At 41.1% G+C, this 120,982-nt stretch overlaps 10 protein-coding genes across 13 annotated transcripts; 4 read left to right on the top strand and 6 right to left on the bottom strand.

The window, feature by feature from the left end:
* Positions 1–9,560: 9,560 nt before the first annotated feature.
* Positions 9,561–12,947, bottom strand: LOC143886859 (uncharacterized). 2 transcript variants are annotated; one of them, XM_077391015.1, is made up of 10 exons: positions 12,818–12,947; positions 12,083–12,736; positions 11,862–11,999; positions 11,731–11,784; positions 10,909–11,639; positions 10,744–10,831; positions 10,582–10,665; positions 10,254–10,496; positions 10,075–10,169; positions 9,561–9,977 (listed from the first exon to the last, which is right to left on the bottom strand). In XM_077391015.1, the coding sequence occupies exons 1-10, from the start codon at positions 12,911–12,913 to the stop codon at positions 9,827–9,829; spliced, it is 2,334 nt and encodes a 777-aa protein (XP_077247130.1). In that variant the 5' UTR covers positions 12,914–12,947; the 3' UTR covers positions 9,561–9,826. The 2 variants fall into 2 exon arrangements, with proteins under 2 accessions (XP_077247130.1, XP_077247131.1); XM_077391016.1 differs by having other exon boundaries at positions 9,839–9,977; positions 10,250–10,496.
* A 2,245-nt stretch (positions 12,948–15,192) lies between these two features.
* On the bottom strand, positions 15,193–19,050 carry LOC143886860 (sugar transport protein MST3-like). Its single transcript, XM_077391017.1, has 4 exons — positions 18,892–19,050; positions 17,627–17,953; positions 16,363–16,992; positions 15,193–15,887 (listed from the first exon to the last, which is right to left on the bottom strand). The coding sequence occupies exons 1-4, from the start codon at positions 18,907–18,909 to the stop codon at positions 15,432–15,434; spliced, it is 1,431 nt and encodes a 476-aa protein (XP_077247132.1). The 5' UTR covers positions 18,910–19,050; the 3' UTR covers positions 15,193–15,431.
* Positions 19,051–21,173: 2,123 nt separating this feature from the next.
* On the top strand, positions 21,174–23,749 carry LOC143886862 (Ubiquitin carboxyl-terminal hydrolase family protein). The gene has a single exon (XM_077391018.1). It carries the CDS (start codon positions 21,204–21,206, stop codon positions 22,530–22,532), a length of 1,329 nt encoding a protein of 442 aa, XP_077247133.1. The 5' UTR covers positions 21,174–21,203; the 3' UTR covers positions 22,533–23,749.
* Positions 23,750–26,206: 2,457 nt separating this feature from the next.
* RHL1 (root hair initiation protein root hairless 1 (RHL1)) lies at positions 26,207–35,656 on the bottom strand. The gene is made up of 12 exons (XM_077391014.1): positions 35,259–35,656; positions 35,046–35,156; positions 32,713–32,799; positions 32,396–32,622; positions 31,614–31,708; positions 31,195–31,388; positions 30,515–30,554; positions 30,352–30,407; positions 30,134–30,182; positions 29,795–29,829; positions 29,162–29,203; positions 26,207–26,787 (listed from the first exon to the last, which is right to left on the bottom strand). Exons 1-12 carry the CDS (start codon positions 35,577–35,579, stop codon positions 26,752–26,754), a joined length of 1,293 nt encoding a protein of 430 aa, XP_077247129.1. The 5' UTR covers positions 35,580–35,656; the 3' UTR covers positions 26,207–26,751.
* Positions 35,657–38,137: 2,481 nt separating this feature from the next.
* Positions 38,138–41,278, top strand: LOC143886857 (BTB/POZ domain-containing protein At5g60050-like). The gene is made up of 3 exons (XM_077391013.1): positions 38,138–38,631; positions 39,088–39,622; positions 40,802–41,278. Exons 1-3 carry the CDS (start codon positions 38,233–38,235, stop codon positions 41,110–41,112), a joined length of 1,245 nt encoding a protein of 414 aa, XP_077247128.1. The 5' UTR covers positions 38,138–38,232; the 3' UTR covers positions 41,113–41,278.
* A 247-nt stretch (positions 41,279–41,525) lies between these two features.
* LOC143886856 (pentatricopeptide repeat-containing protein At5g08305-like) lies at positions 41,526–43,326 on the bottom strand. The gene has a single exon (XM_077391012.1). The coding sequence runs from the start codon at positions 43,201–43,203 to the stop codon at positions 41,587–41,589; it is 1,617 nt and encodes a 538-aa protein (XP_077247127.1). The 5' UTR covers positions 43,204–43,326; the 3' UTR covers positions 41,526–41,586.
* A 2,035-nt stretch (positions 43,327–45,361) lies between these two features.
* LOC143886855 (lysine-specific demethylase JMJ27-like) lies at positions 45,362–66,326 on the bottom strand. 3 transcript variants are annotated; one of them, XM_077391008.1, is made up of 13 exons: positions 65,691–66,326; positions 65,473–65,600; positions 52,590–52,689; positions 52,353–52,485; positions 52,216–52,279; positions 51,478–52,096; positions 50,517–50,846; positions 47,878–49,923; positions 47,716–47,788; positions 47,493–47,578; positions 47,145–47,264; positions 46,045–46,142; positions 45,362–45,769 (listed from the first exon to the last, which is right to left on the bottom strand). In XM_077391008.1, exons 1-13 carry the CDS (start codon positions 66,099–66,101, stop codon positions 45,730–45,732), a joined length of 4,248 nt encoding a protein of 1,415 aa, XP_077247123.1. In that variant the 5' UTR covers positions 66,102–66,326; the 3' UTR covers positions 45,362–45,729. The 3 variants fall into 3 exon arrangements, with proteins under 3 accessions (XP_077247123.1, XP_077247125.1, XP_077247126.1); XM_077391010.1 differs by lacking the exon at positions 65,691–66,326 and adding an exon at positions 56,694–56,780; XM_077391011.1 differs by lacking the exons at positions 52,590–52,689; positions 65,473–65,600; positions 65,691–66,326 and having other exon boundaries at positions 51,478–52,109.
* Positions 66,327–70,231: 3,905 nt separating this feature from the next.
* LOC143886853 (succinate--CoA ligase [ADP-forming] subunit alpha-1, mitochondrial) lies at positions 70,232–86,172 on the top strand. The gene is made up of 8 exons (XM_077391006.1): positions 70,232–70,537; positions 74,991–75,200; positions 81,740–81,910; positions 81,992–82,115; positions 83,340–83,401; positions 84,654–84,735; positions 85,734–85,864; positions 85,963–86,172. Exons 1-8 carry the CDS (start codon positions 70,316–70,318, stop codon positions 85,969–85,971), a joined length of 1,011 nt encoding a protein of 336 aa, XP_077247121.1. The 5' UTR covers positions 70,232–70,315; the 3' UTR covers positions 85,972–86,172.
* A 631-nt stretch (positions 86,173–86,803) lies between these two features.
* On the bottom strand, positions 86,804–95,684 carry LOC143886854 (thioredoxin-like protein YLS8). Its single transcript, XM_077391007.1, has 2 exons — positions 95,454–95,684; positions 86,804–87,354 (listed from the first exon to the last, which is right to left on the bottom strand). Exons 1-2 carry the CDS (start codon positions 95,571–95,573, stop codon positions 87,046–87,048), a joined length of 429 nt encoding a protein of 142 aa, XP_077247122.1. The 5' UTR covers positions 95,574–95,684; the 3' UTR covers positions 86,804–87,045.
* A 15,131-nt stretch (positions 95,685–110,815) lies between these two features.
* On the top strand, positions 110,816–113,984 carry LOC143886097 (exopolygalacturonase-like). Its single transcript, XM_077390067.1, has 4 exons — positions 110,816–110,959; positions 111,059–111,367; positions 111,833–112,348; positions 113,760–113,984. Exons 1-4 carry the CDS (start codon positions 110,816–110,818, stop codon positions 113,982–113,984), a joined length of 1,194 nt encoding a protein of 397 aa, XP_077246182.1.
* Positions 113,985–120,982: the final 6,998 nt, after the last annotated feature.

Here is a 120,982-nt window from a genome sequence, read left to right as displayed (position 1 = left end):
CCCTTTTCTCCTCTTTCTCTCTGATTTTCCCGACGAGAATGGGTTTTTCCTTCTCTGTACTGTGATTTACAAAATGGAGATGGAAAATGGGTTTGGGTGGTAGTGATGGAGAGGATCGGAATTAGCAACAGATTTTAAGGAAAAATAAAAGGGGTTTGGGGTTTTGAGGTTTTGGGGGTTTGCAAAGAAGAAAAAGAGGATGGGGTTGCTGGTGGTCGGAGGTGGTAGTAGGTTTGGGGAAGAAGAAGAAGTGGAGGTGGCGGTGGTCGATCAGAGCTCGGTGGATAAGGATTACTGAGAAATGGAGGTGGTGATGGTGATGTTTGGAGGAGTTGGGTTGTAGAAATTGGATGGAGGTGGAGATGATGCAGCTGAGATGGAGCCGGAGGGGAGAAGAAGATGGTGGGGCCGGAGAAAAGGAGATGGCCGGCGGGCATGGGGTTGATGGCCGGCGGGAAGGATTTTCCCCTTTTTCTCTCCCTCTGCTTTTTTTTCCAGAAATTTCGCCTCCCTCCCGAAAAATCAAGAAAAACATCTCTTATTTCTGAAAATCTCAGATCCAGATCTGAGATTTTCTCTCAAAGTCTCAGATCCAGATCTGAGATTTTCCCCAAAATCTCCTTCTTCTCCATTTCTCTCTGGAAAAATCGAAGAAAACGAATTCTCATCCTTTTTTACAAAATTGATATATTTCCCCCTTTTTTTCCGTGGACAACCCCCTCAGCAGATAATTCACCCCCCCCTTTTTGATTTGCATTACGTCCACTATCTTGACCTGTTTACTAAGTGAACAAGCTCGGATTTCAACGAAATTTTACGGGGATCTTAGTGAGACTTTAACCTATGCTGGGGTTAAATTTGGGTCACCCATTCACTCTTTGGACGGGGTTTTGCACAATCAGCACGAACTTGGGTCCAGTCAAAATGGGATGTCTACAACAACGTAAATAGATTGCGGCCCAAAAATCATTTCCATAGGATGATTGCAACTCTCCGATCTATAGAAGGTACCATAATATGCAATTCCTCTATAGATCAGAGGGTTGGGATTATCCTATGGAAATGATTTTTGGGCCACAACCTATTTACGTTGTGGCCCATCAAATGGACAGTTTGGATCATCCTACAATGTGCCCATCAAGTGGAAGGTTTGGATCACCCTATGCCTATGGTAGTATGGTGTGCCCATCAAATGAATCTGAGAGCAACCACCTTTGTCCCCAGGTTAATAAAATGAATAAGACAAAATCTTAGCCTATGTGGGTTGTGTGGTTACTCTCACATGCAACAGCCAAGCCGCAACATGCCTGAAGTGATTGTCCCTAGCAAATCTTTAGTTTTAAACCTAACATTTAACAAAGTAAAGTGATTGTCCCCGAAAGATGCGGGGCGGGGAAGGGGAGGGGATGGGGATTAGATATTCCCCGTGGGGAGGGGAGGGGGATTCCTCACCATCCCCGCAGTGGGGAGGGGAAAAATTCCCCGCAAAGGGGAAGGAGTAGGGGACCTCAACATCCGGCCCCGTTGCCAGCCCTTAATGTTCCATCAACACACTCAAAGGGTTATACGATCTATCCTGTGTGGAGCTCTTTTATGTGGAGCGTTATTATCAGTAGCTTTTCTAGTCATCATATTTCGAAAAACACAGATATTGTTGTTAAAACCAATCATTTATTAATTGGTATAGGGGAGAATCTTTGGCAAGATATCAACACAATCTTGGCAATCTTGGCAAGTTGAATTTGGCAAGATCTCACAAACGTATCTTCATTTAACTCCCTCTCTCAAACAAATAGTGGGAACGGCATACCGTAGAGCAGTGAACCCTTTGGTAAGGCTGTCCGCATTTGCCAGGATGTCACAAACGAATCTTCATTTAACACTAAGGACAACCGTGTACTTTTTAAGAGACTTGTTGGTTCAAATGTCAAGGGCTCACGGTACCTATGGTTACCTATGTCGTAACCCTATTATGCACATATAATTTCTTAATTAGAAAGGAATTGTTAAGAAATTTGGAACCAACTTGTTTGGCCGTCTTTAGCTAGCTCTTCTAGCCATGGGTTGGCTTATCAGAAGTTTTACTAGACATGTTGATAATTATGGATCAAGTGTGATTTCTTGTTGATTGTAAATTAGGCAATTTACATTGTCATTAGAGTGATAGTGTTGAGGCCAATTTTGGCAACCATGAAAAATCATTCCATGGAATATTCGTGGGCCCAATAGCATGAAAGTAGCTGAGAAGGAAGGAGAGGGAGGGATAAAAAAATACCTAGAGTAATGAAAAGAAAATAACTATTTAGAACTTGTTATTTTTTGGAGAAATCTGTTAGGCAAAATCCGATTTGATCGTGCACAAACAAATGGAAAAGTAAGAACACCGAGATTTTACGTGGTTCGGCCAGGATGCCTATGTACATGGATGAGAACACGATTTTCCACTAGATATGAGAAAGCAAAATACAAGGATTGCAATGAGAATAACTTGCAAACCCGCAAAACACAACACTTTCCTTAGTCCTCTCAACCAAGACCGTACACAAGAGTAACCTAAGAAAAACCCAAGAGAGAACCGAACAGGAGCCTGAGAAAACCCAAGAAAACCTCTCTCTCTCTCTCTCTCTCTCTCTCTCTCTCTCTCTCTCTCTCTCTCTCTCTCTCTCTCTTCCTCTTTTATAAGCTTACCCTACTAATCCCCTTTTCTCTCTCCTAATCCAACCAGGAAACTACCGTAAAAGAAGGAAGCCTATCGGTCGGTCCGCGATTAAGTCGAGTTGATGTTCCGTTCCTCTGTGAAACCTGCTCAGCCAATACGAAATGATGCTTCTTCTTTTAGCGTATGCGTATATGAGATCAGCATTTAAATTGTCGTGGTGGGTGCCGGGTCCCGACAGTCCCACGATCGAATGGGAAACAAGGCAGATTTCCCGACATTTCTTTCATGTACCCTCACTACTACTCAAGCCTCTCCATCTCCCGCCCAAACGTGGCCAAACATGGCCTTCACTGTCAACATGCTAGAGTCTTGTGTCAATGTGTTACATGGAGTGGACCAGTGGTACGTGGTCCCTTAGATCAGCCATTTCACCGAAAGATTGGTAAACCAGGTGGCACTTCACGTCATTAATCTTTATCAATTGAATACGACATAACTTATCAACTTGGTACAGGAGTTTGCTGCTAATATTTCTTTCTCCCTTTTTTGGTTTGAAAGATCTAGGCCTTTGATCTGGTGAGCCAACACGCAACCATATGCAATCTAGCCACTAGATCAAATGAGAATTTGTTTAAGGTGTTTCTGTCCCAAACTTGGATCTATTGATAGTTGCAGGACCTGATCAAGCCAACTGGATCTTGGTTTTGGTTGGAAAGTGGTCTTACTTGTAACTTGTAAGGCTGGGTAGTGGCCCACTCATGCTAGAAACCCAAGCAGAGGGACCTTCAATCTATCCTGATATTCCTCTAAATTAACATTAACCATTTCATTTCCCTCTAAATCATGGAAAGAAAAAGTTTTCCCACAAAAAAAAAATTTCCATCAGAAATGTTTTTCTTGAAATCCTAACGGGCTAGGCTCCATTTCTTTTGACGTAAAACGGGTAAAACATAAAATATGTTTTACAGCCAATTTACAGTATATTGTATCTCAACCTCTAGTCCTACCTCACTAGAAATAAATTTAATAAAAGGATCATTAGAAAATTTCTCTATAAAATATATTTAATAAGAGAAAACGGTTTCTACACACTAGTCTAGTGTAGATAAGTTATCTACTCACTAGCTTAAAAAACAGTGGGGGCCCACATTGTTTGGGTGATCCAAAGCATTCATTTGAAGGACCCTCACATAGATAGGGTGTGCCCAAAAAATCAGCTTCATAGGATCATCCTAACCCTTCGAACTGTGGAGGAAAAAATGGACAGATTTGTGAAGGTTTATACACGTCCATTTTACCTCCGCAAATCGTAGGGTTGGGATGATCCTATGGAGCTAATTTTTTGTGGACACCCTATCTATGTGAGGGCCAATTAAATGAATTGTTTGGATCACCCAAACAATATGCCGTCCACTCTATTTTAAGCTAGTGTGTAGATAACTTATCTACACTAAACCGTTTTCTCATTTAGTAAAGAGCAAACGGTTTCTACACATTAGTGTAGATAAGTTATCTACACACTAGCTTAAAATATTGGGAAAATGACGTACCAAATGGACTTTATCACTGAAATGACCAAAATGAGGCAGTTCTAAACGGCCAAAAAAGGTCGATGTTGACTACTTTTTTCCACTGAGGACACGGAAATGCCCTTAAAAGTCATTTCAACCACTATTTCCCTTTTACTATACATTTTACACAAGGAAGTGATATATTTGCCCTCCTTTTTTACTTGGAATAGCCCTCTAGTGTATTTATGAATTCACTTTTACACTATAGGGGGTTGTCCCAAGTGAAAATAGGGGGTGGATATATCACTTCACTTCTACTTTACGTTTTACACAAGGAAGTGATATATTCGCCCTCTTTTTACTCGGGTCTATTGTATTTATGAATTCTCTTATACACTATAAGGTGATGTCCCAAGTACAACAAGGGGTGAATATATGATTTCACTCACTCATCTCTCTCTCTCTCTCTCTCTCTCTCTCTCTCTCTCTCTCTCTCTCTCTATTTGGAGACTATGAACGACCATTAGACTCTCCAACAAATATGAACCACTAATTACACCCTCTGAATTAGGGGTGCAAATTGGGTCGGGTTTTCATTGATATAATTGTTTTCATTGAGGTGATCATGTTTGTGATGTGGAAACATAGTTTCCTTCTTAAATTTATACACTTGATTACATAAATTTAGAGATTTTTGGTGTGAATATTTTATTTTTTTTCTACAACGAGTTAACGTGAAAAAACCCGACCCGACTCGACCCGACCAGAGAACTATCATGGGTAGGGACGAGTTTGGGAATCGTGGGTTTTCCAGAAAAACCCGAGCCGACCCGAGATATTTCTCGGGTAGGGTAGGGTTCTTCAAAACCCGACCCGCCCGACCCGAGTTACACCCCTACTCTGAACCACTATGAACCACTAATTACACCCTTTGAACCACTACAAACCACTATTAGACCCCTCTGAATCACTATTTAGACACTATTAGCCACTATTAGACCTTCTGAACCACTGTTAGACTCTCTGAACCACTATGAACTACTAATTACACACTCTGAACCACTTTTTAGACACTATGAACCACTATTAAACACTATTAACCACAATTTGACATGGAATGAGGTTGACTGTTGTAAGCCCAAGGGCTCAACTAATCACCTTGTTTTGATGATTAACAAACCTAAATTAATTAAACTTTAATGATTAATAAGTTGCCTTTGAGAGTCGTGCTATAGACAGGTTATTCACAGGTCAATCTAAGCTAGCACATCATAATGCATGGCCAAGGCTTGAGGATAAACTACTTAAAGTCAAAAAGGGCTTGAGTATACATGGATCAATCATCTCTTGGAGGAACAACCAAGGAAGAGCTTAGATTCAAGGATCTCAAGCAAGTGTGCACTCAAAGAAAGACTTCTTGAGGCCACAAGACAAGAAGAGACAAGAAAGAGTTCAAAATTAGATAGTATGTAAATCCTTCTCTCTTGATTAGGTTTAAGTCAAGGCACTAAACATAAGTTAAACAGATCCCCAAACATGATAAACTAAGTGGGAGAAGACCATGGCCCAAAGCCCTAAGATTTTAATATGTAAAACCAAGTTTTCAAAAGAGGGCCGGTTGACCGAGGCAACGCGGGCGCGGTCCAGCATCTACCCAATAAGAGTGGGCCGGTCAACCGAGGCAACCCCGGTCGACCGCGAATGGGCTCCTGGAAATTTTGAGCCATCCAGATAGGTCATGGAGGTCGACCGCCATTGGTTCGGCCGACCGCGGATAGGTTTTTGACAAAAAATAAAAATGGTCAGAAAGCTCTTGGCGGGCGATCGCGACACCCCCGGTCGACCGGGATGGTCTCAAAATTTAAAATAAAAAAGGGCGCCCGATGAGGGCGAGCAACCACGACACCTCGGTCGACTGCCCCCGTCTGGCAAAGTAGCCGTTGGGGCTCGAGCGGCTTGCTTTTTCTTGACCAGTTATTTACGAAAATGCCCCTAACGGCTAGTTTGGGTTGTTGGGTCTATATATACCTATTTGCCATGAGGGTCTATATATACCAACCCTCATGAGCCACCATTAACACCTTGCAATCATTTTTGGCTAAAATCTCTCCTCCAAACTTGTGCCTTGACTTGTGTTTATTCATTTGAGTTTGGATTTAGGATCTTCTACTTGTAATCTAGTTGAGAGAAACATTGTGAGCTTTTATTGTGCATTTAAGCCCCAAGGGAGGCCAAGCAATCTTTATACTTCGAGCTGTTATCCTTGTAATGTGGAAAGGGCACTATAATTAAAACCCTTGGAAGATTTGTAAGGAGCCTTGGAGCCGAACGTGGTGTGAGCTTCAAATAGTGGAATCCATCAACTACTACCTTGAGAAGAGTGGATGTAGGACCCTTGGTTTGAAGGGACCGAACCACTTAAAAATTAGTGTGCAATCTCCTCTTGTCTCCTTCATTTATTTCTTTCTTTGTGGTAGTTCAAATTTCATTTTCTATACATATTGTGCTAACCTTATAAGGAAGATAATAACAAGTAGATTAGGTTAAAATTTCTAATCAAAGCTCAAATTTTTTAATCACCAACCAATTCACCCCCTCTTGGTTGCCCTAGACTAGATTTCAACTGTGTTGTCAACCTCAAATTAAAACTAATTTAATAGGTCGATTGTGGTTAAACAGAATGTGGTTCATAGTGTCTAAATAGTGGTTCAGAGAGTGTAATTAGTAGTTCATAGTGGTTTTTAGGGTCTAATAGTGGTTCATATGGTATAAAGAGTGGTTTAGAGGGTCTAATAGTGTTTAAATAGTGGTTCAGAGGGTTTAATAGTGGTTCGTAGTGGTTCAGAGGGTGTAATTAGTGGTTCATAGTGGTTAGAGGGTGTAATGGTCGTTCATAGTGTCTAAACAGAGAGAGATGGGAGAGAGAGAGAGAGAGAGAGAGAGAGAGGAGATGAGAAAGAGATGAGAGAGTGAAATGATATATTCACCCCTATTTTTACTTGGGACGACACCTTATAGTGTATAAGAGAATTCATAAATACACTAGAGGGGGTTGTCCTAAGTAAAAGGGGGGCGAACATATCACTTCCCTAAAACGTAAAGTAGAAGTGAAGTGATATATACGCCCCCTATTTTCACTTGGGACAACCCCCTATAGAGTAAAAGTGAATTCATAAATACACTAGAGGGCTGTCCCAAGTAAAAAAGGGGTCAAACATATCACTTCCCTGTGTATAATGTAAAGCAAAAGGGAAATAGTGGTTGAAATGATTTTAAGGGCATTTCTGTCTTCAGTGGAAAAAAGTAGTCAACATCAACCTTTTTTGGCCGTTCAGAAAACACCACCTCATTTTGGTCATTTCAGTGATAAAGTCCATTTTGTAGGTCATTTTACCTATAATATTTGGAAAAATTGTCAACTGGTGACAGAAAAATAGGAAAATAGTGAATGGGTGACACCCTTTTGAAAGTTGGTGAACGGAGGTCGAAACACCTTTTTCTGACATGGCCTTTTACCCAAATACCCCTCATGGCAAAAAGAACACGTTATACTAGATTTTTCTCTCTGTTACTTTTCACCTACCAAAGTTTACCGCCTACCTCTTGCAAATTTCTCCATTAACGCCTGAAACCCACGAAGTGTAAGTGAAGGTTAGTAGCTTAGACATGGCCTTTTACGTAAATACCCTTGAGAACGAAAATGTACAGAGGCTTTTTTTTTTAACTGTAGAGAGGCTTTTTTCGCTTCGTTTTTAACTGTACAGAGGGTTTTTTTTTTACTTTTACTCCATTTTCATTTGAACCACCTAAAACCCATCTTCTCCGGCGTGAGGTGTGACCGGCGTGAAGATCTCTCATTTTTCTCTGGAGTTGGTCGGTTTCCTGCATTATTCCGAACCTCTTTCCTCCGTTATCAAGTGTATTCCAACGAGGGCTTCATTTTTCTGGGTTGGCGACCCTCTTTCTGGGTTGATTACCCACATTCGAAGGTTGGTAACCTTAAGTTCCAAGTCCAGCAGCTTCACTCGGCTGGAAAAAGGTTAATAACCCACATTCCAAGGTTGATAACCCACATTCCAAGGTTGATAACCCAAAAAAGAGAGGTTGGTAACCTTAAGTTCCAAGTCCAGCAGCTTTACTCGGCTGGAAAAATGGTTGGTGACCCTCTTTCTGGGTTGATAACCCACATTCGAAGGTTGATAACCCAGAAAAGGGAGGTTGGTAACCCTAAGTTCCAAGTCCAGCAGCTTGACTCGGCTGGAAAAAGGTTGGTGACCCTTTTTTTGGGTTGATAACCCACATTCGAAGGTTGATAACCCGAATGTGGGTTACCAACCCAGAAAAAGGGTCACCAACCATTTTTCCAGCCGAGTGAAGCTGCTGGACTTGGAACTTAGGGTTACCAACCTCCCTTTTTTTGGGTTATCAACCTTCGAATGTGGGTTATCAACCCAGAAAGAGGGTCACCAACCATTTTTTCAGCCGAGTAAAGCTGCTGGACTTGGAACTTAAGGTTACCAACCTCTCTTTTTTGGGTTATCAACCTTGGAATGTGGGTTATCAACCTTGGAATGTGGGTTATTAACCTTTTTCCAGCCGAGTGAAGCTGCTGGACTTGGAACTTAAGGTTACCAACCTCCCTATTTTTGGGTTATCAACCTTCGAATGTGGGTTATCAATCCAGAAAGAGGGTGACCAACCTTTTTTCCAGCAGACTGAAGCTGCTGGACTTGGAACTGAAGGTTACCAACCTCCCTTTTTTTGGGTTATCAACCTTCGAATGTGGGTTATCAACCCAGAAATAGGGTCACCAACCTTTTTTCCAGCAGACTGAAGCTGCTGGACTTGGTTCTTAAGGTTACCAACCTCCCTTTTTTTGGGTTATCAACCTTCGAATGTGGGTTATCAACCTTGGAATGTGGGTTATTAACCTTTTTCCAGCCGAGTGAAGCTGCTGGACTTGGAACTTAAGGTTACCAACCTCCCTTTTTTTGGGTTATCAACCTTCGAATGTGGGTTATCAACCCAGAAACTGGGTCACCAACCTTTTTCCAGCCGAGTGAAGCTGCTGGACTTGGAACTTAAGGTTACCAACCCAGAAAAATTTGGGTTATTAACCTTGGAATGTGGGTTACCAACCCAGAAAATGGGTCAGCAACCATTTTTCCAGCCGAGTAAAGCTGCTGGAATTGAAAATGTCTAAAACCTGTATAAACACAAACACAAACACACTTAATATTCTGTTCACAAACACAAACACACATCATATAATGTTTTAATTTATAACTTCCCTACTCATTCAGAAACAGAAACACACATGTCTAAAACCTGTTTAAATTTACAAGTTCTAACATTGAAATTGAAACACAAACACAAATACACTTCCATAAAACCTGCTTACATTTACAACTTATCCACATTCATAAACAAGTTCACAATTCCCTGTTTCACCAACCAAGTTCTCCACCTATTCACAAACACAAACACACTTCCATTAAACCTATTTCAATTTACAACCTCTCCACCCATTCACAAAGAAAAACACAGACCCCCTGCCAACTTCCCTTGCCATTTAACAAATCCCCTGCCAATCTCCATTAAAAATAAAGTTTGATCATCAGAAAAAATAAACATCCATCAACATTAGAAGGTGTTCCTATATAAGTGTGCAGTCCCCAAACTCTCCTCGTAAAAATCTCTCACAGAGTTGTAGCCGAAATTCAGGAATGTCTGTCGGCCCAAAGTTCAGTGGTTGACCATGGTAGAGATGCTCAATCGCTTTTAGGACAAAAGCGCCGCAATCAACCCTGTATAAAAGCATGCATTGAATATAGTTACTTTAAGCTAACTACGAATGAGATAGGAATACTAACAAAAATTCAAAAGTTTTAAGTTTGAACCCACCCATTGTTCTGCTTTCGGAAGCCATCCATCTGTGAATATGGAAAGTCATCGATGTTGCAACCCCGGCCCTTCAAATATTCCTTCATTAATGCTACCTGAATTTAAGACAACGAAGGAATATTGAGTGTCATACATATGGAAGTAACTTTAAATGTTACGGAAGATGTTAATTTACTTACAGTGGGAGATGCTCGCTCCTGAAATGAGTCCCCTTCCATTGAGTTGAACTCGACCATCTTTTTATTCACCATATCAACAAGCACAAGAGCCCAATGAAAGTCTTGACAGCATGGGATTAAAATCATCCCAATATCTTCTGACGGGATATGGTCAACTGTACGATGTAATAGCTCGTTCGCCAACCGATCGGACTCCAACTTATGTTTGTCATCCATTAAATCACGCCCTGAAGTCTTATATCCCTGTACAATGAAATGAATTTTGTGGGAACACTAAATCATGGATAAGTTGTAAAGTAACATGTATAGCTACAAAAAAGCCTCTTACATGTACTGACGAAGGAATATATACAATCCGTCCAGTCAAGGCATTGCTGGAGGCGCACAAATACTTCCCATATACATCCAACACCTACAACTCAAAAAAATTTCTTAATTACCTCAACAATGGGTACTGAAGACAACACTTAATTTAAAAAATGACACTTACTTGGCCACTGAGGACTCCTTTAAGGTTCCACAACGTTTCGAGATCCTCGGCCAAGACTTTTACCCCGTCAACGGTCATGAGAATACGACTGCAAAAATATACAAAGGTTAGAGGAAGCAAGTATCTAACTTTGAATAATGGTTAATTGAAAACAAGTGTACTTGCCTTTGGTCTTGTTTTTTCAACTTCTCAATGAGATCAGTTCGCCTCCGTGTTACTTTCTTCGTTGCCCTCTCACTTTTTTTCTTTGTCACTGGGGGTACTGTATAGGGGCTACTCTTGGCGTAGCTTGCTTTCCTATCCCTTCTCTGATTTTTCACTCTCCTCTCAATGCTCCCTAATTTTTCCGTCCTCTTCCTCTTCGCTTTACCCTCAGGGCTATCGAGAATGTTAACAACATCTGACGCTCCTGTTACAACTGCTTCATTTACGAAGCCAACATCTTCAGCCTGACTCATCACATTTATGACCTCCATATCTTCCTCCTCTCTTCTTTTTTCCCCATCTTTTCTCAATTCTTCCTTCTCCATTTCAGCTTTGTCTCCCTCCTGTCTTCTCATCGCTTCCCACTCCTTCTGTATAATTTCCCTCTCAGCTGCAATCTGTATTCGTAAATTCTCTTTCTCCGCCTCCATCTCCACCCTGACTCTTCTTAACCTCTCCTTTTCCTCTTCATTCTGTCCCCTCTTTTTTTTTATATTGTCCCATGCCTCTCCTATCTTCTCCCACTCTCTTTTTATCCTCCTATCCTCACTGGCCTCCTCAGCACCCTCCTGACCACCCTCGTCAACTACAGTATCCCTTCCTTCAAACGCAGGTGTGCCGATCAATGCTGGGACAGTAGGTGACTGCCCTAATGGTTCTCCCTGCCCAATGATTCCTTCTTCCTCGGCTTCCTAATATACAAATAAGGGATACAACACACAAAATTTGTAAACATTACCAGGTTAAATAAAACATAATATAAAAAGAGGTCCATTGCGATACCTGCTCAGGAATGTACTGCAGTTCGTCCTCTCGTGGCGTCAATGTCACCACTACCTAACGATTTGAGAAAGTTGTTAGATCAGAAAATATTACAGACTATCTAAAATGGTATCTAGTAGATAGGGTCTCACCTCAGATTTCTCTATCTTCCCCTGCTCAATCATATAGTACTTATTCGCTTCATTTCCTTTCGACTTCCACTTCAGAATACGTGGACAGGCATCTGGATTTTTAGGTATCCACAACTTCGTGTGCTCGAAAAGCCACACCTGCACACACAAGACAGACTTTGTTAATATTTTATTAATAGGAAGATAAATAAAAAGGCAAACTATTGCAGAGGCCATGATACCTGCAATGTGAGGGAGCAACCTCCAAGATATTTTCCCCCTGCGACGGATGCGTTTAAATACTCGAGTAACCAATTGTATACTGCTTCCCCCCAGTTATAGTCGCACATCTTCTCTAAATCATCGATATAGGGCCAAAACAGCTGGTCGGCCCGATGTGCAGCCTGAGTGAATAACACAGTAGCGAATAGGTGTAGCATGACATATTTCACACAAGTCTCTATGGAGGGTTGGTCCTCTAGACCAACTAAGGCCTTGATTTGCACAGAAAGGTCAGATGCCAGAACAGATCCTCTACGAAATGGCCACCCAGGCAGTAAAGGAGTGGGTTTACTCTTGTCCGTCCACGGAACCCTCGCCAAATTAATTTTTTTCCCTCTAAGGGGAAGGCCTAAAGCCAATGCAACATCTCTAGCCCTAAATGGAACTGCGATACCTCCTAGCATGAATGTCTTCGTCGCCGGATCCCACTTACTGTGTAGTGCTCTAATTAGAGGCTTATGCATGACAGCCTCTTCTAGTGGATTTTGTTCTAGGCGGATGAAGTCCTTGAAAGGGGTCTTGCCTATAGCATCATAGTGGGACTGCCGGAACTGTGTACTCCGCATCTCCTTAATAAAGCACGATGGAGAACATCGTGCAGGGACATATGGATCCTGTAAAACAACATACATAATCAAAGCTTCAACTTTTATCAAGTAACTTAGATTAAAACTGTAAAAATCAAATACACTTACATGTTTCGCCTTCACTTCACTCTTCTGACCTTTCACGTTGCTTTTCATCTTCTGACCTTTCACTTCAACTTTCTTCTTCTCGCCTCTATTTTTCATTTTTGCCTTCCCACCCTTCAATTTTATTTTCCCCTTACCATCTTTCATTTTAATCTCCTCATTCTTTAAACCCATTCCGGGCTTTCTATTACACTTTCGACTCCGGCTCTCATTTGCCTATTAACACAATTAGAGAATAAAAGAGCATTCTATTGAGTAACAATCTAAAACGAGAACAAAAAGGACTACACTTACACGCGTCTTCATTGTAGACTTTGCCTTCTCCCAATCCAACTATATAACTGTCACAAAAAAGAACATAATTAATTGTAATGTAAGTTCATGTTTCTTAAAATGGGGTTCGCAACTCAAATATGTGATTCTCAAGTGTACAAACCATACCAAAAATTACTATATGAACAATGATTTAAAAGAGGATTGGCAACAATCTGAAAATGGGTATTATAAACTCCCTGAGGGGGTTTTCAACGCTAGAGAAGGGGGATTATCAACCTCAATAGAGAGTTTTAACACTGGAGTAGGGGATTATCAACCTCAATAGGGGGTTCTCAACACAGGAAATGGGGATTATCAACCTCCCTTGAGGGGGTTTTCAACACTGGAGAAGGGGGATTATCAACCTCAGGAGGGGGTTCTCAACACTGGACAATGAGGATTATCAACCTCAACAGGGGGTTCTCAACAGAAGAGAAGGGGGATTATCAACCACAGGGGGTTCTCAACACACGAGAATGGGGATTATCAACCTCAACAGGGGGTTCCCAACACTGGCAATAGGGATTATCAACCTCCCTTCAGGGGTTTTCAACACTGGAGATGAGGGATTATCAACCTCAATAGGGGGTTTTTAATAGTGGAGAAGGGGGATTATCAATGTACCTAGAAAGGATTCTCAACACTGAAAGTGGGGGATTATCAGCCTGCAAAGGGGTTCCCAACACTGCAAATGGGACATTATGAACTACCTAGAGGGGGTTCTCAACACTGGCAATGGGGGATTATCAACATCCTAGAGAGGGTTACTAACACTGGAAATGAGGGGATTATCAATCTACCTGGAGGGGGTCCTCAACACTTAAATTGAGGGATTATGAACCTCAAAAGGGGGTCCCAACACTGGATATAAAGCATCTCAATACTGGAAAAGGGGGGTACCAACACTGGAAATGGGTTCTCAACACTGAAAAAGGGATATTATGAATCTCAAAAGGGGATTCTCAACACCGAGAATGAGAGATTATCAAAAGGGGGTTCTTCACAGTCAAAATCAAACAAAATAGGGAACAAAAAAAAAAATTAAACCCTAAACATGTAAAGACTTCCAAATACTGATAATGTTACACCACAAAGCACAAAGGTAACTTAATAGAACGAAAAAAAAATGTAAAAAAATATGAAATACGACACCCTAACATACCTGCACGATGGGGATGGGGGAAAAATGAAGCCCACACCGGAAAAAATGGATCTCTCGTCAGAAAAATGAAGCCCTCGCCGGAAAAATGAAGCCCTCGCCGGAGAAAAATGAACCCCTCGCCGGAATAAACTTGATAACGGAGGAGAGAGGTTCGGAATAATGCAGGAAACCGCACCACTCCAGAGAAAAATGAGAGATCTTCACGCCGGTCACACCTCACGCCGGAGAAGATGGGTTTCAGGTGGAGTAAAAGTAAAAAAAAAAAAACCCTCTCTACAGTTAAAAACGAAGAGACAAAAAGCCTCTCTACAGTTAAAAAAAAAACCCTCTGTACAATGGGTTTTTCGTTCTTAAGGGTATTTACGTAAAAGGGCATGTCAGAAAACGTATTTCGACCTCCGTTCACCAACTTTCAAAAGGGTGTCACCCATTCACTATTTTCCTATTTTTCTGTCACCAGTTGACAATTTTTCCATAATATTTCCACCCCCTTCGGTTTTTTATTCTTGAAAATGCACTAGTTCTTAGAAATGTTGGGAAAAGGGGTGGAAATTTTCCCCTTAGTTTGGAAATGTTGGGAAGAGCGGTAGAACTATAATTTCCCATTAGTTTAATTTAGGGAAATCATACCCCCCATTCCCCCCTCGCCCAGACGGTTTCTATGAGAATGGGGCACTGTTTAAGGAGGATAAATTCACCCCCTTTAACGTTTTTCTTTGCCTTTAAAGTTAATGAATAACGTTGGGGTGGGGTGAGGTGGCGTGGGGGGGGGGGGGTGGATTTTATCTACCAGAAGGGGGAAAATATCATTTCCCTTTGGGGATGGATTTTATCCATCAGAAGGGGGGAAATATCATTTCCCTTAATTTAAACTAGAATTTAGCTTATAAAATACATGTTTTAGCTTCTAAAATCCATATATCCAAACACAGGTGGATAAACATGGCCGATATGCATTCAGGAACAGCTCAACTTATACAAATTGTATTTGAATCTCCCTTTTGTTTTTTTTATATTCCTGCATCTCTTCTTTGCTCTTGAATTATTGTACGAGAACCAGGACTTAGATATTTGGGTATTGGGGATCTACTAAGAAAGAAAACCACCATTGCACCAGAACCTTCTAAGCTATGCAAGTTTTCAAGCCACATTCTTTGGCTGTGAGAGCTCTACTTTGCCGTCCCCGGTGACATATTTTCCCCAAAACCAATGCTTCCTCCATACTATGTTCATCTCTTCAATGGGGACGTTCTTGGTTTCAGGTACAAATAAGTAGACAAAGATGGTCATCAAAAGTACGAAGCATGCAAAGAAGAAGAAGAGGCCGAACTTCAAATGGCAGAGCATGGCAAGGAAGACTTGAGCAATGACAAAGTTGTAGAAGAAGTTGACGGCAACGGTGATGGATTGGCCGGCCGATCGGATCTCCAGAGGGAAGACCTCACTAGGGATCAACCAACCAAGAGGGCCCCATGACCAAGCGAATGCCGACACGTATAAGCAAATCAAGACCAAGAGCAAGTCCGCGTAACCCTTCGACAAGGATCCGGTGCCAGTAACGCCGAACTTCACGCCGATGATCGCACCTATAGCCACCTGCACAAGTAAATGAAGAAGGTGAGGAAGAAACCAAGAGGCGTGTTCAAGTATAAATGATTAAAATCATTCAAAAAAAAGTATAAATGATTAAATAACACAAACTCTAACAGCTTAAGCTTTTGGAATAATTCTTTGTTTCACATGGCATCAAGAGCCTCAGGTCCTAGGTTCAAAACCCAAGACTCCTTCAAATTAAAAATCCATATGTATGGCCAACCCAGAAGAGGGGCCACATTTGTCACCTGTAGGCCAACCCAAAAAAGAGTGGCCTCACCTGAGGGGGAGTTTTAAAGTATAAATGATTAAATAACACAACTCTGACAGCTCCTCTAGAGTAGAGTTGGCGATATTTAATCATTTATACTCCAACAGTATTCAAAACTTGCCTTTAACGTCGACGAGGATGATGATTATGATGATGTGTGTGAGTGTGAGTGTGTGTGTGTGTGAGAGAGAGAGAGAGAGAGTTGACCTGGCATATGAACATCTGAGCGCCACGCTCAAGGAACAACGCTCTCCTCCCATATTTATCAACACATCTAATGGAGACCAAGGTTGCAACGACATTAACAGCACCAGTTATAACGGCAGAAAAGAGCGAACCATTGTCACCAAATCCCAAGGTCTTGAAGAGAACAGGCACATAGAACATTATCACATTGATTCCAGTGAGCTGCTGGAAAGCAGGAATCATAATGGCCATCACAAGCTGAGGCCTGTACTTCCTCTTCATTATGTTAGACCATGGATTAGTAATTTGCTTCGAAGTCTCCCTAGCTTCTACAAGGTCTTGAAATTCCTCTTCAACTTGTTTTGACCCTCTAACCTTCTCCAATATGGCCTTGGCCTTGTCTCTTTGGCCTCTGTCAATCAGGGAGTTGGGGGTGTCAGGGAGAAAAATAGCCCCAAAAGTTAGGATTGCAGCTGGAACAACTGCAAGACCTAGTGACACTCTCCAACCATATCCTTCCTTGATCTTGTTTGTTCCGAAATTCACAAGATTTGCTGCTAGAATTCCAATGGTGGTAGCCAGTTGGAACAGGATGTTGAGTGCACCTCTTAGTCTTGGGGGAGACATTTCTGAGAGATAAAGTGGAACTGCCTGCACCCACAAAACAAACCATCGTATTAATTCATTCCCACATACTATTTAGTAATTTTTCTCTTTGCAGATATTCATCGAACTTGTTGAAGAGAGGAGGGAAGGCTCTTTAATTTTTATCATTAATGAACTTACCTTGTAAAATGGGGTTCCCTTCCTTCTTAATAGGAAAAAGCTATATGGACTTTCTTTATTCTATTAAAGAGAGAGAGAGAGAGAGAGAGAGAGAGAGAGAGAGAGAGAGAGAGAGAGATGTACAATATGTTGGAGATTGAGGATGGAGAACCCCTTTTCCTAAGCTGATTCTCTATCACCTTGGTGACTTCTTTGATCAATAATGGAATCTTCTAACCATGTAATATGTTGTTCTTTTCTCTTAATACAGGAAAATACTATCAGGTTTTTTCTTCTTTAGAGAGAGAGAGAGAGAGAGAGAGAGAGAGAGAGAGAGAGAGAGAGATGACAAAGTCTCTGGACTACAAGTGATGGAGAACTCATTATCCTATACTGCCTCTCTGTCCTCTTGTGACTTCTTTGTTCATTAATGAAGGCTTCTTACCTTGTAATGTGTTTTCAATTTCTCCTAATTGGAGAATACTACATGGGTCTTTCTTTTTTGAGAGAGAGAGATTACCTGATTAGCAAATCCTATACCTACACCGAGCAATATCCGACCAATGATAAGCATAGCTAAGTTGGTGGCTGCACCATTGAGGATGGCACCTACTAAAAAACTGACACCACCAAACAACATAGAAATTTTCCGGCCAAAGACCCTGGTTATTGTAGAGGCGAAGAAGGTGGCAATGAGTCCTGCTATGTAGAGCGATGAAGTGAAGGAGGTCAGTAATTGACTGTCGAATTTACAGTACTGGTTCTCATGAATAGAACTCTCCTTCATTGTCCTATACACCTTTGGGAAGAACTTCTCCAGAAATACATCCATGGAAGTCACGCCCCCCTACAAAGTCAATCAACCAAAATTGATTACCCTATTATATATATCTTCAAATAAATCAAGCTATTAAATGAAATCAATCCAATGGAAATGATACTTCCACCCCTTCATGTGTTTGCTTTTTCATGAAAATGACTTCATTTTTTAGGAAAAGGCAAACAAAAGGGAGTAGAAATGCAGTCATTTCATAAAAAAACAAAAAGAAAGGGGAGGAAATATCATATAGGTGCATCTCTCATAGAATCATTCTCCCGATCCGGTAATCACTCAGGATTTGGAGCCTCCTAGCATCGGTTTCCTATAGCTGCACTTCGATGGTTCAAGCTTGGGAAACCTAGGATCAGCGGGAGTTGGTGACGTTCTTAGAAACAAGAATAGAAATACTATATGTGTGTTTTCTAGCCCTATTGGGGTTGCCAACTCCAATGAGGCAGAGATGAGGGGGTGAATCAAAGATTAAAGTTGATGGAGCAAGATATCTTAGATAAGGTCATAGTGGAAGGTGATTCCTTCAATGTTATAAGGTGGCTAAAGGGGAGGTCATCTCCTCCTTGGCGGTTTGCTCGATGGATTGATGAAATCTCTGATCGGGTGGGGGGGAACCTCTATTTCATTTCATCATGTAAAGAGATTGGCAAATTCTAAGGCTGATAAGGTACCTAGGGATGGTTGCTCTAGGGCAAGGTTGGAAGTCTTAGATTTCCCTTACACCTTAAATTGTGTTTTGTCGTGGTTTTCTTCTTTGTTTCTCGGTCACTGGGGTTCCCGGGTTTCTTACTTTTATCATTGGCTCCATTTCCTTGGACGTAAAAATGGGCATAAAATTTGTTTTATGCTGTTAAAATGTTCATTTTTACTTCGAAAGAAATTGAGACATTCTTTGCCATTCATAAAAAATAATCTTCAAATCCCACGTTACAGACAATAATTGGGGTCTTCACCTGAGATGCCAAGGTCATAACCAAAAATGAGACCGCCCGTGGCTGCCACCATACAAGTGGCCAGCACGAACATCGTCACCTTGGCTTCATAGTTCTTCACCTCGCCCTGCGTCACAATACTTCCTCCTGCCATCTTACAAAAAACCAGAAAAGTCTTGGCGCTAATCTGAGGATGGTTCAAGCCCTCAGAGACCCACCCCGCCTAAGATCTCAAAAGCTTCCTAAACCTTGATATCCCTTTTATATTCTTTCTCTTTTTACCTTTCCAAATGACAGGAGAGAGAAATTAACTGATTTTCAAAAATAGGTATTAAGCATCTTTGACTCTTGCAAAACACATTTACGTCCACATTCTCCTCTTAAAAATAGGGTTGAATGCTGTTAGATACAGATGAATTCCGGATATGGGTATTGAGATTGGATGCTTATGGTCTGATTTTCAGGGGTTTTTAGGCTTTGAAGTCTAATGTGGATTATGGTTTCTGTTAGACCGAAAATCGGTAACAGGTACGACAGTGACGTAAGAGCTGAGCTGAATGACCAGAGGAGCTGAGTCCTGAGGGACCGGAGTGAAAGGGAGTGAAGTGGCTAAGTTCTGCTGAGGGAGCTGAGTACTGCACAAGGGCAAGCGAGGTCAGAAGACCGACCCGGGTTTTACTCCGGACAGGCCCTTCGACACTCAAGTCAGTATGAGCAGGAGTGCAGAGCTAGTTTTAGGAGTTTTGGGGTGGAGAGGGTTTTTTGTATTACCCATTGGTTTGAGCTTTGAACCTCCTTTTATAGAGGGAGACTCGACGACGTGTGAGGACAGGTGTCCAGGACAGGTGGCGGCCTGTGAGAGTTGGAAACCATAGAAAATCTGAAGGCATCGGAAGGGCTGTTATTCACAGTTTTGGGTAACAAAAGACGAGGAGAGAAGAGTGTGGTCAAAGAACAAAGTTTTGGCCAACTCACCTGAAATCTAAACAATCATTACCTGAGATATATTGCAGCGTAAAGCGGAGGGCCTTGCTGTTGCAAATAGCCGACAACGAAATGTAGTGTGAGGGCATGAGAAAAAAAAAAGGTGGCCAGTTTTTTGAGGACGGACTATGTATAGTTGAAATTGTTGAGGTCCGTTAGAAAAGATATAGATCAAATAGGGACGGATCTCTGGTTTACTTGAACCCAAATTAGTGCAACTCGAACCCAAATCTGATAAGTCGATTCCAGAATTTGGTGTTACTTAAACCCAAAAAGTTATGTATGGTTAAAAATTCCAGAATGATAATGAAACGGTAAAAAACAAATTGCACTTATCATTTTTGACCAAAATAATTCGCAAAGATCAAGTTGTTGATGATGGGTGGAGCTACACGTAGCATAAGGGGAAGCAGCTGCCCCTGTTGAGTTGGGCCAAACTCCTTGATAGGCCCAATTCAATTGGGTCAGCCTTATGTATAACCTGCCCCCCTTTATGTATAATGTCCCACTCAATTAGGCCCAGCCTTATGTATAACATGCCCCCTCGGCTTTTTATATAATGCCCCTTATGTGTAAATCCTGGCTCCGTCACTGATGGAGGAAGAAATGTTGAAACGTGCCACATGGTCACATCCGATAACCCGTTAGATTTATTAGGAGTGAAACTTGGGTAAGGCTCAACGCAAACCTAACGGGTTCAACCCAATTTTGGCTTAGCTTGGCTTGGCTTGGCTTGGCATTTCCTTGGGTTCGTTTAGGGTTGGGAAAAGCCAACCGGATTTAATCTTGGATTGGGTTAGGGTTGAGGTCTTGGCAACTCGACCCGACCCGAACAGCCGAATCCAACCTCCGTCCGTCTTCTAATTTTATCTTGATTTTCTTTGGGTTATGTTTTTGTCTTGTATTTTTCTTTTTGGCCCTAGGTGAACCCTAACCTAATCCGACTCAACTTGACTCGATTTCGTTTATATGGGTTGGGTTAGGGTTGAGATATTTAGAGGCAGGTTGGGTTAGGGTTGACCATCCCCCAACCCGAGGCTCGGATTGGGTCGGGTGAGGGTTGAAGGAATGCTATCTTAGGTTGGGCTAGGGTTGGCCCCCCTAAATATGGGTCAGAATTACCTTTTAAGAAAGGAAATGTTCGGCAATCGTGAAAAAAATATTCCATGAAATATTAGTGGGTGAGTTGCGAGAGCTGAAGAGTAGAGAAAGCACAAAAAAAAGGGGCATTGATAAATTCGCACCCCATGTAGGATGATTCGCTCCCTCTGATGCCACTTTTAACGTCAATTCACCTTCAGTGGTGCGAATCATCCTACAGGGGAGGCGAATTTATCATCTCCCATAGAATGACCATTCGGCAAGGGATCAAAACCTCCTCTCCCTCTCTCACCACCTTCCTTCCAGCAAAAATAAACCCCCCACAAATTCGAAACACCACCCCTCTCCATCCTCTTCCCATGGCTATTCGAACCTATCAAACCCTTCTCAAAAAACCCACCTTCCAACTCTCTCCCACCCCCCTCCCCTTCCAATCCCACCATCACCCTAAAACAACTTGTGCCCAATACATAGCTTCCAGACCTAGAGACCCCACCTTCGAAAAACTCATGGAAGACTACAAAAACCTCCTCAAAGTCATATCCATCCAAGACCTAATTCTCTCATCCCCACACCTCTCTATCCCACTCCACTTCCTCTCTCGCCTCTCTCAAAAGCTTCATCTCAACCGTGGCGCCCCATCTTTCATCCGTAAATACCCTCACATCTTTACCCTTTTCTACAATCCCTCCAAATCCCAACCCTTTATCAAACTCACTCAAACTGCAACCCTAATTTCAACCCAAGAGTCCGCCGCCGCGGACTCTTCAAAGTCCGCCGCTGTCCACCGCCTGGTTCGCCTCCTCTCAATGTCCGCCGCGAAATCTCTCCCTCTCCGCGCAATCTTTAAAGTCTGGAGAGAATTAGGGCTTCCTGATGACTTCGAAGATTCGGTAATTTCCCAAAACCCTAACATTTTTTCGCTTTCTGATGCACATGAACCCAACACTCATTTGTTAAAACTAGTCCCTAAATGCCCTAATTATAATTTTGTTTTTGTCCCCGTGGTGGAAAATTGGAGGGGAAAGCAGTGTGATGGGGATTTTATGGGTGAAGATTCGGAAATTAGGTTTAGTTTTAAGCAAGGGTATCCGCCGGGGATGAGATTGAGTAAGGATTTTAGGGTTAGGGTTAAAGAATGGCAGAGATTGGCGTATTTGGGGCCGTATGAGGAGATTGGAGAGGGGAGGAGAAACAAGGGTGGGAAAAAGGCGGTGGAGAAACGGGCGGTGGGGATTGTTCATGAGTTTTTGAGTTTGACGGTGGAGAAGATGGTGGAGGTGGAGAAGATCAGTCATTTTAGGAAATGGTTTGGGATAGATTTGAATATAAGGGATCTGTTTTTGGATCATCCTGGGATTTTTTATTTGTCGACGAAGGGTAAGAGGCATACTGTTTTTTTAAGGGAGGCGTATGAGAGGGGGTGTTTGATTGAGCCAAATCCAATCTATGATGCAAGGAGGAGGCTCCTTGATCTTGTTATTCTAGGACGGAGAAATGGTGCTGTGGGTAATTTACAGTTGGGGGGAATTGGAGGGAGAGATGGGGATGAATTGCAGGAAGAGGATGAAGATTGAGATTTTGAGTATTTTAGATTTATTTACATCGGTTGTCAAGGTTGCACGCATATTTTGGAGTTTGAGGAAAATTGAATGGAGAAAGGAGGTTGGATGGGGGACGGGTTGAAGTGGGATATTGGTAATCAGTTAATGCAATTGGTTTGGACTTTGGACTATGAAGTATCAAGGTGATTTGAGCTGGTCGTTGAGGTAATCTTAAAAGTTTGTGAGATTGAATTGTAAGAGGATGGCCATTGTCATGTTTCAAATTGGGGTTAGGTGGCATTTTGCTACGAGATTGAGATGAAAATTTGTACTGGATAAGTGATTTTATGGGCACTGTCTAAATGGCCCTTGATGGTTCGAATAGGTGTTCGATGGCCATTTTGCTATGAGATTAAGAGTCGGGTAGAATTGAAGGGATGGAAGATGGGAAGAGTATGCATTGAAACTTTAAGCATGAATCATGGATGGAATGAAAATTAATAGATGTTGATGCTCTGGGTTTTCTTGCTCCTTTTTCCTTGCTATCGTCCATGCGCAAGCTACCATTTTAGGTGGTGCCTCTGCTTTCCAAATCCATACACCCAGAGAATCTTCCATGTTCAGTGATGTGAGTCTGTAAAAGAATGAAAGAACTGAGAAAGGGGCGGAAGAATTTGGTGTCCAAACCCTGCAGTCATCATTGTTAGGATAACAGTAACAATGATTAAAACATGAAAGGAGAGATTCTAGGCTACTTATTTTGCTATCTTTCAAGTTTTGCCTATACCTAAGGCCCCAAAACACCTCCCAATCCCCCAAGTAGTCACTCACTCTAGCCTTCCTATTTGTGGCCACTAAGAATAGGCTCGGAAGTGCATGGCACAGCACTGATTCTCCTAACCGGGCAAGAGGTGTGCTTAATCTGATCTACAAATGAAGAGGCCGGCAGACTAGCAGAGGATGCTGCGGAAAGGGAATATATGTGCATCCAATTGGCTGATAATGGAAATGCAGTAGGGAATGCGAAAGGTGCTCTGTAATCATGGGTGGAAAAATTGCGCCTGCTACATAAGGTTTCATGATGGGTACTGGCACCTTATGGGTGGTGTTGTTTTTGTAAGGGGTGGAACAACTTGGTGTAATTTATATGGGATATGGTTGTTGTAACTTGACTACAAAAGCATCAATAAAATGGTTGTTATCTTTCAAAAAAAAAAAAAAAAAAAGATGTTTGCATTTTCTTGCTTCCATGTTAGTTGTCTATGCGTTAACTTGTTGATGCCTTCCATGGAGGGAAGTTTTCCTTCGGGCATTGGATAGTATTTCTTCTTTTTCGTTTTGATAACATGTATTCGACCTGGACTGTCAGTCCCTGGGACACCTTGTCCCCGTCATGTAATCCCGGTGTTTGGCAATAAAATTTTTGTTACCTTTAAAAAAAAAAACTGTTAGTTGTCTATGCTAATACGTGTCATTTTAACTACATCTGATTTGATCTTAGGGTTTTATTTGAGAGATCAAATACTTATTTTTCCTTCTGAATGTCTAGTAGATTATGTTGTTTCTTAGATAAGATAATAAGCATGACCCATTTTAGATAATGGGTAGCCAGCCCCCACAAAAACTCCCAGCTAGAATGGGGTTTTCAGATCTAAAGAAGTTCGGCATGCCCCTAACATGTTGACTGGTATGCATAAGAAAAAACCATATATGATCCCTGACGTAGTAATTATTAATTTGAGGTACTGCTATGCGACCAAGTCTTTGGATGTTTAAAAATGGTGATTGATGAGGTTCACTGGTTATTGGTTAGTACTCTGCTTAGAAGATCCAGGGAATACTTCCTTTAGGTCATCTTCGTGAGAATTTATTTTTAATGAAGGTTTCCAGTTTTGCTTGTTTCATGGCATATATCTGGTCTAAAGCTTTTGGGTTTGTGATGATTAAATGTTGCATGTCGGTGTTTCAAAGTTTGCTGTCTGTTAACTTCGCAATTTTTTGTTGGAGCCTTTTCATGAAGATTCATCTTTTTATTGTCTTCATCTTCTTTGGAACTTGTAAGGTTATGTAAGTACTAGACTAATGAAATTTTTTTTTAATTACTACACTAATGAAATCCCAGGACTAATACAGAACTATGAATGAAATTTATACAATATATACCCAACACAATCATCTCTGTTGATGCATGAGAGCACTAAGATTTATGAAGGCATTCATGAAAAATCTTACATATTCATATTCTTCTCCATATGCTGGTTGAGGTGGAGAAATTTAACTTGAGTTCTATTTAATAAGAAGTTTACAATCCTCAGTCACGCTAAAGAGAGTTCTGAAGAGTGGTACAGAAAGGCAGAACTTGAGGGTGTAATTAAAGCACAGGAAATAAGATGTTTCTGTGTGACTAGTGGATTGATAATCACTGTACACCTTCCCAGCTGATCATTTTAAGTTTCTTGATCCTTGATGATTTTTTATTTATTTTTAACGCATATGAAGACACATTTGGGCCTAGTTGAAAACGATTATAAAGAGAAGCCTGAGAAGGAAGTATCGACAAGAAAGGATATTGAAAAGGTATATTGTTGTTGTGGTTTTGCTGATGTAGATCAAATATGAAACTTGGAGGATATGGCCATAAAGCCTCTGTGTTGTAGTATTCATTTTGGTGTTATCCATCATTATTTTGATTTCTCTATTAATCTGTTGTCTGTTATCTTTTTCCATTAAGTAGATTTTCATTTTTCATTTGAGTGTATCTATGGCTCTTGCACATGCATGATCTCTTGTTATTTGTGTTGCATTTTAGTTTTTTTTTTTGTTTTTTTTTTTTGGATGCTAAGGGGTTTCCCTCTTGGTTGTTGAAGGAGGCTGCAGCCTTGAAAGATCAACTGGAAAAGTTTTGAGGGTGAAATTGAGATTGCTAGGAAGGCTAATGAATTTATGCTATTTTATTGATGTGCTTGTTTCTTGATGTTAGCCTATTGAAATGCTGTCATAATCCAAATCACTAGGAAAACCATCACAGTAGGTGTGATTGCTTTGCCATCCATATTGGATATGTTTGTTCATCACAACATGAACTATATTAGGCTCTTCTTGAACGTGAAGTTTGACTGCTTATGGATTTCCCCATATGTTTGAAAGATGATCTTGTATTGGGTGATCCTAATGCTCCATGTTTAGTATTTTGGGGTGGAAAAATGAGGTCAGTGCCTTCAAAGCCAACTGATTTTCCAGCCGGAAAGTGTATTCTCTTGTACTGGAAGACTGGAAGTTCCTAGGATATTCATGTTGTGCAATAACTAAAGGGTTCCTTTACACTGTTAAAACGACAGCTGGGTCAAGGGGAAGCTAAATGATGTCAAATGTTTTCTTGTTCAAGGATTTTTTTTATTCATAATCACACATGGTAGATTACCAGGTCAAGGGCGAACACAAGCATGTGGACATTTAGCGATTTCTTGATATAGGTTTCCCAAGTTGGGGTCTTCAGCTTATGTGGTCTCACCAAAGGTCCAGACCAATGCTTAGCAGATTGGATTTGGTTTCTGGCTTGTAAAGATTGGGATGTTCGCTTTAGTGGGGCTTCTCAGGTTGTGCTTCCTAGGATTTCATCCCACTCCCCCTCCCCCTCCCTGCTCCCTCCCCCCTGCACCTGGCAGTCACTAGCCCCATCATGATCGTCGGATGCTAATGAGATGGAGTGGTGTCCGAGACCCTTCAGATTTGAAAAGTAAAAGAAAGCGCAGAAAAGTACATATAAATGTAAAGATAAATTGTAACATATTTTGCATTGGTTCTGAGACCCTTTCTATGATGCAGTCATCTTCCTATATAGCTTCTCTCACAAGCAGTTTTGGCAATTATTTGCAGCAGTAGCCTCCACTTCTAACTTCGAATAAAACATTTTTTTTTATAACTCCTTGTAACTTCCACTTTGAACTTTGAATTTCAAATGTCACGACCACTTGTACTTCTACTTTGAATTTTGAATCTAAAAGGCCACCACATTTGAAAATAACTATCATCGTTCATCTGTTGGCTGCCATCATCTGGAACCAATGGCTCGGAAAATAACTGCTCGCTAAATTCAAAAACTGGTGTAAACAGTTTTCATTACTCATGAAACGATGCAAACATGGCTGCCATCATCTGGAACCAATGGCTCATTCAGGGCAGTGCCCATAAAATAGGCACAGAGCATGGAGAGCCTATAACAGTATGACTTGCCAAGCAGAAATGTTGTAATTCATGCAGCCCAATCTTCATCACTACCATTTATATCCTGAAAATAAACTCATAGGAGAGATTTTTTTGCATCTATTAAACGCATATTGCAGCAAATACAGGAAGGATATAAAGAAAACATAGCATTGAATTGCATCTGTTATAATAGGTTAAAATATCCATAGAATGTGTGTGTTGTCGATGACCTGCTGATACAATATCATCACATCTATCTATAATCTAAGGACAGTTCATTCCATTTTTTTCTTCAAAAATATTTTAGAAGGACAAAAAAGGAGCAATAAAACAGCTGAATGAAAATGAAAAAAACACGTAAAAGGGATGGGTAATATGTGCCATATACTGTTTGAATAATGTGGCTGAAAATAAATTTTTAATGAACTTAATATATTCCCACCGATGCAAACATTTTGATAAGCTATTATAGTTTAATAGATGCAAGAATATTCTAGTTACTCGTAATAAATAAGGATTTTTCTCAGAGGAATCATAAATCCGTCTCTTTTTCCCCACATCGAAATGATCCAAAACCTCCTAGATTTTGTCCTCGGACTCCGGAGATCAAATAGGTCCAAGGTGCTTTGACAATAACTTCAGAAACTTAAACAATCCCTCCCAGACAATAAGAATCACGAGCATCTTCAATGGCCACTGAAATGACACAATATTACCAAGGCTTGAATTCTCTGCAAAACGAGGGATTTCGAGAGCTATTGTAGAGCTTCATTAACCTTTTTTTCTCTACCGTTGGGTTTCCTCTACATAGACACGCAGATCAGTGGACCGGTATTTTGTCGTTTGGAGTTTATCTCTCGTTTCTTTACCTCTTCGACCACCGAAGGAAAAGATGAGGAGTTTAAGGAAGGAGCAACCTAACCCTTTTTCTACACGAGATAAAGGAAACACAAGGAAAGGGAGTAGCCTAGCCTTAAAAGGCAAAAAAATCTTTGGGATTCATGGGAAGCCTTGAGAGAGAGAGAGAATCTTTCTTTAAGTGTTTCTTTTATTTTAAGTAAATCTTGATATTTGCATTTATTATAAATAAGATACAACTTCAGTAAAAACAGTGTTTAAAAACACGGATGTGAACCAGAACGTGGCCAAGAACGCGGTTGACGTGGTCATGACTCGGGGAGAGCCAAAGGAGTTTTTATTAACTTTGTAGGGCAATATGCGGAATCCAGATGCGGTGCAACACGGAACGCGGCAAGGTAAAGGGAAGTCTACTCGGGCGAGTTCCGAGTCAAGCCAACAAGTTTTTAAACACGGTTAAAAACAGCACCACACAATCGAGCAACAGAATAAATAGCCAATGTTAGTCAAAAGGCAATTAGGCTTTCACAAGGATTCCTAGACTCAAACAAAAAAAAAAATGGAAACAAATCCTGCCTAGTAGATTGCGAACAGTATAATCAAACCAAAGAATATAATCAGGTCCATAAACAATATGAAATAAGGGTATCAATCTGTCCACCGATTGATATAACACAAAATGTTCAACTTTGGCCCAAAGAAACAACTAGGTGGGAAGGGGTAAAGGTAGGAAGCCAAAAGGTATGATGATATGGTGAGGTGAAAAGGCTGGCCAAGAAAATGGTGGGCTGTAAATCCAATGGTAAGGCTCAAAGAAGGCTTCCAAACTAACTATAATGAAGCAGGGTGTATGGGGAAACCTTTACCGTGGTCACACCTTGAACGTCAGAGTATAGGAGCCTCAAAGAGTTGCTGGAGCAATAGTTGCAGCCAAGATCAGTCAAGGCACTATTCCAGCAGCCAGGGAATGGAGAAAGTTGAGGGGGAAACTTGTTTCTCAATGACACTAACTGGACACTAGAATAGGGACAACGTGTTTTCAAAACGCTCAATCACTGGATCCCCCAAGAGCTTTACTCAGTCTTTCCAGCCATAAAGGCAACCGTAGGTAGGAACTAAGAATATATGCAGATCTTAACCCAGGATCTTAGCAAAATCATCCACCACATCATTCTCCAACTGCAAGCTGAGTGAATAAGGACTTGGATAAGTTGATCATCTGACCAGACACTGCTTCGCAATTGATTATTGAAATTTGGAAGTTATATGATAATATTACTAACTGAATTTTGGAAGATATAACTACCATGTAAGTATCAGTTCATGTAAGCATAAAATATAGAAAAATTTAGTATTTCAACAAACTATATCATCATAGTATAGCTTTATCAATTACAGTATATCAACACCCAACCCAGAAAAGCAGTTTACTGGAGCATACACAGTGATACAAGTTCATAGAAAGCAACAAAATAGAGCATACATTTTTTTTGGAAGGATGACTTTATTAAAAAGGGTGTAACGGGAACAAGATGCCACCCCAACCCCAAAAATAGAGCATACATAAAGTAAACAGTTCAAGGAGTAATAAATCAAACCTGTGAGTCACTTGAGATATCTTCTATGTCATCATCCTCTACCTAAGAAATTAATTAGCAAAAAATTAGCAATGTCAACATTTATTTGGGAATGCTATACAGACCAATGTCATCGCCACTCAAGATTCAGAAAGATTTAACATGATTCTATCAGGAACGGATGTACTCCTCGGATATGCCACTTCAAGCAGAAGGATTTCTAAATTGATTTTTTTTTACCATAATAACATTGTCATACGAAATGCATGCAATAATAACTTACTAAATGGCTTATGAGGAACTAAGTCCAAAGATGGTTCATTTTAAATGGCACATACAGGTAATGAAATAATTCAGCAAAAAAAAAACCCTACACTTCCAGAACTCCCTGTCCATCTGTGATACATGTTAGCCTTCAGCAAAAATCCACTTAGCCAACAAGAACCCTTACAAAGCAATCTAGAAGGCTAGAACTGCAACTAGCCGTATCCATTAGCAGCTTGGTGTCATTATGGTGACCACCTATCCATAAACTTATGCTTACATCTGAAATTATTTCCTGGTGCACAATATTATACACTAGGGCTCGTCGCTAATAAGTTAAAGGTAATGGCTAGTAAAAATACTATAACACTTAAACTCATTGATTAATACCTGTGCATGCTTTCGCTTTGTTGGAGTTGCTCTCCCTGCATTTAACATGAAACCAAAGGAAATTGGTTCAATTTGTTTAGACCCACTGGAAGGTTAACATAAAAAATACAAAATTTACACCACGAAAGACGCGTCATCAGTCAGTGAGGAAGATTATACTTTTTTTTTAATGGTAGTAAAAAAGATTATACTTTAAAATATATAATCACTCATAACAACTTTGAAGAAAAATTACTCCTTGATGAGTCATTACCATAGGGTTCTCTTCAGTTTCTAGTGTGAATAGTCATTTTACAAACATCAGAACAGATATCATATATGGTGAAATCAAATACCAACCTGTCTTTTTCCCCTTAAACTGTATCTCTTTTTTGACAGGTCCCAAATCCTGTATCAAGAACAATCCCACAGCTTCGTTAGCTTTCTATTCATAATGGCATTCAAATGGTCAATGACATATGTCTACCACATCAACCTTATCCTGAGATTTAATTTCTGGGAAAACTAAAGATGAGTTAATGAGTATCCTAAATAGAAGTGTAAGATCAGCTCCTTACTTTCGCTTGCTTGGTCCTCCGCTTCGGACTGGTAGGTTGTATGTTTTGAAGAGAATCTGGAAAACCCCCCGACAGAATGGTTATTCTCAGAACATGTAATGCAATCGTGCTGGCCAAATTTAAAATGCCCTATTGTACCACAACAATAGATAGCTATAACAACCTTTTGGTGCTGGGGATTTCTTTACGCTTCTTGTTGATTTCTGGAAAAACAAAAAACCTCATAAGTATGCTTAAAATCACTACGTAAAGGTACTGTAATTCCTATTATGCACTCTATCTCGACCCTTTGCCTTAGGATTAGTCAGTTTTATTTCACGATGAGGGTGGAGAAGGGATATAACTCAGTGGTAGAGTGTAACATTGATGTGGTGGGAGTCACCGGTAAGTGTTTCAAAATGTGGATGCGGGTCAAAACTCAGCCAAAGAAAATCCAAGTTGACTTGGCCCAACGTGGTCAAGTGCTCGGTTGATGTGGTCATAACTTGAGAGTCAAAGGAGTTTTGATCGACTATGTAGGGCAAAACAAGGACTAGGGCAAGAAAGCAGCCAATGTAGAAGGGAGTCAACTCAGGGGAGTCCATGATGATGTGGGCAAGTTTTGAAACTATGCATCAGTTCGAGCCTGATTATCCCTAAACCCAATGTGAGTTTTTCTAAAGTAAAACTTCTATGATGCAACAAAGAAGAGCATAAAAATTAAGCAACAAAGATCTTAGTGATTTAATATAAAGGACATAAACTTTTTGTTTTTGACATTTTCTTTTGCTGCATGTTCTTGTTTAAGGTAAATGTGTTGGTGTTGCTGTATCAATTGTCAGCCTAAAGGTTGTTAAGCTGTACCTTTTCCTCCACCTTCTCAAACAGGGTAGATATAGTTGCCTGCTTAAGTGCACCTTGTTTTCTAAGTGAAATTTCTTTATATTTTTTCACTAGAGAAGATTGCTTAATTTTTCCTGCCAAAATGGTCTTCATCTCATCATCCTCATTCTCAGAAGCGTGAGGGGTAGAGACTGCAATGCTGGAATCTTTAGTCTGTATTATCATTTAAGAAATAACATGTTGGGAAACACAAAAATGATTGAATACTGCAAACAATAACTTAATATACAATAAAAGGTACTTCAAAACATAGAATAGCATTCAACATGCAGGGGAGTTGAAATGTAAGGGCACAATAATATTCAGTATAAACTGTATGAGATGAAATATGAGGGCACGATAATATTCAGTATAAACTATATGAAATGCAATCTGGATATTTTCAAGCAAGGAACCCCTAGCAACGCAATCAACTTCATCATTAACTTCCTTCTCATCACTACCAACAGAATAATCTCCAGAAGATTCAGCATATCTGCACCAGAGAATGAAACAAAGAGTACTAATTTTAGGGTTTTCATTTCCAATAAATAAGAGAAAGCACGTGAAAATTTTGAATCATAGGACAATTATGGAGACATCTAATATATATATATATATATATATATATATATATATATAGAGAGAGAGAGAGAGAGAGAGAGAGACATATATTTGAGAACTGGTTTTGGTGATATATAGCAAATCAACTTCCACATAGCAGAGAAAAAACTAAATCATGCGGCATCCAATACTTATACAACAAAATACTGGCCAGATAATGTGAGTAAATAAAAAGATTAAACAGAAAACAGGTAATATTTGAAGTGGCACTAGCTTGCACTTCCAAAATGGAAGATGATAGCGCGAAAATGAAAAACGTTTTTATATTTTTTTGGTAGGTAATTTACGCAGTTTGACATCAAACATCTAAAGGTATTTCCACTCTTATTTACACCACTTTAGTGAAAACTTCTAACAAATCTAAAAGTATGGGTATAATCCATCTATCTTGCGGACAAGATACTCTGATTCATTCCCAGAAAAAAATGCTAAAACCCTTGTCAGGTATTACAATGAAATGCAAAGACTTGGAAGCCAAAAACAAGTATTATACATGGTTAGGTGGTTGATTGCTGTAGCAACCTAATATAATAACTGAGATGTAAAGTAATCGTAGTACTTGTATGTTTTCCCAGCTGTTCTAGCAGACTGTCGAACTGGTGTCACTTCTGTGGCATCATTTAAGTTTTTTCCATTTAAAAGACCCGAATCCTCAGAGACATCATCCTTCAACTCAGATTCTGGAGAAAGAGGTTCAACATATTCCCTTCTAGGCTTATTGACACCAGATCCTTCCTCGGATGCTACACCCGCCCCACCTTTAAAATCATAATCGCCATGTTTTCCCTGAACAGACGAATATAAAAAGGTAATATGAGAACAAGTTTTTCAGTAGCATCAATTAAAAATAATGAACGAACTTTTAGGGAAGCAAACCTCGTTCAGTTCCTTGGGAAACTCGAGTTGAACTTCGTCTGGATTTTCATCTTTTCTCCCAATCCACCATGCCTCAGAAAATACAATCTACCAATATGTGAAGGTGGCAATGAGAAAAAACTTGATAAAGCATGTTGCATGGGTGAAACAAACCAAGAGAAGAACAAACATAATTACAAATACACATGAAAGATGAAATTAACTTGTAGGTAGAATCATAATAAGAAAAAGTGATTGAAAGAGGACACAAAAGTGGGTACGGTTGCGGAAAGAGAGAACCAAGAAAGATTAAAATAAATAAGAAAAAGAAGCTATTTTGGACACAACACATATAGGAACAATGAGTCTCTGAAGCTGGAATAGTGCCCTAGAATATCCATGCAACTATAGGTAACCATTGAAGAAGAATATCATTCTAAATCTAGATTTCAAGGTATGAATATAACCACATGGTTTGCACCCATATGTGATTCTTAAACATCCTCGAATAGGCTTTTGGAATTCTTTAGCTAGAAGTGGATACCAGGGGTGAGTAGAAATTGTGATGGGGACCATCCTTCACAATCAGGAAAAGGGCAAAATGGTAATTTCCAAGGTGCAGAAAATCAAATTAGTCAACCCCAAGCTTTATGCCCTAACTGGGAGTTAGAGAGTAAATATAGTGTTGAGTTTTGTCACTTTAATTCATTAGAGGTAATAGTGTATTTTTCTTTTTAATTCACTTAAGTGATATATTTAGGAGAATGATTACGAAGAAAGTCACTTCAACACCAAAAGAGAAATTGTGGATTGAGACCGTTGATCTTGTAGAACGTCAACATGCGACCGATATGGTCTTGATCTTATCCCAAATGGGCATCCCAGGTGTAAGATAAAGGACAATAGCAATCAATAGTTCAGCTTTTCTCGGTGAAACCCTAAACGAGGCTTGATGGTTCAAGGGCCTAGGATCATTCGATCAAGGTGTTCTCAATGCCATTTGGCCAGCCTTATGGTTTTTGTTTAGATAAACAGACCTGATCACGTAAAAGAGGCAGAAGTGGGGCTTAGCAAATGTCTTTTAGGAATGAGCATAGAAATAAGCTTCTTGTTAGCATTTTCCCTTCGGCTCTGTTAGAATGCTTAAGCATTCTATAGGGAAGTAAAGTCAATGGAAGGGGGCAGGATTTTGGATGTCATGTAAAGCTTGGGAAAACCATGAGCTATATTATGTTTGGATGTAAGTTAACCGAGAGAGAGAGAGAGAGAGAGAGAGAGAGAGAGAGAGAGAGAGAGAGAGAGAGAGAGAGAGGATTACCTGTGAAATCCTGTCTTTTATGAGATATTTCATATGGAAAAAGAAATGACGCCATGTCACCAGACATGCAATTATTACACATTTTTGTTGTTTGGTAAGCTCTAAGGATTTGGGTGGTTGCTTTGGCAAACAAACACACCAAGTAATCCAAAAAGTGCATTTTTTTGCTCAGGGATTGCTTGAGGATCCCTTGCAATTGGCATCCAAACAGAGCCTTACGAAATAAAGATACGGTCCATCAACTCCATGGCATTTCGAGTGGGGCGACTCTAATTTTTATAGGAATGAGGTTGGATTTTCTTATGTCCATTTGTTTATTGGGTTAAGTCTCTAGAGTTTAGGGTTTTGTCTTAAGGGCCTATTGAAAGTGACATCGAAGAGATGGAGATGACAGAAGGGTTTGGATATGGAATTCAAAAGGGGCTTTCACCGTCCAATCTTTCTATCATCATCTAGTGTCGTCTTTGCCTTCCTCGCCAATTAATTGGGTATCGAAGATCCTTGCAAAGCCTAGAGTGTGTGCGCCTCAGGTGGATTGAGACCCTAAATAGGACATTGACAGTAGATCTTTTACGTAACCGGAATTTCTTAACTATTGATCATTGCACTCATAGGTGGAGATTTGAATTGTTGTGACAGGGAAGGGAAACATTTTAAGGGATAGATAATAAAGTTCAGTTATTATCAAGGATGATTTTGTCAAGTAAAAGTAACAACTTACAAGCAAATGGGTCTCCCAAGTGTGTAGCTTACATGAAAGGCATCAATGATATCTCTATATCTACTCTTATGTCCTTTTTGACTGGGAGTTGTTTTACTGATCCAATTCACTCATTTCATGTGCTTTCTATGCACTCCCATACCCAAATGAATTTTATCTCGTCTTTTATCCCTGTGTATCAATTTTCAACCCGTTTTCAAAGTCTACTTTGATTCTTCAAACAACAACATAATCCAGAAAAAGGAAACAACATTGAAAAAAAAAAAAAACCAAAAAACATGACGAAAATGAAAAGAGGGTGAAGAAGATGCTTACCATATTTTCAAATGAATCCTCGCACATTACATTCTTCGATCCTCTCCCGAATTGAAGTGTCAAGTACTTGTTCTTAGGATAAACGATCGTACCAAACAACTTCACTCGACCCTACCAAACACAAAAACCCTAACAAGTTAAAACCCTAAAACCAAATCTCAAAAAAAAAAAAAGGTACAAATTACTACAAAAAGTCCTCAATCGGTTTCATACCTGAGGGAAATCGAGGTAAAGGATCGGATTCTTGGTCCCCAAGCCCTTCAATTCCCCGATCTTTCCGCCGGTGACGGGCGCTAATAAGCCGGGGAAAGAGAAGAGGAATCTGTTCTTCCTCTGTCCCTTTTTTACTACATCTCTGCCTTGGTGTTTGATGATGATTTTGGAAGGATTGAGAGGTGAGATGGGCTTTGAAGGGTTACGAGAGAGGAGTTTTTTGGAGAAGGAGAGATTTTTTAGCCTTTTCCTTTCTTCTGTGTCTGCATCGGGCTCGGGTTTTTCGTCCTTGTCGCTCTTCTTAGTAGCAGTTCGCACCATTTTTTTTATTTTTCAGTTTTTTGGGGTCTGAGACGAGGGATATGGGTTTTACGGGGGTAAATGGCGGGAGGAGGTACTACAGAAAGGATAATGATATTATGAGACTGTTTAATATGAGAAGCGATTAGAAGCGCAATCCGGGCCCACAGAAGTGGCATCGGCGGGATCCGGACCCTGCATTTGGTAGGCCCAGTCACAGATATGACTTGATCTGAGAATCGTAATTATTGGAATAGTGATTACAAATTTCGGTTTCGGAATCTGTTTCGGTCCTCACCGAAACCAACCGAAATTTCAGCCGAAATTTGACACACCATTAAAAACACTATTTTAATTAATACAGAATTTCGGTTTAAATTACTGAAATTTAGGCTTAAAAGACGAAATTTCAGGAAAATATTAAATAATTAAATAATAGAGATTGTTGGTTGAATTTCCTTAAATTTTGGACTAGGTTTCTGAAAAAATGAAATTCTGACCGATATTTCAAAATTTTAGCCGAGATCTTTTAACGTTTCGGTTATTGCACATTTCGGTTTCGGGGTTGACCGAAATTCGGTTGAAATTTAAAACCATGAATAGTCCAACTGACTGATAAGATAGCTTGCTAATGGATGGTTAAGAAATAAATTTTTTATTTGATAGGCAAGCTTGGGTTAGGGAGGACCCCTACCAGGCATGGTTAATTAAGAAATAATTGGGGGCCACATTCAAGTTCCGGGATTGGATAGGAATGTTCGAGAAAAGGTAATTTGGTGGTTTTTTGGTTGATTTTTCGGTAGGGCAACTTTACTATTTTATGGGCAGACTAGGAGGGCATAATAAGGAGGGAAGCCGAGTAGTCTCCTGGTACTTCGAAACTATACATGCAACCATAGTATTTTGCGGACGTGGCAGTAAAAAAACCACACATTACACCTACAATACTTTGGATTTGTATGTTTGGTTGCAAGTATTTGCCTCGTGGAGTAGTGGTGGAACTGTTAAAGTAGTCAACGGGGAGGATATAAGCCTTAGATTTACCTGAAACTTACCTCATAGAATAGTGGTAAGTGGTATTTGGTTGTCAACCTCGTAGAGTAGTGGTAGGGAGTATCTTTACCAATATGGAGAGAGAGAGAGAGAGAAGAGGAGAGAAAAACTTCAATCCCAAGAATTCCAAGAAAACTGGGCAATAGAAATTTGCTTTTATCAACAGAAGGAAACAAGGGATTTACCTAGAACTCACCTCATAGAATAGTGGAGAGAAGAACATCATTCTTAAGAAATCCAAGAGAACAAGGTGGTTTTGCTGACGTGGCATCCAAATGCCAACCAAAACCCCTAAGCCATCCTGGATGCATGTTGTGCAACCAAACAGACATGTTTCTTCCCGGAAAAGCTCTCATGCTATCATTCCCCTAGACGCACCATATGTTGCTTGGGTGTCGAGCTGTTGTTGAAGTGTGGCACCGCCTGTTATAGAATGGCAGCCGTGGCTGGCCTCTACTGCCCAAGGTTGGACACCACACGACACGAAGAGAGAAAATCGAGAAGCTGAAGTATGTTTCCGAGTTAAAGGTAAATGAAAACTCTACAGAAAAAAATGGCTGAAGTACGGAAGTACCCTTGATACGGTTCAATGATGTGACAGAAGTGCCCTCAAAAATGTTAAGCACCTTCTAAAGAGAAAATGCGAAAATTAAGAACTAACCTTCTTTATGTTAAGCACCTTATAAAAGGAAAAAAGATTGAGAGAGAGAGAGAGAGGCCCCTTAGGCTCCTTTCTAACAGCTAACTTATTGGGGCCCTCTTGTGCTATCCTCCCAAGATTGGATCTGCTGAGGTTGGACGATCCTACACTCTTCATTAATCTATATCAATCCTCTTTGCAACAAGAAAAGCTAAAAATTTGATTTTTGTTCTTTATTTTATGTATGGGATATCTGTTTGGCATGGGAACAGGTCATGATGTTCTACAAGATCAAAGTCATGTCGCATTACAAACCAGTATGTGCAAACTGGCTTGTAACTCGGTTCATAATAGGGGAGAAACTCAGGGTCAATTTTTTGGGAATTCGGGTTAAGCTTTTACCTTAAAATCGAGTCACTTTTGTGTTGATTCCAATTCCTTTTTTAGAAATAGCAAAAGCTCAATCCGACCCAACCCAAGTTGCATCCCTAGTTCACTAGTTCACAATAATATTTAAAAACAAGTAAATTACGAACCAAAGGACAACCCAGACCAGAACCAAGTTAATCGATAAACCAGGCAACATAGGTTTGGATCATTGAACAAGTTGCCTTCACTTGTAGGACCATGCATCATAGATCAACTCTTCATACAATATCCAAGAGCAAACCAACTGACATTTCGGGCTTCCTCTACAACTCATCATACAGTAGCTAATTAAGAATAAACCAAATGGCATTTTGGACTTCCAAACAAAGTGAGTGGACATTTTAGTCAATCAATCTCCAGAAATATGTACTTACAAAAAAAAAATTGCAAGCTACAAAAAATAGTAAATACAAGGTTACTTGTCGAAAGGTTGTTTGTATATAAACCCAAAATAGCGTGCCAACTCCTTCATACAACGAAGTTCCACTTCACTCTCTCTGGATCACCCAAAACACACAATAGAGAGAGAGAGAGAGAGAAAGGTTTTTTGCCATGGCAGTGAGGCTAGCTCTAAAGCAGGGTTACATGATGGGGCCTTCTCCTCTCCTGAATTCCATCTTTATGTCAACGGTGAATACAGCGGCGAAGACGCTTGTCGCTGTCGCATCGAGTGCGGCCGTTGTGGAAGGAGAGGAATGGAAGCCGGTTGACCATTTTCGCTACATCCTCATGTTAATGATATGGTTTACTCTATGGGTTCTCAGGGTCATGATGGATCACTTCCCTTGCTCCATCATTTCCTCCCCGCCCGCAATTCTCGACAACATCGCCTCCGGCGGGCTCTTGTCTTCTTCACCTTCGCCTTCCTTATCCTTGGCTTTGCATGACGGGTTCGGGCATGGAGAGCCTGATGGATCGTCCGATAAAGCCATTGGGAGAGCTCTCTCCCACGTAAGAAGCTCTCTAATTAAAATTATGCTTTCTAATTTCACTAGGGGGCCGTTTGGATACGCAGATTTTAGAATCCAGGTTTTAGTTTGAAAACAGTGTAAAAGACGGTTCATGATCAAGCTGTTGTATGTTGTCCTCATGTTTCTTGGATGTTGAGTCAGAAAATCCAGGTTTTAGAAATCTCTCTCACATCTTGAGATTTCTAAAACCTGAAAACATGAGACTATCGCCACAAAACGACGGCTGGTCTCTTTCTTCTCTGATCTCCTATCTACAATTTTGATGAAATCCAAGATTCTAAAATCCGCGTATCCAAAAAAAGGAATAATAAACATACTAGAGATCATTCTACAATCCATTCAATATGAGATTTTTGCAAATGTAATCAACATTGGAAAAAAATAATTCCCATCCATCTCTTTATGCATTTTGAGTTTTTGACTGATAAAATTGCAGATTTTCAAGCTACTGAACGAGATTCCGGCCACGTCAATGAAATACCAGTTCGCCGTCGGCATGGCGGATCGGATCGTCGATGAGAATCTCCGGGAAGGAGATGAATCTCTCCGGGAGATCAACCGTACGGCCCTCTCAGATGCTTTTGCCCGTACATCCAAGCTTCTGTACCACACTCTCCAAGCCATGCAGCAAGGGGGACGACGAGAAGCCGCCACGTGGCCAGCTAGTCTCTTCCAGGTCCTCCCTCTCGGGTCCCACCTTTTGTCCTACTTCAAGTCCATATTGGGTCTCTTTCCTTTCACTACAAACTCGAAACAGAACCAACTGGCGATTGCCGGTGAGGTAACCGGAGTGGCCGGTGACAGCGTCATGGCTGAGAAGCTGGCTCATGAGCTGGTATGGATAACGAGTAAGCTCAGTTTTTGCTCAGCCGTTGAAGAAGCCGTTGTGCAGTGGAGCTTTGCTTCGGGTCTTTCCTCACTCTCTCTCACGGCTCATCCTAGAGTTCAGAGTTCCATCGTCAAAATATCGGGTGAGTTCCTGAACTCCGAAAGTTTGTTTTTTTTCTGAAAATATCGGCCGAAACGTGGCTATGGAGTTTCCACTCCGAGACGCCACGTGGGTACACGTGACAGACGAAGACCAACGGGAAAAACATCACGACTCACAAGCAAGGTGTGAAAATCACGTGGCCCACATGATGGGCCCCATCAGCAATAGGACTCGCGGGATAATCGCGGTCGTCAGATGAACTGACGGTCCGATCTTGCACGTGGGTGGTTAAAAATTTGTTAATCAAATAATTAATTTGAAGCGTTGGATGACAATTAATGTTGGTGGGCCCAGGCCATCTCTGCTGAGCCTTCTTATAGGCTCTGTTCACTTGTTTTCTAACGGTAGGAAAAGAAAAGAAAGGAAAAAAAATCTGATATGGAAAACTGGAAAAGAAAGGAAAAGAAACTGTGAGAAAATTCATTTTGTGAGAAAATTTCATTGTTCACTTGGCGGAGAAAGGAAAAGAGAGTATGCAGGCAAAGTGGTTTTCTCAGGAAAGTGATTTTCTCACCCTTTTAGAGAGAAAGTGCAAGAAAGTTTGTTTTCCACGTCATTATTTATATTTTTCACCTGTGTAATTATGCTTTCCCGAGAAAACAAGTGAACAGCGGAAAATGTCAAATCATGTCCAATCACGGGAAAATTTGGCTTACTTTCTTCTCCTTTCCTTTCTCAAGACGGCAAGTGAACAGAGTCATAGTTTCACTTACATTAGAAAAAAATATATATATGTGGGTGGCCTTACAAAGCCGTATGTTTGTAAAAAATGGCCCACTCTATAGGATGGTCCAAACCGTCTATTTGTTGTGTCAAAAAAAATCATTTCCATAGGATGATCCTAACCCTCTAATCTATAGAGGGACTGCACATTATGGAAACTTCAATAGATTGGAAGGTCAATATCAGCCTATGGAAACTATTTTTGGAACAAAACTCAAAAAATGGGTGGTGTGGATCATCCTATGGAGTGGGCCGTACCATACTATAAAAAATACGGATTTGTACGGCTACCGATCATATAATTTCTCCATTTACCTTTCATAAGCTGTATGATATAAAGAAAAACTGTTTCTGCCCCGCTCGATCTTGAGCACAGATAAGCTTATCTACGCTCGAGCTGAAAAAAATTATGTGGGCACATATTTTTTCTTGGCAGCGATTCTTTTACGAGAGGTGGCCCAAGGAGAATTCGAAGCGTCCAGGCAGGTGAAGTTCCGATTGCTAATCCTATGGCTGCCTCTGTTCTGCTACGCGAGCAACGGGCTTACGTACCCTGTTATGACCGGATCGGAGAAGGATGAGATGGAGCGAGTGATGGAGGATGTGATCTTGAGCTTACCACCGTCCGATCAAGAAGTAATCCTCGCGAATTGGTTGCAGGATTTCACCATTTCCTCTTCAGACTGGCCTAATCTCCAGAGATGCTATGATAAATGGTGCCGATCTTCTCGCAAGCTTCTTCAATAATCTACGTGTATACTATACGATATCACCCTTAACTCCCCAGTGCACGTTTTACGTATTTCAATATATATACTGTATATGTTAGTACTTTTTTGCGTACAATACTTCGTTAATGTACGATCTCAGTCAATCTCTATGATGCACATAAAGTACATACCCGTTTTCCAAAGGGCATGCATATTAGAGTTGGTGTTATTTAATCATTTATACTTCTACAATTTTCACCCCTTTTCAGCAATTTTCACTCCTCTTGCTTGTTCTTTTCTAATTATATCTTTGGGTCGTGGTGTGAGGGGCTGGACCCACATGCCTAGTCGACCCAAAAATATGCTTAGTAGAAAGAGACCGGTGGCAAGTGAACAAAGGGTGGCAATACCAGTTACCTTTCTGTAATACCCAATAGTATGATCACTCTGTAACTGTAAGTATAGCCTTTTAACAGATTTTTTGCAAATGGGCTACTAAGAGGCATGCAACTCACCCATCCTCTTCTATTTCAAATAAATCATGGCCATTGTTCTGATAATCACACTCCAATTTCATTTGTTTTCCAATACCATTCAACATCAAGTATATCTCTGTTGATTGGGGATGTGCTCTATCATGGGCAATGAACCTATGAAGGACTCCCTCTACTTCCATAGAACTGTATCCTGGAACCTTCTTAACACCCCTCTTCTCCATCACTTCTCTCATCATCTTAGCATCTTCCCATCGACTGGCAGCCGCATACACGTTCGACAAACCAATGTATCTTCCATCGTGATCGGGTTCCAATTCAATTAGCCTTTTGCCGATGACTTCACCAAGCTCCATCCTTCGATGGGTTCTACAGCCGCTAAGCAGAGCTCCTAACATGGAAGCCGTAGGTTCGAATGGCATTGTGTTTACAAACTCAAATGCCTCATCCAACCGACCCGCGCGCCCAAGGACATCGACCATGCAAGCATAATGCTCAATCTTCAATGCCCTCCCCTGTTGTTCTATAGACCTAAAGAAGTGCCACGCCTTTTCTACTAGGCCTCCATGGGCACACCCACATAACAACCCTAAGTAAGTGATTTCATCTGGGGGGATCCCCAGAGTCTGCATTTCTTCAAACATATCAAGTGACTCTTTGCTCAACCCATGTGTGGCGAGACCTCCTATCATCGCATTCCAAATCAACACATCGGTTTGTTCAATTGGGACAGCACGAAACACCGTTAGAGCCTCCTCTATCGAGCCGCACTTGGCATACATGTCAACAAGGGCGGTGTGCAACACTAGACTCAATTGCAAGTCATTGCCACCCACATAGTGATGCATCCTTCTCCCTTGCTCCAGCGCACCTAGATGGGCACAAGCACACAAAACACTCACCATTGTCACCTCGTTCGCCTTGGGACCCACGACTTGCATCCTCTCAAAAATGGCTAGGGCCTCCCTGTGGTCCCCATCCTTAACGTACCCCGCAATCAAAGCACTCCAAGACACCACATCCCTCTCCGGCATCGATTCGAACATTTCGCGTGCCCTAACCAAGTCGCCACACTTTGCATAGCCATCCACCATCGCATTCCATGAAACCAAACTCCGATGAGGCATTTCGTCGAACAGTTTAAGTGCGGCTGCTATTTCTTTACAAGCCGCATACATATGGATTAGTGAATTTTGTATAAAGAGATCAAATTCAATTCCGCTCTTAGCAATGTGACAATGCACTGCCATCCCAAGACGGAGGGAAGATAAACGGGCACATGATTTTGCCAAAAAAGGGAAGGTCAGATAGTCCGGCGAGACTCCGGCGTGCAACATCTTGCTAAAAAGGGAAATTGCACGGTTTGGGTTTTTGCTTCTTGAGTAGCCTCTTATGATGGTGTTCCAATTGAAAATAGTTGGGTTTGAGAGGTAATGGAAGAACTTATCGGAATAGTCGATGTCACCGCAATCTGAGACCGCGGAGAAGAGTAGGATTTTCGAGGCGAAGAAATAATCTCCGGCGAGGCCGAAAGCTATTACTCGGGCATGGATTTGCTTCAATTCTCTCATGGATTTACATCGATCAAGAAGGGAGATTAAGGAATGATTTAGATAGGGATTCCTAGTCACCATTTAGTAATAGCGGGAGCAGAGTTTGGCATGGTGTTTTAGTCTTTTAGAGTTTTTGAAAGTTCAAATGGAAGATGACCGTTATAGAAGAATGCTTTTGTAGGGCGCTGGCTAATGTAATTGAGGGCCAGCTAATATTACAGGGCGCATTTGGTTGATCTGGACCGTCCATCTGACAGGCCCGAGAGTTCGGATGTCAAGTGGCCTAAAAATAAATCATGCCAGATGGAAAATACTACCATAGGAATGCTCTGGTAAGGTGTGAGTCGTGTGAGTCGTTGTAATTAGGCGTGGCAAAATTGGCCGAACCAGAACCGGAACCAAGCCAAAACCGAACCGAAAATTCGGTTTCGGTTTTCGGTTTGGTTTAACCAAACCGATTCAAATTTTGGTTCGGTTCGGTTTGGGGATCAAACCGACCGAACCAAAACCGAATATTTACAATGATTATGAGTAAGGGGTGGCAAAATTGGCGGAACCGAACCGACACCAAACAAAAAATTCGGTTTCGGTTTAGTAAAACCAAACCGATTCAAATTTCAGTCCGGTTCAGTTTGGGGGTCAAACCTAACCGAAACCGAACCATTGCCACCCCTAGTTGTATTACAATAAGGAACACCCCTTAATACATAGTGTGAGCCCAACGTTGTTGTGATCTGGACCGTCCATTTGAGGCCATAGGGTTGATCTTCAATGGCTCGAAAGCTATGTCATTGGGAATGTCTAACATCAAATCATGCGTATTTCCGGTGGTGGATGATGATGATCGACTACAATAAGGCCATACAGCATGTTAACCACAGAATAAGAGTAGGTTGGTTGAAGTGGAAGCATGTTTCAGGAGTTATGTGCGACCGTAGAATACCTACCAAGTTAAAGGGAAAATTTTATAAGATAGCTATGCGGCCAGCTAAGATTACATTGAGACAGTTATTAATTCTATTGAGTTTTGTTACTTGACCGAACAACCCAAAATTCAGTTATTTCAACTATATCGAATGATCTTTTGAATTGGTCATGTTGTACGGCTCAGAATGTTCGGCCACCAAAAAGCAGCATGTGTATAAGAAAAGTGTGGCAGAGATGCGAATGCTTAGATGGATGTGCGGCCACAGAAAGTTAGATATAATTAAAAATGAAGACATCTGTAAAAAGGTGGGGGTGACACCAATTGAGGAGAATATGAGAGTGCGCCACTTAAGATGGTTTGGGCATATCCAACGTAGGCCTTTGAATGCTCCCGTGAGAAGAAGTAACTCGTGCCAAGTGAAAACGTAGGGATTGACTAAAAACAACTTGGGTAGAAGCAGTGAGGAAAGACTTAATGGCTAGGAACATAACAGAGAACATGACCTTGGATAGGAGAGAATGGAAGAAAATGGTCCATGTAAACGAACCCAACTAGTGTCACAATTAGACTTAGCTAATTTGAGCCGGATAGATTCTTTCACCTTCTTCATGAAAATTTTCTAAAGGATTCATTGGCCGACCCTAACTAGTTGAAGGGGTACTCTTATTTGGTTTTAAATGGTTCAAAAAGCATAACTTAGGTTCTCGAAGGGGAGACTGCTAACGTCATAGCATGGGCCTCAAATAGAAGTTGTGGACCTTGGAGTCTCTCAACAGTCTAGATGAGATCTGGTATTTGGTTCGTATCATTGATCCTTAGATCGTGCAAAATATGGTGTACAAGTGTACAACGGCAGACAGGGGTGCAAAATATGGTGCCAATATGGAGACCACTGCCGTGAATGTTGATAGCTCTAGGGTGGAGGATACATGAACTTTTGCTTCTGTAATATTTCTGTCTGTCTGATTATATTCTTATAGCCAGAACCATCCTCTGTATGAGGACACCTTGTCCCTATGCTTTGCTATTATGGAATGAAATTTGTCTCTATTGCTACTTTGTTCACCTGTCAAATAACTGGTCAAGATCAAACGATGAATACATATAACTTAATCCTTAAGCCTTGTTTATTTTTGAATTTTGAGAATTAATTCTTGAGTAAAAAATTGAGTCTAATAATCAGTTTTGAACTGAAAATCAATTATCAAAATCCCTTATTACTTAGTTCAGATGGAGCCCAGTATATTTGAATAATGGAATAAATATAGCCGCCTGCAGGGCCCAGCATATGAATGATTTTTGAACAATTAGTCGTACAACGACAACCATTTTTCTTCAACAAGTTTTTCACCTCACTATAAATAATATAATCAGTAATTTTTTCTTCGGAAAATGTCAAATACGAGTCATTTCTACTCTAACAACAATCATAAAAATCATAAAAATACAAATTACCGATTGATTCTCTCGTAAAAAGGAACAACAAGAGCCATCCCACATCTCTCACCTGATGTTTTACTTGCAAGTTGCAACAAATGACACCAAGAGAGACTGTAGAAAACACATTTTCTTCACAAAATGGGCAAATAGTACGCCCCACATAGATAATGCCCGCATCTGAGAATAATTTAGATAACAATCAGAAATGAGAGCTCACCAGATTTGATAAAATCAGTAGGTTATTTTTTCCTCTTGACCAGTTGCTTCTTTTTCTTCGACCTGCAATAATATCCAAAAAGTCAAAGATGGATCAAATCTCGACAACAGGCTGTCGGCCCAAAGTCACCAGGATTGATAGGTGCATAAGCCTACCCCATCCAAAGAAGACCAACCAATCCTTGGGCTTGGGACCGACTACTAACTCAACGATCTTGACCATATCTTATGTCATTATAATCAATTGCAGACACCATAAGAACACAATGTAATGGGATCGACATAATATGATATCGATTCAAAATCAGAATGTGCACAAGGCTTCAAGCGACACTCACTTTGGCTTGGATTTCTTCACTAGATCGTATGAACGATCGTGTATCCCAAGAAAATCATTCACAGCTTTGTTGATTGCATGAAGGGTCATTTTCTTTACCTGTTCCACACATTCAGATTCAATGCAAATCAATAAAAAATAGATGTTTGATTCATATTCCAAATTTGGATATGGAGATAAGTTGTCAAAGCAAATGTCAGAGAATTTGGGAAAAAACACTGAGTTTATTTTTACAAGCAAGCAAGCAAAAAAAACCAAACCAATAATAGTAGAAGATTGCACGGTATACTGTTTAAGTACATGTATTGTAAAGGTCGTGGGGTCAGTTCACACTCTGTTTATATGAATATTTGAAAAACAATTCTGAGATATTTGAATTAACTGATATAGCCGAATTTGGTAACCATGGAAAGAATCAGGCTTGTCTGCAGGTAAAATTTTGGGCAAGTTTGACTACACTGAGGGGCCGTTTGGATACGCAGATTTTAGAAACCAGGTTTTTAGTTTGAAAACAGTGTAAAAGAGGGTTTATGATCTGGCTGCTGTATGCTGTCCTGGCAGCGTTTCTTGGATTTTAAGTAAGAAATCCAGGTTTTAGAAATCTCATGATGCGGGAGAGGTTTCTAAAACCTGATTTTCTTACTTAAAATCCAAGAAACGATGCCAGGACAGCATGCAGCAGCTTGATCATGAACCATCTTTTACACTATTTTCAAACTAAAATCCTGGATTCTAAAATCCGCGTATCCAAACGGCCCCCGAATGTTTTTTTCCTGGAATATATCTACTCAATCGTACCCTCTCAAGTCTCCTCACACCCTCCCCTACCCCTCCCTCGCCACTTGGAAAAACTTATTTATCATGAAAAATAATTTACCGTTACCAGAAATGGCCTTAGAGTGTGCAGGTAGACTGACCATAGAATGCTACTCAGTTAATATTCTTTGGTTCAGAATGTTTGGCTTTGAAGTAGCTGGAGACTACTGGCCAATATAAGAATTTGTAGCATCTACAAATACATGTATATGCCACACACACACACACACACACACAGAGAGAGAGAGAGAGAGAGAGAGAGAGAGAAGGAAGAGATCAATATACCTCTAGTTTGTCTTCATTAGCCCTGTGATCCTGGGGAAGTACTCGGAATTCTTCAGTCAGGCGGATGCACTCGTCGACATTTTCGGGTGATACAAAGTCAAGTGCAACCTTTATACATGACTGTAAATATAAAAACAAGAGCTTCAGAAGATTAAGTCCAGTAAGTCAATTGAGTGCTCAACAATTTATTGGCATGACCAGTGATCCGCCCAATGATACAAGTTGATTTCACCGCAAATTGCCAACGAAATCACTTCTTAGTTTCTTGTTCGAAACATGAACACAAAAGACTACTATGAATTTTCCTGAGGAATACATATTATGTTAAGTAATTCATGATGTACATACCTGGAGATTTCTAACTTGGTGAGGACAACCGGCAGGAATAAAGACTGCCTCTCCAAGATTTTGAACAAAAGTCCATGGTTCAATTCCTACACAAACATCAAGGCATCTAAAAAATCATTCAGAGAGTATGAACAAAACAAACAGCCTACCAAATACGAGGCAAGAAAAGGGAAACAAAGGAAAAGGAAAATAGGAGAGAACAGTAAGTTACAACTAAACTAACCAAATTCCTCCTTGAGCTTCCTTTTATGCTCCAAAGTTAAATAGAAACTTTGGTCGTGAATGGGATGAACAATCTGATCAAACAAAATCAGTTTAAATTATAAGTAATTGTCAACATGGATATAAGTCCACTCTCCCTTTTATTATTATTTTTATTGGTTACCTGATCTACCGGAGAACCATGAAGGTGTCTGAATTCTCTAAAGTGCTTCTTAAGATATTTTTCTAGCTTAGGAACATCTTGCCTTCGGAAAATATCCCAAAGAGCACCACCGGCTAACGGTTCAGATCTCAGCTTGTTGCCATAATCTCCAAGTGTTCTTCTCCTCTTCTTCCCATCACTTCCGACTTTTTGGGAATCTGAACTATTTTCAGAAAGATTAGGAATATCTCGGCAGCTACTTGTCTTCTTTCCCACATTTTGGTCATCAACCGAGGTCTCAAGTGCTTCATTACTTGCAGCTTTACCACATTCTTTTGTCCCATTCCTGTTAAGCTGTTCACCAGTACAACTTTTTACAATTCTAGAACTAGATTTCCCCATATTGTGTACTTCACCATCCTTCTGCACCCCATTCAAAACAAGTTCCTCAGTTGCCTCAGTTTTGACACCTAAAGAACTAACCTCTTCCTTATTCTGCAATTTCCCCAAAACACGGTCTGGGAGAAGCTTGGAACGCGGTTTGTAGGTTTTGCAACACTTCTGCCTTTTTCTACCCCGACCAACTTTCTTGCTAGCCAAACCCTTTCCAGAAACATCTACACAGTCATCAGTTTCTTCAGGAACATCATCCTTAATACTGGTGTCAAACTCTTCATTGGTTTCAGTTTTGACAAACAGATATGTATCAACCTTATACTGTTTATCAGTTCCAACAGGCTCTTCACTAATTGCACCATTGACATCAGTAACAATAGTATTTTCGTCTGTCAAAATTCCAGTTCCAACATCCAGTGCATCCGATGGAGGTGAGATATTCAAGCCAACTGGGTCCCCCTTTCGCTCATGAATAAATGCATTTCCTTTTCCCCAAACTCCAGTTCCAACATCCAGTACCTCTGATGCTGGTGAGATATCCAAGCCAACATGGTCTTTATTTTCTTCTGTCAAAATTCCAGTTCCAACATCCAGTGCATCCGATGGAGGTGAGATATCCAAGCCAACTGGGTCCCCCTTTTGCTCATTAATGCATGTATTTCCTTTTCCCCAAACTCCAGTTCCAACATCCAGTACCTCTGATGCTGGTGAGATATCCAAGCCAACATGGTCCTTTTTTTGCCCACCAAGGCTGTCATTACGTTGTTTATCAATTTCTGTAATGAATTGAGACTTCCCCGTTTCTATAATTGAAGACTCAGATACAGGAAACTCTCCATCAGTAATGGTATGTGACCCCATACCATCCACTTCTCTACTAATACTGGTATGTGACCCCGCACCGTCCATGTCTGACATACATTGATCTACAGATGGTTCTTTGTGCATCTGATCAACCACTACCTGATCCTTCTGGATTACACCGTCATGCCCATCGTTATTTTGAGATTCATGCCCCTCCTGTAACTCTTCTCTATTGGAAATCTTCTGCTCAGTGACATTTTCTCCCCCTTGTTCAACAACTAAATCATCAATATCTTCGTTAGTTTCAGATTTAAAACCAAAGAAACCAGGATCCTTCCCTTCTACCTGACCAAAGCCAACAAATTCTTCATGGTCTCCAGTTTTGACAGCAAAGGAACCACTCTCCCCCACATTTTGTTCTTCAATACCAGCAAATTCTTCATTTATTTCGCCTTTGGAATCAGAGAGAACACCAGCATTATATTTACAGTTGCCAACTACAACATCTAACTTGTTCAATTTAGGTCCGTCACCAAGGACAATGGTTTCTCCATTTCTCTCACTAAAGCCATCATCAGATTGCATATGAACTGCTGGAATTTTACAAACCAGACCAGTTTCTAAAGTGGAAGCTTCACATGAAGGCAACTCGGCACCAGTAGAGATGACATCTGACTGGAATTTATCCACATCTGCGATGTGTTTCCTAGCAGATGGCTCAGGGTGGTTCTCATCAACCTTCTGCTTCCGTTGAATGATACCAAGATCACTTTGATCTTGAACACGATGCTCCTCCTTCAATTCTTCTATACTGGAAAGCTGTTTCGAGTCAAGAACCACTTCGGCTGTATGCGTCAGAACATTCACCTGAATTGAAAAGCAGAATAACAAATTAGGAAAATTTCCCCAACAACAATTCAACAATGACCAGGATATAAGATAATCAAATTATTACGAAGAATGACCTGGACAGAGATATTAGTGAAATAGAAAACCTAGTCAAACTCAAAACCAGGTCAGATCAAAGCAACCAACTTGAAAAACATAAAATTCTTCTTTATAAGACTAATTTGTACTTGTCCTATGTGAAGCTTTAAGATCAAAATTTATCAACAAGCCATTACAAGATGGTGTTGATATTTGAACATAATGGGAAATATTTAACGAATATCACCCAGAAATAGAAATGCAATGAATATCCAAGAAACATTCATTTAAGTGACCCATTGTAATTATGAATATGGCAACACATAGCAAAAACTCACTGATCGACACAGAACTCTGTCAAGTCGACCCAGTCTGATAATTTTATGATTACCAACTTCAAAAAGATCAATCATATAAAAAACAAAAACATTTTCAAATGACACATTCAATAAATTTTCCATATTGGAGTTGAGCTTTCAAATATTGATTATTGATAGAGACAAGCCGTGAGACATAGTAAGAACTGAGCATACCGCATCTGACATATCACAATGAAGCTTAGTTACAGAATCTCCCCTCCCCAGTTCCTCAACTGTCCCATAAGCTATATATGTCTTTGGTCCCAAGTCTGGTTTCAGGGTTCTTGCTGGTAGCTTTGCAGCAACATTAAGAAGACCACGCTTGGGATCAGTATATTCGAGATATGGCAAAGCACTGATGAATTCAGCACCATGGCGTGGTAAGCGCTCTTCAAAGAAATTAGAAGGGGGCCAATCTTTCAATTTGAGCATCTGAGGCCAATTATTGCTATGTTTTCTCCCCTCTGTGTATCCTCTGAAAAACTGGCTAATATTAATCTCAACCTGTATATTATATCAAAATTTGATACAAAAGTTAGATACAGTACACCAGTTTGGAACAGTGATGCGGGTGCAAAAATAAAGATTGAGGACAGTTCCACAACACAAATATAAAGAACAAAATAAATACATGTATGAACTAAGGAGACGCCCATTAGACAGTATGGTAAATCTGCTGTCTACCATGTATTATTCTCCAAGAGGATTGTGAATCTTAATTGGCTTCATGGTCAGTCTAGAAATCAGCAAATAAACAATGTTAATAGTCCACCATATGACCACAACTGTAATATAAACCAGAGTTAGATAACTAGAAAAGACAGGGGAGACCCATGGACCAATTCACATTCTCAGAGGCACAGTCACAATTACAGTAAAAAATGCCAATGCCAATGTCCCTATTAAAGAATTGAAGAGAATTAGGAAATAATTGTGTAATGGAAGAAACACAGCTTAATCACACAGGAAGCTAAGGCGAACAGAAACCATATCGTATTATGCATAAAGCAATGATTCCATATGCGGTGTGACCGTATAATATGTTTGTGATTATGTAGACGGCTAACGGGATGCATGTAGAACATAATGGTAAAAATATAATATGGCTTTCACCATGGCGGGCAATAAAACTAACCTCCCACCAATCCAGGCAATCAAGAGCCGTCACTGACAAATACTCAGAACCAGTCCTAGAATTCGTCTTCTCACGAAATGCACGGTACATAACAAATGGTTCCCAGCTCAAGCCAGATGTGAAATCAAGAACATTGCGAACAATCACTGGCTCACCTTTTATCCAATGCATCTGGAAATGATCTAGGTCTCCATGTCGAGTATCTCCGGCAGTTGGGCAATATAGATAGTTGTCATCAGAATCTTCCCTAGAAGCTGTTTTTCGTGTGTTACTGGAATCGATATGGCCACCCGAATTAAAACAGGAGCATCGTGCGGAAATATCAGGCAATCGCAAAAAAAATTTGCGGCCAACAATTTCTTCTGCCTTCCTTTCCAACTCCAAGATCCAGTCCTTTGGAAAGATGCACTTGAGCTCCAAAAGGCCAGCATTGCAGCCACCCATTGCCTTTGGAGGACAAGGGATACCTCCATTACTGTTGGCTTCCCATTCAGTCAATGGCACACCACCTCCAAGTAGGCGACCTTCACGGATCTCCAAGCAACAACTAAGGCATAGTTCATACGAACAGTTTGGACAGCTTCTATGAAAGTCAATAATAGAAGTTTTGCAGTTGTCACTGGTCCAGGAAACTATTATAAATCAGGTTCTCAACAAATTAAAAACCCCAACACAATATAGAAAGTCTAAACAAATTTAATGAGAAATTTTACAATAATTCAGAGAAGAGAAATCTACCAATAAACACGTTCATCATTCAAGCAAACCGCCTGTTCAAGTTCAATTTCAGATGGTAATAATCCTATTCAAATGAAAAATTCTGTTAGAAAACAATTAAGAAGAACAATAAAGCTAAAACTTAAGGCAAGTTATACCTTGTATCTTAGCCTCCAACTCCTTTTCTCGTATTTGATCTTGACTTATTTGTTTCAGAAATGGGAGAAGTCGACCTATCAAATAACGAGACCATCGTTTTCTTTCAGCTTCATTCACCTTCCTCTCTGAAATCTGCAAGTAAACCATGAACAATATCATATGGCATTGATCGAGCTAGGAGGATGAAAAGTTATTTCAGTGAACAATGAATGCTGGACAATTTATAACAAACAGACCTCGGGTATCTTATGCAGACGTAAACACGTCTTACAGTTGCAATTTCCACGACAAACTGGGCAAGCCTCTGCAATTTCTGCCTCTAACATACGAGGATACCTATTGTTCGTGATCCAAGCAAAGAATTGAGCAAAATAAGATGAATACATAAAATTCAAATTAGATGAATACATAAAATTCACTTGAATAATTATGGTGTAGCATTTTTTATAGGAAGAAAAGATAAGAGACTGCAGCTGAAATATATGAAACACTGACAAGGCTACGCTGTCTATAGAGAAAATGGCCAGAAAGGCTATTGCTGGTAAAAAGTTAAGAAAAAACAATCTGTTAAAAAGATGGTTTAAATAATGAATTCACAAAGAATAACACAAGATGAAGCATTAATTACTTGGTGGCTCAACTATAAAAGAAGAATTATTTTTTTATAAATGAGATGGTATCCTTCTATAGGATGCAACTATTCCCTCAGTATGAGTGAATTTCTGCTCAACACCATCAAAAGCATTCAATCTAGAACTCACAAATGACCCTCTAGCATATTATCGTCACCGAGTATTGCAGAAATAGAAATGGTATATATAACTCTTTAACTTGTATTGTATGTGGTGTTGCATTCAAGTTCAACATAGAAACTATAAGATAATAAAGAAAGAAATGGAAGAAATTTGCTCTAACTACGGCAATTTAGTGGCATATATTATAGCATGTTAGCAGAGGAAAATATCAAAATGTGCAATTCCATTATAGGACCTTAAAAAAAGTAAGAATTACTAGAAGATAATTAACAAAAGGTGAAATAAGCAGCCTCATTGTTACAGAACAAGATATTTTAGTCTTCTTTTTTAACTAAAATATCATAATTGCATTATCATTTTATTTATTTTATTAGTAAGTACTAAGTTGTAATGTTCTGCATTATAGTCTACTCCCACAACCTACCATTTGTCTACAGCGAGCACTTCTACAACGATCAAGAAGAATGGCATGGTTTGAAGATCGTAATATTTTGATTGGAAAAGCAAGGCAGAAATGAACAATTCAGGGCAATATATATATATATATATATATATATATGAGAGAACGGTTCCTACACATATGTGTAGATAAGTTATCTACACACTAGCTTAAAATACAGTGGGGGCCACATTATTTGGGTGATCCAAACCATTCATTTTTAAGGCCCTCACATAGATAGGGTGTCCACAAAAAATCAGATCCATAGGATCATCCTAATCATTCGAACTGTGGAGGCAAAAAATGGACTAATTTGTGAAGGTTTAAAGACATCCATTTTACCTCCACAAATCGTAGGGTTGGGATGATCCTATGGATCTGATTTTTTGTAGACACCCTATCTATGTGAGGGCCTTTAAAATGGATGGCTTGGATCACCCAAACAATGTGGACCCCCACTGTATTTTAAGCTAGTGTGTAGAGAACTATCTACACATGTGTAGGAACCGTTTTCTCTCCCTCTCTCTCTCTCTCTCTCTCTCTCTCTCTCTCTCTCTCTCTCTCTCTCTCTATATATATATATATATATATATATATATATATATATATATATGAGAATAGAGTTCCTAAGGTGTCACCTCATATAGCTTATATGAGGTGGCGCTTAAAAACATAAGGGGCCCACTTTGTTTGGATGATCCAAAGCATTCATTTGATAGGCCCTCACATAGATAGGGTGTGCCCAAAAAATCAACTTCATAGGATCATCCTAACCCTTCCATTTGTGGAGGTTGAAATGGATGGGTATAAACCTCCATAAATCTGCCCATTTTTAACCTCCATAAATGGAAGGATTAGGATGATCCTATGGACCTGATTTTTTGTAGGCACCATATCCATCTAAGGGCCTTTCAAATGAGTGGTTTGGATTACCCCAAAAATGTGGGCCCCTTATGTTTTGTGAGCGCCACCTCATATAAGCTATATGAGGTGACACCTTAGGAACTCTCTCTCTCTCTCTCTCTCTCTCTCTCTATATATATATATATATATATATATATATATAGAGAGAGAGAGAGAGAGAGGAAACTTAAGCTCACCAAACTTATGGTGAGCTAGCTTGCCCAATCACATGGGTTCCACATTTTGGGGAGTGATCCAAACCATTCATTTGCAAGGCCTTATCATAGATAGGAGGTGTACCAAAAATCAGCTCCATAGGATCATCCTAACCCCTCCATTTGTGGAGGACAAAAATGGGGCAGATTTGTGTATGGAGGGGTTAGGATGATCCTATGGAGCTGATTTTTGGTACACCCCCCATCTATGTAAGGGACTTTCAAATGAATGCTTTGGATCATCCTAACAAAGTGGGCCCCCATGTGATTGGGCAAGCTAGCTCACCATAAGTTTGGTGAGCAACAGTTTCCTCATATATATATATATATATATCGGAAAAGTGTTGCTACTCGGTCTTGTAGCTAAGCTTATCTACTCGGTCGGGTTAAATACAGTGGGGGCCCACATTGTTTGGGTGATCCAAACCATTCATTTGAAAGTCCCTTACCTAGATAGGGTGTCCACAAAAAATCAGACCCATAGGATGATCCTAACCCATCCAACAGTCGAGGGGAAAATGGGAAAAAATGGTCAGACACAGTTTGTTCACAAATCAACCCAGGGCAGCTTGGGTTTGAGAAACGTCGGGCACCTAGCAGGAGTAGATCAAGCAGAGATTGGCGGTATTTGTCAATCAATTGGTACAGTTTTCTTTATCCCTGTATTTCAATTCATCGCTATGGATTCATCTAATAACTAGGATCTTGGTTCGGTCGGTGGAAATGAAAATATTTTGACCGCAGTTTTGCTTCCGTTGTGCTCATCGATTCCACTGCCGACTTTCAGTTGTCCCCTCCTTTCTTTTCCCTGCTCCCTCTAACTGTTGTTCGTGATTGTTATCAAGGTTTTAAATGTCGGTTTCGGCCGCCACCGAAACAGAAATATTTTGGTTTTGGTGGAAATTTAGGCCGAAATCATGTAAAAAATTGACAAAAATTATGGTCTTCTTAAAATTTCCACAGAAAAGTACAAAATTTCGGTGGAAATTTCAGCCACTTCGATGGAAATTTCAGTAATTTTGGTGGAAATATTTACATTTCAGTGGAAATCTTTTACATTTTGGTAGAAATTTTGTAAATAAGGTTGAAAAACGAAATTTCGGTTGAGAAATCATGTAGAAATCCGACTCAATGTAATTTCGGTTTCGGTCCAAACCGAACCGAATTATTTCGGCCGAAATTTCAGATTTCGGCCAAAATTTAAAACTATGACTGTTATCACCAAGGCCAAAATTTAAAACTATGACTGTTATCACCAAACAGTTCTCAGCAGTTCCAACCCCCCCCCCCCTACGTTTTTTTTCTTCAATGATTCAGTCCGCCCTATGTTCCCTGTCTTATCTCTTGACTGTTTTTTGAAGCCTTGCCGTCCTTTCTTTCTCTGTTGCCCTAACCATGGATTTAAATTTCGTCCGAAATCCGAAATTTCGGTCCGAGATTTCAGGTTTCGGTGGAGACCAAAACCGAAATCGGAAATACGCAAAACAGTTGTTTATTTCGGCCAAAATTTCGAATTTTGGGTCGAAATTTCGTCTATACTGACGAAGTTCGTCTGAAATTTAAGGGATTTTACTATCCCGAAATTTCAGCTGAAATTACCGAAATTTCGGAAATTTCAATCGAAATTATGTACGAGAAAAAATAGGCGTTAATATGATTTCGACGGATTTCAGCCGAAATTTCAAATTTTCGGTTCGGTCAGGACCGAAACGGATTCCGAAACCAAAATTTGAAACCATGGTCCTAACTACTGTTACAAGAGTCTTCTTTCCCTTGCTTTTTCCCTTTTGCTGCCCACATCCGACCTCCTGCCACTGCCCACGCCACGGGACATGAAGATCGCAAGGGTGTAGCACCGTCAAAAGTATTCCCAAGCATTGTTCAGAGTTAATAGATGAACTTTCATATGCATTTAAACAAAACATTCAAGATTTCTTCCATTCATCTATTAATTTAAGTTTTATCCCTAAAACACCCACCAGATTTTTCTTACAGAACCATCTCCTCTTCACATTACATACAAGTTACCTGTAAACACATGTATAATCTTTCCCTCTTCTTTCGAGTCTCAAATGATCTTTACCGGTAGTGACCCCAACCTGAGGTTTCAAACATCTACAAAAGCAAGTGAAGGAATCGAGTGAGCTAGCAGCTCAGTAAGTAATTAAAGAATATTCTATAAGGCTAAGCCATGTCTAGTCATGCCATGCTCACATATAACATGAAATACAATAATCATAATGTATTCAGTAAAGAACTACATTTTTGTACGAATTCAGTAAAGCACTACAATTTGCTTATAAAATACATTTCATAATTTCATAGTATGATTTCAGATTTTCGTATCATGTATTCATGAATTCATAACTAATCGAGCCTTGGCGCAACGGTAAGGTTGCTCCATTGTGACCTGGTGGTCACGGGTTTGAGTCACGGAAACAGCCTCTCTGCAAAGCAGGGGTAAGGCTACGTACATCTAGCCCTCCCCAGACCCCGCAATGGCGGGAGCCTCGAGCACCAGGCTGCCCTTATAATTAATCAAGCATCAAGATTCACAAGTCAAATCACACACATTACATAGAGGGCACTTACACCGCAAAAAGAACACACGTCATTCGAATGTAGTAGTATGACTTGATAGGCAATTGCCTTAGTAGGACGTGATCCGTTATGCTCATATAGCAGGGACGATATTACCCCGCTGGAGGACCCAGTTCGAGGCAACCAATCTGAGAATGCAACGATAGGCCCAACTATGATGGTGGGAACCCAAGAGGGGGGTGAATTGGCTGTCTCAAAAACTTTTACCCTATTTATCCAACGAATCAATTTTAGCCCAAATTGAACTTTGAAGATCAATTAAAAATTAAATCAAGAAAGATAAATATAAGTGAAAGAAATATAAGAGAGAGTTAAAAGAAGTGCACCAAAGATTTAGTGTGGTTCGGTCCTCAAACCCACGAGGGCTACTCCACTCCACCAACAAAATAGGTTGATGGCTTCACTATTTGATCTTCTTAACTTCGGCGAAAGTCCGTGCCAAAAATACAATCCGAACGCTTTAACCTCGGTGGTGATCCCCACCACGGAGAGAAGGCTACGCGTCTCCGAACACTCGCTCAATTACAATCTTTGATGAAGAAAGAAAGAAAGAAAGCAAAAATCCCTTTCAAAATGTTACAATCTTGATGTAGAAGATGTACAATGAAAGCTCATAATCCAATCCTTGTCTTTGAATCAAGAGATGCTCAAGTATGTTCTTTATCTAAATATGTATTCAAATGAGGCTTAGGGAGTGTTAGAATTAAGTTTAGGGAGATTAGAGACCTTTATATAGGCAAGGGAAACCAAAACTAGCCGTTATAGGGCTCCCAACAACTAGTATGGAGGCTACCGGCGGAATTTCGTGCTAGCAGTTATGCATTTTTATTTTGGACCAGAAACCTCCACGGAATTCCTTGAGATCCCACGGAATTCTGAGCTTGGAGCTCCGTGGGATCCCACGGAGTTCCGTAACTGGATTCCAAGTTTCAGCTGTCAACTTGTAAAATTCATATCTCCTTCGTTTCTTATTGGATTTCAACGTTCTTGTGCTCTACGAATATTAGAAAAAGGAGAGCTATCGTTAAAAATATTTTCAAAAAAATTTGAAAATATTTTGAACTGATTATCATAGAATTTTGTTGAAAGGTCATTCATGCAAGTGCCAAATTGATGCTTTTCATATATGGGCTCACTTTGGCACTTGGGCTTTGGGTCTATGTGATCTTCCCTTATCATTTTATATTCTTTGGGATCTTAGTAATGCCTCATTGATGCCTCTAATAAATCATAAGCTAAGGATTTGACTTTTACATTCTGAGACTTGACAAACACTAGATATCTCCAATGACTTCATCTCTTCAAGTCTTCACCGTCACCATGGATCATCTTTTTTTTTCTTTTGGCTCCACAAGCTCTTCATGAATGTTCCAAGCCTTCATCTTTACTTTGGCTTCTCATCTTGATCTTTATGATAGTTTCTATCCATGATCCATGATTTTCTTGACTTTAGTATTTGATTAAATTGGATTTCTAAAACATGCACCAAAACATCAAATACATCAGAGTTGACAACACAAATCAACTTGTGTTTGAAATCATCAAAACATAGAAGATTACCAAGGTGAGAGCCATTGGGCTAACACAATAATCAATGACACCTTGTTCCTATCATCAAGGCCCACCTTTTTCCAAAACCATGGTGGAGACAATCTCCTTACTAGAGGACCCAATACAGGTGACGAATAATCAGATGATACCTCATTGGAGCACCCAGCCAAGACAACTAGGAATCACACTGTGCCGCCCAGCTCGTACCCCGAAGCATCCACACACATGCTTCGACGTACGAGTGGTCGCCACATCTCAAGACATGATGCAGAAGCGATTATTCTTCATGTTTCATCAAAGTGTGCAGCAAAGCCAAAAACAAATACAAGGAGAATAATATTTCATAACTTTAAGTTTCTATAACAACATAACCTGGTGATAAAAAAATACACTAAGGACCCATGTCCTAAGAAGGTTCTGATCTTCCTATAAGCAAAAGCTAAAAATCTCTTAACCACAAAATCTGCCACGAACTAAAAAGTTGTCCTTACACTCAGGTCCCTAGCGAGAATGAATGATTGCAGCAACTATCCATGCCTTATGATCTGCAAGAATGATGATCACATAAGCTAACATAGCCAAGTAGGTAATCATATACTAAAACAAGAAGTTTGGGGTGAGTTAACATGCAAGATCATCCAGTATGATTAGTTGATTTCTTAACAAGGTTTTAGAAATCGGCAACCAGTAGTAATTCACAAGGTTGCCCGAGCGGGAAGCGAAAGCGGTAAGCGGGAAGCTAAGGCTCTCAGGAAGGTGGGAAGTGTGAAGGGTCGAATAGTTTTTTTTAATAGTTAAATATTAAAAAAAATTACAAAACTAAAAAATTAGTAAAAAAAATAAGAAATAATTATATGAACCAAATATTTTTTAAAACAAAAAACACTTTATTAAAAGATCCAACATTTACTTAAAGGAAAATCACTCACCTGAAATATATGTGTTGACCAGTGCGTAGACCAATGCCGGACCCGATAAAAAAAAATTAGAAACCAAATTATGAGAATTTTTTACCAGACTTTTGAGAATTAATAATGTTTGGAAATGATAGAATTCATGAATTTTTAAAATTGGAAAAATACCCCATCGTTTGGAAGTTAAGATTTTGACCCGACCCATTTTTTTGAATTTTGTACTAGAAATAGAAAGTTGAATTTTTATCCTTTTAGATTTGGGTCTTGAAACTATTTTTAATGGATTCAAATGGGGGTAATCCCTTATTTGCATGTAACTAAGAAGAGGAAGAGAAGAGGACCACCGAGAAGAGAAGAGGACCACCGAGAAGAGAAGAGGACCAGCAAGCCTTTTAGATTTGGGTCTTGAAACCATTTTTAATGGATTCAAATGGTCGAGATCCACATTCAGTCCTAGGTCGAAGTGCAATCTCCTAGTGAACAATCTGTCTAAGACTTTCAATGGATTCATCCTCCCTGCAAGAGATAAGCCCATTCTGACATTGCTGGAAACAATAAGGAGATTGCTTATGGGGAGGTTTCAAAAGTAAAGATCGGAGATGGAGAAGTATCAAGGTCCCATTTGCCCTAAAATACAAGAGAAGTTAGAAAAGGCTAAGATGTTAGCTTGTGAATGTCATGTGGAGTGGTCTGAGTTAGAGGAGTTTGAAGTGGAGAAGTTTGGAAAACAGTATGTAGTCAATTTAGACCAACAGACTTGTAGTTGCAGAAATTAGGACTTAACGGATATCTCATGCACCCATGCAGTAGCTGCTATCTTCTTCAAGCATGAGAATGTAGAAAGATATGTGCACCCATACTATCATCGAGATGCCTTCGAGAGAAGTTACAGAGAGATCATTCACCCCATTCCTAGTATAAAACACTGGCCTCAAGCAGACATGGATCCTGTCTAGCCCCCTCCAATGAGAAGGCCTCCAGGAAGGCCTAAGAAGTTGAGGAGGGATATAGATGAGCCTCGAAAGCCTTCCAATCTTTTCAAGTTGAAAAGAAAGAATCACACTGAAGTGTAGTAAGTGTGGCCAATTTGGACACAATACACGTACATGTAAAGGGCCAATCAAAGGAAGAGGAAAGGGTACTTCTAAAGGGCCAGTTAGATCAAAAGAGCAAGGGCCAATTAGGAGGGGTGGAGCTCCTGTTGGAAGAGGTGTAGGGCACAACAGAGCAAAAGAACCTATTAGGAGGGGTGGAGCTCAATCATATGGTGGCAGAGGTGTAAGGGATAGCTCAGGCTAGGCAATTCCCTATTCATATGATAGTTCCATCAAGTACAACATAGGTTACCCTTTTAAAGCAGCTTCTTTGATTGGTTTTTTGAGTCATTCTGTGTAATTGGTGCATGCAGGATACAACTGTTAGTGGAGGAAGAGGAGCTCCATCATATGGTGGCAGAGGTGTAAGGGATAGCTCAGGCCAGGTAATTCCCTATTCATATGATAGTTCCATCATGTACAACATAGGTTACCCTTTTAAAGCAGCTTCTTTGATTGGTTTTTTGAGTCATTATGTGTAATTGGTGCATGCAGGATAGAATTGTTAGTGGAGGAAGTGGAGCAAGAGGAGCTCCATCATATGGTAGCATAGGTGTAAGGGATAGCTCAGGCCAGGTAATTCCCGGTTCATGTGATACCTCCATCATGTATTTCATAGGTTATCCTTTTTAAAGCAGCTTCTTTGATTGGTTTTCTGATATTTCTGTGTCATTGGTCCATGCAGGATACAATGGTCAGTGGAGGAAGTGCAGGAAGAGGGGAAAGAGGTGCGAGAGGTAGAGGAGGAGATAGCAGAGGTGGAGGAAGAGGTACACCTTTTGGGATTGGTCTCTATAATGGCCAGTTTTACTCATATCCAACAAGACAAGTAGTATGTGTAGTTATCTTATTGCTTGAATTAGACCAGCTTCTGTAGTTGTTAGCTCTGACCAGCTAACTTGTTGTTCTTGACACAAATGCAGTCTCCTTGGAAATCTACTGGAACAAATGCTGCTTCAACTTCAGGTGTGGGAAGTAGTTCAGGTGTGACAAGGGGTGTCACAGCAGCGGACCATATGTTGGGACTCAACAATCTTCAGCTCATGGTGGCAACTGATAGGCAGTGACAATTGAATGGATTAGATGTTTATGAATCCATTCATAAAGAATAGATTTTTGGGTGGCAGCAACAACTGAATAGATTTTTGGGTGGCGGTCACAACTGAATAGTTTTTTTGCGTAGATTTTGATGCATTTGGATGGACCGATTGTCGATATAGATAAGCAGTTGTATTTTGGGTGGATTTCGATGGTTATGCTTTTCTTCTTGGTGTATTTTTGGGTTCTGTGAACAATGTCATGTGCCTTCTTAACAAGGTAAATGTAGTTGGGTTCTTTATGTCAAATTTAATGTGTAGGTGGGTTCTGAGAACAATGTCGTGTCTCATGAATGTATTCTTCAGCAACTTCAAAAATCAGGTAATCATGCTTGAGCAGGTAATCATGCTTGCGTATTTTGTGCATCCCTCATTTGCAGGTCTATATGTATTCTTTGAAATTCATTTACTTGCGGATTGATTGAGCATCCCTCATGAATAGAGAAGTGAGGATGTTTTTTGTTTAGATAACAAATTGAATTTCAAAGTCAGGGTGTTGTTGTTTGTTCCCTCAGATTTCACTAGCACACACATTCTCACTTCAGCTGACAAATTGAATTTCGAAATCGGCGTGTTGTTGTTTGTTCCCTCAATTACACAAGCACACACACCCTCACTTCAGCTGACAAAATGAATTTGGAAACTGAAGCATATCATGTTTTTTGCAGATTTGGATTGACTGTAAAAAAACATGAATTGAGAAGTGAGGGTGTTATTTGTTCTCCAAATCCACTATGTTGCTCTCATATATTGATAAGTGAGAGGGAGTTTCAACATAAATGGAATGTTTTTACAATCTTAGACATCAAGCATTAACGTTTGTTAAAATAGAACTGGAAAGATTAGAAAAGGTAACATAATACATAGAGGCAGACTGCAATTTCTTCAAATTACTGGCATCTAGAACATCCATTTTTTTCAAGGCAAATACTTTTTTTTCCACTACCACAGCCATTCACAAAAAGGACAACCAACAACACAATCAAAAGTAAAGCTACACCCCAGGAAATGCCTATCAAGGTTCGGAAAACCTTCTCCCTCCCATGAGATATCGCAACTTCCGCCTCCAACCTTGCAACCTCCATCTGCAATTTACCAATCTTCCCCAACACCCTAGGCACAATAGCTCTTCCTCAGAGACAAACGGGTGGATCAACCCATTCGAAGAATTCACATACAGCATTCATCTGAAACAATGTGAACAACAAATTAACCATAAATAAAACCAAAAACGAGACCAAAGAACCACAAAATACTCACCTGATAGCCAAAATAGCCTAGAAACCTTCTCCCAAAATTATTACTTGTCCATGATGTTCCGATAGGCACTGGTTGTCCACAATGACGTGTGGTAATGGCGTAACCCTGGGGTTTACTTGAAGAGGATCCACCTGATGCCATCTAAAACAACTGCCAAGTAGGAAAAAAAGGTGGAACCCTGATCCCTTAGATGGAAATGGTGTAACCCTAAACCTTTTGATGGAAATGGCGTGAACCTTGAATGGAAATGGTGTGAACCCTCTGCAAATTCCGTCATAACAGGTGAATGACGTCCTCTATAAATGGTAGGGAGAAATATCATTTGAAGGAAGAAGTAAGTGGTATGAAATGGCTGTAAACGATTGGGGAGGGTATTAGTGTCCTCCAAATGTCAACCATGGTTACTTTTAGTCATTCCGTCAGGTTTAACTAACGGACAGTCAACAGAGGGGGCCTAACTAAAACCCATCGAAACCTCAAGGGGTGTCGTTGGTGACTTCAAAACTATGGGGTTAGAAGTGAAAATGTCAGATAGTTGAGGGGGTGTACATGCATTTTTCCCTTTTTTTTGAAAATTTTCTCTTTCCCCTTCTTCTCCTCATCTTCTCTTCTCTTCCCTTCCTTGTGTTGTTGGTGACTTCGAAACTATGGGGTTAGGTGAAAATGTCAGATAGTTGAGGGGGTGTATATGCATTTTTCCCTTCTTTTTTTTGAAAATTCTCTCTCCCCTCTCTCTCTCTCTCTCTCTCTCTCTCTCTCTCTCTCTCTCTCTCTCTCTCTCTCTCTCTCTCTCTCTCTCTCTCTCTCGCCCCCCCCCCCCCCTGTCGGTTTCCTCTCTCTTTCTCCTCTCTTGAATCTCTCCAACTCCCTTCTTTTCTTTATCTTCTTCGCCTTCTTCTTCTCTTCTACCCTCTTGAACCCTCCACGTCTTATTTTGAGAGGTTGCTGCTGCCCGAAGTTCTGATCGTGCCCATGAGTCTCTCCCCCACTCTCTTGGGTCCTCGCTTGCACGGATTTTTGGTGAAAGGGCTGCTATGCCTATCGCTGAGATCTTTCCTTTAATTTCAGCCCTAATTTCGAGCTTTTTACCCCTTTAAAACCCATAGGATCCTTGCCCTTGATTTACCCTAGATTACCTTAGGATTATTTCCATTATTTAGCGTAGTTTTGGTCCTTAGATCTCTCATTTCTTTATGGACAGCATGTATGCAGATCTTATTTTAGTATAATTGAGCCTTTTATTCCATTCTTTTATAGTATGAAAGTTGTTAAAGGCAAGAATTGCTTAAAGTAGAATCGTTTCCTATTAATGGCTTATGTCTAATGCTAGCCATGATGATTTCCTATGCTGAAAATTTATTTGACACTATTTATATGTTTGAGGAAATGATTAGGCTATGTGATTTTCACGACTTGGTCCCATTGAGCTCCTAAAGTTCCTAGAGTTATCCGTAAGCCACCGGGTTTGCACCAAGAATGCTTGCTATTATTCACTTGAAATAAAAATCATTACTTTGCTCCTAAGTTACCAGAAGTTAATCCACAGGCTATAGGCTTGCATCAAATGGTGAAACAAACCTTATCATTTTAAACAGGATTATAGGAAGAGAGTTTTTTTGTAACAATGACAATTGCATGACCACTTCTAGCATGGGTGTATGTTGGATAGACATCTTTAGCTTCCTAAGTTGGTTGGCTGTTATTTCTCGCGAAAGCGAAATGTATGACAAATTAATAAGGAAATCTTGTCCATCTTACCTCGCAGATAACATATACGATAGGATTGTAGCATATTGAAAAATGGATGTGAGGACAACCAAATACATTTAAAGTCATCAACAACTATGATGGGATTGCATACCCAAATGTAAGCATTGCGGTCGCAGATTTTTCTCTCTTTTAACACATTCTTTCCAATTATAAGAAATCAATTATCAAATATACAGAATCAAATAACCACACAACCTCAATACTACTGGACAAAGTCCACTCCCATAGCCATCCCAGAAAAAAAAATGCCCATTAAACTCCACTGTTGATAGTAATATATATACCAAACAAAGCAAAAAAGAGACACCTTTGACTTGGTTAAGTGCAAGACATGGAACATAATCTAGCATTGGAAAAAATAAGAAAAGAGAAAAATAGGAAAATATGGCCATGGCCAAAAGGAAAAACTGTATAAAACAAGTTCAAAGTGTCAATAAACCAATCAATCTGAAGAGAAAATTCCGTATTTTATCTACCAAACAGTAACAATTGTCTGTTAATTCAAACACAGACAACATACCATTTCTCTATACAGAGTATACAGTATCGTTTGCTTGGGCATTTCTTGCAACGAACAACCCTTCCTTTATCATTCCTCTGACACTGATGGCACATGTTACTTTCCCCTGGTTTCGCCACCTTCTTCTTCTGAAACAAAAAGAGAGAGAGAGAGAGAGAGAAATAAAAACACTGATCAAATGCAAGAAAATCAAACAAACAGTCCAAGAATTAGCTTACAGTCATCCCATCGCCCAAACTCGGCCTCGGACGGTTCGAAACCCTAACAGAACGGGACCCATTTAAACCATCTAGATCTTCATCCGCTTCTGATCTGCTCATTATCTCCTTTTTCAGCTTCTTCTTCCCCTTCTCAGCCTCCATTATCTCCTCCGTATTGACGATTTCCTTCAATTTAACCAGCTGATCCGAATCCTTACGCTTTAATGGCAGCCCCTGCTTTTTCTTCTTGGAAATACTCTCAATTTCTTCATTCATAACCTCATCTTTCTTCTCGTTTTCTTGAATTTGAACTCCAATCTTTCCCCGCTGTTTCTTCTCCGGTATGATCTCATCCTCTTCTTCATCCACTTTTCGTCGATTTCTCTTCCTCGAACCCTTCTTCTTCGCTAGATCTGGCGACTGAACCATGTTCTTCAGTCGCTCGCCGATTCTTCACCCTGGTTCTTACGAAGATTTTGAAACCCTAACCCTAGGCAAAACTGAAGTGGATCTTATGAGAAGAACCGTTTCTGGCTCTTACTATAAATAACCTTTGTGCGTACGATAGTGTCGAATCTAGACGTTCGAACCAGAGGTCCTTAGATTGCTAATCTAAACCTTTGTAGGTACGATAGGTTCAAATCTAAACTAAAGGGGTCCTTAGACTATATATATATAGCCATTGGCTAAAAATATTAGCGAAAACCTTTTGGATAGGCGGATTTTAGAATATTGGATTTCCTCAAAATCCTGGATGAGAGAGTAGAGAAGGAGACAGTATGTTGCTTTGTCGACATTCTTTCTATCCCCTCCTGTGTTTTTAGAATTCTCAAGGTGGAGGAAAGATTTCTAAAACCTGGATTTCTTACTTAAAATCTCGAATAATATATTGTAAAATCTTAAATTTTACACCGCTTTCAAACTAAAACCTCGATTTCGGGAGGTTGTGAAGTTGAATTTGAATTTGGTGGGCTGCTGATTCAGAGGTAAAAGGGCCTTGAGATTAGGTCAAGTTTGAAGGTTTGGGATCAAATTTGGATGTTCAAACTAAACTAGACCCTAGTGAACAGAGCTGAACTTGGTTTGAGTAATAATTTGGTTTATGTTTTGGATTAATGTTTAAAGAGTTGGCTCTTCTTATACACTAACTTTTGTGAATCACTTGATCTGGCACTGATGTCTCTAGTCACTAGGTGTAAATGTCTTCTATTATATATGAACCTAATATGACTTATTGTGTAGAGTATTGATGGTGGAATGTGAGGACATTATGTAGAATTTGAATCGTAAATGTTCTAAACAAATGAAGCAAAAGAATAAATATTAAAACCAAGCAATGACCGAATTTCAATAGTAAATTAAGGCGAGTCGACCCGATCTCCAATTTTATTATTATGTTACAATAGAATGACACATTCAAGCTCTAGATCATGTTCATGTAAGTTCGAAGAGAAAGTAGCATTAAATAGTATAATGTGGGTGCAAAATGGGTGTTTCAAGATCACTCCCGATGACAGACTTTTAACAAAAGTGCTATTAAGTGTGTACTTCCAACAACTGATGTCTTCATGTAATTGTGAAGTGAACATGAATAGGAGCTAGTTTAGTTTATAAAATGTAATGCTCAATTTTAGATAAAAGGGGATCGGTCTTGGAGAAATGTATGAAAACTTGTTTATTATTAACCAAACAGATGCTACAAGGAAAACTAGTTCCAGAGTGTAGTCTCCATGTTGTATAGTTCAATGTAAAAGTTTAACAAAATGCATAGAGAGGCAAAGAAATTATATAGCAGAAATCTGTCTAATGGAATGAACTGATCAAGGCAGATGTATGATTGGCTTCTTTCCCTTTCTTTTATTTGACCTGCAAGCAGTAGGGCTATGTGAGAGTCTGCAATAGAGCAGTTAATTATAAGTCAATTATCCATGAGAGACCGGACAGATATCAGCAAGAAGTGTGTTTACCCATGAGAGTTATGACAAGCAGAACGACGATAAGTAAGAAAATAAGAAGAAAAGGAGTTTATAATAGTTGCTAACAGTAACTTTTAAAGAGATCAATCAGTCAGAACATCAATACGCAAAAGAAAATCTGAAGAGCAAAGGATTTAGGCCTTCCCCTTTGCAGGCTTGATAATGTACAAGTAATCACACTGTACCAAGTAGTAATCACACTGTCAGAAAAATACCAGTGTCCTACCCATATGGCAAGTAAAAAGACTCCACTCAAACCCATGCATTGAGTGTTACTCACCATCTCCATCAAATCACATACTATAAAGATATTCTAGTTATTTTATGAGTAAACAAATCTAGCATAGGTAATTCAATAACAAATTTATGGTGAGACTGGATTTGCAAAATTAGCTCAAAGGTGATGACTCCATTAGTAAAATGTCAAACCATAAGACTTCTTTTGCAAATAAGGTAAAGTAAGAGACTTCTTGTTGCGGGCAATACCTGCCAATAACACCAGTCACTCCACCGCCAACGAAAACACGGAAAAATCCAAGAGCATACACAAACAAGATGGAGAAAATATATGCCAACAAACCACAACCACCAAAGGTATGCAAAACAAACAAGCACAAGAAGACAAGAATATACGTGGTTCATCACAACGAGCTACTCTATAGACAAGGCAACACACAATCCATTATTTAGAACCAAAATAGTACAATATTACCTCACACCGGTAAAACCCACCTCTACAACCTAACATGTGGCCACAAAATAATCTCCAAGTCTCCACACTGGGTACAAGGAAAATAACCCTCCTTCGCGAAGTGGTTGGAAAACCCTCCAACACAATGCTCATGCTACAATGAAGAAAACCCAACGGAGAAGAAGAATGGAAGAAGAAGATGGTTGCCAAGAACAAAGAGAAAACCCTTTTTTGTTTCACCACAAAAAAGCCTCCAAGAGCCCTAAGACAAAACCCTCTTTCTTGCCCCAAGTTTTCTCTTCACCTAGCCTCGCACCTTGAGTATCCAAGAAGAAGAAGAAAGACTTGCTTTTGCTCTACCATAAAAGTCCTCTCTAATAGCCCAAAGAGAAACCCTTCTTTTGCCCTAACCTTTCTTCTCACCCTTGGGTAGAATAACCACCTTGAGTAACCAAAAAGAAGAATAGAAATCATCGTCTTTGTTTCACCACAAAAAACTCTCCTAGAACCCCCAAGAGAAAACCCCTCTTTCCTTGCCCTAGATTTGTCCTCTCTTCTCTTTTCCAAGCCTCTAAGGCTCTATCACATCTTTTCAACCCCTTCTTGCTTTTATATACAAATACACCCCACTTAAAGATCAAGTGGGACCCGCTCCAAGAAACAAAAAAATAAAAATAAAAGAAAGAGCACGGCTAGGAAAACGGAATCCCGTTTTGGGGAAAAAAAAGGGCATTAACCAGTGGAGCCACATCCACTAGAAGACAAATGGATGGGAGCTCAAATCCCCATAAAAGCAATAAATACAGATTAAAATGGTCAATTCACTAGTCATTCTGGCCCCTATTTATTTTTCAAACGGAACCCCGTTTTCAAAGTGTTTTCCTAAAAAAAATAAAAATAAAAATAAAAATGAGGTGATTATAGTTTTAAATTTCGGACGAAATCAAATGAAACCAATAAAGTTGTTTTTTATCCCTTCCTAAAATTTCGGCTCCGACCGAAAATTTTGTTTTCCCCAAAAATTCGATATTTTAGTCGAAGTTTTGTAATGTTTCGAGTTTGCATGATTTCGATTTTGTTCTCCACTAAAACCCAAAATTTCGGATTTCGGTCGAAATTTAAAACCTTGATTTTACATCACCAAACACTTCTTTTGTAAAACCCCTCTCATGTAAAGAGGGGGGCTATGTCATAATTTATGAGCTTGAGAGGGATGTTGTTATAATGGGATTTGCTAGGGACGATCACACAAGGCAATTCGTGGGGCCGGCTGTTGCATGAGAGTAGCACCTCATTAATAAGACAAAATTCGTTGAAAAGTATGCTTATGTGGCTGCTCTCTCATGCAACAGTCCGCACGCTAAATGCTTTCTAAGATGGTCCCTAACAAATCCCTGCTATAATATGAAGATTTACCTTATAATGGAGATGATCTGAACACGCATACTTCGTGTCAAGCATATAGGTCTAAAGACACCACAAGACTGCATAGGTGATTGGGGGCCTTGTGGCCATTTTCTCTAGGGGTGCAACTCGGGTCGGGTTGAGGCCAACCCTAACCCAACTTGGGATAGCATTCCCTCAACCCTAATCCGACCCAACCCAACCCTTGGGTTGAGGATGGTCAACCCTAACCCAACCCGCCTCCAAATCGGGCCTCCAAATCGGGTCGGGTCGGGTCGGGTCAGGTTTGGGTGGAATCTGGTTCATCTACGGCCAAACAGGCCTCAACCCTAACCCAACCCGAATTTAAATCGGGTTGGTAAATTCGGGTTGGCTTTTCCCAACCCCAACCCAACCCAACTTGAGCCCGACCCAAGTTGCAAAGCTACATTTCTCACTTTTTTGGCAGGCTAATTACCGTCTCTCTCGCGTTTTCCTTTTAGCCCGCTCTTCAGCCATTTGTTTTTAAGAGCCGAAAAGAAAGAGAAGCAAAAGCAACCCAAGAAGGAAACAGAGAAGCTCGGGTGCGCCAAATGGCTCGCCAAGCCACCAAAGCTCTCGGCTCATTGGCCTCACGGCTCCGCCCTCGCAACCCTCTTCCCTCTCTGTCTTCTCAGACTCGGGGCTACGCGGCTGCGCCGGCTCCTCCTCCAGCTGTTTTCGTTGATAAGAACACCAGAGTTATCTGCCAAGGAATTACCGGAAAAAATGGCACTTTTCACACCGAGCAAGCCATCGAATACGGTACCAAAATGGTATGCAACGTTTCTTCACGGCGATTGCTTCTTCTCTTTGTCTGTTTATCTTTTTATTTGATGGGTTTTAGTTTATTCATGGATCTTAAATGTGGGTCTCTATTATCTTTATGTAACTTGGTTTGTCAGTCATCGTGTTGGCATAGAAATTTCGAAATTCGCAATCCACCTCCCTGTTCGATCCCTTTCTCATGTTTCTCCTCCTTTAGATAGATTTAACTCATAGATCTGGATGTGCTCTTTACTGGGTTTCTATTCTGTTTGTTAGATTGTTGTGTTTGTGGGATAATGGCATTTTTTTTTTCAGTAGACATGAATGGGTCAGTCTTTGTGGCTAACAATATAATTCATATTTGTTTGATCCGCAAGGGATAGTAGATTTTTCATCCAGTGATCTAATGGGCAGATTTGCAATGTCCCAATTATTTATTCTTAATGTTAAGATACTAGGAATAATCTGTTTAATAGTAAGATGTTTTATGCATAATTATATGATCGGGATCTTGATGTATTTTTGTTTATTATGCTTCTTATTTTGTCACTCGATGTTTCAGTGCTAATTCTGGTTTGCCCATGTAAGCACATGCATCAAAAGTGTTGAGTTTTTGTCTTGTTTCCCACTTTACATGGGTTTCTCGTCATGCTAGTTACCTAGTGTAACTTCGATCGTTGTGGAGTGTAGTACTTAGTTGGACTACGAGAGAAAGATGGGAGTCAGTATATGGGTGACAAGTCTACTTTTGATGCCATGGGAATTGGGAGAATGAAGATCAAATGTTCGACAGAGTGGTTCGTACTTTGGTTGGTGTGACGTCCCATAGATATGAAATAATCTTGTGACTCTTAGTAGATTGGTCTTCAGGGGTTTTAGGTATTCAATTGCAGGTGGAGCCATGAAAATAACACGTAGCTCTATGGTTCCGATGAAAGGATAGAAGTGTGACAAATTATATCTTCTGGTGGGGAGTACAATTTCTAAAGTATTCATATGATCTGAATGGTAAGTTGGAAAGGGAGTGGCATGCGCACTCATAAGGTCTCTTTCACAGTTGCTGCAGAGACGAATTTCCATGTTGCAAACAATGGTAAGATCTTAGTTCTTGCTGGTAGGGAGGACGGATCGAGGTCCCTCTCAGGTGCAACTACACGTATGCATTGGCCGTGATGATCAAGTCAGGTGAGTAAGAACTATGATGATTTGATGATGTGTAGTTGGTGCTTCAAAAGGCCAGTGGCCTTTTGCAGCGACTGTGTACCGGTGGTGACCCCATGGAAAATCTTCAAGTGGCCAGGAAACAAGACAATGTGGAGATTGTTGGTTTTTTTACTTGTTTCTCACTCTACGTGGGTTTCTCCATGTGCTATTCACCGACTGTAACTAGGATTTTTTATGGAGAATAGTACCTAGTTGGACCAGGAGAGAAAGAGGAGAGCTAGTCTATGGGTCTGCTAGTTTGACTAGAACTAGGTCTTGGGCTTGGAGAAATTCTATATATATTAGCGAGTATATTAGTGAGAGGGAGAATGTGTGTGTGTGTGTGTTCGTGTTTTTTTTTTTTTTTTTTTGGGGGGGGGCGGGGGTGAGAGAAAAAGAGGGAGCTTTCTTCTTGGGTTTTTATCTTGAGGTGAGAATTTCAGGGGATCTTGTTTCTTCTTCTCTTTGTTTTTGTGTGTGGTCTTGGTTGAAGACGACAAAAGAAAAGGATTGCGGTTTTGGGATAACACCATTGTAAATTTGTAATCCTGTTTTATTGTTTTCTCACAGTACAAGATTGTGTTCTCGCCCGTGGAGGTAGGCATTTTTTCCGAACTGCATAAAATCTTGGTGTGTGCATGGTTTCTTCCTTTCTATTATTTTGCATGTTATCGGATTCATTTTTCCCCGTCGGATTTTGGCACACCCATTGTTTACATCTGCATCAAAAGGTCTGATTTCAATTTTGCTGTTAGCATGGTTATATGCAATAATGAAATCTACATGGTGCTGAGGAAATATGATGGGTATTATGTGAAATGTTTGTGGTTATTGGATAAAGGGGAGGCGGCTGGTTTTCCCTTTTCTGGCCCAATACCACTTCAGACAATATCCTCTGGACCTTCTCAACTTAACTGTGACAGATACTGTAATAAAAAAACTGGGGGGAAGTATTATGACATTTAGATGACATTGTTTAAAGGGATTTGCTAGGCAATTACGCGGAAAATCATTCCACGGCTGGATTTTGCATGTGAGAATAGCCACACAGGTTGACTTTTTGGCGGATTTTGGCTTATTCACTTAATTCATATGAGTTGGCTGTTCTCACATGCAAAATCCAGCTGCTAAATGGCTTTCCGCGAAATTGCCTAGCAAATCCCTTGTTTAAATAAGGTGACACTCCCATTAGCTAAGCCTTCTAAATTTCTAGATGCAACTCGAGTCAGAGGATCCGATCATCCTCACAGAAGATCCTATGCTCACAGAAGGATCCCAAGTACCATGCTCGGAGTCACTTTATCCCAGTTTCATATTTGGGATAGGTTTCAGCACCTTATGGCTGATACTGTGATAATCGGTTTATATACGACAAACTGCAATTAGGTAAACTGTGATTATGGTTATGTGAGTCTGCTACAAACTAGAGGGCTGGAATTTTCAGGACAGAACTCTATTCCTGTAAATAAGTTCATGTAGAAAGGAATTCTCGAGAAAATCATCGAAAATTATAACACCACGGTCGAATTCCAGTAGAGAAGAATTTTACAACTAAAAGCACGCAGAAAGTACTTCAAAACTGCATATGAACACCCCAATGAAGATTCTGCAGTTCTTCTCTTATTGCTTTTCCAAATTCCTAATATTAGCAACTACAAAATGACTTCTAAAATTACCTATGATTTGTGGACACGGACACGAGTGTCACGTCTCGACACGGACACGGGGTGTCGGACACTGCAAACTCCCAAAATTTAGAAACGGGGACACGTCTAAAATAGAAAGTACATAGACATGATTTGTGGACACGGATTCGTGTGCGGAGTTTCGACCAAGTTTCGACACGGATACGAGGTGTCTGACATGGAAACCCCTAAAAACTAGAAATAGTGTTACACTCATACACAAACATACATACAAAGTTGCTAACACTTCTAGCAGTGCATCTAAAAGTGTCTAAATGAGTGTCGACACGGATGTCGTGTCGGCAATAAATTTGAAGTGTCGGCAAAATCATAGAAAATTACTAACGATATAGGATGTATCTAAATTTGTTTATAGTGCGAGGAAATTGGATAGGATCCTGACGAGGAAGTAGTGACCGGCTCTCCTCGACTAGGATCAAAAGGAAATCGATGTGGCCACTATCCCAGACACTCCCAGACACACGATGTCGTGTCTGGGATAGCAATAGAATATATAAGCCCTTATCTTGCCCATGTTTTGCCCCTTCATTGCATCTTCTTGAGCTGAAAATAGAGAGGATCTTGTGGACCCTCGTTGGCTACATCAAGGGACCATTTGAAATTTGGTATCATCCGACAATGTGTGGTTTATGAAAAAAAAATTAAAGTGTATTTTGCTCTCTGTAGTGTAGGTGCCATTAAGTTTGTAGGTGAGATAAAAAAAAAACGTATTTGAGTGTGTGACCTTCATGTCCCTCAGAACTTAAAGTATAGGGCATAGGCCATACATTTGTGACAATCACAATGGAATCCGGGGCCAGTGGATATTAGAGGTCTTTTGAGGAATGAAGGAGTTGTAATTTGGGCTTTCAGTGGTCCTATTGGTGTGGCTGACGCTAATGAGGCAGAAGTTCGTGCTATCCATCATGGCATCAAGTTGCCTCATAATACATATCTTAATAAGGTGGTCGTGGAAGGGGATTCACTCAATGTTATTAGGTGGCTAAAAGGATCTCGTCCTGCTCCTTGGAGATTCGACACCCTTTTTGATGAGATTCAGGATTGAATTGAATCTTCCTTGATTTCCTTCATTCACGTCAGGTGGTCAGCGAATGGAGAGGCTGACAAACTAGCTAGAGAGGGTGTATATAGGGAGAGTATTGAGTTTTTTTATTTTCTTCCTCCCTAGTCGCTTTATTTTCTGTATTTTTTTTCCAGATCTTCTTCCTTTCTTTTTTTGTACTCTCTGGGTCCTCCTCTGTCCCGTTTTCAATGAATTTTCACTTGCTGTTCAAAAAAAAATAAAATAAAATTTGTTGAAAGCTGGTTGAGCATGAAAGCTGCTTTGGGTATTCCTTATTCATTCTTTTGGGAGACTAGAAACCCATCCCTATGTGAACCATTTCTTCGTATCTCTATGAACAAAGGCTTGGTCCTCACTCTTCGGCATGCTCCTTGTTTTAAGCATCAATATCTTGATTATAGCAGGCCATTTTGTATTTTTTCAATGTAAAATGAGGTTGGCCTAATTTAATATGAGAATTTTTTTTTCTTTTGTATCTGCTTAAAACAGGTGGGTGGGGTGACACCAAAGAAAGGTGGAACAGAACACTTAGGGCTTCCTGTCTTTAACACAGTTGCAGAAGCGAAGGCTGAGACAAAGGCAAATGCGTCGGTCATTTATGTTCCTCCACCATTTGCTGCTGCAGCTATCATGGAGGCGTTGGAAGCTGAGTTGGATCTGATTGTGTGCATCACCGAGGGAATCCCTCAACATGACATGGTAAAGTGAATTTCTTGGTGGCACTGTATTTTTTTTCATCTGCAACACTTGACTTTCTTCTTACAGTTTGGTAAATTTCTCTTTCCTTTGAACTCTGACCTGACTAATGAGGATTAAAATTCAAGAATGTTAGCTCGCAAAAAAGTAATCAAAATTTATGTTCTAGTTTTGGGCAACGTGCTGATATTTTTCTATGTTCTGGGGTTGAGGTTCCGGCCGTCCTCCCCTCTGTTTATGGAAAGACAAAAGCCAACATAAAATAGTTGAAGCACCCTTAAATACTTTGTTTTCATGTTAGTGTAAGCCAGCTATTGTCATATTAAGTGGTACATATTTTAATCCCTACCTTCTTTGACATCTTTCCTTAATTACCCATCAATGTCTCATAAGTTGGATTTGAAGCTCTGGCATCTTCTTTATCATGGAGTCTTGAATAGGACGTATGGTAAATGAGTTGTAATCCTCGATATTGTAAAATTGTTGAACTTCTTAGGGTATGGCATGTAAAAATGTTCGTTCATAGTATGCTTATTTTTTGTGAAAGATTGACTAGTCTTTGTGAACATATCTCTAGCTGAGAGCCTGAGAAAGTATAACATCTTTCTTTGCTTCAGCTTAAACAATGCTGCAGAACTGCAATTTGATGTCTTCAACTGCTATGTTGCAGTTATGGTGTAAGATAGGCTATATGATAGGTGAAAAAAGACTTGAATTTCCAGACGTGTAGAATTGTTAAGCATCTAAAGGTATGTGATGCAGCTCCAAACTCTGCAACATGGACCCAAGAGGGTCCTACATCGAGTTTAAACACAATAGGAAGAGGGGGCAAAAATAGCTTTTTCTGTGCTGCCTGATATAATGCTAGCATATGTCAGCATGTGAAGAGTTGTGGGGGTTGGAACATTTTTCTCACTTATCCTGTCGATTTTCATGAGTTGGTAGATTTATTGAGGGTTCGGTACGTGTTTGCTGGAATGGAAGCCCATCTTGCAGATTTGCTGGAAATGGGTAAAAATTGAGGAGCTGACAGATTTATCAGAGTTGAAATCACTTTACCTATTCTGATGGGATTAGAGATTGCAGGCTTTTTATCTGAGTTTTTGTTATGGTCCTAATCCTCAATACATGATGGCTGCAAGTGCCCTCCTTTTTGAATTGAGACAATGTCCTTGGATATCTAATAGAGGAACTTCATTCTCTCTCTCTCTCTCTATATATATATATATATATGTGTGTGTGTGTGTGTGTGTGTGTGTGTGTGTGTGTGTGGTGTAAACTGATAAATATCACAATGTGAAATGTGGTTGCATCAAGAAATATCGCTTATATGGCCATCATATGTAGGATATTTGCAGATTGTATTGTGATTATTCTTGATCATGGTAGTGGGGCTGTTATGTGAGTGTGTGATGTTGTACACATTGATCGGGTCAATGTGAGAGAAACGCATTAAAGTAATATCTTGGTAAAGGATTAATACCTTATCATCTCAGGTTGTTTCATCATAAGTGTGGTTCCAATGGAGGGAAAAATCAGTGTTTTCGGTGCACGATTAGGTCTTTGCAGGGAACTTAAATCATCAACACAGAAATTCATGTTCCGGAACTTTTATTATATTTATGGATTCCAATTGATTTGACAAGATTTGAATCCTATAGGTTGGCCCACTGGCTATTTTGTGTGTTGACATTTCCAAAGGTATTAGTATGTATACACTTATTTTGGAAAATTTACCAAAGGTTATGATTTGTCGAATCAAATTAAGTCACCCCAGAATCCAGAGTTCACGGTTATCTTTTGTGGGTTGATAATGCATATTGCTCAATAGTGATTACAATCACTGGAGAGAGACTTAGAAATACATACCTAGATGGATTGAATCATAGTTATTTGGTTGGGAAACAAATGCGGGAAGCAAAAAGTGAGACGGAAGCAAGAAACACAGGAAAAAATAGAGAGAAAAATGAGAAACGAGGAAGAGATAGGAAGTCATATGAGAACTAATTTTTTTTTTTTCCGAAATTATCGTATGAGAAACACATTAAGAAATGTCTTAGGAAATACTTGTGACATAGTATTATGGGGATCACTTGTTACTTTAATGGATCTATTCCCTGATCTATTTGCAGTTGCAGCCCACAAGGAGGCTATGGTGATGAAGGAATCAGATTTAAAGTATGTTAAAGTAAAAAAAGGGTGGCCTAGTGCACGAGGCTCCTGCCATTGTGGGGTCTGGGGAGGGCTAGATGTACGCAGCCTTACCCCTGCTTTGCAGAGAGGCTGTTTCCGTGACTTGAGCCCGTGCACCAGGTCACAATGGAGCAACCTTACAATTGCGCCAAGGCTCGCCCTCTATTTAAATTATGTTAAAGTATAAAAGATTAAATAACGCCCTTTTGGAGTAATTGGTTGTTTCACATGATATCATTTGTTGGGAATTTAACCAGGTAGAACTCAACCCTAAAAACTAGCCGTTGGGGTGCCCATTCCCTTCTAACCCATCCCCATCCATTTCACTTATCCGGTGTGGGACTATTTGCTTTTGCGTGGAACCCCAACAATCTCCCCCTCCACGCAGAAGCAACATGAACAATATCGCCCCTCCACGCGGTGGCAATGTGGGAACCACGAGATACTACACTAGGGTTTCCGAGATCATCCCCGTGGAACATTCCCGCCCTCTGAGGCAAACTGGGGTGACCATGCCTTAAGCTCTTGGAGTAACTGGTTGTTTCACATGGTATTAGAGCAAAGGTCCTGAGTTCAAACCTCCTTGATGTTAAAAATCCACGTGAAATGGTCAACCTAAAAGTGGGGCCACATGTGCCACGTGTAGGTCAACCCAAAGGTGTTTATTATCAAATCTTTCTACCATCTTCTTGTGCTGTGCCCTGTGTTCTCTAGTGAAGCTAGAGTGTGGAGGATTCAACACCTCCCAGAGTATGTACATTCGGTTGGGTGGGCACTCTTGGTCAGATCTAAACGGTAGACTTCTGGAGGAAGAGAGAGATACTAGTAGTAGACCACTGCGTTTTGTGTATTGAGGCGGAGGAATTGGTTGATCACATTTTTATCCATTGTAAAGTTGCAAGAGAAGTATGGAGTAGAATTCTCTGAAGGTTTGGAATGATCTGGGTCTTTCCATCAAGCTATCAGATCTCTTGGAGGGGTGGTCGACGGTCCTGTGGAAGAAAAAAGTTAGAGTTCTTTGGAACGTCTCTTTTTTAGCAACCATATGGGTGCTATGGAAAGAGAGGAATTCTAGAGTTTTTGATGGAGTAGCCAAGTCCCCTTCCTTCTTATTCTTTTCATAAAAGTGATAGTGCTTACTATTTCATGCGTGAGGATCCTACCTTGATTTAGGTTCGTGTCTGCCTATGACTTATGGGAGGGTTGGAAAGAAATTTGCAATATTGTTGAGCAGCGGCCCGTGTCATTCAAGACTGGGAACCACCGGCTCAAGGTTTCCTAAAGCTGCTAAATTTTGACGGATCAAGTAGAGGCAATCCCGGACGAGCAAGCATTTGGGGGGCCGGGGGGGGGGGGGGGGGGTGTGATAAGGGACTCAGCAGGATACATTATTTGGGCCTTTTTACTTTTTAGGGCCTATAGGGCTCACAGATGCAAGCGAGGCCAAGGTCCGTGCAGCTCACCAAGTAATAAAATGCCTTGATAGAGTTTTGCTTAGAGAGCGTAGTGGTTGAGGGGGACTCCGTCAACGTAATCCAATGGTTTAACGGTTCTATTATCCCCCCTTGGCTATTTGCTCAATACTTCGATGAGATTCAAGATCGAGTGGAATGGTTGTCGATAATTTTCGAGCACATCAGAAGATATGCCAATAGTGTGGTGGATAGTCTAGCTAGGGAAGGTGTAGTGGATAAGCCGGGGTTGTAGATGCTTGATTTTCTTCCCCAGTGACCGTTTTTCTTCTTTGTTCCTGTTGATTGATGCTTCTTTTGTTGTTTTTTCTTTTTGTAATTATTGGGTCGACCACCTTAGTCTTCCTTTGGTTTTTAATGGAAATTTCTTACCATTAAAAAAAGGAAATACTTGTAAAATGTTTGGGAAATAATCGAGAAGCATTGAAGAAACATGAAATGCAAGATAAACACTTGAAGATATGGTAAACATTTCTGATGCATTTAGGAAACTCCTCGAAAACGTGAGGGAAACACACCCGGTATTTTTTATTTTTATTTTACTTGTTTTTTTACAGTTTTTACCTACTTTTCTTATAAATTTGTAATTCCGTAAGTTGTTGTTTATGCTGTGTGTCTGAAAATTTGGAACTTGTCAATTTCAAATTTGCACAAGCTTTTATGCATAAATACATACATTTGTAATTTTCTTCTTTATTTTTACTTTAAATCAAAGGCATAAATAGATGATTTATTGCTATCCAAAAAATAAAAATAAATAGATGATTTATATATCTTCTTTACATATATTATTTTCTATTAGATTTGTTTCTTAAAAAAGGGTGGCCCAGTGCACGAGGCTCCCGCCGTTGCAGGGTCTAGGGAGAGGCTGTTTCTGTGACTCGAACCCGTAACCACCAGGTCACAATGGAGCAACCTTTCCGTTGCACCAAGGCTCGCCCTCTAGTAGATTTTTTTTACATATTTATATCTATTATAATTATGTATTTTGTTTTCCTTTTAAATAGGTACTCTACATTTTTTTGGCATACATTTCTCACATGTTTCGATATGAATCCAACTCATTTCACATATGTTTCCGTCATGTTTTCCACACGTTTCACATATGTTTCCCAAACATTTCCCATGTGTCTCTCATATGTTTTGCTAGAGCTTTTTGACCATCTCCCCCATGAGGGCAGATTGTTTTTTTTTTCCTCCTTGGTTTGTAGCTCTTGACTATCTCTGTCACGGTCTCTTTCCTTCCCTTTCTCTTATTAAAAAAATATAACAATTAAAAAAAAAAGACTCCCTGGTGCATAGAGTGTTATGGGGCAGTACCTTGCATTAGGATACTTGGAGAATTTTCAATTTTCAATTTTTATATTAATTCCACTTGAGCCTCCATGACTATCTCTGTCGTGGTTTCTTTTCTACACAATGTTTCAAAATGCGGATGCGAGCCAAAACGGGGCCAAATCAAATCCTAGTTAACTTTGCGGAACGATAGTGTACTCGGTTGGCACGGTCGGGTACTTGGTTGACGTGACTGAATACTTGGTTGACATGGTCATAAATCAGGAGAGTCGAAGGAGTTTTAATTGATTTTGGAAAGCAAAATGCCGACTCGAACAAGAATGCGACCATGATAAACAGGAGTCGACTCGGGTGAGTTGGCAGTGCCACAGGGGAGTTTTGAAACTATATTTGTACATATCAGATGTTTCGTGCATTTGGGCAACACTCTGTCGTGGAGTTCCAGACTAAAGTGCATTTTCTTCAATTTTTAGAGTTCGTCAGTGGTCTCTTCTTGTAATCAGATGGTCTTTGTTGACCCCCTTCACAAATTTTGTTGTTGTTCACAAAGTCATCGTCAACGCCACTCTATGATTAGCACAGTTTACAATGTGCTTTTTCACTTTGTTTTATTGTCCACTCTTCCTCTTCTCTTTGACACACCATGATAGTATGACTTCTCTATTTCTCTGTCTTCAATATGCAGAGGGAAAGAGAAACCATGAAACAGGCAATGAATTTAGTATTAGAAGAAGAGTTTGTTTAGGGGGGATAACAACATATAGTGCTTATAAAAGATTTAATAGAAAAAGAGGAGTTAAAATAATATTTAATTAATAGGACATGCAATAAGTATTTCACTCTTGACACGGTACAGAAACATGTTGACACGTCCACATTAAGTTGACAATTATAGCAGTATATTTACAAGTGTCGAAAGACACGTGTGGAGTCCATGCAAGTGTCAGTGTCGGAAGGCCGACAGGTGTGCCAATAGTAAATTTAAAGGTTCGAGTAAGTCATAGGTACTAGTATAGTAGTGTGCTCTCATTCTTTTCATTTGGCATAATCCAGAGACATCATGTTGACAAATTACGCGGTCTGTCGGAGTCGTGTGTGCTCTCTTCTGTTCACCATATGGATTATGGAGTGCAAGTGGACTAGAGCATCGTCGACATCATGCACGCCTCCTTGGGCTGGGGGCATATATTTATTTTCATTTTGGCATTTTGCCGCCTTCTTGGTTAATCTTACTAGAGTTGAGAAATAACTGACTTGGCCGAAGGGCAATTTGGTCATTTCACCAATGATCTACATGCATAAATTTCGTCATTTCGCCAATGATCTACATGCATAAATATCCAATGCAGACTAATCACCATTGCATGCGTAATAATTAATATGGATGTCAAATATGGTCAATGCTATCTGAAGGAGTTATTTGAGATTTGTAATAACTATATTTTCTATTTATTGTTCTTTCGTTTTATTAACAGAAGAACATATACTGATTTTATCTATATGCCATTTGTCTATTTTACTGTTCATTCTATGTGTTTCATTTCCCACGCGTAGCCTTTAAGTATTTTTGCTAAATCTTAGGTACGGGTAAAGGCTGCTATTAACAAGCAAACCAAAACTCGGCTGATTGGACCGAACTGCCCTGGAATTATCAAGCCAGGCGAATGCAAAATTGGAATTATGCCTGGGTATATTCATAAGCCAGGGCGCATTGGAATAGTTTCTCGATCTGGTACCTTGACTTATGAAGCGGTATGGTTTAATATACACTAAGCTGTTGGTTCTAAGGAACTTATTTACATAATGTGATTGGATTTGCTATTTGCCCGACAGGTTTTCCAAACAACTGCTGTTGGCCTAGGACAATCTACCTGTGTGGGTATTGGCGGGGATCCTTTCAATGGAACAAACTTTGTTGATTGTATGAAGAAGTTCCTTCAGGATCCTCAAACTGAAGGTAAGCTCTTTGTAAACTCTTATTAAAAGCTCTTTTACAACCCTTGTTTCAAAGTTAGGGGATGTTTTTCTTAAAATGGCCACTTGTCGAAAAAAAAGGAAAAAAAAAGGTTTTTCTTCAAGTAAATATTTTCCTGAGGAAATCACAAATGTTATGCTTTAGAGTGTAGAACTGTAGATATGGAATCTGATTCCAATTCCAATATAGTAGGTATCAGTAGATAAGGTAAAGAATAATTGTTGTAGGGATAGGCCAACTTTTTCCAGTTTTTGCATTAGCTCTATTTCTTAAAGTAGATGTTTCTCATGCACTTCTCTATAATTGGATTTTCTCATCTATTTCTATTTTACCCTTAAAAAAATATAGTATTTATAACCAATGATTCCCACTTCCATTTGTGGGAACAAATTATGTCTATGAAACAAATCAACTCTGATTGAATGATTAGGAATGTTTAATTGGAGTCATCTTTGTGCTATACAACGCGGGTCCCTGACGAAGGGTCCGGATCACATTGAGGTCATGTTGATGGGCCTGGGTCAGGCTTATCATGTGCTTCTATGGTATCATTACTCATCATTAATACCAGACTAACTTTTATTATTATAAGCCTCAGTCCTGCAAGAACCTGGAATCAATGCTGTTATGATTGTTGGACTGTAAAACTGTTCATATGTAGAATCTCTAGAACATATAGTTTGTGCATCAAAAGGGAAAAAAAGGAGTGAAGGGGTTTTATATTATTGACTCCTTCCCTCAGTGAATGAGGAACTAGTGAACCCATTAGTCGTCTCTCAATGGGCAATTTTTTCCATATGAGTCCTCAATCTTTTCCATATGGGTCCTCTTTTGACAAACTTTTAATTGTTCATCATGTGACCCTTGGGGAAATATTTCCACACGGGCACTAATTCTGACAGATAGTATTGGATATTTTATGCTTCGCTATGCAAAGCATTTTAAATAAAGTCCCAATTGCATTTTAAAGTTTTGTGTTTTAGCTAAATACCAGTTTGTTGTTTGGTTCTGATGTTTTTTTGCGTTGATTGAAGAAAGGAGCATCTCAACATGTTTGTTTCTATGTTCTATCCCCCGGAATAAGTTAGTGGTTAAAAGAACACATGTTGCCAACTTCCCATATTTCAAATATTTACTAATGATTGCATACTAACTCAAATTTGGTGGTATTCTTTATCTCATATGCTATTGCTATCTGCTTTTCAGGTATTGTTCTTATAGGAGAGATTGGAGGAACTGCAGAAGAGGATGCGGCAGCCCTAATCAAGGTATTTAAGATTCGGATTGATTAAAATTATGTATTTTGTAAGAGCACACGATTTGATAGTTGAAGATGGTATGGATGCATTCTACTACAATACTAGTTTTAAATAACCTTTTTTGAATTTTCATATTCAATGTTTAACCATTTCTTTGCACTCTGTTTCTCCCAAAAGAGATCTGTTTCTATCTTAGAGGTGTACTGATTCTAGTTGATAGAAAAAGTAAGAGTTCAGTAACACAGATGTTGTGAATCGGACATTTTATGTCACTATGTTTGAAATGATTTACTCTGTTCTTTTAGGAATTCTCTCCGTTTTTAATAAAAAACTTTGGCCATTTATCAATGAAAAAGTTTATGCCTTTCATGATTGACTATGTTTTTTTATGACTTTAGGCATTAGTTATATAATATTAGGATTTGTTATTTTTATTTAGTGCAATGCTTACTTATATAATATTGCTACCTAAATAAGTGAGCCATCGTTTGTGTTTGGTAAACTATTCCAAACGGGTAAAATACAATTCTTAAGTTTCTGATCTTTATGAAATTGTTCACTTTTTGATATCCTTGTTTATCATTATTTTAGGGGATTTGCTAGCGTCCATTGCAGAAGGCATTTCGCGGATGGCCTGTTGCATATGAGAGCAGCCGCACAGGCTCACTTTTAGCAGATATTTTCGTCATTCACGAGGTGGCTGCTGTTACATGCAACAGCCCATCCCCGAAATGTCTTCTGCGATGGACGCTAGCAAATCCCTTTTTTGGAGGTGGTTTTGAAAATCAACGGAGATAAAAGAATATTTCCTGCTACAAGAATCTATAGATGAAGGGTCCGGAATTATTGGATATACTATTGATTTAAAAAATAAATAAAAATTGGATATACTATTAATTGTTCAAATAAAGGAACATTGGTTTTATTATTATTCTGGAACTCTTTTTTTTTCAGTAACTTTAATAAGCTTCCTTCCTTTGCACGGTTTTTGAGAAATGTATTTTATCTTAGTGTACTGTATATGTTCTGAGCTGTTTGAATAAACAGTAGTTTAGGTCTCTTCGCTGTTATAATTATATAGGTAAGTTCTGAATTTAGATTCCCATGTTTACTGATTAGAAAAAGTATTTTAATGTTTTTTGGTGTCTGTCCACCCATTGTTCACGAATGATCTATTTATTATTTTACTCATTCCTTGGGTTGTTTCTAATTGTGGAACTGGAGGAGACTCATCTGTGAATTTCTGTTATGAATCGAACAGGAAAGTGGAACGCAGAAGCCTGTTGTTGCATTTATCGCCGGACTTACTGCACCCCCAGGTCGCCGCATGGGTCATGCTGGAGGTATGTCACATGCTCTTAAACAATAAAGCGAGATGAGCTTATCTGCTGTGAGAACATTCCCCTTTTAGGCATATTTTTCAATTTATATATTTATTATGGCGAATCTTGGGTTGAGACAAATCTCTACCATCTGTACTGATAAGGATTTAATAACAGCTATCATTATCCGCATGACCGAGTTTTGATAATGGGGCGAACTCACCTTGTTTTACATTGTTTAACCAGCTGTCAGAGCCTATTACAATTCTGAAAAAGCTCTCAGCGGCCAATTAAAAAGTGTAAAACAAGGTGAGTTTGCCCCATTAACAGAACATGGTCGTGCAGATATAAGCAGCCTTTAATAAATAGTCCAACTGGGAACCAAACCCTGGTCTGTACTGGATCATTTGTGGATAGATGCATTGTGAATCTGTTTATTTGGTTTCTATTTGTAAATATATCAGGTATTAACACTGAGAAACGGTAAAGTTTACACGGGCTGGCCTCTATTATCCTGCAAAACAGAATAATGGCTTGGGTATTTTAAGGTAGTTTATGAAATAAACATGTTCTTCTGGGTCTTTGATCAAATATCAAATATCGGGTAGCATGTTGTGAGTGAAATTGTCAATGTTTGGCATACAATGTCTTTGAATCTGCGTAGTAACAAAATAACCTTATGATTAAAGCATCCTTATCAGTCTCACCAACTACAAAGTGCAATAAGTGAATGGGATAGAGATTCTATATGATACTTACCCAGTCACGAATGAAGGAATGAACTCACAAGCGAAATAAGGATCCCACCTCCGGCTCTCCTCTATCTCCCGAATCTCTATCTCTCGACTCAAGGGATGACAGTAAAGGGACTGGTCTTGGTGTAGTACAGGGACAAAGAGAAGAATACTTTCTGGTTCCCTTCTTTTCACATTTAAAGGAAAACATGGCATGCTTTGGTATCTTGTTTTGGTCTGATACATATTGTTCCTTTGCAAATAAATATTTTATTCACCCAACAGCGATCGTATCCGGTGGAAAAGGAACTGCCCAGGACAAAATAAAGACTCTCAGAGAAGCTGGTGTGACAGTCGCCGAATCCCCTGCAAAGATCGGTGCGGCGATGCTCGACGTTTTCAAGCAGCGTGGACTAGTAAGTTAATGCATTAATAATGTCCTCAGAGATTTTCTCATCACATATTACTATAAGAACCATCTGATCTTTTTCTCTTTTTTTTTCTTGCTGCTCAGGTGTCGTGATCATATCATGATGGGAAGATTTTTTTTTTTTTTTTGAGAAAGGTAACAGAATTTTATTCCAGCATAAACGATGGAGCATTTGATATTCAATAAGCAGCTGTTCATATTGAGATGAGAACAGTTCTCAGGGCAAACCATTACTAAATGTGTTCCCTTTGTCTTTTCTGTTTTCTGAAATTTGAGAGTTTGGTTGAACATGAATTGGTTCTCGGCTGAAAGTTCTGTATGCACCTTGTTTGGGATGCCAGTGATTTCAAATCTAACGCTTAATCATACGGCATGGACCCATTGCTATGTGTTGGGTGATCGCCCGTTGATGAATGTTGTTGGCCATCATAAGTCTGGCTTGACTCACCGGTTGACCCTTGATCAAGCATGATGAAAAAGCCTTACTTTAAGATGTATAAAGCAGTGATCTTTTGTATCTCAATCTTCATTTTCGTTGAATACAATTAAATTAAAATCATATCGTTTACAATGAAATACCAAATTTGGTGGTACTCGGTGGTTTTAACCTTCCAAACCATCTCCATTAAAGATCATAGATGAAGGCCCTCTTTGGATGGCTCTAAAAATTATTTGTGCATCATCACACATGTTCTTGAGGATAAACATCATTAGTTGCAGACAATGGCCGCAAAAGAGGCTGGCTTTAACATCCTTCACAAACAGCATCCAATTCTAGCAAATCAATAGTGTATTTATACCATTGAATGTAAACCGTTGATCTTCCACAGGTCTCACCGATTGCAAGTCCAGGAGAGAGTTCGTCATCCATCATCAACTCTCACCCATCATTGCCACTGTCAAAGGCCAGAGGACACAACCTTGATGCATCTTAAGAATTGCATTAAATAGTAAAACAAGTAAAACTGAGCCTGAGAAGCATGGCACAACTAAACATTCAAACTTTGACCATGAACGAGGCCCCTCAAAACAAACTGGAAAGTAAGTACTCAGCACAGCCAAGCATCCAATGTAATATAAAGTGATGCAGTTACAAGCACATAAACTTGATTTTCTTTCATTTGATAAACCCATACATAGCCCTCATTAAAGAGTGGATGTAAGAACTCAATAACGGTATTTGGTGGAATAATCTTTGGGTGCAATGACCAGACCACGGCCTTTCCTTGCCCCCCTGTAGACGGTTTCGATGATGTCAATGAACTCTTGCTTGTCCTTAAGAGCCCAGTTGATCTTATTGTTGTTTCCCGTGCCCAAATCAATCATGATGTGCTTGTTTCTGAAGAAGAACATGACTGTTGAGGGGTCATACAACTCATACATGGTGTTGAAATCCGGCACCTCGGTGATATCCACCAGGTATAAGACAGCAAAGTTCTTTATTGTCTCTGCAACTGAAGCTAGCACTTCATCCATCTGCAACCAAACTCAAAATTGATAAATTGATCCCAAGACAGTGATGAAAAATTCTGTTTGATAGCCTGAATTTTATGCACAAACTGAAATTCAACAAAAGAAGTAATCATAAATTAAATTTTTTTTTGAAAATTGAGAATTTTATTGATACTATGGAAATTACACTGGGGACCAGAGGTCTCAACTTGCAATTCATAGAATCAATTAAGGATATGGCCAGGAGCATACTCCTAGACCAACTAAAACCAAAGAAGATAATCAATCATACAGAAATTATCATTGATACTATTCTTTATCAAATCTCTCAAAATAATTTGTAGTTGGGTGATCCCCAGAAAGCTCCAGCAACGGAAAGTAGGCACACATGTGAAATAGAGCTGCTAAAATTGGTGTTAGCTAGTTATTTTTTACTTAATTCTTGAAAAAAAAAAAAAAGCTGCACCTCCACCAAACCACGATTTATATGATCATTTTTGTTTCTGGTTATTTGTTGTATACATTCGATCTACACTGAAGAATCTAGATATTATTCTGTAATACCATTTGCACATTCTCATTTATGTGAGTTCCAATTTTTCTAAGATTGGTGCTTGCAATTAGTGGATAAGCACATACATATATTCATTCATTTTGTAGATACTTCAAGTGTTATATACATGAAGGTCAAATGCCTTTATACTACAAGTTTCAGGAATTATTAACTAAAGCATCATTTCACTGAAGCAACAACACAAGGAAATGTGATTTGAAATGAAAAGCTCTTTGACAGAAGTTTCAAAATTGTACGACAGGTCATGACAAGGAAGCAATGAAGAAGCCATAAGTAACACACTAAGAAGAAAAACTTGCAACCTCGGAAGCATTAAAATAAGATTGTTCAGCTTATTAATGTCGGTGCCGAATGATGGGATTAGGAAAGAGAATGGCACTTTAGGTAAAATGGTACCCCAAGATGCAAGAAATGCCATTGCTGCTATCTTTCTCACACTTACAGACGCTTCATACTTTTTCATAGTTGAAGAAGCCCGAAGTAACACAATAAGAAGAAAAATTTGCAACCATGGAAGCATTAAAAGAAAGATAGTTCAGCTTGTAACTGTCCCGAATGACGGGGTTAGGAAAGAGAATGGCAGGCACTATGGGTAAAATGGTACCCCAAGATGCAAGAAATGCCATTGCTGCTATCTTTCACACACTTTTTTTTTTGAATGGTGCTATCTTTCTCACACTTATGGAAGCTTCAAACTTTTTCATGGTTGAAGAAGCCATAAGTAACATGCTAAGAAGAAAAACTTGAAACCATGGAAGCTTTAAAAAAGATGGTTCAGCTTGTAAATCTCTGTGCCGAATGATGAGGTTAGGAAAGAGAACGGCAAGCAGTATGGGTAAAATGGTATCCCAAGATGCAAGAAATACCATTGCTGCTCTCTTTTTGACACTTAAGGAAGCTTCATAATTTTTCATGGTTGAAGTTGAAAGTCTCAAAGAAATATAGGGGCACCTTTGAAATTGAATGGTGCCCTCCTTGAGGAATGGCTTTGGTGGTTTGGAGAAGAGAACCATCAACAATGCGCCCGGGTCATTGAAAGTACGTATGGTTCTTTTTGTGATTAATGGATAGTCGATGATAAGCTCAGACATTGAGGATTAACTGTTTGGAGGGATCTCTTGATGCGAAAGCAGGGATTCAATAAAGGGATTAGATCCAGGTTCTACTCTGGAGATGTGATCAAGTTTTGGTATGACAAGTTCAATGATGAGGCACCATTGAAGGATGCGTTTTATGGATTTGTTTGATGTGGCTGTGAAGATTAAAAGGAGTGAACCGTGCCTCCTTGGGAAGCGGCTTTGGAGGTTTGGAGAAGAGAAACATCAATTATGGGCCTGAGTCATTGAAAGTAAGTCTGATTCTTTTCCTGGTCAATGGATATCGGATGATAAGCTCAGACATGGAGTATTGATTGTTTGGAGAGATATCTTGAGGCAAAAGCAAAAATTCAATGAAGGGATTAGATTCATGGTCTACTTGGGAGATAGGATCAAGTTTTGGTATGACAAGTGGTGTGATGAGGCATCGTTGAAGGATGTGTTTCCAGATATGTTTGCTGTGGATGAAAATAAAGAACTATTTGTTAAAGAATACTTTGAAAGGAGGGACAATAGGATTTCCTCGAAGCTTAACTTTTGGTTGAATTTCTTTCAGAGGTATTTTATATGGTGCCCGATCGGGCACTAACAAGGGCAGGGCATAGGGCATCCACCGGCTAGGGTAATGAAATCCCTTGAAAGAATTAAGGCAACCCGGGGATACCTTTCGAGACTCAATGGACATGCCCTATGTGGGCCAAAGGCTTGGTGTATCCTTATTCAGGAAAATCCTCACATCTCTCAATAGTAACGGGTTTTGAGTTAGCCTAACTCTAAGTTCAACATACCTTATATAGGCATGGCGTACAACTACGTGAATATGCTGGGCTTATGCAGTGTGATAAAGGCTTGAAGGTTCCCCTTGCCGAAATGCGTGGACAACTCTTACCAGGAAGCCCTGGTGCGACGGGAAGCCCAACATAGTTTCCTTTTAATGCCACCACAAGGGTGAGGTGCGAAGGGGTAGTGCTTTCATGTCAAATGGAACATCAGCCCACTTTTTCACCTTTTTAAGTGGCTGCTGTTGGATCAAATATCAAGGGCAGATGCCCCTCCTCCCTTGTTGGTGCCTGATCGGTCACCATATAATTTCTCCCTTGATAGAGAGCCAGATCGGGTGGCCAAGCTTCTAGAGATGTTGGAGGCCTATTACACTAAAAAGAATAGTGAAGATAAAAGGGTTTGGATCTAGAGCTCTTCCGAAGTGTTCATCGTCAAATTATTTTACCAACAGACTGTACTTGCCATGTATTCTGCGCTTAGCCAGGGGACACTATTCCAAGCCCCTAAGAAAGTCACCGGCAGCAGCCTCGGCAGCAACGACCTCGTCTTCTTCGCAATCTGACATAGGGGTGCAACTTGGGTCAGGTTGGGTCGGGTTGAGGCCAACCCGACCCAACCCGATTTCCAACCCGGCTGGGTTCAACCCGACCCAAGGCCGATTCGCAATTTCCTCAAACTGACCCAACCTCAACCTGACCCAACCCGATTTCCAATTCGGGTTGGGTTGGGTCGGGTTGACCCGATTTGATATGGTACCAACAGTTGACCACCTCAACTCAAGCTGGGTTGTTTTGGATTTTGAGAACCAATAGTGAGTCACCAATAATCAGTTTTTGACTCACAATCGGTTCTCAAAATCCAAAACAAACAGGGACTAATAATTAACAAAGGGAAATGTTATCCGCACCAAGGATTTAAATTTCGGTTTTCGTACCGGTTTCAAACCCCTTCAAAATCAAAATTTCGACCTAAATTTCGAAATTTCGGCCGAAATCCGGCGAAACAAAGAAAAGACTATTTATTCAATATTAAGTTTCAGCCGAAATTACCAAAATTTCGGTAAAATATTAAATTAATTAAAAAAAGGTTTTTTGGGTGAAATTTAGGAAAAATCGAAATTTCGACCGAAATTCCAAAATTTCGGTCGAAATAAAATACCGCTTCGGGTTTTTATGATTTCGGTGTCGGTCTCCACAGAAATCCGAAATTTCGGTCTGAAATTTTGGATTTTGGTCGAAATTTAAAACCATGATCCGCAATACTATATTTTGATGATCACACTCCTCACTTTATTAAAGTACAGTATGGCCCGCACCATAGGATTATCCAAACCGTCCATTGTGGATTGTGGAGACTATTTCAATGTTGAAAAAGAAAAACACATACAAAACTTCTTCAGATGGAATACAATAATATTAATATAAACTAGGATCACACGTATATGTTGAATTTAACATCACTACTAAATGGGAATTTGAAATTTCCAATTCGGGTTGGGCTGGGTCGGGTCGGGTTGCCCGAAACCCCAACCCGATTTCCAATTCGGGTTGATTTTTCCCAACCCTAACCCCACCCGATTTGCGAAAAGCTTAACCCGACCCAACCCAAATTCGGGTTGAACCCGACCCAAGTTGCACCCCTAATTTGACAGTAGTGGAAACTCTTCTAGAGGAAGCATGGAACATTCCAACAGCGCCCAGGGTGTTTGTGTTTGGCTAGACCGCCTTCCTTGATAAAATATTAATAGTGGAATATATGCGCAAACGCCACATGCTAATTATTGATCACTCAACTCTATGCATACAGTCAGGAGAGTCAGTAGATCATATGTTCCTTCACTGTAGTTTGGCCAGAGTTTTTGGCTGATTTTGTATGACGTGGGTTTATTCTGGAGTGTTGGTCCTTTATTCCCTGGCAAAAGAAAAGGAAAGATAATAATGAACGTGACATTGCTAGCTGTGATTTGGGTCTTTTTTATTTTATTTGGGTCCTATGGAAGGAAAGAAATGCCCAAGTATTTAAAGGCTTTGTAAAAAGCCCTCAATTTTTTTATTTTTTTTTGGAAATTGAAATTTCACTTAGCAACCCAAGAAGGGGTGAATTGGGTGTCTTTTCAAATTTTAAGGATTTTGAAAACTTTGATTGCACTAGTTTTAGATTGAATAGGAAATTAAAAATAGGATTCAAAGCAAGAGTAAAATCCTTACCACAAGAGAAGAGGTGAAGAGACAAAGAAGCATTGACACAAGGATTTTTATAGTGGTTCAGTCTTAGCTCAAGACCTACTCCACTCTTTTCAAGTTGCTCTCCTTGAGGATTCCACTATCTTCTCCAAGGAACTTAAATACGGCGTTCCTTCCGCCTTGTACAAATCGAGTTTCGAGCTCTAAGGGTCTTCTACGGCGCCCTTTGTGCCAAATACAAAGAAGATGAAAGGTTTTAGCTTGCTTGCCTCTAGATAGGCTAATTACATGTAAAGCTCACTCACTCTCACAAGAAAAAATATCACCAAATGAAAAACCCTAAAATCTCTCAAGAATAATCTAAGGTAAAGGCACAAGAGAGAGTGGAGAGTGAAAATCTTAAGGAGGAGAATGAATGCTTTTTATTTAGTGCTCTTAGAATATTTTGTAAACTCCTTAGATGGTTCCCCAAAAGTCCCAAGGTTCATATAAATATAGGGGAGAAAATATGCATTTTTTAAGCTCCCCAACGGTCTTCTCGGAATCCGGGCTCGGAGCTCCGACATTATTGTTTTTAACCTAGAACCATTCTCGGAGTTCCGAGAAGCCTGTGCACAGCAGATTTTCCTTATGTTTTTTGCTGATTTTGTTTGGGCTTTTGGAACTTTATTTTATCAAGTTAAATAGAATGTCATGAGGGTCTAACAATGTTGGGACACCACTATGAACATTCACAAACCTATTAAGTTCTACTTAGATTGATTTTAACTCTCCTTTGTGCCATAAACCTAGACTATGCATGAAGGACCATTTACATTCTAATTTTACTTGGTCTTCAATCTTGTTGGCACCTTGTAGAGGCTTTGACATGTCTTCACTCAGCTTGATTGATGATTTAGCCAAGCTTGAACTTTTAAGTTGATTGCCATCATTGTTGGGCATGAGTTCAACCTTGTCTTTGAATACCTTTGACTTGCCTTTGTGATGGTGATGCCTTTTTCATGCCTCTGAGCTTGAATGATTTGTCATTTGTCGTTCAATCTCGAGGATGCTAAAGCTATGAACACAATAACTTTGCCAATGGAAATCATTAGTGTATAAAACCTTTTATAACAAATTGAGTTTGTTAATCATCAAAACATTTCAATGGGAGTACTTGTTGAACCCTTGGGCTAACAGAAATTAATAGCTCAAACCATTTCTTGGCTATGTATCTTGCCCACATTTAGGTTCGTCTCAGCCCATGATCTTTGGTACGGTTGGAGGGAGATTTGTGGTAGTACGGAGCATGTGACATCGTAGTCCTAAGCATGCCTGGCCTCGGTCTGCTAAATCTCAACTTTAACAAGTCTAGTATGGGGACTCACGGGCCATTAAAAGTAGGCAGAGTATTTCGAGATGAAAATGGGTCTACGTAGTGGGCTTTTTGGGGTCCCATTGGGAGCACGAATTATAATGAGGCAAGGATTAAAGCAGTGCCCCAGGACGTCGAGCTTCTAGAGAGTAGTCTCGTGGATTAAGTGATTGTGGAGAGAGACTCTCTTAACATTATCAGATGGCTGAAGGGGGGCCATGCCTTCCCTTGGAGATTTGCTCCTTCGTTTGAAGAGATCCAAGATCGAGTGGCGTGCTCATCCATTTCCTTCCAGCATATCAAAAGATCAGCAAATAGTGACGCCGATAAGTTGGCTGCCACAGGGGTAATCAAGGAGAGCCTATAGTTGTGTCAGAACCACGAATGGCACGTATAGTGAGTTTCCAATTAAAATAGGACTGCACCAAGGATCAACTCTAAGTCCTTATCTTTTTACGCTAGTTATGGATGAGCTTACGGAGGGTATCCAGGATGAGGCGCCGTGGTGTATGTTATTTGCAGATGACATAGTATTAATCGACGAAACCAAAGCAGGAGTAAATGCAAAGTTAGAGTTATGGAGAACTAGTTTGGAATCCAAAGGTTTTAGACAGAGTAGGACTAAGACAGAGTATATGGAGTACAACTTTAGTAATGTAAGGAGGTGGGACGAGGATGTAGTAAACATGACTGGACTGGAGGTACCTAAGAGGGATATCGTTCGCTATCTTAGTTCAATTCTACATAAGGAAGGAGAGATTGAAGAGGATGTTAACCATAGAATAAGAGCAGGTTGGTTGAAGGGGAAGCTTCCCTCGGGAGTTCTGTGCGACCGTAAAATCCCTACCAAGTTGAAGGGAAAGTTTTATAAGACAGCTGTGAAGCCAGCATATTGTACGACTCAAAATGTTGGACCACCAAGAAGCAGCATGTGTATAAGATGAGTGTAGCGAAGATACAAATGCTTAGATGGATGTCACACAAGGTTAGATAGAATTAAAAATGAAAACATTCGTAGAAAGGTGGGGGTGACACCAATTGAGGAGAAGATGACAGAGCACCGCTTAAGATGGTTTGGACATATCCAACGTAGGCCTTTGGATGCTCCGGCGACTCATGCCAAATTGATGGAGTAAAAGGAGATAGGGGCATACAGAAAACTTGGGTAAAAACAGTGAGGAAAGAGGAAAGACTTGATAGCCGACCCCAACTAGTTTGGGACAAAGACTTTGTTGAGTTGATTTGAGTTTTGTCTATGTTCTCTTGTACAGACCACTTCGGTTGTGGGGCATCCTGCTTTTTCTTCTATTTAATGTAATCCTTTGCCAATCAAAAAAATAAATAAATAAAAAGAAAATAAAGGAGCTGTACTGCTGTAGAACAAGAATACGTAAAACCACAAAATACTGAGAATGGAAAGCACATGCTAAGATGGAAACATCCATGATATACAGCTGAACTGCACGGCCATCTACTAAAATTGAAACCTCTACTATATTTCCAACACAGAGAGTGAAAAGGTTCTATTTCCTGATATTCAAGGTAAACTTTCAGTTGAGGAGAAGAAAACACTATGGAAAACAATTGGCCAGACAGCCAGAAGTGCTTCACCTCTACCCCTCCTTTGGAATTTAGCCTGCCGTCAAAAGGGAAAATTTGTTCATCTTGATCCACTTTAGCTAACCACTTCCTATATTCCTCTCTATTTCAAATTCATAGTCTAGTCAACCTCACATACCAAAGTATCAGGCCAATGAATAGAGCAGAGTGCAAAGCAAACAAAGAGCCACATACCAATACCAGGCGTCGTAACATTCATCTCGATCTTGTTAAAAATCACCATTTTTCTACTTTTTCTTTCGGGCCAAGAGTTCCCCTAATTTTTTTGAGATTGTGAGTCTGTGACATAAACCTACAAATTCTTCAACCGGATCCAAGTAAAGTATTTAATAATTATTTTGGATCTTTTTCGATCTAACAGAAAAAGTTGGTTCTAAGAAAGAGTTCATCGGATCGGATCTAAGAAAATTATATAAAAATCGCTAACCTAGGTTTCATGAGAAGTGAAGAAACAGAAGATTAGAAAAAAAAGAGAAATGTTGAAGAGATAAAAAAAAAGAGAGGAAGAATACCTGCATGCAGGTCTCGTCCCAGTCATGTCCGAATCGGACGACAACAAGTCGTTCTTCCTCTGCAAGGATGGCCTGATCTACGGCCCACCCTGAGTGCAGATGTGGAAGAAGATAAGACATCTCTCTCCCTTTCTTTCTTCACAAGATGAAAATTTCAGAATCAGAGGAGACGAGGAAGAAGATGAGCTCTGAGAATAAAATACCCAAAGTTTATAGAAAGAAAGCGTGATAACAAGAAACATCTGGAATGATCGCGTTTTGTTCTACACAGACAACTGAAATTACCATTCTTACCCTTGCTCCACTTGACAAATAAATCAAAAGATGAGGCTACTTTCGTAATATTACTCTTATTTTTCAAAAGGTACGGCACTGTTGAACCAAACCGTGAGATTGGAGTCTTTCCCCTAAGCTTGAACTTGGAGTTCCTCTCCAAAACGTGGTTGGAGAAAAACCAATGGTGTTTACAGAAATTAGTTTTCCTTCTTGCCTGAATGAAGCCTATCCGCAGAAAAACAATTAGTCAGAAGAGGAACCAGGGTTGAGAATCGTGGCTGTTAGGCCTAAAATCGGTAACAGGTTATGGTAGGGCTGGGTGGTCCGAGCTAACAAGCCACGATTGAGGGGCTGGTTGAGTCCTGCGCTGCACAAGAGTACAGACAAGAAAGAAAAGGGTCAGAGGACCAACCCGGAGTGATACTCCGGACGGGCGCTTCGACACTCAAGTCAGTATGAGCAGGAGTGCAGAGCAATGTCAGAGCAAAAGCTTAGAGTTTTGGTTCTCAGATTTTTCAGGACCCTCACCTTAGCACAAGTGAAGGCTATTTATAGTGATTCTGAGCCACCTGTCTAGGACAGGTGGTAGTTCTGAGCCACCTGTCCAAGACAGGTGGTGGCCTCTATATGGACCAGGTCTCATACCTAAGGAGGGCAGGTGGAGGTCCCTGATTGGTCCAGGTGCCACACCTAGTGGAGACAGGTGTTGGCCTTCCAACGGTCCTTGTGAGGGCCACGTGCCAGCAGCTAATTGGATGCTGAGTTCGGACCCCTCAGTGCTGAGTCCGGATTCCCTCAGTGCTGAGTCCGGACCCCATCAGTTGCCCCCTGGTTTTTCAAGCCATGAAAGTGGCTAGAAGAAGCAAAGAGAAAGTAAAGACAGCGTCGGGCCGGCCTTAAGGCCTCCAGGCAGCTTAGGCCGGGCTCAGACTCAGCTAGGAGAAATAGTGGCCGGACAGGAGACTCCGGGCGCCCTGGCCTGGCCTTGGAGTTTGGCATGAAGGAGTAAGGCCGGGCAGAAGGCATTCGGCTATCCAGCACGGCTAAATTTTTGACCAGAGGTCTGGGCGGCCAGGCGTCCTGGACGTCCTTGGTTCAGGAGGTTATGTGGTCCTGTTCGGCTAAGGCTGTGAACGGCCAGCCGGGCAGGTCTTTGCTTGTAAAGCTTTTTGTCGTCTAGCGCTTTTGTCGTCTAGCGAACGCGCCATATCCTGTCCGGACAGCCGGACAGGTCTTTTGTCGTCTAGCGCTTTTGTCGTCTAGCGAACGCGCCATATCCTGTCCGGACAGCCGGACAGGTCTTTTGTCGTCTAGCGCTTTTGTCGTCTAGCGAACGCGCCATATCCTGTCCGGACAGCCGGACAGGTCTTTTGTCTTCTAGCGCTTTTGTCGTCTAGCGAACGCGCCATATCCTGTCCGGACAGCCGGACAGGTCTTTTGTCTTCTAGCGCTTTTGTCGTCTAGCGCTTTTGTCGTCTAGCGAACGCGCCATATCCTGTCCGGACTGCCGGACAGGTCTTTTGTCGTCTGAATGCGCCATATCCTGTCCGGACATCCGGACAGGTCTTTTGTCTTCTAGCGCTTTTGTCGTCTAGCGAACGCGCCATATCCTGTCCGGACAGCCGGACAGGTCTTTTGTCGTCTAGTGCTTTTGTCGTCTAGCGAACGCGCCATATCCTGTCCGGACAGCCGGACAGGTCTTTTGTCGTCTAGCGCTTTTGTCGTCTAGCGAACGCGCCATATCCTGTCCGGACAGCCGGACAGGTCTTTTGTCTTCTGAATGCGCCATATCCTGTCCGGACAGCCGGACAGGTCTTTTGTCTTCTGAATGCGCCATATCCTGTCCGGACATCCGGACAGGTCTTTTGTCTTCTAGCGCTTTTGTCGTCTAGCGAACGCGCCATATCCTGTCCGGACAGCCGGACAGGTCTTTTGTCTTCTGGCGCTTTGGGACCTGTGCCTTGTATTTAATGCAGGCGGCGCATTTAATGCGAACGGCGCATTTAATGCGGAAGGCGACGTGGCGCACTCCGGCTGGCGGAAAGGGGCGGGATTTTTCTCGCTCTTCCCAGCCTCTCTATAAATACTGAAGTTTACTCTTCATTTCTTACTTTTCATCTTTTACTCTCCTCCTCTTCTGTTCGGCTACTCAAGTTTTCTGCCCGCTTCGGATCAGTGAGCCCGGAGGTCCTCGTCCAACACTTCAGTTCGGTAATCTTTTTTAGCTTTTCTTTTCTTCCCTTTTTATGTTTAGCACTAGTTCGGAGACGGACTCCAGCTCAAAGGAGTCCGGTTCGACCAGTACCACCACGGGGTCCGGGGCGTCGGAGAGGGCGGTGCCGGCCTCACCTATAGTGGAGGCCGGTGTTGAGGGCGAAGAGCTAGTGATCGTAATAGACGAGGAGAGCGGTGAGGAAATGAGTGTGGACTTAGACACAATCCCGGCCTGTGGGGACGGACCGGACCGGGTAGAAACCAGCGACGATGATGAGGACGTCGAAGCGACAGTTCCTCAATCGTCGCGCATGCCAGTCGAGGTGATAGCGGAGGCACAGATGGAAGCCAACCCACAGTATAACATCGGGGCCCTATACGAGGTGAACCATCTGTGGCCGAACAGGCTTCAGATCGTCAGGGACAAATACTGTATTCCTAGCCGGTACATTCTGAGGGCGGCTGTCGAAGGGGATCGGGCCAGCAACGATAGTGCAGACCTCTGCGTATATGAAGAGGCCTTACGGGCCGGGCTTAGGCTCCCCTTCCACCCCTTTTTTGCGGACGTACTGAATTATTACGGGCTGGCGGTTACACAGGTCGTCCCAAACTCTTGGAGAACGCTGATCGGCTTCTTGTACCTTCTTGAAGTCCGGCTCCGTAGGAACCCCACCGTGCCCGTCTTCAGGATGTGTGCGCACCTGAAGAGGCATAAGGACGGCGGCTGGATCTACATTAGCCAGAGGCCTGAAATGAAAATGATCACTGGGATACCTTCTTCCATTCACACATGGAAGAACAGGTTCTTCTATGTAAAGGACACCGTGCCGGGCTCGCACTGGCCGTTCTCATTACAATGGAGAACGCCGGACACTCGCCGCCTTAGTAAAAAACCAGCCCTCGAGGACTATGACCATATGACCTTCGCTCTGATCAAAGAAGAGCTCAAGCGAGGTCCAATACACTGCTCAGAGTTCGAAGAAGAGGCCGAGTTGGTCGCACTCGGGGTCAGTCGTGCGACGCCGGCACGTACGTAGATCTTTTAGGATAACATTTTGTTTTTCTGAAGTGTTCTTCAATTTTCATATTTCTGACTGCGCTCCGTTCTCTTTTGCAGAAATGGTGAAGCAGATGTCCCTTTTGGACAGAATCAAGCAGACCTCTGGCGCGTCCCCAGCGCAGGAGCAGCCCCAAACAAAGGGCAAGAAGAGGAAGGTGCCGGAGTCGACTCCGCCGATGGTCGCACTGGCTAAGCCTCTGAAAAGCAGCCGGGCGACGCATAAGCTTGCCCTATCGAGCCGGGCAGATACCCCGGGTCAGAGCTCCAAGTCCGGAGCGGCGACAGGACCAAGACACGGCGGGGCAGTACTGGGTATTCCGGCCGCCGCATCGGTTGGAGGTGACAACGTCTTCCGCCCGAACTGGGCCGTGCAGAAAACGGACACCGGTCTGGGGGATACCCGGGTGGCCACAGAGTTGATGTACAAGGGCGTCCTCTCACGCGACTGGTTGGAAGTCGAAAAAGAGGTGCCGGAGACCTGCGAAGCGGCAATCAGCTCCGCCCTCTATCAACTCCAGGTGTACTCGAGAGATATGGCCAAGAAGCGATATATCTTCTCTGAGACGATCACAAGGATCGAGTCTGAAAAGGCCCAGCTCCAGAAGGAGAACGGCGAGCTCAATGAAGCCGTCCAGATCAAAGAAGCCGAACTCAACAGCTTACAGGACGAACTGCAGAGGGTCAAAAACCAGGCCGTGCAGGATCTCCTAAGTTCGGCAGAGAGGGCCGGAAGGAAGGAGAAGGCGGCCGTGGAGAAGGCCGTGAAGGAAACCGAGGAGAGGAAGGAGGCTCAGCACTTCGACTTAGGCCTCCAGGCTTACAGGGCAGGTTTCCTTCTCTGCTCCGAGCAGGTGAAGAGGCTTCACCCCGACATCTTCTTGGACGGGCTAACCGTCCCGTATGCACCTCCGGAGGAGGAGGAAGACGAACCGGACTCCTCCCGGCCTATTGAGGTAGATGCGGAGGTGACTGTGGCCGCCGTCTCCTCTGCGGAGGGCGGCGAGCTTGGAGCCCTCACTCCCACAGAGGTCGTCACCGAGGTGGTGGCAGACGAGGAGGCCTGAGTAGCAGCCTTCTTTCTTTTTGGTGATATGTTTTTTTTTTGCACAGTTTGTAATGCCCATTCTTTGTAAGCCAGCTCGGCAAAGAGAGCAATTTTGTAATATGAATACTGAATACAAATACATTTTTGTTCAACTGTCTGTACGGCATTCTTATTTTTTGTACGCATTATTTCTGTGTTGCGTCGAGAACCGAGCAAAGGTGGTTTCCACTGCGGGCGTCCTGGTTGGAACTGATCTCCAAGCCACTAGGATGAGCCGGAGTGCACCACTACTGCTCGTCCTAAGTCTGCGAGAACCGAGCTGAAAGCTTGGTACTCAAACACTTAGGAAATATTTGAAGGTGGTTTCCACTGCGGGCGTCCAGGCTGGAACTGATCTCCAAGCCACTAGGATGAGCCGGAGTGCACCACTACTGCTCGTCCTAAGTCTGCGAGAACCGAGCTGGAAGCTTGGTACTCAAACACTTAGGAAATATTTGAAGGTGGTTTCCACTGCGGGCGTCCAGGCTGGAACTGATCTCCAAGCCACTAGGATGAGCCGGAGTGCACCACTACTGCTCGTCCTAAGCCTGCGAGAACCGAGCTGGAAGCTTGGTACTCAAACACTTAGGAAATATTTGAAGGTGGTTTCCACTGCGGGCGTCCTGGCTGGAACTGATCTCCAAGCCACTAGGATGAGCCGGAGTGCACCACTACTGCTCGTCCTAAGTCTGCGAGAACCGAGCTGAAAGCTTGGTACTCAAACACTTAGGAAATATTTGAAGGTGGTTTCCACTGCGGGCGTCCAGGCTGGAACTGATCTCCAAGCCACTAGGATGAGCCGGAGTGCACCACTACTGCTCGTCCTAAGTCTGCGAGAACCGAGCTGGAAGCTTGGTACTCAAACACTTAGGAAATATTTGAAGGTGGTTTCCACTGCGGGCGTCCAGGCTGGAACTGATCTCCAAGCCACTAGGATGAGCCGGAGTGCACCACTACTGCTCGTCCTAAGCCTGCGAGAACCGAGCTGGAAGCTTGGTACTCAAACACTTAGGAAATATTTGAAGGTGGTTTCCACTGCGGGCGTCCTGGCTGGAACTGATCTCCAAGCCACTAGGATGAGCCGGAGTGCACCACTACTGCTCGCTGATGTTTATATAAGTGACTCAAAGAGGGACACTTGTTCAGGAAACTTATTTTATTCATTCCAGAACTTGGACGATTACAGCAGTTCTTTACAAGTCTATGAAGGCAAACAAAATTACTGATAGTAGATCCGAAGATTTCTAGAATTCCAGGCGTGTGGTAGCATCTGTTCGTCGAGGGACTCTAACCGATAGCTTCCTGGGCGGATGACTTCTTTGATTCGGTATGGTCCTTCCCAGGTCGGAGAGAGCTTGCCCACGCTTCTTGGCTGGGAAACGGAGGCCTTCCTCAGGACTAGGTGGCCGGCACGGAATTCTCTTGGTCGGATCTTGACGTCATGATATCTGGATACTTTCTGCTTATAGGCCGCCGACCTGATCTGAGATTCCTCACGGACTTCTTCAAGCAAGTCAAGGTTGGCACGGAGTCCGTCCCCGTTGAGCTGCTCACTGAAATGGACGATCCTTGGGGAGGGGACGCCGATGTCAACCGGGATCACTGCTTCTGTTCCGAAGGAGAGATTGAAGGGCGACTCGCCTGTGGCTGTACGCGGAGTAGTCCGATACGCCCAGAGCACATGATACAGTTCGTCTGCCCAACGCCCGGCCTTGCCATCCAGTCTCTTCTTTATCCCCTGCAAGAGGGTCCTGTTCGTCACCTCTGTTTGCCCATTCGTCTGAGGATGTGCCACAGATGTGAATCTCTGCTCTATGTGCAGGTCAGAACAAAACTTTCGGAAGTTCCTCGAGTCGAACTGCTTGCCATTGTCCGTTATGAGGACTCGGGGGATTCCGAACCTGCACACTACTGATTTCCAGAAGAAGTTCTGTACATTCTGCTCTGTGATCTTGGCCAGAGGCTCTGCTTCTACCCATTTGGTGAAATAATCAATGGTGACAACGACGAACTCACGGCCTCCCGAGGCCGGCGGAAAGGGGCCCAGAATATCCATTCCCCATACTGCGAAGGGAAGAGGACTGATGATCGGGGCCATCAGAACGGGTGGCTGGTGGACGGTCGGAGAGAACTTCTGGCACTTCTCACACTTTTTCACAAGGCTCAGCGCGTCCTTCCTCAATGTAGGCCAGTACAGACCTCTCAGGAGGATTTTAATGGCCAGGGCCTTGCCCCCGAGGTGCTCTCCGCAGATTCCTTCATGGGTTTCCTGCAGGGCTAACAAGGCATCACTGGGGCGAAGACACTTCAGATACGGGAGGGTATACGACCTCTTGTATAGAGTCTCGCCATCCAGTGAAAACCTCGCTGCCCTCTGCGTGACCTTACGGGCCTCCTTTCTCTCTCCCGGGAGCTCTCCGCTGCGCAGATACCTGATTATCTCATCCATCCAGCACGGCTCGTCGTCAATCTGCATCACCACGACGGACTGGGCATCGATACTGGACCTCTTCAGAAACTCCATGCGAATTTCTCTGAGGGCGGTGTAACCTGATGCCGCAAGCTTTGATAGCACATCTGCCTTTACATTCTCTGCACGGGGGATTCTGACGACCTCAAAGCGCTTGAAATGAACGGCCAGACTGCGGACCCTTCCCAAGTACTTGATCATTCGCTCTTCACGGGCTTCATATACTCCCTGGATCTGACAGACGACCAGCTGTGAATCGCAGTACGCCCTTAACCTCTGAGCACGGGTCTGCACAGCGAGATTCATCCCGGCTATGAGCGCTTCATATTCTGCTTCGTTGTTGGACGCACGGAAACCAAACCTCAGGGCATAGTTTAGGACGAAGTCCTCTGGTCCAGTGAGAACTAGTCCTGCACCACACCCTGTCTTGTTCGATGACCCGTCCACATAAACTTCCCAGAGCGGCTCTTCATCAAAAACTGGGTGCGCGATGACGGACTCAGTCCCGGGGGGCGGTGATGCTCTGGAAACGACTCGAGGCTCCGGTAGAGCCAGCTCTGCTTCTGGAGACGGAACTGCTACCAGCCCGGGGTCTAGGTCCGGAACTGTGCACTCGGCTATGAAGTCAGCGAGAATCTGAGCTTTGATCGCCGGCCTGGGTAGATACTTGATATCAAACTCACTGAGCTCCACGGCCCACTTGACAAGTCGGCCCGAAGTGTCTGGTTGGTGGAGGATCTGTCTGAGAGGCTGCCCTGTCAAGACCTTGATCGTGTGCGCCTGGAAGTATGGCCTTAGCTTCCGGGCCGCCATAATGAGGGCGCACACGAGCTTCTCTACTCGCTGATATCTGGTCTCTGCATCGTGGAGGACCTTGCTGACATAGTAGATCGGCTTTTGCTGGTTAGACTCTTCTTTGATCAGTACTGCTGCAACTGCCAAGGGTCCCGCTGAGAGGTACAGAATCAGCTCTTCTCCTGGCTCCGGCGTGGACAACAAGGGGGGGAGGATAAGTACTGCTTCAGCTCCTCGAACGCTGCTTGACATTCCGGAGTCCAGGGCGCGGTTTTTATACCTTTGATCGCATTGAAGAACGGGAGGCATCTCTCGGCGGATTTAGAAATAAACCGCCCCAGAGCTGCCACCAGCCCGGTCAGCCGCTGTACTTCTCTGATAGTGTTGGGAGGAGTCAGCTCCATTACTGCCTTGATCTTCTCCGGATTCGCCTCTATTCCTCTCTGGCTTACCATGAAGCCCAGGAATTTGCCTGCTCCGACGCCAAACGTACATTTGGTCGGATTAAGCTTCATGTTGTGTTCCCTCAAGACTTGGAAGGCCTCTTCGAGGTCGGAGACGTGGTTGGAAGCACTTCTGCTCTTCACTAGCATATCATCAACGTAGACCTCCATGTTCCGACCGATCTGATTTCTGAACAGCTTGTTGACGAGACGCTGGTAAGTGGCTCCTGCATTCTTCAGTCCAAAAGGCATCACCCGATAGCAATAAGTCCCCTGGTCGGTAACGAATGATGTCTTCGGGATGTCTGACTCGTACATTCTGATTTGATTGTATCCTGAGAAAGCATCCATGAAACTGAGCAGCTCGTGACCTGCTGTAGCGTCAATGAGCTGGTCTATTTTTGGGAGTGGGTAGCTGTCCTTTGGGCAGGCCTTGTTCAGGTCTGTGAAGTCTATACAGGTCCTCCACTTCCCATTGGACTTTTTCACCATCACCACATTCGCGAGCCAGTCCGGATACTGGATCTCACGGATGAAATCGGCCTTCAAAAGCCTCTCCACCTCTTCTCTGATGGCTCTCCGCCTTTCTGGTGCAAAGTGTCTCCGCTTCTGCTTCACGGGCTTGCATGTCTGATCGACACCGAGCTCGTGGGTGCTAATCGACGGGTCAATGCCGGGCATGTCTGAAGGAGTCCAGGCAAAGACATCTGCATTGGCTCTGAGGAACTGAGCGAGATCCTGCTGCGCGGCCTCTGGCAGGGCAGAGCCGATCTGGACAACCCTCTGTTCGTCATCGATGTTCAATTGAATAGAGATGAGGTCCTCTGCGGGCTCGTTGACTGTGACCTGCGCTTCGTCTCTCAGATCGTACAGCTCGATTGGAAGAGACTCAGACGCATTCTTCCCTCTCAGCGCTGCCGCATAGCATTGTCTTGATTGGGGCTGATCCCCTCTGACTTCACCTACGCCTCCTGGCGTAATGAACTTCATCTTCTGATGATAAGCGGAAGGAATAGCTCGGAGGAGGTTCTGGCCAGGGCGTCCTAGAATGGCATTATAGGCCGACTTGGCCTTAACCACCAGGAAGGTCACCATGGCAAAGGACTGGCGGGGCGGCTCCCCGATAAGAACTGGAAGCTCAATCTGCCCTTCGACCTTGACAACTTCTCCTGAGAACCCGAACAGATCTGAGTTGGCCGGCTTCAGACGGTCAGCTCCGATCATCATCTGTTCGAAGGCGTGATAGTAGAGGATGTCGGCGGAGCTCCCGTTGTCGACCAGGATCTTCTTCATTTCCCAGTTCGCCACTAGCATTGTGACGACCAGGGCATCATCGTGCGGGAGGATCAGACCGTCAAGATCTGCCTCCGAAAAGGATATCTCATTTTCTGGCTCGGCCCTCTTGCTGCAGGCATGGACGGCGTTGACCTGCCGGGCATAGGTCCTGCGGGCCGATGAAGAGGTCCCTCCCGCGGTCGGCCCTCCTGAAATGGTACCAATAACACCATGAGGTTGAAGTTGAGGTTGAGGTACCTGAGGAGGGAGAACGGCCGGGGCAGGAGCCTGGATGCGGTCGCCCAGGGGTTGGGCGTCTCGAGGGCTTCTGTCTCTGGGCCTTGGGTTGTCCTGACGCTCCCTTCTGTTGTCATTATTTTTTTAAGTACCTCCCGAGGTACCCTCTGCTTATCAGTTGCTCGATCTCCTCCTTGAGATGAATGCAGGCATTGGTGTCGTGGCCGTGGCTCTTATGGAACCGGCAATACCTGGACATATCTTGCGTGCCCGCCTCTGGTGTCTGCTTCTTCGGCCATCGGATGAAATCTTCTTTCCGAATGGCTGCCAAAATTTGAGCCCTGGATGCGGTGAGCGGCGTGTAGCGCTCCCTCGTCGGGGGGCTCCTCTCCTTTCGAGGCCGGGGGGAGCTCCTTTCCTTCCGGGACGGACTGCTCTCCTTCCTCTGGGGCCTGTCGTCCCTACGTTGCTTGGCGGAGTTCTTCTCCTCTGGTCTTCTCTTGCTGACGGAATCCAGGGCAGCGAGAGTTTCCTCGACGGAAATGTACTCTTCCGCCCCGGTCATCAGATCTGCCAAGGACTGCGGATTGCGTCGAGCGACTGCTCTTCTGAAGTCGGTGGACCGGGCTCCGGCCAGAAGAGCATTCGTTGCCGCGGAGGGATCCAGGTTGGGTACCTGCAGGGCCTCCCTGTTGAACCGGCCAACGAACGCTTTTAAGGCCTCACCGTCTTCCTGCCTCAGGGCCATCAGTGAAGCCGTTGTCTTTCGAGGTCTTCTGCTGCTCATGAAATGCCAGGCCAGGTCGTCCCCGAAGTCGTCGAAATTGTCCACAGACTTGGGCTTCAGCCGTGAGTACCAGTCTCTCGCGGCTCCAGTTAATGTGGTGGGGAGTGCCCTGCAAAGGAACCCGTCCGACGCCCCGTGGAGAAGCATCGTGGTCGTGAAGGTCTGCAGATGATCCACGGGATCGGTGGTCCCATCGTACTGCGGGATCTGCGGCATCTTGAAGCCCAAGGGGACTGCCGCACCGAGTACCCTGTCTGTGAAAGGGGGATTGCTACTGAAGATCCTTGAAGCAGGGCGGCCATGATCTCTAGCCAGCTCTTCGATTCTATTATCGATCTTCTGGATTCTCAGTAACATCGGATCATCCCTCTGTTCGGCCAGACGGGCAGGTCTACTCCTTACGGCTGATGGGCTCCTTGCGGATCCGGACTGGCTGAGGGGACTCCTTCGCCGGTGCCGCGATCCCTCTCCATGCATAGGGTCTCTCTTGCTGCCACGTTTCTGCACGGAGGGAGATCGTGACCGGTGATGCTGACGAGGCTCAGGGCGCACGTTCCTGTCCCGCGAGCGGTGGTCTCTTCTTGTGGAGTGACGAGTTTGGTCCCGGGGTGGAGACGCACGTTCTCTGCGGGAGCTTTCTCCCCTCTGAACGGGTCGAGAAACCTCGACTGGGTGTTGCTGGAGTGCGGGGGCCGCATTCCTGAACTGCGCAACTACAGCAGTCATTTCTTGAAAAAGGGCCCGCATCTCCCTTGGGGTCGGGGTAGGGTCTGAACGGTCCGAGTGGGGCGAAGTCCGCTCCACGGCCGCCCCGACCTCCACCTGTGAGGCCAGCCGCTCACTTCGTCCTTCACGGGGGGCCGTAGCCCGGGTAGCCCGAGAAGTCGGAGGTGCTCGCTTGCCGGTCTGTCCTACCATTTTTATCTGAGTGAGATTTCGAACAGCCTTTTGTTGCGTAGTCCCACGGATGGTGCCAAATCTGTTAGGCCTAAAATCGGTAACAGGTTATGGTAGGGCTGGGTGGTCCGAGCTAACAAGCCACGATTGAGGGGCTGGTTGAGTCCTGCGCTGCACAAGAGTACAGACAAGAAAGAAAAGGGTCAGAGGACCAACCCGGAGTGATACTCCGGACGGGCGCTTCGACACTCAAGTCAGTATGAGCAGGAGTGCAGAGCAATGTCAGAGCAAAAGCTTAGAGTTTTGGTTCTCAGATTTTTCAGGACCCTCACCTTAGCACAAGTGAAGGCTATTTATAGTGATTCTGAGCCACCTGTCTAGGACAGGTGGTAGTTCTGAGCCACCTGTCCAAGACAGGTGGTGGCCTCTGTATGGACCAGGTCTCATACCTAAGGAGGGCAGGTGGAGGTCCCTGATTGGTCCAGGTGCCACACCTAGTGGAGACAGGTGTTGGCCTTCCAACAGTCCTTGTGAGGGCCACGTGCCGGCAGCTAATTGGATGCTGAGTTCGGACCCCTCAGTGCTGAGTCCGGATTCCCTCAGTGCTGAGTCCGGACCCCATCAGTGGCCACTCCGAGTGATTTCAATCAATCCATAACTTGGCCAATGAATGGTGAGAGTAGCTCGACCAAAGCTACAATGGGGAAGGCCAGTAACTTGCTCTCTCTTAACAACTTCATGAAGAAAGTAGAGGAAAGTGGAGCTGTGTATACATTTATCGGTAAAGAGAATTCCTCGCTCCAACTACCTCTTGATGTGGTAAAGTCCCCCTTAGCCGAGTTCTTCGATATTATGCCAGAGAAGCTTCCATCATGCCTACCTTCCATGCGTGACATACAATACCTGATTGATTGGCGAGTCTAAGATTGCCCAACCGACCTGCATACCGCGTGAGCCCACAGGAACATCAAGAATTATAATAGCAAGTTATTGAGGTGATGAGCAAGGGCTGGTTTGGGAGAGTATGAGTCACTGTGCCGTAGCCGCTTGCTCACACCAAAGAAAGACGGGTCGGAGAAAATGGCTGACTGCATCAAATCAATACATGAGAAAGTATGACTTCAAATCGAGAAGAGCAATGCAAAAAATGCAGCTGATTTACATCAACGAGCAGTACTATTTTATGTCCACGATTACACATTGGTAATTCTTTTCAAGGTGCGTGCAGCAGAAGAACATAGCAAGCTTAGCCCCAAAAGGTAGGTCCTTATGAGATCGTTTGAAAACTCAAAGACAATGCCTGCCGCCTAAAATTGCCAAGCCATTTGAATACGTCAGATATCTTCAATGTAAAAGATCTTATTGCATAGAAAGGCGATTCATCGGACAAAGAGAGCACAAACTCGAGGTCGAGTTTCTATCTAGAGAGGGCGACTGATGTAGGAGCCTATGATCATCTTATCCATGCCCACATAGCATAGAGGGACCATCCCAAGAGGGCCCACAAACAATACCAAGTTTAGACTTGGCAACACATTTTCATTTTTTTGATGGGCAAGCTAGGGTTTGGCAGGACCTGTATACTAAAGAATATTTTTTTTGGTAGGTAAGCTGGGATCGAACCTCCAACCTCAAGGTCGAAGGCCAAAGCCTTTACCATTAAGCTAGAGGCTCAATCCCATTTTAGATTTTGTCTGAAATTTCGAAATTTCGGCTGAAATTTTGGTTTCGGAGAGGAGCGAAACGCATTCCGAAACCGAAATTTATAAGCTTGCTTTTAGACATAAGTGTAACTATAATAAAGTAAAAAGGGAAGGAGGATAAAAATGAAGGGGAATAATGTCTCCTTTACAAGGGCAATCAACTTTTGAAAGGAAGTCCATCGCTGCATTTGCCTCTCTCGGTGTGTATTATATGCTAAGTCTTGAAAGAACTTGATTTTCTTTGATCTTTGCTAGGGTGGAGAGCTTCTTCCACGGGCATCTAAAGACGCCCATGACTACATTGAACGCAATTAAGGGATTCAATTCCTCCCAGATTTGATCCACTTTGTTTTCTATTGCTAGAAGGATCCCTTGATGGATCATAGTTAGTTCAAGGGCATGGATTTCTTTAGGATCCGTGTTGATTGAGAAGGCTCCATGACTGAAGCAATCAATGTCACGAAGGATTCCGCCTATGACTGCACGGCCTTCGTCCAACGAGGCGTCTGTATTGAGTTTGAAGACTCACGTTTGCAACACGTTTTCAATTCCTTAGGAAGTTGCCATATTGTTTGTTAGTCCTTAAAAAATATCATTATGCTGCCTTAATATATAGATTTAGGAAATATTCTTATGTTTCTTTGTCAAGCTATATGAAATAACTTTATTAAATTAGTTGTTTGTGGCACACAAAATCACATGATTTTGTGCCTCATTTTATTTATTTTTGAACGGCAAAGAATTATATTCATAAAAAAAGGAAAAACCGGGAGGTGCCCCAGTTTGTGCCTAATTTTATTAAACATAGGATAGTTTCCAATATTGGTTAGGTCTCTTCCCAAAAATATTGTAGAAGTTTCCTTTTGCTTTTATAATAGTAAGAGGAGAAAAGGAGAGGGTTTTTTGATGTGATTTCAACTATTGAAGAAAAACTTGTTCGTGAGATTGGTGGCTTTTTTCTCTTTTGTTCGGAGTTTCTCTCCAAAACGTGGTTGGAATTTATTTTTTTCATATTCCTGTACACATATTTCTCCGGTTGTACGCAGTTTCGATGTCACTTTATACGTATAGTGAAATTATATTGTGTTTGTGTCTCATAGGGGTATGAAATAGGTGCAGTCCTTAATATTTGATTCAACAACAGTTAAAAAATCGATTGTAATTGGATCAAAAGTCTTAAAAAAGTAAGCCACATTTGGACCAAATATAAGGGCGGTGCCCTGATTACGCGATACTTAGTAGAGGTGGCAATCCAACCGAAACCGAACCGAACCTATTCAAATTTCGGTTTGGTTTCGGTTCTACCTACCAAACCGATTCAAATTTCAAACCGATCCGAAACCGAATCGTTGCCCCCGATTTCCAATGATTATGAGTAAGGGGTGGCGAAATTAGCCGAACCGAACTGAAAATTCAAATTTCGGCTTGGTTTCGGTTCTGTAGAACCAAACCGATTCAAATTTCGGTTTGGTTCGGTTTGGGGGTCAAACCGAACCGAAACCGAACCGTTGCGACACCTAGGTGGATGGCACTACTGTAGGAGTAGACAATGTATAAAAAAATCCCTAAAAACTAGAAAAAATACCTAGTTTTTGGAGCTTTTCATACTCCCATCACTCCCATCCTCTAAAGTCTCTCCATCACACCAGGCCCTACAAATGTTACGTATCTCTATCATGATCCTCTCACACAACTGGACCCACAAGTATTCCACGAAAGGTTTTTCCATCCTTTTATCAATTTTCCGGTTATAAAGTTGGTCCCACTATATCCATATGGATAATTATAAATCATCCGATTAATAAGTTTCTTTAATCGAATATTAAGATGGGGTGTGCGTGTTACACGAGAGCATTTCTCTATCTAAGAGACCAAAATTGACCGGGATTTTAAGAGTTGTAAATTTCGAAATGAATTGATTATTAGTTGAATTTTTCTTGTGTTTTGCAGTATCCCATTCGAACTCAAATACCTGGGATTTCGGTATGATGAAAAAGAACCAACTTAAGAAAACTATATAAACGGAAGAAATGAAAGAAGAACATACTCAGATTCACTCCAAAAATCTCACATTACATACGAAAAGATAGTTTTTTTCTGTTTGGGTTAAGGAGATTAATTATGGGTTTGGGCTTTCATCTTGGAACAATGCTCTGGTTGTTCTTCCTGTTGTTTTCCTGGGTAGCCATAGCTGAAAATCAGTCCAAAGTATTCAACATAGAGGACTTCGGTGCAATTCCAGATGGCACAAGAGATACCACTCAGGTGAGTGTCCTTATTCTTTCACATATTAAGGACATTGGAATGATGAGGCCCATCAAGTGGGCCCTGATTTTGATTTCTACTAACCTATTTATTTTGCAGGCTTTATTGCGAGCTTGGAAAGAGGCTTGCCTATGTGACGGGATGAGTAAGGTTCTGATTCCCAAAGGGACATTCCTGGTGGGCCAAGTGGTGTTGGAGGGCCCATGCAAGGGTGGTTTGGAGTTTGAGGTCCAAGGTGTGGTGAGGGCCCCATCTGATCCCAACAAATTCGATTCTGATAGTTGGATTGCTTTTCAATCTGTTGATGGATTGAAGATCAACGGTGGCGGATCATTCGATGGCCAAGGGGCTTCATCTTGGTCCCGCAACAGTTGTGACCAGTTTAACAAGTGCAGGGCTCCACCAGCAGTAAGTTTTCAGTCACAATTAGGTTTTGGCAGTCCTTGGAAATCTCTACCATACACATGTCATGATATAAGGGCAAGTGGTCGATCGAATGAATGACTTTGTCATCACCCAAACTTATCCTAATCATCTAATCCTAGCATCCAATAATCTGTATTTCGTGTGTTATTGAATATGGATGGTAAAAAACTAGACGTTTGGATTTATTGGATGCTAGGATTTGAATCATCTAAGAAAAGACAGGAAAGGAGGTGCATACATATATAAAAGGGATTAGGTAGTGATATATTCACCCCATCTTCTTTCCGCGGCAACCTCCCTCTAGTGCATTTATAACTACTTTTACATTACTAGGGGTGGACCGGATAAGAATAAGGGGCAAATATAAATGTATCTATATGTACATATTCATGCATTTAGCTGACTAACTTATGTGTTTGTTTTTAATTGTGTTTCTTCCAACCGCAGTCCATAAGATTCAAGAAAGTCACCAATTCAGTTATAGACAGCATAACTTCAGTGGACAGCAAGTTCTTCCACATTGCAATTTTCGGATCAACGAATATCAACCTTCAATCGCTAATGGTGAAAGCACCAGATAAAAGCCGTAACACGGATGGAATTCACATATCGAGTTCTAACAATGTCATGATCTCAAATTCTGTTATAAGCACCGGTGACGATTGTATCTCGATTGGACAGGGAAGTTCCAAAATTTCCATCTCGGGAGTTTTTTGTGGACCGGGGCACGGAATTAGTGTTGGTAGCCTTGGTAAGTATGCGAATGAGAAAGACGTGGTCGGCGTGAACGTGAGGAACTGTACGCTCACTGGCACCACCAACGGTTTAAGAATCAAAACATTTGCAAGCCCTCGAGCAAGCTCTGCCTCCCAACTCTTCTATCAGGATATTGTAATGAACAATGTCTACAATCCAATAATCATAGACCAACGATATTGCCCAGATCGATCTTGCAATAATCAGGTACTCTCTCTCTCTCTCATGTTTGCTTTTGGTGGTTTCCATTTCAACTAACATTTTCAAAATACAGTCTAAAAATGATTGGTGTAATACTATATTTTACTATCTAATTATTTGAGTAGTTGCATTTAGTTATGGTTTTTCAAAGCTCACCTCTGGCTATACCCACTTTGAAAAACCAATCATGGGCAAAGCTTTATTCGGTTTTCTCCAAGTGACCAACTATGCAACTATGCATGAATTTTGAAAGAAAGGTTATTGTAACTTTCTATGGTTTTCAAATCAAGCCTTCACCATTATCATAGGCACAAGCATTAAGACGAATTAACTATAACTTTCTACTTTCTTATGTGAAGAAAATTTCATAACTATTATAGTCAAGAAAACTCTGGCTCATTTCATCCATCTCTCAGCCCATATTAATCGAAACATAGATAAAATGCCTCTGTTAGAAACAATCAAAAGGAAAATTAAGGGCCTATTTGGTTGCCACATGCCTGACATCCTCAAGGATGTCCCAAGTAGAAAAATGCTTTTTTGGTAAATTTTATGGTTTCCGGTAGCCAATTTAGCACCACAATCCCTAGAGATTACGAAACAAGATTAAAAGCTAATCATTGCTTGTTTGGTGATGTGGCACCCATGTTCCCTACTTATACCTTCTATGCCATCCTCCTCAAAAAAGGAAGAATTTGTCAAGTAGAATTTTGCTTTTTCTCTTTCTCTCTCTCTCTCTCTTCTCTCTTCCCGCTCTCTCCTCTTTCGATATATTGGTAAAGACACCCCCATTACTCTTATGAGATTAGCAACCAAACACTACTTGTCACTATTCTACCATGTAAATCCTAGGTAGATCAAACATTACAAATGTTTGTCTCCTCCTTATTGACTACTTATACCACTTATCTACATGGTAACTATCTGCATCCAAATAGACCCAAGTGTTTTCCAAACCAAAGGGCCGTAGTGATAGGCTTATTTTCTAATACTTAATATTCTCTAATATTTTATATAAAAAGATGCCACTGGGAAGGCTTGACTTAAAAATAAGTCTATCAGAAAAATCAAGTTTTGGGCTCAAATGGCGTGGGGGTATCAAGTTTTGGACTCACAATTTGCTCTCAATTGTTTCCCGATTTGTTTTGGATTTACAATTGATTCTCTAAATCCAAAACAAATAGAAACAACCTAAATGAGTATTTTTCACTATTTAAAGCACACGTTGACCTTTAAGCCTTCATTGACTTGGCCCTTCTTACTCAATCAAAAACCTCTTCGATAAAAATTCGTTGAACTAATAATTGAGTCGCCCAAGTCAACCTGATGTGATTTCTAATAGTTCTTATCGTATATCACATTAGACAAGCAGCTCTTACGAGTTGGAATGCTAACTCTTTTCTTTCTTCATGGCCAGTCTCCCTCTCATGTTAAGATCAGCGATGTTAGTTTCACAGACATTAGAGGCACCTCAGCATCCGAAGTCGCCATCCGACTCTTATGCAGTGAAGCCGTGCCATGTCAAAATGTGCAGCTTAACGATATCAACTTGAAGTATCAAAGAGAAGGGTCATCCTCCTCCTTATGTTCTAATGCTTATGGCATTTCCTCAGGCAATCAAGTCCCACCGTCGTGCCTCTAATCTTCCTGTTATTCATTTTATATTCACTTTATTCTTTTTTTTCATAGGATGTTCTATTCACTTTTACCTGTAAGGATACCAGAGGGCGAGCCTTGGTGCAACGGAAAGGTTGCTCCATTTGTGACCTAGTGGTCACGGGTTGGAGTCACGGAAACAGCCTCTCTGTAAAGTAGGGGTAAGGCTGCGTACATCTAGCCCTCCCCAGACCCCGCAAATGGTGGGAGCCTCATGCACTAGGTCACCCACCAGCAAGGATACCGTGATTATTTATGTCAAATTTATTTGCTTTCTTCTATATTCATAATGTCGATTGCATGTAAACACTTAAGTATATCTATATTTTGAAAGGCATTTATTCAGATAATTTCAATCATCTCTACTTTACTATCAGATGACATGTGTGAAAGATGTATCTAAGGATGTAATTTCTCTTTTCATTTGGTTCATAGAAATGGTAAGGGTCAAACTTGGTCCATTAATGTTCCGATGGTTCCTTTAGGGGCAAGTATACAAAATCACAATTTTGTGCCTTATTTTATCAAGGGAAGTGATAAATCCGCCCTTTTTTTTACTTGGGGGCGGCCAGCTCCCCTGTATCCATGACTGGGGAGAGGCAGATGTAGGGCCTGATTTGCACGTACACTGCAGCTGGCTGTCCCCTGGAAAGAAAAAGAGCGAATTTATCATCTCCCTTTTATTAAAAATAAGATAAATTCTCATTTTGAGATTTTATATGATGAGTAGGCGGGCACGTACACTTGCGGGGTATCCACCCTTGATATTTGATCCAACTGTGGCCTCTTAAAAAGTTGAAAAAGTGGGCATCCACCCTATTTGATCCAACAGTTGCTGGGCAGCCGAGGCTTTTTAAGAGCCTAATGTTGGACCAAATATCAAGGGTGGATGCCCAGCAAGTGTACGTGCACGCCCACTCGTCATATAAATTCTCATTTCCAATATTGGTTTGGTCTCTTCCCAAAATTGTAGGAGTTTCCTTTTAATTTTAGGGAAATGGTATCAGCACAACTATGTTTTGTGATAGACGCTCATGTATTTTGTCTTTTAGTATTTAAATAGCTTGTAAGAACTTTAAAAAAAAATTATGACCTTTTTACAGCTCTTTAAATACTAGAAGACAAGAAACATGAGCGTCTATGACGCGGGCGGAAGCGTGCGGAAGATCACCGTCTCCAATCCGGTAGAAGAAGAACACTATCTTCTTCAATAAAATCCCTTGAATCCACAAGGAAATAAGATAAAACCTTAAATCCACAAGGAAGAGAAAAACTAAAACTAGTTTATTCCATTGAAAGAGATGTTTTTTTTTTTTTCCATATATACAACTCCATATTTATAGAGCTTTTGTTTCCTAATCTCTCTAAAATACTTACTAATCCTAACCCATCAAGGACCCTAAATTTCTAAAATTAGAAATTCTAACTTAGAAAGAAATCTACAAAAATTACAGAGTGTTCTACTTCAGTCGATAACAAAACATAGTTGTGCTGATATCATTTCCCTAATTTTATTATTGATAGAGGGGAAAGGGGAAGCAGTTTTTGACGATTTGAACTATAATTAGCAAAATGTGATCCGGCAAAAAAAAAGGACACGAAACATTCAAGTTTTATACGGTATTGGTTCATAAAACGTTGTAAAAAACAGTGTTTAAAATTTTGTCATTTACAAAATACAGTGGAGTAAAGTTGGAATGTTGGCCAAAACACGTTTAATAAGTGTTTAAGACGTTTTCCTAAAAAAAATTTGGAACGAGTTGAAGGAGTTGGCATTATTGGTGGAGAGGAAGCAATAAATTGGGGTTTATAATTAGGACCAATGTGAATTAAATGAGATCTTCATAAAGTTGATCATTCTGAGTGTTATGATGAATTCGATTGGGAAGTCCAATGGCAAAAAGAAGGAGACTCATTAGCTCGTTATTTAGTACGAATATGTGAAATAACGAAATCCATAAAATTTCTTCAACAAGCTCCGGAACGGAAAAAGTTTAAATGGAGCATTAAAATGTTTTTTAAAAGACATTTGAAACATCATTTTGCTAACTATGGTTTCAACTAGAGTATTGCGGCTAGGGAAACCGAGAGTAGGACCTAAAAGACGACCGAACAATTGGGATCTCGCCACAAAATCACAAGTGGCGTGAGACATTCCTTAGATTTAGGAAAATCAACAAAATCTTTTCTTTTTCTTTTTTGCACACATGGCACATTCTCATTGTAGCTAGGTCCCCTGCTTGGTGGTAATCCCGGTCTCCATATCATTTTCCTTTCAACTATTGAAGAAAACTTGTTTATGAGATTAATGTTTTTCCCTTAAGTTTAGGGGCCGTCTGGATACGCGTATTTTAGAATCCAGGTTTTTAGTTTGAAAACAGTGTAAAAGATGGTTCTTGATCAAGATGTTGCCGCTGTCCTGGCAGCGTTTCTTGGATTTTAAGTAAGAAAACCAGGATTTAGAAACCTCTCCCTCATCATGAGATTTCTAAAACCTGGTTTTCTTACTTAAAATCCAAGAAACGCTGCCAGGATAACATACAGGAGCTTGATCATGAACCCTCGTTTACACTGTTTTAAAACTAAAAATCTGGATTCTAAAATCCGCGTATCCAAACGGCTAGAGTTTCGCTCCAAAACGTGGATGGCTTCCAAGTCTCATGATTGTTTTCTTTTTCGAATATATTCCTTTACTCAGATTTCTCGTATTTGTTGGTTGTACACGGTTCTGATTCACTTTAATGCGTATAGTAAAATTATACGGTGCTCGTGTGTAAATTGGTTATGACTGCCCTTGATAGTTGAATTAATAAAAAGTACAAAAAATTCGGGCCGTCATTGGATCAAATATCAAGGGCGACATCCTGATTATGTGCAGCAACATGCGAATAACTCTGCAATTGCTCTATTTATAGTTGTGGATAAATTGGTGGTCATGTATTTGCTGCTGGTGATCCACATGCTCATCCCAAAGCCTGTAATCACACCCACACGCAAACGTATGAACCGTAAAATTCTGAAATTTCTATTAATTTTTTATGACTACAGTCAATCTCAAAGTGTGCTTATATAGAGCACTTAAGGACTAAACATCGAATGAAATCTTGAAATTATTGAAGGAAACAATCCTAATTTGATGATGAATATCCCCTGATGTTACTGCCGAATGTCTGATGATGACTAATCGACATGCATACACGTATATACCAACATAAATTAGAAAAACAAAAGAAAAGAGAGAACAAGGTTATTCTATGCCTATACATGTCAACGACATTTAATTGAATTTGTCGAGCACACACAATGATAGTCTAATCCATTGAGCTAATCCCATCCTTATTAATAATTTTATGAGGATATCAAATTTAGAGACAGTTGGGCTTCATAAGAAGTTATGGCTAATTTTTACGGATTTTAACAGAACCGTATGGCCATTCAACCATGAAAAATTATACAACACGTACAATTGAAACCTTAGAAAACAAATTATAGAAAGAAAAAAGGAATAAAAAAACAAAATGTAGAATGTTTCCAAGCAGCAAATAAGAACTAAAAAGAATCTCAAAACAAAACGGATCAAGTGTGCACCCGGTTGTGAAGAGATCCATAAAAAAACATTCCAAAGCAATTCACTCTCGTCAGGATCTATCACTCAATCTTCTTCTGCAATGGACAAAATTAAAATAAACATTCAAAATGCGCAAAAAGGGTATTTTCATCAAAAAGAAAGAAGAAACCGAACCATTCGAACCTCTTAAACGGCTGCTTCGGCCTTCATCTTAGACAATCTGTAGTCGCCATTGTCTCTTCTTGTGTCGAAGCCTCAAAAAACCGTCAAGTTGTCCATGAAGCTTTCCACATAGGAAACAATACGGAATTGGAAAGGTATTGGCTTTAACATTTAAGGGGAATATATAACTTTAAATAACGGGGTAGGGAAGAGATATAGGCGGTTGAGAGAGAGAGAGAGAGAGAGAGAGAGAGAGAGAGAGAGAGAGAGAGAGAGAGAGAGAGAGAGAGAGAGATTTTGGTGTATAGCTTGGAATAAAAGTAGATAATTTGAAGAAACTTGAAATTTTACGTTATTTTAGAAATCCAAGTTTTGTTAGGAAACTAATATGGTTTCCAAAAGGTTTGCTTAATACGGAATCAAAACAGAATCAACGGGAATTCGATTAGTGATAAATCAAAACCCAAATTAATAGCTATTTTATAGCGGAAAAATCGTTTTGGAGAATCCTAAGAGGAAAGAAAACTGTGATAGGGGTGGACATGGTTCGTTTCAGTTTCAGTCAGTTTCGGGGTATACCCAGAACCGAAACATATATCTTTGGAACTGAATCGAACCAGAACCGAACTTGATCGGTTCGGTTATGGGTTTACCCAACCTCTATTTTATAAATGTTTTCCCACTTATTGGATGAATGAATGGAATGCATGGGTTGTTCAATAGAGTTTAATAAAACTACCATGTAAGTTTAATAAACCTGTTCAACAAAATTTAATAAACCACCATGTAAGTTTAATAGACCACCATGTAATCATGTATCAACGTGTTCTAGTATTCAACAAAATTTAACATAGCATACAATTTTTTCTGAAAATTTTTCTCCAATCAATAGAGAGCTTAGCTGAACATTACATTAATTGGGGCTGAATTTATCCTCAAGCAGTAGCCAGTAAGTGTAAAGTGTAAAACATTTTTTTCTCACGGAAACCGTATTGGGGTAGGGGTGATTTTATCCGATTGGGGGATATGGTCCTACTCGGTTCTCGGTTCCAGGATCCCAAACCCAGAACCAAACCGAATTCTCACGGTTCCAGGATCCCAGAACCGGAACCGAACCACCAAATCCTAGAGCCGAATCGAACCAAATAGGCTGGTTCGGTTCGGTTCTTCGAGTTGAACCGGAACCATGTCCACCCCTAAACGGCGAATAGAAGGAGTCCTAATAGCTATTTTATAGGACAGGAAACCCACGGTAAAATAGTTTTTGAGAATCCTAAGAAAACGGGGAATAGAAGGGGTGCCACGTGGCACACCCACGTCGTTTAGGATTTTGTTTTACATATATACTAATTGCAGACCCGTGCGATGCACGGGTCGAAAAAATTGCACAGGTCGAAAAAAGACAATAAGATTCAAAATTATTTTAAAGAAAAGAAAATGCATTTGTTAAGAAGATTGAATATGGAAAAAAATAGTGATAATTCTTATAAAGTAAAAATTAAAGATTTGAAACCGAAATTTTTTCTGAAAATCGCTCTTTAAAACACTTTAAAACTTAACTAAAAAAGAGAGATTAAAGGAGATTTAATTGGTTGCTATGGAGAGAAATAAGGAAGTTGTAAAAATCCTTTTCAAAGTAGATGGTGGAAAGAGGGGTTGCTTTTTCTTTAAAAGGTAACTAATAAAGAGGGAGAGAGATTATAGGAGATTTAATTGGTTGCTATGGAGAGAAATAAGGAAGTTGTAGAATTCGCGTGTATATTATCCTTATCTTAAAAGGGGCTATACACAGAAGTTGCGTGTATAGGAGGGGTGCCACGTGGCAGCACCACGTTGTGCAACATTCAGCTTTACTTATATATATAATATAATATAATTAGACTAGTGGGACAACCTGCGCGATGCGCACGGGAGTAAGTCGAGGATTTAGAGGCATTGTGAGAATTGAGAAGAAAAACTCGAAAATGAGTCTCGTTTTGGGGAATAACACGTGATTGTTTCACTATGAATTTAACCAAAATTCCTAGCAGCATTTACTGGCATAGAAAAGCAGAAGGTCAGAAGTTTAAAAATGGATAATCTGAACACACCTATATTGTCTTGTATATAATAAATTTTCCTCAGGAATCATAGATAGAGATAGTAATAATCACATAAGATTATCTAGTTTGATATACAGATTTTCCAGTAAACTACATGTTAGAATTGTGTATTTTGTGAAATATCGATCTCCATTTCTTCTGATTCTCATTTCAAAGCCAAATGATCCCAAAAAAAGAAGAAGAGAGCATCCCACAGACAAAAAGAAAGAACCAAGAGAAAGAAAAGAACGGCCAAGAAAGATATGTGAAAATGATATTCTTACTGCGGATGAAATCCAAATGTTGGGACATTTCGGAGACTCTTTATACTAATTCCCGATTCATGTGTTCAAGATATCGAAATGAAAATCCACCCCTCATCCACCTGTTATCCTTCCTTCCTGCATACGATTAGAAAAGTTAAAAAAGAAAAAATGAACAAAAAAGAAATTGAAAGTTGACTAAAATTTCGTATTGAGGCAGGAAATAGGTTTTAAATGCTCTTTTCATTTTTAATTTCGTTTTTCTTGTTCTACTGTTGGTTAAAAATATATTTTTAAATGAAGTGATTTTGAGGTTGGCAGTGCAAGGGGCAATGGAGTTGGTGGGGAAGAGGGTTTCATTTCAAAGGAGTTACAAATGTGGTAGGACGTTTTTTTAATATAGCAGGCACTCCAACATGGGCATTCTTCACAGCATACATAAACTCTCTATTCAACACCATAAACTCTCTATCATTAAAAAATCTTCATAAACGAATGGGGGCAGAGCCAGGAATTTGCTCGAGGGGGGCAGATAATGGTTGTAATGGTACGTTGGGCCATCATTTTAAACTCATAGGTGGGACTCACCATCTCCCCCTATAACCCATACATAAGGTGGACTTCACAATATCCACCTCATATTTTGATCTAGTACGTGGGTCCACTATTAACACCTTATGTTCTGATGCGTAGGGTCCACTATTTTACTCCCATGCATATCCCAACAATTCTCGAGATTTTATGTTGTGTACAAGTGTAGTTTTGTATTTTTCAAAAAATACTATAGGGCCCACTTCATAGGATGATCCAAATTGTTCACTATTGGGCCGTAACGTAAACAAAATGCACCACGTAAATCATCTCCATCGGATGATCCTAACCCTCCAATCTATAGAGCTTTCTACGATGG

The sequence above is a fragment of the Tasmannia lanceolata genome, unplaced genomic scaffold, assembly GCF_043159265.1.
Source record: "Tasmannia lanceolata isolate RefF3 unplaced genomic scaffold, GAP_Taslan_0.1 ptg000011l, whole genome shotgun sequence".
NCBI lineage: Eukaryota > Viridiplantae > Streptophyta > Magnoliopsida > Canellales > Winteraceae > Tasmannia > Tasmannia lanceolata.
This window is presented reverse-complemented; position numbering and strand designations above follow the sequence as displayed.

What these genes read in the sequence shown, in the direction of transcription:
- LOC143886853 (XM_077391006.1), top strand. Translation starts at nt 70,316, where the DNA reads ATGGCTCGCCAAGCCACCAAAGCTCTCGGCTCATTGGCCTCACGGCTC. An exon ending in GTACCTTGACTTATGAAGCG is followed by an intron (nt 81,911 to 81,991) that starts GTATGGTTTAAT and finishes TTTGCCCGACAG; the next exon opens with GTTTTCCAAACAACTGCTGT. An exon ending in TCAGGATCCTCAAACTGAAG is followed by an intron (nt 82,116 to 83,339) that starts GTAAGCTCTTTG and finishes TCTGCTTTTCAG; the next exon opens with GTATTGTTCTTATAGGAGAG.
- LOC143886862 (XM_077391018.1), top strand. Translation starts at nt 21,204, where the DNA reads ATGACCATTCGGCAAGGGATCAAAACCTCCTCTCCCTCTCTCACCACC.
- LOC143886097 (XM_077390067.1), top strand. Translation starts at nt 110,816, where the DNA reads ATGGGTTTGGGCTTTCATCTTGGAACAATGCTCTGGTTGTTCTTCCTG. An exon ending in GCACAAGAGATACCACTCAG is followed by an intron (nt 110,960 to 111,058) that starts GTGAGTGTCCTT and finishes TTTATTTTGCAG; the next exon opens with GCTTTATTGCGAGCTTGGAA. An exon ending in AGTGCAGGGCTCCACCAGCA is followed by an intron (nt 111,368 to 111,832) that starts GTAAGTTTTCAG and finishes TTCCAACCGCAG; the next exon opens with TCCATAAGATTCAAGAAAGT.
- LOC143886855 (XM_077391008.1), bottom strand. Translation starts at nt 66,101, where the DNA reads ATGGTTCAGTCGCCAGATCTAGCGAAGAAGAAGGGTTCGAGGAAGAGA. An exon ending in GTCTGCATAAGATACCCGAG is followed by an intron (nt 52,486 to 52,589) that starts GTCTGTTTGTTA and finishes GTTTACTTGCAG; the next exon opens with ATTTCAGAGAGGAAGGTGAA. An exon ending in GTTGGAGGCTAAGATACAAG is followed by an intron (nt 52,280 to 52,352) that starts GTATAACTTGCC and finishes TCATTTGAATAG; the next exon opens with GATTATTACCATCTGAAATT.
- LOC143886859 (XM_077391015.1), bottom strand. Translation starts at nt 12,913, where the DNA reads ATGAAAAATAGAGGCGAGAAGAAGAAAGTTGAAGTGAAAGGTCAGAAG. An exon ending in GTGAAGTGAAGGCGAAACAT is followed by an intron (nt 12,737 to 12,817) that starts GTAAGTGTATTT and finishes GTTGTTTTACAG; the next exon opens with GATCCATATGTCCCTGCACG. An exon ending in TTCCGAAAGCAGAACAATGG is followed by an intron (nt 9,978 to 10,074) that starts GTGGGTTCAAAC and finishes GCTTTTATACAG; the next exon opens with GGTTGATTGCGGCGCTTTTG.
- RHL1 (XM_077391014.1), bottom strand. Translation starts at nt 35,579, where the DNA reads ATGGTGCGAACTGCTACTAAGAAGAGCGACAAGGACGAAAAACCCGAG. An exon ending in TTGAGAAGGTGGAGGAAAAG is followed by an intron (nt 30,555 to 31,194) that starts GTACAGCTTAAC and finishes TTGTTTTTCCAG; the next exon opens with AAATCAACAAGAAGCGTAAA. An exon ending in GAAATCCCCAGCACCAAAAG is followed by an intron (nt 30,408 to 30,514) that starts GTTGTTATAGCT and finishes GGGGTTTTCCAG; the next exon opens with ATTCTCTTCAAAACATACAA.
- LOC143886857 (XM_077391013.1), top strand. Translation starts at nt 38,233, where the DNA reads ATGGCAGTGAGGCTAGCTCTAAAGCAGGGTTACATGATGGGGCCTTCT. An exon ending in TTGGGAGAGCTCTCTCCCAC is followed by an intron (nt 38,632 to 39,087) that starts GTAAGAAGCTCT and finishes ATAAAATTGCAG; the next exon opens with ATTTTCAAGCTACTGAACGA. An exon ending in TTCCATCGTCAAAATATCGG is followed by an intron (nt 39,623 to 40,801) that starts GTGAGTTCCTGA and finishes TTTTCTTGGCAG; the next exon opens with CGATTCTTTTACGAGAGGTG.
- LOC143886854 (XM_077391007.1), bottom strand. Translation starts at nt 95,573, where the DNA reads ATGTCTTATCTTCTTCCACATCTGCACTCAGGGTGGGCCGTAGATCAG. An exon ending in GGGACGAGACCTGCATGCAG is followed by an intron (nt 87,355 to 95,453) that starts GTATTCTTCCTC and finishes GTTTGGTTGCAG; the next exon opens with ATGGATGAAGTGCTAGCTTC.
- LOC143886860 (XM_077391017.1), bottom strand. An exon ending in GTATAGGATTTGCTAATCAG is followed by an intron (nt 16,993 to 17,626) that starts GTAATCTCTCTC and finishes TTGTGGGTGCAG; the next exon opens with GCAGTTCCACTTTATCTCTC. An exon ending in CTCAGATGTTCATATGCCAG is followed by an intron (nt 15,888 to 16,362) that starts GTCAACTCTCTC and finishes TTACTTGTGCAG; the next exon opens with GTGGCTATAGGTGCGATCAT.
- LOC143886856 (XM_077391012.1), bottom strand. Translation starts at nt 43,203, where the DNA reads ATGGTGACTAGGAATCCCTATCTAAATCATTCCTTAATCTCCCTTCTT.